Genomic DNA, 144179 nt, shown 5'->3' with positions numbered 1-144179 from the left:
TGAAACATGAAGACAGAAGAATTCCTGGATATGTAATCAGGGATAAAGAATGAATTTATGAGAAAGACATATTTCGCAAATTATGTACAGTAGAAATATGAAGAAATAGAGCAATGTAGAAAATCGGAGGTGCAAATTTATATAAGACTGTTTGGAAGAAAGACAAACAAAGGACAGCCTTTCAGCAATACAAGATAAAAGGGAAGGTGCAGGACAAAGAAATAACTATAGTCGATCAGGTGGCATGGGGAGATGATCAATGAATCTTTGTGTGAATAAATGCTGTCCACATGAATACGATCTGCAAAAACTGCAGTCCTCACATGAAAGATTCAACTCACCTTTCACCCTCAAGGACAATGTCCTGCTTTCCAGGATAAAGCTTATTTCATGATGAGTAAATATGGAAAGAGAACTGTGATTCTGTTTGCTATGTTAGCAGAATTCACCTGGAATCAGAAAGCTTTTACTTTGGGATCTGAAGAGTAGTGAAGTCGTAGAGAGAACTGAATTCAGGAGACATAAGCATTAGCAATAACTGCGATGACAAGAACCGTGTGATCATCAGAAGCAAGTAAAACAAATTTAGACATGGTTTGAACAGCTCAAAAGTAGAAAGGGTAGACATCTGTAATACAAGTCAGACTCAAGCGAATAAGAAATGCTTCTTATATTGATTATTCTGGAATAAAACATAGCAAAGAATTCAAGAGAAAAATAGGAAATTCCATTCTACAGAGGCAATATTTTATAAATCGATTTATGAACATTTATAAGATGTGACGCAAGAGTATTACCTGAGAAACTAGGAACAGAACTAGATATGTGACCCAAGAGTGAAAATGTGTTCCTCCACAGGATACCAAAAAAAGACTTAGCAATCACAAGCTCCTTTTCAAGGCCAGACTTCAGTATCCAAGTCAAAGCCTGCCCTCTTCAAATTGAAAAGTTTATCTTCATCAAACAGAAAGTACTATATTCAGAAAGTACAATGTCAGAGTGAGAAACGTTCTTCTGTAACTTTACAATATAAGGTTTCATTAATGCAATCCCTTTCACTCTGTGCATAATTACATCTTTTTTTATTGGCTTGTCTGATGTTGGACTTTTAGATCCTGCTTTTCCTTTTTTTAGGTTTGATCTAGAAATGTGAATTTCTGTGCTTCAATTTGATTTTTGTCATTTTTATTACCAGCCTATCAAAACAAAGCAGTCACATTGTTCTGACCAAGCACTTCAAAGAAAACCATTAGCGAGGTGTTGAATTTGTATTTATTCTTCTGGAAAATAGGGGTCTAAAATGTCACCCTTATATTCCCATTTCATCCTTTAGCAACAACAACCCTGCTACTTTTGAAAGCAGGAAAATGGGAAAACCCTATATTTTTAAGTTATAATACACTATTTTCTTGATATGGAACATCTAAGTCTAGTATTTTCTTTCCTAAACGATCACTTAACAGTTTAAACTCTTACTTGGTCCTCTCCTAGAACCCTTCATCCTTTGTTATCACCACCTATTTTTGTATCACTGGAAAGCCTAATTTAAGAAGACTTCTGCAAGACTGAAATATATAGCACCATTAGAAGCTGTTATAAACATATGAATTAATGCTTTCTGGTACCTATTACAGCTGTGGAAATAATCATAATTCCCTTCCTGCTTTCTGGATTCAAACATCTTATCTTGCTGGGGGCTTCTCAAATCAACAAGCCTAAGGGGGCTTGTCAAAGTGTTTTATTAAAAAAGGAAAAAAATTGCAGATGGATGAGTTATGATTGTCAGTCCCTCTTCATATAATTGCTTATATTTTGATTAATGGCTCCCTAATATTAATTACAAAAAATACATAAATTATGGAAATATTTTGCAAGGGCTGAAGCCTAAGCTTTCCTCCATCAGGTGGCTATTCTCATCACTTTGCCTTAATCTTTTTCCTTGGCATGATGAATGTTTCAGTACTTGATAATAAATGTCACCCAAAGGATGAAAGCTATGGGTCTGAGTCCTCCTCAGGAAGAGTCTTATACTCCATTCTGAGTTACTTCTTAAGAAATAAAATACCCTCCCTCCTGTAGCCATGTTTTGTGGGGCCCTGATCTGCTGGGCTCTATGCAGAAAATACCTTGGTTGGGTGTGAAGCAGATGTTTAACCCTGTCAAAATGGAGTTGCTTCTTTACATGTCCAGAAAAAAATCCACCTCAGGTACTAAGGAACTCTAGACATAAACTGAGCACTTGCAGACTAGCTAGTAACTAACTAGCCATAGTTCTGGATACAGACACTAAAATGACCACTGATGGAGGAGCCACTTGAGCCACCTACCACTCCAGAAATTTATTTTAGTTTTAAAACCAGCTGTAAAGTATATATGCATTGCAATGAAAAGTCTGCATTTTCTCCCTTGTTTCTTAATTCAGCGTACGCAGAATAGACAAAAAACAACCGTGAGTCACTATGCAACATTGTTACACTTCATCTAACCAAAAGGAAACTGTTTTGCCTCACCTCAGAAATGCTGCCTAGAGCTTCTAGGCATCCTCATTCAATTCCTGATGAATAATGTTCAGCCTGCGCACACGCACCAGAGTTAAATCTCCAGATGGGAAGGATGGAGGCTTTACTAATTAGTTAAGTCTGCTCTCGTATCAGTCCATCACTTGGCAGATGTACAGTGTTCTGCTCCAAGCTATTCTGTGGTTTCTCAATTCCTGCAGAATTTACTGATTCTACAGTTGGCTGTTTCCCAGACAGTCTTCATTATCTTTACCTGGTAGATCCAGGAACATTTCAGGCTCTATCCTCTGCGGCAATCATCATACAGATAAATTACAGTGATCAGCCACCTCAGACCTGGAGAATTTAAGCTGATGAATCTGTCTTTAACACTAACTCAAAAAAGTATCCTATAATTTATGTAACAAATATCAATTACATAAAACTCATTACTGCATACATCAAAGTAATTTAATTGTGTGTGATTGTAACTGAACAGTTCACCTTCAGATCAAGCCACATATATTATCACCATTCTTTGACTTCACATATATTAAAAAAATTGCAGCTTTATTTTGCCAAAAATGACATAATCATTTCTTTCTTTAGTACAACAGAAGCATTTTTGTTCTTTGGTAGTAGTCTTATTAAGGCTGGATTCATATATACACCTATCATATTGTATATACACCTATCTGTAATTATGTTTAGATTTTTCTAGGATTTTTTTTTTTAATATCCTTAGTAAACATTTAGTCAATCAGAAAGTGAGATTGTCATCACAGCACTCGAGTCTTTGGACTGTCAAGAGATGAAGAAACCATCAGTATTTATGCTATCCTGTCTTTATCCATTTTAGATAAGGTTCAAAGTGCATATCTGAAAAAGAATTAAAACAATAATGATAAAAATACTACGTTTTCCTCTTTAGATTTGTCCATTGACAAACCCCCCCCCCTATAATCTGAAACTTTAGCACCACATAGACAATTACACTAACCTGATCAGATACTGCTCCACAGAGTATGGATTTCCATATTGCATAATTCTCTTGTTCACATGATAAAATACATTTTTAAGCATAAGAAACAGCAGTGCCTGGAAGCACCAAGACTTGTGCTGTCATTAGAACATGACTTGATGCAGCAATAGACCTTATAACTAGCATCAGCACTTGTCACAAAATATCACACACAATAGTATATGAGATATTAGAGCTTTTCCTGTATAAACTACAAAGTGTGAGATGTTGAGTGCCACTCTTAGGCCTTGGAAAACATCTATTTTCATCACTTGAAGTGCACTAATAAATACATACATGCTCTGGCTCTGAACCTTCTGCTAAAATACTCTTGGACACCATCTTGATTACACAAATCCCCATCACTTAAAACAGAATTGTTTACCTCCATTATGTCTTCCTCAGTGTTTTATAAAAGCAGAAATGAATGTTGATTATGAGCAATTTCAGCATTTAAGTTCAATCCTCAATAAACACCTATAATTTCTACATAGTGAACCTCTTCAGGTACTCTACAGAACTGTATGTATTTATTTCACTGTTATTTCATTACTCCATTTTACTTCAGATACTTTCTTTGGTCTTGCCTGCTATTCAGTTACTATACGGTTCATAGTTAACACAGGGTCAAGCACTGCTGGTGACAGGCAGTTGATTAACATCATGGACACAGATTAACCAACAAAAAAGTTGGAGGTTTGAAAGGGACAATTATGATGGCAGCTTGCTCAAGAAAGCATAAGAGAGGTCACTTTTTGCCCTTAAGAAATGTGTTAAGCTACATTACAGTGATCAAGACTACCAACTGTTCAATGGTTAGTGACAGAAAATCCATTCTTTATGTGGGTATTTTTCATCAAAATCTGTTCTCAAACTGGATTCCAGATACTCAGTGGGGTTTTTATTCAAACTTGGAAGAGTAGCTGAGTCATCTCTTCCAGAAAGCCCATACGAGTCCTAGAGAGCTTGTAAGAGCTGAGGTGATCAATTTTAAGTACACGGAGCATCACTGAAATTTGCCATCCTAAGTATTTAAAGGGCACTGTGGTGATCCTGTTTCTGTTTCACATAGAACAAAACAACAATGAGCATCTTCAGAAGCAGACTTAGATGTCAATACTTTTAATAGCAATGAGTTGGGAATATACTAACAAAAGGTCTTTGAATATAACTTTATTTTGCCTTTTAGAAACATGAACAATTTCAAGTCTCCACCAGAAATTAGAAATTAGGGGCGGGGGGGAAAAGGGACAAGAGAAAGAACTAGGGCTAATCTAGGTGTATTGCTATTGATGGATATTCTGCCCCATTTCTTTTATTATGACATTAATTTTTACATTTTTTTTCACAGAATCACAGAATTGAAGACTGAGAGTTAAAAGGCATCCCTGGAGGTCATCTGGTCCAATGCTCCTGCTCAAGCAGGGCCACCTAGAGCCAGTTGCTCGTGACCATGCCCAGACAACTCTTGAATGTGTCACAGAATCACAGAATCCCAAGGGTTGGAAGGGACCTCAAAAGATCATCTAGTCCAACCCCCCCGCAAGAGCAGGGTAACCTACAGTACATCACACAGGAACTTGTCCAGGCGGGCCTTGAATATCTCCAGTGTAGGAGACTCCACAACCCCCCTGGGCAACCTGTTCCAGTGCTCTGTCACTCTTACAGTAAAGAAGTTCTTCCTGATGTTAACGTGGAACTTCCTATGCTCCAGTTTACACCCATTGCCCCTTGTCCTATCACTGGATATCACTGAAAAAAGCCTAGCTCCATCATCCTGACACCCACCCTTTACATATTTGTAAACATTGATGAGGTCACCCCTCAGTCTCCTCTTCTCCAAGCTAAAGAGACCCAGCTCCCTCAGCCTCTCCTCATAAGGGAGATGTTCCACTCCCTTAATCATCTTTGTGGCTCTGCGCTGGACTCCTTCAAGCAATTCCCTGTCCTTCTTGAACAGAGGGGCCCAGAACTGGACGCAATATTCCAGATGCGGCCTCACCAAGGCTGAGTAGAGGGGGAGGAGAACCTCTCTTGACCTACTAACCACTCCCTTTCTAATGCACCCTAAGATGCCATTTGCCTTCTTGGCCGCAAGAGCACATTGCTGGCTCATGGTCATCCTCCTATCCACCAGGACCCCCAGGTCCCTTTCCCCTTCGCTACTTTCCAGCAGGTCAACCCCCAACCTGTACTGGTACATGGGGTTGTTCTTCCCCAGATGCAAGACTCTACACTTGCCCTTGTTAAATTTCATCAAGTTTCTCCCCGCCCAACTCTCCAGCCTGTCCAGGTCTCGCTGAATGGCAGCACAGTCCTCTGGTGTGTCAGCCACTCCTCCCAGTTTTGTGTCATCAGCGAACTTGCTGAGGGTGCACTCAGTTCCCTCATCCAGGTCATTGATGAAAATATTAAACAGCACCGGTCCCAGCACCGACCCCTGAGGGACTCCACTAGTCACAGACCTCCAGCTAGAATGGAGACTCCAAAACCTCCCTGAGCAACCTATGCCAGTGCTCAGTCTCCCTCACAGTGAAAAAGTGTTTCCTGGTGTTCACAGGGAACCTCCTGTGTTTCACTTGGTGCCCATTGCCTCTGGTCTCATCACTGGGACCACTGAAAAGAGCCTGGCTCCATCTCCTTTTCATCCTCCCTTCAGATATTTGTAGATATTGACAAGATTTCCCCAGAGCCTTCCCTTTTCTAGGCTCTCTTTTCTCATTCTTACCTCATCTGAGAGACGTTACAAGCCCTTCATCATTTTAGTAGTCCTTTGCTGGACACTTTCCCCAGTATGTCCATGTCTCACTTGTACTGGGGAGCCCAGAACTGGACATAGCACTCCAGGTGTGGCCTCACCACTGCTGAGTAGTGGAGAAGGGTCATCTCCCTTGACCTGCAGACAGCTCCCTTTCTAACACAGGCCAAGAGGCCGTCCTTGCCACAGAGGCAGATTGATTGCTCATATTTAACTTCCAGGACCAACATATCCTTTTCTGCAAGGCTGCTTTCCTCCTGCTTGGCCCCTAAAATGTTCTGGTTCATGAGGTTGCTCCTCCACATGTGCAGGACTTTGCACTTCCCTTAAAGAAATTCCCTTAAATAAAATACACTTTCCTGAAATTTAAAATAATTGTGGGGTTTTTTTTTCCAATATATAAACAAAGAATTTCTCAATCACTCGTTTAAATTTAAGTCTGTATTGAGTTTTCCTAAGCCCAACAAATCTTCTAGCAGTATTCACATCTACAGAAAAGACCTTTTATAAACTGTGGAAACAAACAACAGACCTGCATTCAGGGATCAATTTCCACATCACCCAAATCATGATTTCCACTCTTAAGATAGGGTGTCCTTTATTTCATGAGTCTTTTAAACTTAAATATTTCATCATTTTAACTCTGTTTGTTGCACTGTGCCTGGGCTCAGGTGCAGCAAATTGACATGACCTAGTTCAAATGTGTTTCTAGTTAGAGTACAAAAATGAAAATGCTTTTCAGTGTGCATTTCCATCTATCTTTATCCAAAATATTGATTGGATAAAAGATTGCTGACAGGCATGTGTGAATGCACAGAGAATTTCAGACAGAAAAAAAGATTGTACTCTGCCACAAAAAATGAGGAGAATGGAGGACATAAAGGCTGTGGAAAAGTTATCAAATTCAGCCTCCTAAGCAGAAAGCTGAGCTGCTATTAATCATCAATTTATTTTACAAAATTCAACAAACATTTAAACAAGTATAACACCTCACCTACAGTTCATCAGTTTCAAGTGCTTTTCCCTGACAACACTCTCTACTACACTATAGTAGCATAGTAATAGGTACTTCAGTCAAAATGCTTTCACTCACCCTTTTAACATCAGAAAAAGAACAAAACAGATAGTGTAGAGTTCAAATAAGATGGACCTACCTATAGTCCCATCATTTGTTGCTGAGTGTTGAAGCTCTTAGAGGGAATTCAAGATAAAATTAGGGCACTCTTCAAAACAGATTAAGGACAATAGAAACTGATTATATCTAAAGTCAAGCATGTAAAGCTAGCACACACTCTCAGAGCTTATACAGGTAGGCATCGAACTAACAGCTCTGGGGACAGGAACAGCACCAACTCAAGCAACATCATTCCTTGGCATTTACTGGCAGGATCTGTTGCCATTCTTGCAAAACCTCATTATTAATATGCTACCACTTGAAATTAAATATGGAAAATATATGCTATAATTAGAGACATTGCCAGGTGTCACCTAGCAATCTGTGCACAATGTATTCTAGCTGCAAAGCTACAATCACTACCAGAGTTCAAATTGATCCCTGGTATCAGCAAGACATACAAAAATTTGTCAGAATTCTTTCATAGCCTGAAACACAGCAATTGTAGAGAAAGCATGAAAACGCAGGTTCAACACCGCTTGCCTGGGTTCCCCCTGCCCAGAACTGATGCTGATAAAACACATCACAGCAGCACAAGTGGGAAGGCAGGTGAAAGGCAGCACCCTCCCTATTTCAGGATGTGAAGGGCAGTGCTGGGTTGTGCCTGCTGGACCTTTCCTACAGCAGGAAAAACACCACAGTTTGGAACATTTCATCAGTGTTTGACCTTCCTCTATTGCCTCTTGCTCCCTGGAATAAGCCAGATGAAGAAAGAGCAGATGCTCATGCATCACGTCTGTACCTTTCACCTCTTTATATGTTTACTATATGTTTAAGAGAACTTCTAATAAAATCCAATGGATTTTAGAGCACCCTAAATTATTGTCCTTAAGCAATAAGCAATATTCAATAACCATGGCAACACAGATGCTGACATGCTGTAAGATAGGGATAGAGAGTCTATTTGAAATATCCATAAAAGTGACTTTGAAGAAAGCACACACTGTGTCTTTTTAACACAGGTCTAAGAAAGGCCCATTTAAATAACAATGTTCATTAAAACAGAAATCCTTTAAAACTTTCATTTTTATTTGCACAGCTACCCCTCTTCAAGGTGTTACAGAAAGACTACATTATCTAATGATTTCACTTCATGTAAACAGCAAGATGTTTTGCTTGATGATGAGCAAAAAATAGTCTGGGCACAGCAGTAACAAACTAAATTCTGGAGTATGTTTTACACGTAAGTGTATCCATTTTGTATTAAAAAACAGTATTTTAAGTAGAAATGCATAGAAATTATTTAACTCTGACTCATTTAATATTAATGAAGGGATCAAGTGATCGTGAAAACAAAGAAGCAGCTTATGCGAAAATTGCAAAAGCTATGAAAGCAAATAGAATGATACAAAGTTACAAAGGTTGACAAAATTAACTGAATGTCTAATATCCTTTAAGTTGATTTCAATCTAAGTTCAAAATTCTTTAGAATCATTCATGTTATGAGACATAAGATAATATTAAAAAGATGACACTTGAGAGACAACCAACTTCATACACTAACTTTTATAAGTCTTGCTTTTCTGAGGCAGGATACAACGCAGACATTATCTTGTAAGGATTTTCAGTAAAGAATCAATGACTTTATCTAATGTAATGGCTTCCTCATTTGTTTCAAGTTAAATGTTGGTATAACATATCTTAATTTTTAGAATCTTTATCAAATATAGACTGTTTTCTGTCAATGATTCATTTATTTGCAACTGCTTTGCAGCACCATGAGCATTTTTATTTCATGCTAGCACTTTTTTCTCTGGTTAAGTTTAATGAATACATTTTTCTAAATGGCAAAGATTTTTTTCTTCAATATCTTTGAAGAGGACTCATAATAAATAATTTTTAAGATATCTGTTTTAATTTTTTTTTTCTCTTTGTCAATTTTTGAAAATTTATGAATCTACTATGTGTACCTTTTCTTGAGTTTAAATTAACTAGGTTGTTTTGGCTTTTTTTCAAGAGTTTTGGTATTTTATTCTACCAAAGTTTATTAGCCTTTTTTCTCCCTCTACCTATGTGACAGTTCTACATTCTGCAAGTTGCTGAGCAAATTCTGAGAGATAAATTACATTTAATTTCTTTTTTATTTATGAAGTATGCAATACCCATTAGGTCATTGAATTTTTCATTCAAATTAAGTTAAAGTAAATAGAGATCAAGTTTTTAAAGCAATGTCTGAAACTTATGAGTTCCATTAGAGTTATTACTTTGGCAAACACATTGACGGCTGCTTTCATAAAATGTGTGCTCTATCTTGCAATTAATTTTTAGTAGTGCCCCAATTGCATAAATTGGTATCCTGCAGACAGCTCCAAAGTGTGATTGATTAAGCAGAATGATAAATTGTTTTAATGCATTTTGCTTTAATACTTGCTTTTAAATAATTGCAAAGGCATGAGAGTGATCAGTTTAGGTGTAGTAGCTTCTAATAAATACACTCAGCATAATGGATTGCCTGCATGCGTCAGCTAATTCAGGAACTGATTGTAAGATGCTGAAACAGCAGTGCAAGGGTTTTTTAAAAGGAACTACTTATTCTGTTGCATTTATGATGTTTGAAAGATTTTTCTTTATATACTGTCCCCCGCTTGGCTGGGAACCATAACTGTAGGTCAGCTCAGTGACTGTCATCACAGAGTCTGATTCTGCCATTTTGCCCTTACCGGGACAATACCAGCCCCCAAGCAATCCCTCTGCCATCAGCTGTGAGGCCTGGCATCAGACAATATGTTGGGTTACTCACCAAACAACAAAAGAATGATACTGTACTTTATCTGTTTAGAAACACAAAGTGAGAAAAATTTTTCAGTGGCTTTCTTGTACTCCCCTGCAAGAAAACAACTATAGAGCAGACTATAAAATCCCTGAAGCAGAAGAAGCCCTACTTTACAGACTGTGAAACAGCTAGCACATTTGTGTCACTATATCAATAATAAATAAGAATTGTGACCTAACTCTTGGTCATAGTTACTGTAAGGTGTGCAGTATGCTGTGGATAGGTTTAGGAAAATTAGGAAATGGATGAACCTGAAATAAACTATGTGGTCATAACAGAAGCATGGTATGAGAAACCTATTTTCTATCTGGTGAGAAAAACTTCAGACATCTTGGCACTGTCCAGAAATTATCTATTGTATACAACAAACATAATTTATTGGCAGGTCTTTCCCAACAAAACCTAATTAACTGAGGTCACTGGTGAAAATTAAATTCAACCCACTTTTAGGTTGTCTAACATTTCTGCCGAATACCTTCACGCTTAAAATCTAGTCCCTTTTTTATCCTGTGTCCTCATCAGTGATACTGAAATACATTATAGCATTCTTAGAACATGTTGAGTATGCACAAGGTGGTCACAGGGTTGCTGTCTAGCTTATGCAAAGATAACAAGCTTAAAAGACTGGTCAGGTGCTCTCACCCCTTGTGACATAATCTCACAATGATTATGTCAATCCCCATCCTATTCAGAGTTATAAAATCAAAGAGAAAGCAAGACACTGGAATACTTCATATATCAATGCTTGGTTCTGGAAGAGTAGAAGTGTTGGAAAAGGAAATTTTTAGGCAGCGAGGTGAAGTCTTTAGGCCAGGGCAAGCCCAAGCTAGGTGCCTCCACAGAAACATCCCTTACAGACATTACTCCTTGTAATAATCTGCTATTTACTCTGTGAAGTCTCAAGGAAAAGAAAGGGTAGGATTTGTCTATGAAAAATGATGTTTCACAAAAGCCTAAAATAACATAATAGCCCAATCAGCTTTTCTTTGTTTGTTTTGTAGGCATGTTATATATATATACTCGATTCCAAATTGAAAATTAATAATATTAATTCTGCCAGACAATCTGCAGGCAAAATTTAAATAGCTATATTTCAGTGGTGAGCTAAAAGCCAAAGCTTGTGGCATTCTGGCTATTCAGTGATGAGATCCTAACATGACGCAGTGGACAGATCATTAAATGAGACCAAACAAATTGAGACAAAGTTAGAGCTGGAATGGGTAATGCAGTGCAAAGTGCAAACTACCGTATTGAAAGGGTATTGAAAAGCAGTGAAGAGTTTGAAATTATATAATGTACAAATATGCCTAAAGTTAAGATTTCCAGGAAGCACTACTTATATCTGACTTAAGTCTATTTACATCAAATATGAATTTTTAAACCCCCTTTGTTTTCCGCACAAGCAGAAGCAGCTCTATGACAAAGATAGGAAAGGAACTTAATTGTGTAAAAGTAGAAAGTAGTACTTTCAGAAAGTATAATTATTACACTTTTATGACAACAATTCAAAGCATTTCACTGTTTATTATGACATAAAAGTAATTGCCCGTGTTTTCACTACCTATGCTTCCTTGCCCAAAACAATAACTTGAAGTAGTGTTCTTATGTTAGGTCAGGACAGCAGCCCTGGAACTGTAATTCTAGTAGTGGGATGACTTGCAAATGGTTAATATGTCTGTTTACCGTCCACCAGTGCAGAAATGTCGATGTGGTACAGGAAAGAATGAGATTCCATACATTGTCTAGGTAATGATCAGTCTTAAACACAAGAAAATTTCAGCAAGGGGGATGCAAGAAAAAATATTAAATTCAGGAAGCAGATTTTAAAGCATTTTTTTTTTAAGCTTTAATTAAATGCTCTTTCTTTGTAAAGCTTGTGCTGTATTTAAGGAGGAAGTATCGGAGAAGAGAACCAAGAAAGGAGTTCTAGGCCTAGGGACAAGAAGGCATATGAGTTCTGAGACAGATATAGGAAAAGATATCACTTGGTATGCACATAAAGAAGGTTTTAGGAGAAAATATAATAGCACAGCTAAAAAAGTAGAAGGGTGTTTTGTGATTCCTAAAGCAAGCAAGCAAAAAAACCCTTTATTTAGGAGTCACTGGAGACTCAAGGGTTAAAATGGAGCTCTATATGATCAATTGCATTTTTCCAACTGAATTTTTCAAGAGACCTAAGAAAGAGCAGGGAACAACCTTAGCAAAAGTGATAGTACAAGCCACACAAGTAAGCTAGAAAATAGTTTCAAGAAAAAAATAATGAACATAAGCATATTAAATATTATAATAATTGCAGAATAGTAATTGCAATTCTAATTCTTGTTAATGCTACTCTAATTAAGATATTGCAATTTTATATTCCAACATAGAATATATTCTATTTTATTCTAATAGGATTCTAACTCATATCCTTTTCTGAATAGTCACCCATCAGCTTAAATTAAATTAAACAATTAATTTTAAGGCATTTTAAATAATTTTTAGGTTGGGTGTTTTTTTTGTTCAGACTTAGACCACTTTTCACTTACAATTATCCTGTTTCTTTTCAGTCCCCAAGGTCTGTATGATATCATTAGAGTTCAGTGAAGAGTTTTTCATTTACTTCAGCAAGGAATGAGGGAATAGGAAGATTTATAAAAGAATGAAAGTGATTTTCCATCTTCCTACCATTTTGAGTCTCCTGAGAAAGAGCACAGTACTATAAAAATAAATGAATAAATAAGCACACCCAATATTTCCTAACTATTTTCACTATATGACCCTAAAAGATAAAATTGTCTATACGGAAAATCATAAAAACTGTGCGCAACTTCAGACTTGTAAACATATTCACCTGGTAAGTTTCTGCTTCTTATTTCTGGGAATAGACAGTGTTGCAGTTTTATTGCTCTATCAAAGGCACAGAAATTTAAACAAGCTGTATATTTTCCCTTCAACAACCATATAATTTATCAAGCCAGGGCCTTGCTCTGTTTATTACATTATTTTTCCATGCATGAAAATCCATTTGCTGCTCTGCTTCTTATTGAAAATGGTAATTTCCTGGGTGGATGCACATCTGTTAGCATGTCGGAGACCAGTATGATGAGCCTGAGTGCAAAACAGTAACACATCCACCACTTTTCAATGACACTAGAGCAATGGCAACACTCTGTTTCTAATGAAGGAAAACCGTGAAAATAATAATAATAAAAATCTTTAACATCGGATTACATGGAGAATCATTTACACTCTATTAATATCTTCAAGTTTTTTTCTAAGTCGTATACTGACATGGAATGTCACAGTCATGGAATCTTTTAGGTTGGAAAGGACCTTTAAGGCCATGAATTCCAATCATAAACCCAACACTACCACATCCACACTAAGCCATATCTCTAAGTGCCATGTGTACACTTCCACACACTACTCAACCACTTCCCTGGGCAGCCTGTTCCTCCAGTGCTTGACAGCCCTTTCAGTGAAGAAACTTTTCCTAATACCCTTTTTAAACCTCCCCTGGTGCAACCTGCGGCCATTTCCATTTATCCTGCTACTTTTTACTTGGTAGAAGAGACCAACACTCACCTCTCTATAACCTGCTTTCACATAGCTGTACAGAGTGATAAGGTCTTCCCTGAGCTTATAGCCCTGTAGTCATCAACAGTTATTCCTACTTCTGTAGAGGAAAATACATGATAAAATATTGCTAACATATAGTTCAAATACCATGAGTAGTCGGTTTTGCTTGGCTAATAGAATTACAGAGTAATTTAGGTTGGAAGGGACCCCTGGAGATCACCCTGTCCAACCTCCTGCTCAAACAATACCAACTCCAGGAAGCTGCCCTGGGCTTTCTCCTGTTAAGTTTTGTACATCACCAAGAACAGAGATTTCACAACCTCTCTTGGCAACCTTTTGTCATCCCTGAGAAACTTATTAAACAAAATCCGTAATGCACTGAAGAAGAAAGTCCTAAATATCTACAGACAATAAAAATAGCCACATCTACAGAGTGTTTCATTTCTCCGAAGTGAAAATGAACAACCACCTTAAAGAAAATGAAGAAACCGTATTCTGGTAATTGTCTTCCTTAAACACAGAATTTGTAGCACTGCATGAAATGTAAATAAAATTTATTCTACTTTATTTTTTAAATTTAAAAAATGTAAATAAAAACCCCAAACTTTATATTTTTAGCAAAAAACAACGCTTTCAAAAGGAAAGTCACCTTCAGTGACTTCCAGGGAATATTTTGAAGAACACTGACATAAAAAAGGGTCTTCATTCTGTTGAATTTCCTTCCATTCCTTGGGAAAGTCAGAATGACAGGAGAGATGTTTCAAGAAGTTTTTTTACAAAGCCATATTTTGTACAGAACATGGACTTCACAAGCATGTAAGAAGTCATGGGGATGGATGAAAATGTCTAGGAAACAGAAGGTTTAGTATCTCAGCTCATGATTGTGAAGCCCTACAGTTGCTTTCAGCAACCCACCAATTAGTCTTCATAAGACAGAAATCATCCCATGGGGAAATATAGACAAGAATAATTGACAGCATGCACCTGCTTCTATAAGAAAGATGAACACCTACACATATAAAGAAGAACACTAGGGAGCATGCAAACTGAACTACTATGTCCCCAGAGCCCATATGTGGGCTTTCACAGTTTTTGAATCTGTACTACCTTTAATTGATCTTTTGTGCATATAAATATCTTTCATTTTCTATTTGATATCAAGTAGCAGTAATCTCCTGTGTGAACGTAGAATACATTTTTAATTACTGCAAACATTCTTTCCACTAGACTAAAAAACATTACACTCCTAACAAGTACAGTTCAGTCAATAGTTTTGAACCTAGCATGTGTTTCAATACTGATCTCTTAAACCAGTCAGTTTTACTCAGAATAAGGCAAACCTCATCCTATGCAAGAGCACTGTTTTTCCTCCTACAGCAGAAGTCCTTGGAAAAGCTTCTTCTAGAAACTATGAATAACCTTTTCCAAAGTGTGTAAATATGCAAAGCAACTGCTCCATAGGAAAACACCAAATTCTTGGGACTGTAATGCTAACATCATGTAGAGTATTCTCTGTGAAGCATCTTGCTTCTGGTTTCATTGGGGTCAGTATCTGAAAAGCTACTTCTGTATTCTTTTTGTGAGATGGACTCCTGTTCTCAGACCAGATTCTTTAAAAGAAACAACTGTACCAAGAGAATCACAATACATCTTGCATCCTGTGACAACTGGGATTTCAGATATACTAGAAAATTAAATCCTTCAACACAGTGCTCAGAAGTAAAGGCAGAATATCATCTCCTATTCAACACTCGAAAACACACAACTTTGATCTTTATATGTTTCCTGGTTGAAATCGCAATTTTATTCTGACAGACTGATGGGTCTTTAGCATTTTGCTAAAGAAAAGTGAAGCAAAACCTCACAGAAAAAAAGTATTTTGACAGGATACTTGAAAAGATTTTAAGTTGTGTAAGTAGCCAGGGAAATATTCTTTTCTTCTTCTTTTATTTTATGTATTTTCTCAATACTCCTACAATTCACTTTCATTTCACTGCCTGTAAATATAATCCTGAAAATTCTTAGACTTTTCTACAAAAAAATATTAATTCAGGTAAATTTTTATGATAATATTTTTAGTCAGTCTCATTGTAGCTAGGAAAACACAGAACTTAGCACACAGCTTCTTTTATCCTTTTTCAACACTTTGTTCCCTCTGTCAAGCAAAGTACAGATGACAACACTATCTGAAGATTTTATTGAAAGATTAACAGTCCCGTCTGTCAGCATGCTCATTCCCTAGCCACATGCTAGCTTCGGTGCTAGCATCTACAAAGCATCTCAATACATTGGAGTTTATCTCTACCAAAAACTACCAGAGAAAATGCAGTGGGCTGGGGATCCTAGAACTTCAGAGGTATAAGGAAGGGGATCCTGTCGTCATGCAACAAATCATAGAATCATAAAATAGTTCCAGCATTGTTTATTAAATCCAGAAGAAAATAGTGAAAATCTGAGCAAATTAGAACACACTATTAAGAACTTCTACTTCAGAAGTGCTTGAACTGCAGAAATGGACTTTCAGGAAGAGAGAAACTAGAAAACCTGATGCGCTGACCTCTGACATAGATACAGCTGAGGTCACATGGCTGCACAGCCTTCCACACCTCACGCCATGTGCAGAGGAGGTTGGCTGAGATCAGCTGTGTTCTGTTCTTCAGGGACCAGAGGAAGCAGGAAGACAGAGCGTTTTAGGAATCAGCATCTTCAAACAAGCCTTGAGCAGCAAACGAAGTATTTTCTCTAGTGCCACGCGATTGCTGATTGATTTCTCTGCAGATCATCTGAAAGTCAGTGGGAACCAGAAGCCTAATTCCCTTCTTTTGCCCTCCAAAAGCTCCTTTCTTGGGCCATACTCTGCAATTATTACACAAAGAAACCCAAACAATTTCGGTCTTTTTTGTGCAAATAGGACAAAGTACAAAATTAGATAAATGTTTGGGGTTTTTTTTTTTTTTGCTACTAGACTTAGAAAATTGCTTGAATTTTCTTTACAATATTAAATACTCTAAGGAAAAGCATTTTAACACAGTAAAAAAAAAAAAATTAGAATGGAAACAAACATCTTTACAGAGAAAACACTTTTCTTAGCACAGGAAAAACAACTAAAAAGCTGAATTACCTGAAGTTAATACTGCTTCAGAATTTACTGAAAAATGAACTTTAGAAGGTTTGACTAAAAAGGCAACAGCTACAGTCCCCAGTTACAAATGGCCTTCCATTGCTCTTAAACTAAGTTTTTTGGAAGTGACTGGATTTAGAAATCTATTTTTATTTCCTTTATTAAATCCAGTGTTAAGTGTTCATGTTCTAAAACACATATGCCTTAATATCTGATGTTGGATATTTAAGTATCTAGTTGCCTTTCATAAAATGGTAGGGCTAAAGAAAATACCAAGAGGTCAAAGTCCATTCCTCACTAGATGGCAGGATCACAACACTCACAAGAACCTTAAACAATGCTTTTCTAATTTACTCTTGAAAACTATAATCTCGTAAGATTCCTCTGTCTCCTCAGTCAGTTTTCTGTCACTGGAAAAGGTGGCGGGGTGAGAAACCCTTGGAGATTTTAAAAATCTGCCTGGATAGCTGCTTGAACAACTGTAATTAAACTAATCAAAAACTTCCTTGTAACAATGTAAATCATTTTAGGATAAAAGGCTATATATTTTAGTAATTATATTCAGGCATGTTTATCATGCTAACCATCTGAATGCTTCATAAGGCTGGCACTGGCCCAGCTCTTAAGTGTGTCAAGGTCCCTCCAGATGGCATCCATTCCCTCCAGTGTGTCAACCAAACCACACAGCTTGGTGTCGTCAGCAGACTTGCAGAGGGCACCTCAATCCTACAGTCCATGTCACCAACAAAGATATTAAACAGTAAATCTCACTGCCTTTAACTGACTTCCTTACAAAGTTCTACTGTCACAATATGGTTTAAGGGAACATTGTCAGCAGAAGTACCTTTACAATTTGGCTAGTATCAGAGCATTTACTGGAAAACTGCAGGAAAATCCCTTCATATCCACAACACATATATATAGAAAATTATCTGGGTGTAATATCTAAACTTCTGAAGTGTAGGCAGACTGATTAGTTTTGTTTAAGCAGCTACAAACTGTTTAACATCTTTGCCTATTCGACATTACAATTCTTAGCTAAATCCAGATGCCTAGATGAAAACTATAACATGAAAAAACAGTCCTTAATGCATTAGTTTAATTACCACCATATTTGCTTAATTAAACTTATGCATGAGAAATAAACAAGGTTTTATTCACATTTTAGTTTTACAACAAATGACTGTCTGGCAGCGTATTGTCATATGAAATCCAGAAACCTTGTGCTAGCCACTCGGCTCCCGACAGAGATCACAAGCAGATAAACAGAGATGCTCATGAGCTGATCATTCCACATGAGAAAGATAAAATACAAAAGACAGACTCTGCAAAAGGACTGGATCTTAAGCACCTAATCTGGTGTGCCTGTCTGGCAAAGCATCTACCCACTTGAGCTACACACTGTTCCCTGTTCAAGATCCTCTCCTTGAGTAATATTTTTTCTTATTGACGAATCTTAATTTGGAAGTCCAAATTAACTTGGGACTGAAACCCAGCTTTTCTGAGCTTCTCCTAGGCAACTTAATCAAAGTACCTAGAAGACAGAGACCTCCAACTTTTTGCCAATGGAGGAGCACCTGGTTTAGAGTATTAGAAATGATTAACTGATGTAGACACCAGAATGCTTCTGAGCAGCTGTCTTCACAATACAGCTTGTTCCCCTCTGAGACAATGATATTCCACATGGGAGATGGAAACTGCTCTCTTCATTATCTGAATAAGAAATTTACTATATCTGGTAAGTCACATACCAACATCAGTCTTGTCATACAGTAACAAAATGAAAACAAGCAACACAGCTCTGGACCCTACGACAGAAGCTATGCAACCAGAAGCCAGATTTTAGATAATTCTTATTTTTTTCTTAACAGTAGTTCCAGAATCTAACTAAAATTTGTGTCATGGAAAGAAAATGGCAGTCATGAGCATATCTGTTGTGGTTTCTGACTCACCCATGATGGAACATAAAAACACAAATATCTCTCATAAATTATACCTGTTAAATCTCTGAAAAGTCATTCTGGAATACAAAAAAAAAAACCAAACTTCACTGTATACCTCATATGTAACTATTGTTTGTTTTTAGGGCAAAATTCAGCACTGCTATAGGACTATGAGTGGCACTTAATGTACTTTAGAGAATGTTAATTATGTGGTGTTCTGTCAGAGAAGTAGATTTATAAAATACCCAGTTTTGATAGAAAAGCATGTTCGCGGTGTCTATTTAACATGACATTGTTAATCCCCAAACAGTGTAAGATATAAAGCAAAAATAACTAACTAAATAAATACTTCTTGTGAGGGGAAGTTACATTCAGCTACTGGACAGCTTGTAAAGACCAGACCACACTAATCATCCCTTCAGCAAAAGATGAGAAAAAATAGAAGCAGTAGAGTTCTTGGAAGAGATGCTGGACATATATATGAAAGATGTTAATAATATCATTAGTTACCAGTTCATACAGAGAAAGTCTAAGCAGCATTTACCTGAGGATCACTTATCTTGTTACTCTGATAACTGTGTCAAATGGAACATAAAACATGCCTTCATTTACTACTTTACCATAGCTGTGATATCTATGCAGCTAGTTTTTGACTTACAATTTTATGAATTATCATCACAAACATACAATTTTGATCATGTACTCTTGGGTGTGTTTTTCACTCAATTGTTTAGTGTAAAAAGCACAGTAGCTTTGCAAGTTGAGGCTCTAATGCCAGTCAGATTTGTGTAACACATTGGTATAGAAATGAGTCCTGTAAAAGTATCTGCGGTTTAGACAATTAACAGTTTGCTTAAAGTACTTAGTCTTTAAGGAAATACAATTGCTTGAAATACAACTTATTTATGCATTATTCCCCAGATTCTCACCTTTTTTTGGAATGTTGCAATGGACTCAAGGATTCATTTAAAAGATGTCATTACTGGTTTGGAGCTTTAGTGTAATGTTGGGATTATGAGTTCTGGGATCCTGCATGGCATTATGCCTTTGTATCTACACAGCCTGTATCTATTAAAGGCTGTGCTCAAGACTGTCCAAGAGACTGGGGGAATTCACAGGAGTGTTATTTTCATACTGCCAGCATTTCTCAGCAGTCTTAAGACTAGTGTAGCAGTCCACTTCCAAAAGTGCCTCTCCCCTATGTTTTACAGAAATTAAACATTTTTTCAATATCTTACATTAAAATATTACCAAGTATACTGTAAAACTAGTTTGGATTTTCCATTCAAAATGTTATGAAGTCCCAGAACAGCAAGTTTGCTAATTATATGGTATATTACTGTGAAAGAAGTGAGAATTGTGAAGAATAAATTGGATCACATTTTGTTTCGCTGCTCTGTTGGAATTCTCTTGGGATTCGTTAGTAGATAGTTACAGAAAACAGGCATCCCAGAGAATGTACTGGAAAACATCATTTTCTTTAATTATTCCCTAACTAGCCTGCACAGGTTGATCCTGAGGTGAAAGTAGAAGACTTCCACAGCCTGGTATTTAAGTAGTTATTTTACTTGCTTTCCATTGTACTTACAGAATCATAGAATGGTTTGGGTTGGAAAAGACTTTAAGATCATCTAGTGCCAACATCACTGCCATGGGCAGGGACACCTCACACTAGACCATGTCGCCCAAGGCTTTGTCCTACCTGGCTTTGAACACTGCCAGGGATGAAGAACTTACTTCTTTGGGCAGCCCATTCCAGTGCCTCACCACCCTCACAGTAAAGAACTTTGTCCTACTGGTGCTGATAAGTAAAGTGTATTATTCACAAAATGCATTTTCATTTTGTATTAGAAGGCAACTGGCCCTTTCAGGCCATTCTGAAATGGTCTGGAATTTTCAAATAATCCATTTAAACTCAGTTCGTTTGCATTTCCGGGGTGCAGCAAGTAATAACTTCAGCAAAATACAACAGAAATAAGAAAGGACCTCAAACCTGCCTATCCGTTCTTCTGAGAAAGATTTAGGTTTAGCCACTATAAGAGAGCGTGAGTGTTGACATATCAAATCAAGAGCAATAAAAGCTTTCCTAGGGGGAGTGCAAGAAACCCCCAAAAGCTCTTCAAAGTAGTAAAATATGCAAGTTCAAAGTTTACAGTTCAAGACCTGAAAAAACTGTAACGAGAAAACGATACAAGACCAACATAATTTTTTATGACTAATTTTTTGTTTGTTTGTTTAATGGTGAAGTTTTATTGCATAGGAATTGTTTTGAATATCAAAATCTTTTGAGAAAGGACCGTAGTGGTAAACAGGCGGTTACTATGAAATGGAAAAGTTATTTAAGACTTATAAATTAAATATGGAACTGCTTTTGTTTTCATTGATGATACTGTTCTTTTCGGCAATTATGAATGAAGATGAAACAGAGACCATTCTTTTGCTGCAACAACATCTAATTCCAGAATGTCTCTTATGCCAAACCAAGGGCAGCAGTATTCACTTACATGTTCAACATATGTCAATGAACATGTTACAAAGAGTTCTTATAGAGACAACAGAGGGAATCATGGAATCAGCTAGGTTGGAAAAGACCTTCAACATCATTAAATCCAACCATTACCCCAGGACTGCCAAGAGCACCACTAAACTGTATCACAGAGGCTTCATCTACACAGTTTTTGAACACTTCCAGGGACAGTGATTCCACCACTTCCCTGGGCAGCCTGTTCCAATGTTTGGCCACCCACTCCATGAAGAAATTTTTCCTAATATCCAACCTAAGCCTCCCCTGGTGCAGCTTGAGGCCATTACACCTTGTCCTATCTCTTGTTACTTGGGAGAACAGACCGACCTCCACCTTACTACAACCTCCTTTCCGGTAGTTATAGAGATTGATAAGGTCCCTCCTGAACCTTCTCTTCTCCAGACTGAACACCCCAGTTTCCCAGCCATTCCTCTTAATACTTGTGCTCCAGATCCTTCATCATCTCTGTTGCTCTTCTCTGGACCCGCTCCAGACCCTCAATTTTTTTCTGGCAGTGAGGGGCCCAGAACTGAACACAGGATTCGAGGTGTAGCCTCACCGGTGCCCACTACAGGGGGATGATCACTGCCCTGGCCCTGCTGGCTACACTATTTCCAACACAGGCCAGGATGCCATTGGCCTTCTTGCCTGCCTGGGCACAAGCTGGCTCATGTTCAGTGGCCTTCAATCAGCACTGCCAGGTCCTTCCTGCCGAGCAGCTTTCCAGCCACTCTTCCCCAAGCCTGTAGCATTGTATGGGGTTGTTGTGGCCCAAGTGCAGGACCCAGAACTTTGCCTTGTTGAACATCTTACCATTGACCACAGCCCATTGGTATTTCCTTACAGTTCATCTGCCTCCTCTTTTTGTCCATGAACTTACAGTTTTGAATGTGTTATCTGATAGTATAGCCATTTGAAATTCATCTATTTGTCACTGTTGGTTAAAGTCTGAGAAAATTTTCGTTTAGATGCAGTTAAGTATCTATTATAGGAAAATAATTTTACTTATCTTGTTACCATGAAGGTAATTTTCTCAAGTTTATCTCTTACAGGGCAGCATCTTAATAGTGTGACCATAGAACTACATTTTAATAGCAAGTTCCACTAGAAGATGTAGCTCTCTGAGAGACAGTCTCAATACAACATGGACTATACAAACCCTCTCCATAAGCTCTGGGTGCTATATCCAAGTAGGAATTAATTGTGCTTTCCTGTAGACTCATGAGTTGGTTCCACTGAAAGCCATCCTGCATCTTGAAATGAAGTAATGCATATCATGTATAATCCTGTGCTAAATCAAAGTGACTAAGACAAAGTTGACTCTAGAACCCTTGTGCTACTTTCTTGAACTCCAGGGAACACAGTGACTACCAGCACAGGGCCAATTCAGCATGGCTGGTACCCAGCTTAACATATCAAACCCAGCAAAAACTGATTTCAACTGTAATTAAAACACTCAGTGGCCTTAGGAACAGAAAGAGCTACTAAGGAAGATTATTCTTGAACATCCTGGATTAAATCCTCCCTTTTTCAAAGCTGCTCTGAGAGGTTGAACTCCGTACAAGATACATCAATCTTAAATAAGTGCAGTTCAGAAGTACAGTCAATCAAAATCACACAAGGATCAGTTCAGAGAACAGCTGAATAATTGACTCATCTGGATGCTTACAAAACATTGGCACAAGTGCTTAAAGCAGAGCCTGTAAAACAAGCAAAAGCAGACTCTTGCTGGAAGAGGGAGGGCTGTGAGGTGGCATGTGGAACTGCAATCCAAGTTTCACACACCTGTTTTTTTGCATGTCCTGAAGCACAAGAAATAGAGCTAGTGCTCTTCCTTTAGCAGACCTTGTGCAAGGGTGGACTATGCTGAGTATCGCGTTGCAGCAGAAGAAATAAATGTACTGCAAAAAGATTGCTGAGAGTACCCTGGCTGTTATACAGCTGCTGTATCACTAGCGTAGGAGCTTGTCCTCATATAGGTCAACAGTGGAAAGTCCAGTATTTAACATCTACTCTGGCAATTTTACAGACAGAAACTATTGAGTTTATAAGAGTGCCCTGAGGCTGCAAAGCTTCACATTATGATGCAGCAGCTAATCTGCCCTTGCTCAGAGCATTCAAAATGATGCAAAGTTTATTCCAAACTCAGAATATCTGGAAAATATAAGACAGGCACAGAACAAATCAGATTCCAGGTCTCTTCTCCTGATAAAGGCAGAAAAGGAAGGGATGCCTTTGGTCTCCTCAGCATTGCCTCCCTGCTCTTCTTCACCAATCTCAAGTCTCCTATTCAAAACACATAGGTGGAATAGCAGAACAGAAAAAGGCTTACAGAGATGAAACGATAGATGAGAACTAAAATAGTTTTATGCTTTGCACATAGCTATTAAGCAAATTGCCGTTCATAGTTTTGTTCAAAAGCTCAGATGAATATGTGACAAAATACCAACAGTTATATTATGTTTAAACTTCAACATTTTAGCTCTCATACCTTTGTATGCACAATAGTTGAAGACAAAGATGAAAGACCATATTGTATGCCTGACAATTATATTGTCGTACTCCTATCAAGTTACAATGATCTATTTAAACTAACATTTAGTTAAGAAGCCCATCTATGACAGAGAGAGAAATCAGTTTCCTGAGCACAGATCTGTGAAGCTTCCTCCTCTCTGCAACCTCCCATTCATGATCAGCCAGCCAAGGTCCTTGCTTTGCTGGACCTGGGTGGCAGAACCCACTCCTGCAGTTATACACAAGAGAGATACTAGTTAGGGCCTATCCATTTTTGTCTACAGAGATCACTTTGTTTTCTGTTCCGTCTCTGTAAATGGTGACATATCTGGATGGTTATGCAGATCCTGGAAATAACAGATTAATCTATTGATCAGTGTTCACTGTCAAAGCAGGCAAAGAATGCCTGATGCATTAACTGTGAAATCACTTATTGTGAGTTAACAAAACATCTAATTACAAAGAACAATAATTTTGGCATGAAATATGATCTAATGGGAAAAGCAAAACTAATAATAAATAATGAGGCTCACTTTCAACAGTTTTATCAATTATCAAACACCCTCAAAAGAAGACCACAAAGAATACATACGGAAGAAAAAGATAAAATGTGCTTGGTAGCAAGTAAGTATACACCCTTACTAAAAAACAAAACAAAAAAAAAAAAAGGCCAAAACAAAACCAAACCAAAAACCACCAAATAAAAAGCAAACAAAAAAACAACAAACCAGAAAAACCAACCACAACAAAAAACCCCAAACAAAACCCCCACAAAAACCCCAGACAACAAACAAAAACCAAACAATCAAGCAAACAACAAATAATAATAAACCCCACAAAAACCAGCTGTTTTTTATTTATTTAAAGAAAAAAGTATACCCACAGAACAGAAACTGGAGAACTGGTATTTAGAAAAGGATCAACAGCATTTCCCAGGAACCAGACTGTTAGATGTTATCGTAACTCTTTCCACAATTTACAATGTGACACTCAGTGCTGCGTCCATCCTAAACAGTCCATTCCCAGATCTCAGGCAAGAATATAATGTACAGTGCTCTCCTTAGAGATGCCATTACTTTTTCATTTCATCTTTCATTGCCCTGCCGTGCCCCTACCCCAGACAGTGATTCCTGCATCACTCCCTTTGCAAAGGCAGAGCTGCTTTATTACCACTACCACCACCAAGCAAGACACAATAGACACAGAATTAAAATGTACAAAACCAGACTGAACAAACTGAAAACTTCTAGAAAAAAGAATATCCAGAAAACATGAACCTTAAGCCTCCAGCAACCACTCTCTCTTTATCCCTTTCTTTCCTTTCTTTTATCCTGTCTTTCAGTCTAGCTGTCCTTCCCCATTAACAGGCCAATTTTGGAAGACCATAATATAAATAAAACAAGATGATGTTCTAATACTGAGAGTCATTTGTCTATGTGTAGGAAGCCTGAGAGATTTTCTCCCAGTATTGGCCAAAATGTATTACAATCTGCAGAAGGCTCTCATCTCTAACACATAGTCTTCAGGGCAAGAGTGTTCTCTTAATTATTTTGCCACCTCTACCCTCCTGCATCAGATAGCACCAGGTTTGAAAACCCTGCAAGCTGAGCATCTATATGGCAGATAGGGGAAAACAGCACAGACATAATGCTCTGGTTTTTTTTAATCTCTGAGTAACCCAAATGAAGGATCTACCCACTTCACAGAGCAATTAATAGGTGAGCTTCATTCTATTTAGGATAGTCGCCAGCTCTATATGCCTTTTTTTTTTTCCCCTCTAAGGATATCAGAGTGTTATTAATGTGCTTATTACCAGTTTCTACTATTATAAAGTAGACCACATTTGAGGCAATATTATATCTTTCATCAGGACTACCTGTTTTATGAAAAGTATGCTTGAATTTGCTCTTTAGTATTAAAGCTATTACATTCATCAGCTTGAAACAATACCCGAAGTCCAGAAGTTGGTATTACCAAACCGTGATTTTGGGTAGATAAGGTTGTAAAAAATGTGCCCCTTGATTAATTCATAAATGAAGATAGATAGCTGAAGAGAAGCTCACATTAAACACAATCTTCAGGGTACATCTGAGCTCTTGTCTGCTCTACTGGGAAATATTCTGCAGGACTCAAAAAAGCTTGTTTATCAAGGTAAATATGTCAAGAAGGAATTATTCAAACATAGCCTGAAAACAATACAGGTTTTAAAAATAACCCACTGAAGATATTGTGAGGACTCTTCTCCAGAGAAAACCATTCAGGATGACATACAAACAACAAACAGAAGTAATCAAGTTGTTAAATGATAAAACAAACAACAACAAAAGAAAAAAAAATAAACAAAACTAAAAAGACGAAAACACAATTATGTTCAGAAACAAAAGCACCAGTAAAGACTAGATTCAGCTGACCTACCCTGAGACTTTCCTGCCTACATTTCTGTGTTGGCAAATCCATCTCTACCTCTAGTATAACTTTGCAACTCCAGTCTCTCCTTCTCTCCATCCCCACACATCTTTTCCTTGTACCAGTCTTACATCTTATCTGATACAACAGCTGCTGTCAGCTGAGTGAGGAAGGAGAGGAGGAAAATCTGAGAACAGAAATAGTCTAGAAAGTCAGGGAGAGATCTGGAAGGCTTTGGAAAGCTATGCTTGCTTCTGCGAGGCTGAAGGCTGGTGGGGGGGTAAGAGGCCTGATACTGGCAGCAGTCAGCTTCACCTATATCTCCATGACAGAAGTGCTTGATCTTGCCTACCCATGCATCTACTGTGTGATAGGTAGTAAGGCCTCTCAGGCACTATCTGACTCAATGAGCCTAAACCAGAGGCCACACTCAGTAATTTCCACCAACATCTCTTAGACTCTAAGCAGTGGCCTATTTCACCTACTAGCTAAAGCTACAAGCTTTATCTGGATGTTGTAAATTCTTCGATTTGTAAGATCAACACCCACAGCCTCATACTTGTTACCTTACCATGAAATCACAGCATAGAAGATATATATTTTTGGAAAAAAAAAAAAAAAAAGAAGATGTAATTTTTAATTTTATGTCAACAACTGTATAAAGTTGGAAACACGAACAACAGTCAGGATTGAATAGGCACAATGTACAAACACATGCAGAGATTCTGGCATCTGATTTTATATGCTACAAGTCTATAAAATCAAAACACTAGTATCTGATTCAGTAGCAAGAGTAAAAAAAAAAAACAAAACCAACTTCCAATTCAATATTAAGAGCCTTAAATTGAAGATAACAGCCTTTTACTCAAACTTACATTAATTATCATATTACTTTCCTTAGTCAAACCAGCAGCTACAGCTTTCCCAAAGCAGATTTTTAGCTAGTCAGAGCTGAGTGGTTTGTTAAATACTTGCTGCTTAAGGCTTTCATCTTCTTCACTCTAGATTGCCCAGTTAGGCCAGCTCATAAGTTTGAGGAAAGTAATGCAGGGTAATCGGACATAGAATCATAGAATCATAGAATGGTTAGGGTTGGAAAGGACCTTAAGATCAGCAAGTTCCAACCCTGCCTCCCACGGGCAGAGACACCTCACACTAGACCATGTTGCCCAATCTAGCCTTGAACACTGCCAGGGATGGAGCCCTCACAACCTCCCTGGGCAACCGATTCCAGTGTCTCACCACTCTCACAGTAAAGAACTTCTTTATATCTAACCTGAACTTCCCCTGTTTAAGTTTAAACCCATTATCCCTTGGACTATTGCTACAGTCCCTGATGAAGAGTTCCTTTCCAGCAGCCTTGTAGGCCCCTATGAGGTCTCCACGCAGCCTTCTCTTCTGCAGACTGAACAGCTGAACAGCTACTTTCTCAGCCTGTCTTCATATGGGAAGTGCTCAAGCCCTCTGATCATCCTCAGGGCCCTCCTCTGGACTTGTTCCAACAGTTCCATGTCCTTTTTATGTTGAGGACACCAGAACTGCACACAGTACTCCAGGTGAGGTCTCACAAGAGTAGAGGGGCAGGATCACCTCCTTCGACCTGCTGGTCATGCTCCTTTTGATGCAGCCTGGGATACAGTTGGCTTTCTGGGCTGCGAGCACACACTGCCGGCTCATGTTCATTTTCTCATCGACCAACACTCTCAAGTCCTTTCTCCACAAGGCTGCTCTGAATCTCTTCTTTGCCCAACCTGTGGGTGTGCCTGGGATTGCTTCATCCAGGTGAAGGACCTTGCACTTGTCCTTGTTGAACTTCATGAGGCTGGCACTGACCCAGCTTCTCAAGTGTGTCAAGGTCCCTCTGGATTTCTGCATTTCTTCCCTCCAGCACATCAACCAAACCACACAGCTTGGTTTCTTCAGCAAATTTTCCGAGGGCACACTCAATCCCACAGTCCATGTCTCCAACAAAGATGTTGAACAGGACTGGTCTTAACACCAATCCCTGACAGACACTGCTTGTTACTGGTCTCCACTTGGACATTAAGCCACCAACTGTGACTCTGCGTGTGGCCATCCAGCCAATTCTTTATCCAGGGAATTATCCATTCATCAAATTTGTATATCTCCAATTTTGAGACCTGGATGTCATATGGAAAAATGACATACATGATATACATAAAGCAAGAACTTCTATCGGTGATTGCTTTCATCATTCAAATGCTGATAAAAGCTTTGAATCCATCCCCTCAGAAATCATTTTTTAACTCCAGCAGTAAGAGAGAGAGCATGCCATGCACATCCCTAGATTTAATACTATGATAGGTTCATCCTCCAGGAAAATCTTTACAAAATGTTTACTGCTGTAGAAAGCTTTATAGAAAGCTTGAGAGCTAATTGACCATAACAGGGTAATGCAACATGCCCCACTACTTTCTCAGAGAATGGACAGCAGTCAGGACAACTTGGAGTACAATCTGAATCAGAATGGCTATGAATTTCAAAGTTACCAAAAGGACACACCTGTGCAGTGGTTATTAAATCTTTTTACATTGATACTGAAAAGATTCTGGATAAGCTAGAAAGGAGTGTGGGAGTCTTTTTAATACAAGGCTTCTCCAACTCATTTTCCCAAATAAAATGATCATTAGGGTTACAAAGGCAATTCTTATTTTTAACCCGCAGAACCATTCTTACTTCTGTTAACTGAGTTATAATATAGGTATGAAAATGGCTTCCTTTCATCATTATTTCGTCTGTAGTTCAGATTTAGACTTGTAAGAATGATCTTCAGGGGTGTTTCTTTACCTTTGAGGTTTCCCCTTCTTACTCTCAGACTTTGCATTTCAGAAGCAGTCTCAGCCTCTCAAACTTATCTCTCCAAATGTGACCTTTTCTAGCTTGATAATTCCTCTTTTCTGTCTACCTTTCCAAAACATTTGACAACTCCACTGCTCTCTCTGTCTCTCAAGATTTCCCAGAAAAACAAGCAAGCACAACTTATATTACAAATTCTAAAGAAAACTTCTTGGAAAATTTGACATAACAGAATTCATTTTGGGTTCCACAACTACCAGAATAATGACAGAAAATGTGTCACACTGTACTGCAGCCCCATATGTCCTTAAGTGATATATTCTGAAATTTTGAAAGGTTTACACCAAGAAACTAATATTAAGGCGTTATCAATAACAGTTACCCTAAATTTAGCAAGACAAAAAAGACTGGATTATTTAGAGACTTCATCATTCTTCTAACAAAAAAAAAAAAAAAAAAGAACGAAAGAAAAGAAAACAAAACTCATCTAATCTATTCTAATTAAAAAGTATCTAGCTGTCGTTGGAAATTTCCAAGACTTGCAGCTACTGCTAGTATCAAATGGATAGATATTTTGGTATTATACATTAGAAAGTAAGATGCTGGCCTTGGCTTCACTAGTCACTACTAAGGGCTTTTTTCAGTTTGTTTTTGCTATTTTTCCTACAATTTCTAGGTTCCAAATGAAATTGCCAGTTTATGAAGATGCTGGCTCCTGTCAAGTTACCCTCTCTTCTTAGCCCTCTTCTCTAGGATTTGTTTTATAAGTTTTATTTCCTGTACAAACAAGTTTCACTTTTAAACAGCATGTCTTTCCTTTCCTATTATGGAACTGGGACTTTGGGGGCATCTAATTAAATGTTCTTAAACTGCTCCCAGTTAATGCCACCCTGTTTCTTTTTAAATTGTCTTCCATTTGAATGAGCTTATAATTGCTTTCTACTTGCTAAGTTAGTCCATTCAAAATACAGAGTAGATACTCATTAATGATCTGAACTACAGTGTAACTCAAGTTAAAGCGCTGCCTTTGTAATTTGTTTTGAATGTTTAATATGTTATATGGAGCTGATTGATGAATTTCTAGTTTGCCTAAGTGGTTTGCTGCAGAAATCAGTTTTCACACTGCATTCATTGTACTATAATTTCTATTTACATTAATGTTCATTGTTCAATATTACAAACACAGTGAGTGTTATTTTGCTACTTATTTTAAATACTTCTGGATTTAATAGCAATATAGTTTGTGTTAATAAGAAAGGAGAAATTCTAGTCATTACCAGTTTGTCTTCCAACTACTTTAGAAGGAGAAATGAGATTTAATAGCATATTGCGACACTAGAATAACATAATTTAAAGTCCATTCAATATCTGTTTTAATATTTTGATTTCAGAATAGATGTTGCCTCTTCAAATCCTCACTTTATTAATAAAGTCATATTTTTGTGTGGCTTTGAAATTGAATGACACACAAAATCACATCGAGCATTTTGAGAAATATAACTGGAATACTTACAGCTTGGATTGATTTTGGTTACTTATTTTCCTGCAGAAGGGGACTGTATTTGAAGCACTCTTTAGAATCAAGAGAAAGTTACCCTATATCTAATTTTTCTGTGCTTCTATGACCATATTCTAATAGAGAGGTATGAAAAGTTAGTGCAGAAGGGTTCTTCAGCCTTACTCCATTTAAGAAGCTTAGTAACAGATCATATTATTCAATACACTCATTAGTAATTCTTAACTCTGAAATCATTCATTATTTGTACTAATATTAGAAATGGGAACTCTTCAAAGGAATAGAAGATTAATTCAGATAAGCACACAAATTCTGAAAACTCAAGGAGCCATCTTAGTACTGGGAAACCCTCAAATATGTTGCCTGACACTGAAAGGCAGGTGTTACAGTGATACTGAAGAGCCTCAGAAGGATAAGGTAACACTCTTGTAAGCAAATGCAGTTGTAACAAAGGACAGTCCTTGTCCACAGGTTCTTAAAGCCCAATAGATGGGAAATTTCAAGGCAAAAAAGGAAATGAGTTAAAGGAAGAAAATCCAAAGCTGAAATGCAAGGTAACAACCCAAGCTGAGCTTACTGTTGCTCTAATTTCCTTCCAACACCACAGGTACCTCAGGTATTTAATTCCTCATTTTATGCGTATCCATTGATTTATTTTGTATCATGGTCTTAGCTGCCTAGTAGCAATAAACTTAGTTGATAGCTAGGCTTTTACCTGGTAGCAGTTTGCAAGGATCATTGTGATCAAACTTGATCATGAAGGAGGGTATCCGTGTATGTACAGTGAAAAACATACAAGTTCAAGATATGGAGCTACTGGAGAAAGTCTAGCAAACGGTCAACTAGGGAGATGAAGGCATTGGAGCATCTCACACATGAGGAAAGGCTGAGAAAGCTGGGACTGTTTAGCATGGGGATAAAAGAGTTGCAGTACACTTACCAATGCATATAAATACCTGCAGGGAGTGTGCAAAGAGGGCAGAGATAGACTCTTTCCAGTGGTGCCCAGTGACAGGGCAAGGGCACCAACAGAAGTGCTCTGAACATCAGGAAGCACCTTTTCACAGCAGAGTCACTAAGCACTGGCACAGGCTGCTAAGGGTGGGTTTGGGTTCTCCATCCTTGGAGACATTCAAAAGCCATCTGGATACAGTCCTGTGCCACTGGCTTTTGGTAGCCCTGCTGCTGAGCAGGATGGATTGGACAAGATGACCTCCAAAGGTCTGTCCCTTCCAACCCTCAACCACTCCGTGTTTCTGTAAAATCATCTAAATCCACAGCCGGGAGAGAGTCAGGTGAGAGGGAAGGTTAGGGTTAAGCAGAGGAACACAAGTAAATTTCAGATCCAAAGCATAGCTTCTGCCATTTTAAAACAAGCTCTTTGAAAAACTGAGAGCATTTTTACGACTACATGGTTACTTCAGATTTTCTAACATGCATCCTTCATACTCCATTCATGTGCACTTCATAATTTGGAAACAGGAATCTATAATCCAGAGAAAAATAAACTTCTTGCTCCTATTTTAATATACTAATGCTCTCCATGCAGAAGACGTTTACAGAAAGGGCTAAACCAGATTTTATTTTCTTAAAAAACAAACAAACAAAAAAAAAAAACCCACCAAAAAACCCATAAAAACCAAACCAACCCTAAAAAAAAAAATAATAATAAAAAAAATTCCTCTCAAAACTGTTTCTTAGTCCAGACTTCTAATCTGAAGAGGCGGTTTTATTTTCAGCAATAAGACCTGCATTTCTAACACTAAGCGTGTGCCTGTGAGCTTTGCAGAACTACATCGTTTCTGCATTATTATCAGCTTAAAAGGTTCCAAATTTCAGTTTGTAACTCTTTTCTGATAACTGCACTAATTTCCTGAAGCACCAAGAAATTCTTGATGCTCTCAGTCTTTGAAAACACATCTGTCAGCGCTGAAGTTAGCTGCAGAGTTGATATTAAAGCTGTACCTTGCATGTTGTTGAACAAGGCCACATAAATCTAACACGGCATTTCACGATTTCTTTAACCTTCTCTCTGACAAGACAGACATAAAAAAAAAATAACTACTATAGCTAAAGAGGTGAAGGCAGAATTGCACTCCCAAAGTTTATCAGAAATCTAGTTGGTTACTCACTTCTGTGGAAGATATTATCCCAAGACTCATCTACTGAGAAATGTTTCTTTAATTGCACTCACTTCACACAATACAGCAGCTGATTTTACTCCTTACTAAGAAATCTTTCTCCCATCAAGCACAAGAACATAAGTCCCTTCTAAACTGAAGTATGTCCTAAGGTGTCTCTTGGGATTGATGTGTATTTGACCATATTCCTAATATTTTCCCTGTTTGTATAGGGGGTTTTAGATTTTTTAATCAAAAGCTTTCCTTCACCCTACTGTTATTAGCTTGCAAGCTATATCACCCTAAAAAAGTTTCAGATAAATTATCGCATGAGGAAACAAGGATGGCTGAGATCTGATGAACAATGATTACATATTCATGTTTATTTACAATTTCATTTGATATAGGTGTATATATCTGAACACAAGTAGGATTTCCCAGTTCCTAACTGGCACTTCAGAAACTTTGGCACTTACCAGCAAACTCTTCTTACGATAGAAATACCTCAGACTAATTTCTACAAAACTTATACATTTACACATTTATTTCCGTCTCAATCTTTCCAAGCTGTATGTTACTATACTGCATGCCTGCTACAGTTAGGAAAGACCTTCAGCCTTTACAGTTGCACTGGTTTGAGCAAAATTCTGATGGCAAAAATCTGCAAATTTTGAGTGTATCTTAATCAGCTTTATTTCCAATCTGTTTAACGATAACATGCATTTTATTTATGCTGGTTTATTTTCATTATTCACTGGTTTTAATAAGAAATTTAACATACAAATAAATCCAAGCCAAACAGAACTCTCCCCCAAACCTTAAAACACCACACTTAACGTATGGAACAAAGTAAGTTTATTCCAAGTATTTTTCACTTTTCACCCTTAGAGTCTCTCTTTAAATATTGAATCTGGACTGTTAATTTGACTTACACATGTGCACAAGCATACCTACATGATTGTGTACATTGCCTAGCTAACTAGACTTAGCTACACTACACCTTTGCTGAGTGAAGTCTGTACAACATTTGTAAAACAACTGAGAATATGAATGATAACTTTGTGGTGTGATTTGGGGCTGTACGCTAAAGCACCAATAAGGGCCTTCTCTTGTTTCAGAGAGTATGTAGTTCCAAACAAATGAGAACTGACATGAATAGATGATAAGACGTCTCTAATATTTCTAACATCATCTTCTCTCAAATACCTAAGTAATTCCTCAGAGACTAAGAGGCAGGCAAAAAGGGATAGCTGGAGATGTTTTTTCTCCATTCTCCTTTGTTATGGTTTCTCTGCTATTATTTTGTATCACTAGGTGTTAGGAGGCAGCAAAGATTTCTGCTGGCCACATGTAGGAGGTTGCAGGATATACGTGGAAAGGAAGATGCAGGCAGGAATGTCTTGGTGTTCCCACCTCCATCCCACTGCTGTCTGTTACTACCCTGAAGACAGAGGCTCCTCACCAAGAGTAAGTGGGAGAGATAAGCCCTTACTCTGTTCCACTGAAAATACTCCCAGAAGCAAAATATACCAGTCAGGCTAACTGGACTCATAAGCCTCATTTCTGAGGAGGAAAGGAGAAGGAGATGAGTGCTATACTGCTGACTTGGGATGGCAAGGAATGGCTCCTTCCAGTAAAGGAAGATATTTGAGTCAAGAAGATTGCAGGGGTGGATTCAAACGCAACTGTAAGCACAGTATTTCTCCAGCACAATTCCCTTCTTGCTACTCACAAAGCCAAACTGACGCTGTCTCTTATGTTGCATTCGATTGCAAGGAATATTCAACACATAGGCTTCAAATGTTAAGAAACTGGCTTAAAGAATTATCCCAGGAAGAAGAAACCAACCCATGCACTGACTGGTGAGTTTTGCCAAAAGCTAAGTTTTCTGATACTGGATACAAACAACAAGTATTTTACACATAATTTGCATCCTGGAATGATTGACAAGATGATTCAGGAAACAACTTGGGATAGCAAATCTATTTGTAAACAAAACAAAACAAACAGTGGTCTCACAGACGAGTAAAATAACAATATAAAAAAGTGTGAATTTTATGTCCAGACCCTTCAAGGACATACTTCGGCCATTAACTGGTTTACTTTTAAGAAGAATTATTTTATCTTATTACATATTGGCTCATAATTTCCAAAGAAAAATATTCATATGCACTAGATATACAAGGAATAGGAAGTATATTTAATATCACAAAGATTAATTGTGCTTTTAAACAGGATCCATTAGAAAAGCTAATGACTATTTCTTTGATTAGACGTACTTTCATATATTAACTATGACACAGTCACAATAACACAAAATTATGGGAAGGCAAATTAATCGTGCACAGGGCACTAGATAATTAAACATTTAATAACTATTTGCAAAGATTCCAACAGTGGCATGCCAAATTTGTCAACTCCAGCAATTAATTGCAAATTGCTCCTTAACCCACAAGATGCTGAGAGCAATCTGTGAGGGACTGTTTAAGTTATACTTTGAGATCCTAAGCCTGATAGCCTCAGGTTTGAACGTCAGTATGAGCTGGGGCTCTAGGATGGAATGGGTCTGGACTTATTGAGTCTGGCCTCCTCTAACTGTTTGATGGTATTATACCTTGAGTTTCAATGAAAATCTGTTCTTTGGGATATACAGAATATTCATTCCCACTGTTTTAAAATTAACTGAGTTATACAGATTTATGTAGGAAGGAAACTTATTAACATGTATCATGTCCAATTCAGAAGAGCAATATGTTAACATACTTTAAACATATTAAATGCCTTCATTCAGGTCTATGAAATAACTTCAAAACTAGATGAAAGACATCCCAAAGATATTTCTAGCAACAACTTTTATCTGTGGATGGCGAATAATGAGAGAAAAAAACAGTAAACCAGAACTGCAACAATTTCTGCATATAGAGAATTATGAAGATTTCTATTATAAAGTAGACAGGTATGAAGTAGGCAAAATTTCTGTTATATCAAGGTTTCGACATACTCTGGCATTTCTGACAAGTATATGTGCAATATCATGAATGTTGGGGTTATTTTTTCTTTTGCATTATAAATATGTATACACACAGATGCACAAAACTAAAGAACTCCAAGAATTACAAGGTTAGTTCTAGTGCATTTCTCCCTTATGGCGTTGAAGGATAAATAGTAAATCTCAGTCAAGAAATGCCATAAACTAGGAGATGAGTAACTGCAATATTTGCAAATGGTGAGATTGCTATTTATTCTTTACTTTTTATCAACAGCCTAGCCTGACATGCAAATTCCATGGTAAACTCTAGTTCTTGCTGACGAGCACCTTAGATGGTACCAAAATATTACTTTGAAATAAGGTGGATCTCAAAGCCTGCCTGCTTGCTTTTTGGGTAACCACTTTGGATAAACGTTGGGGTTTGGAATCCAGAGTGTGATAAGAAATTTCATTGCTTGGACACATTTCAAAATTTCATAGACTGTCATCAGCAGATGAAAATCTATTTTAACTAATATATGGAACACAGTACATGAATACTGCATGATGCATTCTAGTAAGGCACACTTTTGCCTCAATACTCAAAATATATTTGGTATAGATGAATGAAGGCAATAATCCTTGCCTCCTGACAAAAGGCATTGTGTAATAACTTAAACTTCTACATTCCCTCTAAAACCAGTGATGCTTAGCGGGTGTTTCTGAGGGCCTTTACATGAAGACCCTAGAAAGAGATGATTCCCTCCCTCACTTTTTGTCTCCAACGCACTAAATTATCCATAATTTTGTTCTTTCTTTAAGAAGATGAAGAAATAGGTATTTTCACCACATGGAAATATTGATCTTTTGCCTGACCATCTAAAGGACAAAAAACTTTTCCTCCAATAACAAAAACACAAGGTTCAGGCACAAACCTGCCAGAATGAAGTCACAGGTGCCAAATATCAGTTAAGGCCCACAGGTGGAGCATCTTCCTAAACTCAAACTGGAATACTGCCAGATAAAAAGATCAAATGGAAAGTAAGCCAGAACAAGCCCGCTGTACTAGCTAGAGCACACAGGAAACATAACTAATTTCAGAGCTAGCTTTCAGCATGTTTAGACACATTACTGAAAACTCTACTAGTATTGAAAGTCAAAAAAATGTATTGTCTAAATTTTTTCATTGAAAGACATTTGAATTTTACTATCCGTGTTAGATGCTGGGTTTCAGAATAGTACTAAGCTGCAGAACAGATTTGCTTTTATTCATTTTTCTGAGGAATTGATTTCTCCTGTTCAGTTGTTTTGAGAGACCATTAATAACTTTGGTTATTTGAGAGACTACATAGTCTGGATTTTCTTGACTATATTTGTTCTACTGTTTGTTAAGCTATAGATGCTAAAAGTAGGTGCTACCTACATGTCAGCTGCCTAACATGTACACACAAATCTGCTTTATATCAGACACCTAATGATGTAGCTATTGGTCACAACACTCTTGAACTGAAGTTAAACATTTCTACTTAACTGAGTGTTCCTCAATGTTATATGAATGCGGTTGGTTGGTTTGTTTGTTTTGTTCTGCCTCACCACAGTCATTTTGCATAATGACATCTGACACTAATAAAAGCTCAAACCCCATCTTATGGACAGCATGAAAGAAATTGTCACTTGTAATCATTATCAGGAAGGGAGGAGGTGGTTATGTGCTGTGTGTAGTGGAAGCATTTTATTTGCCTGCTTTTATTCTTCACAAAGCTGCAAAATTAAGGTTGTGATAGTGCAATTCCTGATAATGCCTAGAGAGATTTAGAGAATTCCATTCCAGGAAAACTCCATGATTATTTATTTGTCATTAATTCATTCATGTACAGAGGCAAAGAGCATGCTCAAGAAGAAAAAGAATAATTGCCCTTCCCTCCCCTCCCATGCCCCGGACTGTAATAAATCTCTTACATCAAATACTATCCTCATAACCATCTAAAAAGCTTTATGTTGCTAACTAAACTATAACTTGAGATCATTAGGATATTGCAGGCATAATAAAAAGAAGAAATATACAGTATTCAGTTCATCATGAAGTTTCTCAATATCCTGTCTTTGTTTAGGACAATTACTTGACTATGCATTTAGGACTGGCAGAAAGTCAACTATTTGTTCCTTAAGCAGAATGGGTACTTTGGCAAACTCTACCCCTCACAGCAAATGAATTTTTAGAAATAACCATTCTCATTTGAGCAGACTAACTAGACCATTGCCAAACTTAACCTTAAAAGAGGCTGAGAGTGAGAGGTAAGAAAAATGCAGAGAGGAGAAAACCAGCAAGAAAGTTATACCAAGGAAAGCCAGCATTTAAAAAAGTCTTCAGAGAAAGTCAGAAAACAATATGCAAGATAAAGAAGGCAGCAAGACCGATGAATAGCATAGTGTAGTACAAAAAATGCTCAGTTTCTATGTTGTCTACCAGGTAGAGTGCTTGTATCACAATGCCTGACTAATCTCACTCTAAGACTGGGTTTTCAGTTTCCTATACCTCTGGTAACATTTTGCTCATCAGACTTAAATACTCCAACCTCTTGTTTTTGAGTTTGCATCCGTACTTCCATTGGGCTTCTTTCTTCTAGCATGTTGAATATCAAAAAAATAGTAGGAAAACTATGACAGTATGAGCCTTATTAAATTCAGAAACTGGATAAAATTAGGCTATAAATAAAATGAGCTTCTAACTTCTTTGCTATGAAGATTTTAGCCTTCTACAAAGTGGAAAAAGTAACGGATGGAGACATATATGCCTTTATCCCTCCTGTAAACCTGTAAGGTGGCTCACGCTCACTCACATGTGCACAGCTCACACTCTTTAAAATTAAGAAACCTCTGGTTTTATTCCCTCCCAGTATGGCCTAGCTCCTCTGCATATTACTAGAGTATGTCCACCCCATCTTAGAATGTTCCAACTCCAGCTTGTGGAAACCAAGGATGCCCTTGTCAATGGTTGCCTCAGCTCAATGGAGACCCTTGTCAGTGGTCTTTGCTGATGCCAAGCACTGAACTTTAGCACTGGACATCAGAAAAAGGATGCACTTTCCATAGTTCCTTTTGTGATGCTCAGGCTGCACACAAGAGGAGTCTGTGTATAAAGGGTGAGACAGAAGAGTGCAGAAGGATTAATCATTGCAGGTATTGAAGAACAAGGACTATAGAAAAACCAAATAGTGAACTAAGAGAGGAAAAAAAAAAAAAAAAGGAAAATGAGGGAAATAGAGTGGAAGATGAGACAAACAAATGCATGATAGTAATGCCATCTGTAGCTATATACCCAGTACCCATTTTGAACAGAGTTCGCATTAAAAGTTCCTGAGAAAGTCTATTTGTCAACTGATAGTAAACAGCAGAAGAATATGCTGCATCTCCTCTAGGGGCTTGCTTCATTTTTTTTTTTTCTTCTTCTAATAGCAAGTAACATCTGTGCGCTGGACCTAAATATCTGAACTTGTTATACATTATGTATTTCTCCTTTTAATTCTCCCTATTTTTTTCTACCACCTCATACATTATTTTTAAAGCAGCCTAGACATGAAATACTAAAACCTATGTCTGGCAGGAAAAATACTGCATCATTTATTAGCTTTTGCAAACACATTGCAATGAATCTTATTTGGCCCATCTTAGCAATTAGACCAAAAGAAGTTTGCATAAACAAATTTTCTCTTGTCATTTTCCAAAGTTTGGCTGCTTAGGTTTTTGATCCTAACAATTTGTGTATGTCATTTCTTAGACTATGAAGGTGAATTGAGTGATTTGGCTACAGATTTCTTTCTTTCTGTTCCTAAACTTTCAGTTTAATGTCCACAAAACACAATGTCTTTGGCTCACAGTCAAACAGGCAGTCTGGAAATTGCATTAAATACCCAGCTTTCTGAAATCTGGGTTCATCTAAATTCAATTTCTGAAATCTAATATGCTTTTGCCTCCCAGTTTCTTAAAAAACAAAACAAAACTCTAACAAAACCTTACAGAGAAGCAGCAGACTGCTGTAAAATGAAGTCATTACAATATTCAGGCAAAGATGTAGACTGAAAAGATTCATTCACAAAGTACATTAAATCCCCACCTAGTTTTCATACTACACAAAGATTATTACACACACACCAAAAAAAGTTATATATTAAACTGCTGCGGTTTGGGGTTTTGTTTTTGTTGTTTTGTTTTTTTTTTGTTGTTGTTGTTGTTGTTGTTGGCTTTTTTTTTTTCTGAGGGCATAGAGGAAGTGGGGCTGTACTTGATGACAAACCCTATATATTTTTACTGTTCAGTGGATCAATATTCCTACTCAGCTTTCACACCCCTCTTTCTTCCTTCACTAGCAAGAGAGACCTTAAACTTGGCCAATACTTAAGCAAATTACTCGGTGTAAAATGAAGGAAGCATGAAAAAACTACCTACTAATTCACACTGCTGGAATAGTGAAATAGGGTTACCAAACTCAAGAGAAAAATGATAGCAGAAAGGAATTAAGGAGGTCTTGATCATTGCTGGTCCATGGCAGGGTGGACACTATGTACACTTCACTGTACTGCAGCAAAATAGGACCCAACCCTGGGAGACATTATTTGCTGAATGAGGAATTAAACTACACATTTTCCAAGTAAAGGAGAATTGGAGTGTGAAGCTGATGGCCATACCTTTCCTTTCCACAGGTCTGTGCTTAGACCTCAGCATTTTTCCTCTATGATAAAACACACAAAATTCCCAGAGAACTGTGCTGGGGCTTAAACACATGACTGAAAGTCTTATGGATGGCCCTCTGAAAGGTAGGGAAGAAACCCTCTGGATGACTGAAACAGATAATTAAGTTATGCACAGCACTGAGGCTAATCAGGAAGAAACTCAAAGCGACAGAAGGTCAGTTGAGTATGATAAATCGATCATGGTTTTTACTGGCTTACACCTCTCAATCATAGTCATGGTTTCTAGGCAGCAAAATCTGATCACATGTAATAGCCATTTCCCTAGCACCTAGTCAGCCAGAAAATGTAGTTAACAGTATAGGCAAAGATTTGCTTATGCAAGATAACTTCAGCTGCAATAGAGAGCTGGTCTAGTTTATAGTTTGAAATCTGTGTCTGTTCAGGCTGGTGATTTCTTTGCCAGTTTTTTGTACAGCATCCTTTATTTTGTTCCATTATTGCTATGATGTTCTTTCAAAATGTTTTAAACAATCATTTAACAACAATAAGGTATATTTTTCTGCCTACCAGTTTACCTGCAGAGTATCTCCCAAAGCTATTTGTAGATGAATTTCATGTCACTGAATTGTCAGAATAACTGGTAATAACATGCCATAACTAGTAATAACATGCCAATCTACAGTGTAGCCAGAAAATCACTGAAATTCCATGTTCTAAATATACTTTCTAGTAAAAAAAAGTGGAAAGTAAAATAGCTAAGACATAAGAAAAGACCAAAATGTGACTGGCAGCACAGTTCAAATATTAGAAGAAATACAGCAAAATAAAACAAAAATAAAGTAAGATAAGGAGTATTCTAATGGCAGAAAACGAAATATATGTCATAATTAAATTCATATTCAAACCGAGCATGAGAATTTTAAATTCCATGTAGAATACTGCACAAGAGGTGCTCTTCAGGTTCCTGCTTTTTCTGGTACCATGGAGCAAACATCTCTATAGTCAGCAGCTGTGATCAGGGGCAAATCAGGAGAGCAAAGTTGTTTTGTTTTCAGCTAGTAACAAGGCTTACTAACCATGCCTGGTTAATTCTAATCTAAAACATGCCATTCCTCAGAGTGCCAGAGAAAAGTACAGAATTTAACAATGATGACTCAGAGGCAGAGAGACAGTAGTGGTGCTGGTTCAGGTGCAAGGATTGCCGAGACCCCTGCTACTGCCAGTGAATGTGCTCCATCTTTAGAAAACAACAAAGATAGCAGCAGGCGCAGAGGCACTCAACAAGCAATCAAACTGTTATAGAGACTAACTCTCCTGCAAGGTGTTGTGGGGAAAGTTTGAATTCAGCAGTCAATTATACTTTTTACCCTGCAGAAAGCCAAATCCAGAAGCAGTGAGAGGGCTTAGACTGCAATTTCATTGCTGTTTTGTCATTTCTGTTAGTGTATTCAGAGTTCTTTCCCCAAGAAAAAGGAAATAAGTTTTTTCATCTACTGTCAAGAGCCCTGGCTACTAGTAACAGACTCAAATGAGTAAAAATCAAGCTTAATTTCTGTACAAAGAATGAAACAGCTTTACAGATCCTACGCCTTTTTTTTTAAATCAGGATTAAAAAAAAAAAAATAATAGTACATGAGATTGGATCTGAGATTGAAAGAAACTGTCTTCCCTTAGGAATAAGCTGATGACTTATGCAGCCTTAACACCAATTTTGTGCAGCATAAATGATGCTAAGTGCTACTCTGCTGACTTCATTTGGAGAAGGGAACTTCTCCTGTAGGATCAAAGTTTGTGAGGGAAATGGGCAAAACTGCAAGCCCTGCTCATCAGCCTTTTCTTGAAAAAAAGGAGAAACAGAAAAACTTCAGGAGTACAATAGCATTGTTTCAACTTGAGCCACACTGAAAGAAATTACTTAAATATTTTTTTTATATACATATCCTCACTAGATTGAAAGCATTAATTTTGCACAGTTTAGCTCATAATACCAATAATTTCATTGGCAGGCTTTTTCATTCTTACAGAAAGTGAAGTAGTCCCCAGGTGTTAGCTGTATTCATATATTAAAATGCAGTAATTTGAAAGGTAATCTTTTGTACCTTATCAGTACTCCACAATAGACACTTAATAACATGCCTGATCAGATATGGATTTTAACCTCAGAATTACTAAGGCTCTAAAATTCTTCAATGAATAATTTAGGATTTTCAATTGCCTTCTTACAGTATAACAGCTATTCATGAAATAGTTGCATTTTTAACAGACAGACATAGTATATCATGGGCTTACGGACTCAGGGACTAAGCAAGAAAAACATTTGGGAGTCTAAATCTCACTGAACTCATTCTTCAAACCAGAACAGCAGTCATCCACTATCTCGGTTGTTTCCTAACACCATTGGCATTTTATATTTCAGCATGAAATTTCCACCAGTGCTTGCAGTTTTGCTGTTGGGAAAGCCCAGAATCACTTCCATCTTGCAAGCACCAAGCAGACAGGTATTCAACTGCTGTGTCAGCTCTGTCAGGAGCATAATGAGAGTATCGTAGAATGGTTTGGGTTGAAAAGGACCTTAAAGATCATAAAGCTCCAACCCCACTGCCACAGGCAGGGACACGTTCCGCTAGACCAGGCTGCTCAAAGTCTGATCCAACCTGGCCTTGAACACTGCCAGGGATGGGGCACCCACAACTTCTCTGGGTAACCTTTGCCAGTGTCTCACCACCCTTTCAGTAAAGTATTTCTTCCTAACATCTAATCTAAATCTACCCTCTTTCAGTTTAAAGCCATTCCCCCTTGTCCTATCACTACATGTCCTTCTAAGAAGTCCCTCTCCAGTGTTCTTGTAGGCCCCATTTAAGTAGTGGAAGGCAACTCCAAGGTCTCCCTGGAGCCTTCGCTTCTCCAGACTGAACAACCCATACACAAGGGCCCAGAAAATATTCCAGACTTTGAACAAAAAAGTGCAATTCTTAAGCTGCTGCCAAGGTTGTTGACACGTGTTTTTTTGCCATCTGAATGGTACTTCAGAGCAAGTCCACAACTGTGGCCACAGAGGAAAGCCAAACAACCTGGTTCCTGTCTCAGACCAAGGACTAAAAGCCACTATTCACTGTTGCCCACCCTGTATCTCCTGAGAGGTCTGGTCTGAGAAGGACAGTCTTTAATCACGTTGTGCAGAGTACATTCAGCACAAAATACAGAGATGTTTACAGAAACTCAAGCTCAGCATTTAAAGCCTCTCTTCCAGCCTTTCAGAATAGCACCTTAACCACCATGAGCTCCTTGGTAAAGACAAACAAGCCTCGTCTCCTGCACCACCATACAGCAGAGACATCTCCTTTGCCCTCACTTAGTGGCTGTGCTCAGTTCTGCTCTACTCGCTATCATTTTCACAGGGCTCTGCTAGCTCAGGATATGGGCGCAGCAGTTCTTCCTGCTATGAAATACTGACACATGTAATGGTTTTAAAGACCCGTGCTTCTGGTCTGTCACGAAATACTAAACTGTGTTTAATGTACAGTCTCAGCAACTGTGTACATTGCTCTTGTTTCTTCTCTGCCAAGTTATTAATTTGTGTAATAAATGTCACTAATAGGATTAGTTAAGTTGAAAGATGTCATTGTTTTATCTGCAATGAGTATTCAAAAGCACCATGTATGTAGTTACGTGATCACAAATAATTAAAGTATATAAGAGCAGCTTGCCACTGAATATATCTTTGGGTTATATGCAATGAGTATTCCCATCACTTGCAGGGCATGAAAAGCCATACACTTCAATCACTAGAATCTCTTGAGAATTCTCTGTTCCAACATCCATATTCTATAACGGCAGACAACAATAGTTGACTCTAAATTGCATGGTTTGGAATCCTACAGCATTGTTTCCCATTGACAACAGCAAAGCCGCAATTGCAAATTAGTGTTGTAAATTCAAATAATGCCTTATCTTTAAGTTTTGAAAGCCATTTAGTTTAATGTTTTGTTTATAGTAGGATCACATTCTCACAATTCACAGAAGACAAAACTTTTTTGAACAGGAATCTTTAAATGCATTCTGGAAAGTCATACTCACTATGGATTAAAGCTGACCTCTGGAGCCACCCTTTGCATGATTTAGGTTTCTGAAAAAAAAATCCTTATGACAGAGTGACATCTGCAAAAAGAAAAACACAAAAGATGCTGGAAAGTTCCGTTATGCTCATAAATAAACATAACAATCATTTTTAGACTGGTGCTGTCCAAACGGGCCTAAATCTGAGATTCCAAAATAACGTTACATCCAACTTTGCACAAGTAACTTTCAGTTCCCAGACAGGTTTCCACCTGAGGATACAATAGCATGTGCTGTTTTCCATCTATTATTAATTGCATAGCTTCACCTCACTCTCGTAAATAAAATTCTGGGATAACTGTAAGATGGTTTAAATGACTAGGATTTATTCTGTTGGAGTGAGAGTGCATGGATTAGAGAGGTGGGAGCTGTCTGCTTGTAGTTTTTATATACTGAAAAAGATTGTCAGAGATATCTAGACCTGTAAGTTATTTTAGACTGTATACTAAAATAAGCTCAATAGCAGAGGCAGAATGAAAAATCTGCCTTGTATCACATACTCTAAGGTCTACTGAGGTGCAACAACACGCTCATTTATTGCAGCCAATGTTGTTAGACTATCTCTAGCAAAGTCATCTGGTGATTCCCAGTATTGCTACCCAAAAATAAAAGCAGCACTAGAGGAGAAGTTTTCATAATTCCATTCCTATAAGAAATCTTTACTGTGAATCATGCAATGTTGGGAAATTTTCAGCTAAAGAAATTCCTGAACTCTATTAGTTCCCAAAGTACTCACTGGGCTATCTGCTATAACTGCTGTGAAGTTTACAAATTCTGTGTGCAAATGCGATATTCTAAACACGTTTATATAAAATCAGGTCAAATATCATACAATCATAGAACAATGGAATAGATAGGGTTCGAAAGGACCTTAAGATCATCACGTTCCAACACCGCTGCCAAGGGCAGGGACACCTCACACTAAACCATTCCACTGATGGCCCTGTCTAACCTGGACTTGAACACTGCCAGGGATGGAGCATTCACAACTTCCTTGGGCAACCGATTCCAGTGCCTCACCACCCTTACAGTAAAGAACTTCCTTATATCCAATCTAAACTTCCCCTGTTTAAGTTTTAACCTGTTACTCCTTGTCCTGTCACTACAGTCTCTAATGAAGAATCCCTCCCCAGCATCCCTATAGACCCCCTTCAGATACTGGAAGGCTGCTATGAGGTCTCCACTCAGCCTTCTCTTCTCCAGGCTGAACAGCCCCAACTTTCTCAGCCTGTCTTCATACGGGAGGTGCTCCAGTCCCCTGATCATCCTCGTGGCCCTCCTCTGGAATTGTTCCAACAGTTCCATGTCCTTTTTATGTTGAGGACACCAGAACTGCACACAATACCCCAAGTGAGGTCTCACAAGAGCAGAGGGGCAGCATCACCTCTTTCAACCTGCTGGTCATGCTCCTTTTGATGCACTCTAATTATTTCTTTGCAGACTGAAATACACTGGGGAAACTTACAACATTCTTGAAGCTGATAGACAGCAAGCAGAAAGTAAGAAACAAAAGAGTCATAATGACAGCTAAAGCACCTGATTAAGAAAGGTTTCTGCCACTCTAAAGGGCCAGGTATAAAGCAGGAGAGTAATTTTCTAAATATTTATGTCATATATTATAGTTACCATGCAATGGATACTAAATAAGAGTAAACAATCCTCCTTCCAGCTAAGTTTTCAGACAGTTATTTAACTCTGTGACAGCTGAGACACTAAAAAAAAAATATACATAATTATCATTATCCTTTGTATCATGAAACAAAATGCCAACAAGCAAGTTCAGACTTGTTGACTGCCAAGAGATTTAATATAATAAAAGTAAATACAGAAAAAAGTTTTTAATCCATGTGTTTTATATATGACAGTTCAGCCCTTTTATTTGGTGGGGGCATTATTATAACCACGCAACAGAAATATTTAATTGCTAACTCATAAATAAACGCAGAGTTTAAAAGGGCAAATTTTAATAATGTATTTTGTATGTGCAATAAGATGTCTAAAGCTGTAAGAATACATCAGCACGCATACAGTGTCAACTAAATTATCACACACTAACAGATATCATAATTGAAGTTGTAATCTGAGCAAGTCTATCTTAAAATGAGACTCTTTTTGAAAGGTGATGCATGCTGAAGATTCAGAGACCAAGAAAGAGGGGCAATGCATCATTTCAATTGCTTCTCATTCTATAAAGGACCTCAAAATCACTTCAAGGATGGTAAAAAATAAAAGGCATAAAAGTTAAAGAATTTGTGATCATAGAATAGTTACGGTTGGAAAGGACCTTAAGATCATCATGTTCCAAACCCCCTGCCAAGGGCAGGGACACCTCACACCAAACCATGTCACCCAAGGCTTTGTCCAGCCTGGCCTTGAACACTGCCAGGGATAGAGCACTCACAGCTCCCTTCGGCAGCCCATTCCAGTGCCTCACCAACCTCACAGTAAAGAACTCCCACCTTATATTCAATCTGAACTTCCCCTGTTTAAGTTTTAACCCATTACCCCTTGACCTATCACTACAGTCCCTAATGAAGGGTCCCTCCCCAGCATCCCTATAGGCCCCCTTCAGGTACTGGAAGGTTGCTATGAGGTCTCCACACAGCCTTCTCTTCTCCAGGCTGAACAGCCCCAACTTCCTCAGCCTGTCTTCATACGGGGAGGTGCTCCAGTCCCCTGATCATCCTAATGGCCCTCCTCTGGAATTGTTCCAACAGTTCCATGTCCTTTTTATGTTGAGGACACCAGAACTGCACACAATACTCCAGGTGAGGTCTCACGAGAGCAGAGTAGAGGGGCAGGATCACCTCCTTCGACCTGCTGGTCACGCTCCTTTGATGCAGCCCAGGATACGGTTGGCTTTCTGGGCTGCAAGTGCACACTGCTGGCTCATGTTCATTTTCTCATCGACCAGCACCCTCAAGTCCTTCCCCTCAGGGCTGCTCTGAATCTCTTCTTTGCCCAACCTGTAGCTGTGCCTGGGATTGCTTTGACCCAGGTGTAGGAACTTGCACTTGGCTGGCATAACATTTTTAATTTTTTTATATATATTTTATGTGCTTATCTTTTCATTTATGCAATGTTTTTATGACATCTGTCGTGGTTTAAACAAAAGTCATCCATAAATCATACAGTCACTCTCTCACTCCCTGCCTTCTTGTCCTCCCCCCTACTCCCAGAGGGACAGAGAGGAGAATTGAAAAGCATGCAACTGCCATGGGTTGAGATAAAAGTTTAGTAACTAAGGTATAACACAAATCACTACTGCTACCACCAATCATAATAATGATAAAGGAAATACCAAGAGGAAAGAATACAACACCTCACCACCAGCCGACCAATAACTTGCCCCACTCCCCCCAGACGAGCACCGACCGATACCTTGTCCAACCCTGCAGTCCTAACCCTTCCGGGTAACTCCCAGTTACATCCTTGGCATGACGTGCTGTGGTATGGAATACCTCTTTGGTCAGTTTGGGTCAGGTGTCCTGTCTCTGCTTCCTCCCAGCCTCCCCTCTTCCCTGGCAGAGCATGAGGCTCAGAAAGACCTTGGGCAGATCAAACATTTGAGCAGCAACTAAAAACATTGGTGTTATCAGCACCATTCCCAGGCCAAAAATCAAAAACACAGAGTTGCACCAGCCACTAAGGAGGAGAAGAATTACTGCTACTGCTGAACCCAGGACACATCTCATAAGACAAATTAAGGAGACTGAAACAAAGTTTCTTGAATCTGAGGGAAGCATTCTAACCTTAGGCGAACTGTATAAATGGCAAGTATTGCCATCATTGACAGACAGCAATAGCTTCTAACCAGCTTCTTAAAGCTGAATTGGAGTTTTTGAACTTGATTTGGGGTTGTAAGCAGGTGCTTAAGCTCTCAAAAGTGGTGGAACATCGGTAGCATACTGTTCTTCTGTATTTCCCCTTTATCCAAATCTATGTGGCCCTCTTACTCAGAGTACTGACTTCTAACAGCACTTTAAGATACATCCCAAAGCACTGTCTTACGAATCTGAGGCCAGCACTCTCACTCCAAGGTCTGGACATCCCAGCCAGGTGCTTAGAATGCCAGCATTTCTAACTTCCCTAAGCCTAAATCCTCCTGAAACAGAACAAGATCTGACATTAGCCTTTCATAAAATATTTTATAAAAATTTTCACTGTGGAAGCTACCTCTGAAGTCTGCAGTCAGACCTCTGGGTAATAAACAGGGTTTTTTTTCATGGCATTCTTCTCTTGCTCATTACCACAGAAAGGAAGGATCATCTCCCTTAATCTCTCCAACTCCAGCAATGCTCTTCCTAATGCAGTCCAGGAGGCTATTTGCCACCTTTGCCACTGGAACACACTGTTGATTCACATTCAGTTTGTTGACAAGACCCACAGGTCCTTTTATGCAAAGGTGCTTTCCATCCATTTGGTGACAACATGTATTGGTGCCCGGGATTATTCCTCCCCAGGTGCAGGGCTTGCATCTCCTTTTGTTGAACCTCTTGAGGTTCCCATTGTCCCATTTTTTCCAGCCTGTTGAGTTCTATCTGAATGAGAGAACATCCATCTGATCTATCAAACACTCCTCCTAGTTCTGTGCCAAACCTATCCCGGTTGTTAATGGAGATATTACACAGTACAGGATCCGGTATTTACCTTTCAGGTATACCACTAGTGACTAGTCTTCAGCTGGACTTCAGCCTGCTGGTCACAAACTCTTGAAACTTTTAGTCCAGCCACTTTTCAATCCATTTCAGTGTCTACTTACCTAGTTCAGACTTCTTCAGCTTGTCTGTGAGGATCTAAAGCATTAGAAAGCCTTGCTAATGCCAAAACAAAGAATATCTACTACGCTCCCTTCATCCACCAAACAAGTCATCTCACCATAGAAGGCTGTTCACTTTCTTCCACCCCTCAGAATCCTCTCCCAGTAACTACAACCTTTCAAATTTAATCAAGAGTGGCTTCTTGATGACATTGTCCAGCTACCTCAGCACTAGTGAATCCATTGGACTGATACAAACTCAATCTGTTTAGATGTTCTCTAACCTGACCACCCTGCACTGAAGGTCTTTCTTGCTCTCAACTTCCCCACTGATCTCAGGGACATGGGACGACATTGAGTACCTCACAGGCCTTTCCATATCCTTGTTCACTATGCCCCTAGATACCTTCAGCAGCAGGCCCACGTTTTCTCTGATATTCCTTCTGCTGATGACAAACCTGTAGAAGCCTTTCTTGTTGCCCTTTCTGTTCCTTGCCAGATTCAACTCCAGGTGAGCTTTGGCATTCCTAACCATGTCTCCATCCATGCTTGGGCAGTGTCTTCATATTTTTCAAAGATCACTTATCCCTGCTTCTACCTCCTGTATGTTTCACTTTTAGGTCTTCATTTTTAAAAGCCTCCTTATAAATATATAGGTACAATGGAATTAAATTATTCATAATTTTGTGTGTTTATAGCTTCAGTGCAACAAAGAATTCCGAGTGCTAATCAACCCAGAAGTCATAACCCGTATACTAAATGCTTCTGTGGCAGTAATCAACCAGTAACATCAAATTAATCATGTTCTGAGGTGAAGCGATTATGCAGTTCCCCATTTAATCAATAATCAGTGCAATCATTTACAACCCTAGCTTCTGAGGTAATTCTGATTTATCTAGCAGAAAAATCTGCACTGGAAAAACTAACCTGACCAGAGCAACTTTAGAACTGGCAACTTTAGAACTGCTAGTTATCTCACTGAAGTTATTTATATTGTCACATTAATGTTTGAGGATGTACAGAAAGAACACTAGAACATCTAAAAGTTGCAAATCCAGCTGTCTTTAGAGAAGAACCACAGGGTTCAGCTCTTGTGATGATTTGTCCTTGCTTATTTAGGTAATATCTACTTAGCACTATTCAGAAATGTTTGCAAATATGTTATCCTGTCAAAGCAGCTATTGCATCTTCTTCTTAGACAATGGTTGTAATAACTCTGTTCATAGAATCATGGCTAGGTCCCAGAAGGTTTCTCTGGAGAGTGTATACTCTAATCCTTAATTCATATCAGTTCCAACTGGATCAGTTTCTTGAAAGACTTGTCTATTTGAGTTTTCAGGTAATTCAAGACGGGAGATTCCACATGGAGACTCTCTGGGAAACATTTTCCTACATTTAACCACTTTCATGGTGAAAAAAACATTTTTTGATCCCTGTAATAGTAAAAATATATTTTAAATCCAACTGGATTTTCTGTTGTTGGACCTTGTGTCCTTTTTCTTCTGTTAATGGTACAACTCCAGGAAGGGTCCAGCTCCATCTTCTCTGCAGCTTTCCATTAGGTGGCTGACAACAGTAGTAACATCTTTCAGTTTGCATATGACTGAACAAACCCATCTCTCTCTCTTTCCCCTTGTATGCTATATACTCCATTAATTTTAGCACCATCCGGTAGACTTGCTCCACTACATAAACATCTTCCTTGCACTCAGAATCCAAAAGTATTTGCACACAGTACTGCAGCCTCACAACTGATGAATAAAGAGGATGAAGAACTTTCTTACCCTGCTAGTTGCACTCATGTTACATTCTAGTTACTCACTTTTGCCTACTTGGCACTGGACTGGGTCATGTCACAATCTGGACTCCCTTCCAGTTCTAAACATTTAAATTATCAACTTTCTTTGTCTTAATTTATTTTTCTTACATAATATTTTCCACTCCTGGCAAAAAGCTGCAAGAGATTTAAGATCAGTTTGATGGCAGACACCCTGTAAAACATAAGTCATGTGTATAGCCAAAAAGATGAAATGGTAAATTAGTTTGCTTTTGTTGGCAGGTAGTTGAAGACTAACTAATGCCACTGTTTTGATCACAAGAGCTGCAGAAGAATAATAATTTATTATAAAAGTCTGTGTTTAGTAGTTGTAGTCAGAACCCTCAATTTGGCAGAAAACCCACACAGCAGAAGTGGGCTGGAACAAGCATGCCCAATTCTATATATAGTCCAGTATGGGATTGTCATGGTTTAAGCCCGGCTGGTAACTCAGAACCACGCAGCTGCTCTCTCACTCTCCTCTTTCTTCCCCCCCCTGCTTCAAGGGAGATGGGGAGGAGAACTGAAAGAATGTAACTCCCATGGGCTGAGATAAGAACAGTCCAGTAACTAAGGTATAACACAAAACTACTATCACCACCAATAATAACAATGATGAGGGAAATAGCAAGTGGAGGGAATATAAACTAAAAGGGAAAAAAGAAAACAATAAACACAAGCGATGCACAATACAATTGTTCATCACCTTGCCGACCAATACCCAGCCTGACCCGAGCAGCAATCTGGGCCTTCCAGGTAACTACCCCCACTTTATATACTGGGTATGACATGCTGTGGTATGGAATATCCCCTTGGATAGTATGGGTCAGCTGTGCTGTCTCTGCTCTCTCCTAACTTCTTGTGCCCCTCCTCAGTGGCAGAGCATGAGAGACTTGAAAAGTCCTTGATCAGGGTAAGCACTACTTAGCCACAACTAAAACATCAGTGTGTTATCAGCATTGCCCGCAGACTAAAGTGTAAAACACTGCACTGCACCAGCTACTAAGAAGAACAAAAATAACTGTTACAGCTGAACCCAGGACACGGATGGAACAACCTGAGACACAAATATAAAGTATGTGTCACACAAATAACCTAATTTACCTTTGCTTAAATTAAGGTTGAAGGATTCTTTGAATGGTCTGGTGTTTTAATTTTGAGACTCCTATTAGTCTTTCGCAGACTTTCTGAATGATCTCTGAGGCCTCTCAGACCCAGTAGAGGAAGATCATGTGCAAGAGCTTCAAGACAGACCTCCTGGAAAACCACCATTAGTAGTACCATGTGGATTAAGAAATTTTCTGTACATTGCCTCAGTGCATCCACCTCACTCAACCTCTTTTTCTAAAGTCTCAGTGAAACATTATATGATTTAAACAGACAAACAGCAGTCAACAGAAATAGGCAACAAAAAAAAAAGTTTTAGAATACAGACTGGATGATAGCAATAGAACTCAAAAGCAAGCACTGTTTCACACTTCTGAACTGCCCTCCTTCAGTAAACATTGGTGAAAGAAAGCAGCAGCATTCTCTATTAGTAAGTACAACTGGATACAAGGGAGCATATAAATAACTTGAGGAAGATCAACGGACAGCACGCTGATTAATGTAATCAGAAACTGACCTTTATTCACTTCAGAGCATTGCTTTTTATAGCTTCCAAGCTTGGTCCCGCACTTAAGCTTTATAATGATTGGTTTCTACACACAATGCAAAGACACCTGATTGGTTCCTTCTTCAGCATCCGGGAGTTGTTTCCCTCCTGCAGAACTTCCACATATGTGGTCACAACTTTGCCCTGAAGTAACCTGTGAACTACGCCTTTAATCCTTACTACAAACTCTAACCAATGGCAAGAGTCCTGGATCACTCACATGCCCATTGTTTGTTAAAGAGCCCTCAACAAATAACTCTCACACAGTGGCCACTTATTTTGCAGTTGAAAAAACTAACTCTTCAACTAGTTTTTACCCCACAGAAATAAAAGCTACTTAAGGAAGAGCCATTTTGGCTTAGGACCAGCACAGACTTTGGGGAGGCACTGGAGAAAATCATAGCACTATATCTGCAAGCGGGCAGGACAAAGTGCTGAAGGCCAGGAGCGCGAACCTTAACATTACCCCTATTCCTACCCCTCAATGAATTACTGCCTTGCCATAAAGAAATCTAATCCCAGAACTGCCTGATATCCAAAAGGCACAAACAGGTGAAGTGATGGACCAGGTCGAATATCCCCCCATCAGACAATGACTGCATGCTTATCACTCCTCTGCACAACAGCACCTCTCACACCCACAAACCTAGGCTTTTCACCATCTCCGGCTCCATGGACCAGAGCTCTAGAGGACCTCCACACCATGCAAATTACATTGCTGGTGACCTCTTTCTTGTAAAAAGTAGATGCCAACAGCAAACTCCATTTTGTCCAAAATTTACTGCTCTGGGACTCGACCCTTCCCTGCCCTCTGCAGCCTGAAAGAGTCCAGCCTCCTCTCTCCACTGTACAGGGCTCAAATAACTGCCTAAATGGCTGTTTATGGGAGGCTGATGCTGTCCTGCAGCCAGGGCAGCAGGCAGTCCATGCTTGCACTTCCTATAACCTGGAGGGAAGAGGAAATATAGGGTACCCTGCCTCCTCACTCTGGCTCATGGTTCATCTCCGTAACACAGCCAGCACTGCCTAGTATTAAAATACAGCCCTTGGGAGGAAGAAAGGAGTAGAAATCTCCTCTGGTGAAGGAACTTCTCCAGTCACTACTGTACTAGGTATAAAAAGGCACCTCTTTTACACTTTAAAAAAAAAAAAAAAAAAAAAAAACAAAACCACATCTCGGCATTGATTTTGGAGGAAAAGAGAGAGGGATGCGCTCCCGCCTCGAGTCTGACTCCACTTTTTACAAGTCTTGATAATACTTTGGTTACTCCAGCTCGGTGACTGAGCAAAGGCTAACTGGATGCTAACTGCACTCATCTGTCTCAGCTCCCTGGCTCAGCATGGTGGTAATTTTGGACTCCACTCCCTTTGCTGTATTACCACTTACTGAAACAGTATCAGAAGATTAGTTTCTGCACACTTCTACATTGTAGTCCTGGAAAGTCAGTGATTCTGCCAAATATACAAGAACCAACCTCTCTGTCTCTACTCCATATGCTTAATACAAACATAGGATAAATGCTTGTTTGCTTAGGAACAGCAGTCGGCAAAACATTTATTCTTATTTAAATTTCAGCAAAACTTCAGAGGAAAGAAGTCCTCACCTTTCCTTTTCTAAGATTCCTGCTCTATATTGTCTATCAATATGCTTATCAATAGCTATTCAGAAATCTTTGCAACTAAGTCAGGTTATCAAAATTCTCAATATCATAATGGAAATGCTAATAGAAATGGATTTGTCATTTCCAGCAGTGCTGTGTGGGAGTGGCTTCTACTGTGTATGGCAAAAAGCCCTGAAATATTAAACATTATCTTAATGCTTAAGTAACATGGTCTCAGAAGCTTTTGTTATATGACAGAAATGACTGCAAGTTGAGTTCAGCTATTCAGCAAAATGGGTATAAGAAGATTATCACTTTTGTTCTTGCTCTTTTGACCCATCTGCCAGATAAAATCTTTGATCTTTTAAATATTTTGTATGGAGAGAAACATTACAGTAAGAATAATGTATTGGAAAGTAGCAATATTTGCTAGTTAGTGTGGAAGGGTATCAGGCACAACATGAAACAGAGTGTGGAGTTTGAGCATTCTGTAAGTCAGGTAATGAGTAATTTTGTGTTGTCAATGGTATAAATATTTTTGTTCTTTGTAATTTGTGTCTGTATCTTTCTGTACAACTCATGGTTTTAGAGTAGTAAGTTGGTGAATTTGACAGTCTCTAATTATATTCAATTCTTGTTACTAGAAATTGCTATTTTTGTCACAAAATGCATTAGTATTTTCACTTACGTCGTTTATGAATCATTACACTGACAGATGGACAGCCATAGTATTCTAGCTCTGACAACCTCTAAATATTCTGTATATCTTTCTCAAAATGTTGAAGCGTTCACATATATTTACTAAAAAGTGCTTCACAGGAAAATGTTTTGTTACACTAATAGTTAGTAGATACGTCAGCTATCAGGTTCACCATTCAGCACCTGCTTCAATTAACCCAGCAAATCTATCCTGGCCAAGGGATTCAAAATGGTAACAGTATCTGTTATTAATTCAAAGCATAAATATGTGCTTTGATTCCACAAGTAAAGGTAACTATATTATAGGCATGGCAATCTGACTAAACATATCTGATTAGAATGCTTTTTTCTAAAAATTCAGAGAGGAAAATAAAGTAAAAATTGGTATCAGAAAATCAAACGAGCCCCAGTTTTTGAAAACAGAGAAACAGATTTAGGTACAAAAATCCATGTGCAGAGATCATATTCCTACAGATTGTCATGCACAGTATAAATGCAGCTTTTACAGCAGACTTGATAGTTTTCAAGATTTACAGAATCCTTCCAGCAAGCAGAAGTTTCTTGTTGGTATTTCTCAGAAACACCTATACTGAAAATTCTGCAGAATTTCATTCATTTTTAATTTTTTAAATTTTTTCCTCCGATATTCCTACGCCGACTCAAAAGCGTGAAATAAAATATTCTTACCCCCTGCAAGGAAGCACACATTATGGAATAAACAGAAGAAAAAAAAAAAAAAAAGTCCTTAAAACCATTCTAAAGTTTTACTTGCTGCATAAGGTTAAATTCCAGCTGATAGAAAAAGAATTAGCAGGAGGAAAAATAATCTGAACACTTACCCCTTGCCAGCCAGAATTCTAGAATTCAGTATGGACTACCATTTCTGAAAACACTTTGCATTTATGAGCACTTGCACAGCAAAGTTCTAGCGCTCCCCACTCTGTAATCCTGCCTCACCAGATACACAATTTGGGTTATAATAGCCATTTCTTAATTATTCTGTAACTCAGTTTCTATTTACAGCACTCTGACAGGCTTTGCTTGTGCTACAAAAAACATTCTCAGCCACCTCATCACATTTAGACAGCTGGTAAACCTCTTTCCTATACAGCCAAGAAGAGCTATCTGCATTTTTAGGACTTGTGTATCCTTGCCTGCCTGAAGCTATGGAAAAAGGAAATGAGGAAATACAACAGTAGCTAAAGATGAGAAATTAAACGTATCAAGATAATGACAGCTAAAACAGCAATAACTGCTCAGAAGTCTGTGGATGATTTCCTAAATCTTAGAGATTTAGGAAAAAGAAATGAAAAAATATGTGTACATATATATATATATATACGAAAAAAAGCAGTTTCTAAGAAGGTGGTGATTCAGTCTTCACAGTACCTTTTACAAAGAGCAGTCAAAAGGCCTGAGGGATACATCTGGGAAAGCAAGACACATTCAGCATTTGAAAGAATGAAAGGGACTCAGGTGAATAGACTGGGCATTGTTTCCCTGGGATGTAATACCTCTTAGCAAATAAGGGGAGGGGAGGAAGTTGTTAAGCTGTTTTGAATTAGCCATTGGTCCCAGAAACCTAGAGAGGCTTCTGTCAGATACCTAAATGTTTACAGGCTCCACCATAAATGCAAGTCAGGGGCTGCAAATTTCAAGTGCAGGATAGTACAGGATTTAGGTATAAAACTGCAGTTTGCAGCTTATTAAGGCTGCTTATTTACGTAGAATGTTTGCAGCCAAAGATAAAGGTCATCACTCTGTTACATAATTAGGAGTCTTAAAGGTACAGCAAAGACAGGAAGCAGAGTCTGATGGAGTTGATGTCATGATTTGTCATTACAAGAGCAAGAAGTAGAGAGAAAAATCAGCCAGGGAAATTGCAACGGATGTTTTCCAGGAATACAAGATATTATGCATCCATGTGTATCAGCATGAGGGAGAAGCTCAAAGGGAAAAGAGAAAACTATAAGCTCAAAAGGGCGGGGGGGGGGGGGGGGGAGGCATGGAGAGAAATGTGGTGGAGCAAACATATCAAATAATCATTAAATCAGAAAACCTAAGCAATGAAGAAATAGACTAAAATAATATATATACCTATACGTACACATATAGGGTATGCATAAATTGACCAGCAAAATCCCTACTGGAAGTGAAGCTTGCACATGACTTAAGACCACTCATGAAAAATTTGGAAGTAGATGTCAAAGATGGAAACAGCACGCAAGTCCCTGGGGGCTTTGTAAGGTGACCTAAGAGGTCAGAACTGACTGTCTTCCCATGTTAGTATTTATCAGTGTAGGAAAATTCAAAAAGAAATGTAGAATTTAAGAGTGAAAAAACGAACAAACAAAAAACCTCACCAGAAAACAAAACCAAAAAATCAGAAGAAATCCAAAAGAAGACTGGAAATTCATCCAAAAAAATAGAAATAAACTAAAATAGAAAAATAAATATGAACCCAAATATACTAATGTCTTAATCTAGTATGTTAGTAATATATTTCTATCAGAAAAAGAAATATTTTAACTGTATATATACATTTATAAACATAGACATATATATGATCACTTTGAAATAGAAACATTGTTTCATATATTTGAAATATGATACCATAAAAGTAGAAGAATGTGTAAGCATGACTTTACTGTTAGCTGTTACTTAAGATACTTGTGCAAGACTTCAGGACTTAATTTTGCTACATAGAGAAACTGCAGAAGTCCAAGCATTTTGATCAGAACTCACTTCTTTAACAGAAGACAGTGAAAAAATACTTTAATTTGAGATTGCTAGTGCTTTCTGCAACAAGGCTTGCTTGCATGAACCTATGAATTTAACCAATCTGTAATAATTTACAAGCATGGTCCTGGATTCAGCAGTTCATAATCATGCTCTAAGAAGCAGACTCTAGCAAGATTGCCGGTACCACTCTCCATAGTGGTTTTAAGATGTAGGAGCTTTCATATTGCCTTCCATGAGATAAAGAGCTCAGTCATTCTAATGAGAAAAACCTTGAGAGATAAGAGAAAAAGGAGGGGGGGGAAAAATAAACCTGAAAAAAAAAATAAACCTAAAAAAAAAAAAAAAAAAAAAGTCTGCACAGAGTGACAAAGTCAGCTGCCAAAACACCTGAAATTGAGCGTGTTCAGAAATATTTGTCTGCAGTGGTGCATCCCAGCCTGGATGGATCAGTATGGATCTTACTGATCACCACAGAGAAATTTGTTGTAAGGTATTTAATGCCTTTAAAATACATGGAGCAAGCAAGAGCACTACTGCCCTTGGGGATTCTTCCCTTCACTGGTACAATAAGCAAGAATATTTGCAGTACATCTGATAAAATCAATTTACATCTCTTCTATAGTCAACAGAAAAAAAAAAGAGTAATTACAGCAACTTCCTATCCTCTTCCTAAAGTCAACAACTGAAACAGATTAAAAGAACCTTGCCCTAAAATTAAAAATGCCTCTAACAAGATGACATGGTTGCAGAGACCTGCATTGAAAACATCCATATTCAAATAGAGATTAAGATATGCATGGTTGTTTCTTTACACCTTCACTATGCTGTAGAAAGTCCCACAGACTAATCACCTACATTAAGTAGTTCAATTAATCACTTAATTACTTTTTCTAGAACACATATCACATGAAATGAATCTATCTTATTTCCCTGATACCCACTTTGTCCTCTGAAAACAAGCAGGCCTAAATTTTCTCCCCATCTCTTTTTTATGTGAAAGTCTTTTCATGTTTTTCAGGCCTCCTATTATTTTTCCTATTCAATTCAGATTTGTATTACAGGCCATTTGACTTTACATTTCACCTACGTGATTAATTCCCTACACTAAATCTAAATTCTAAGCAGAGATAAACAGGCAAGTATAAGGCACCTCTATTGGTTTGCCAGGAAAAAGATTCATTTTGCATACATATCAATGTGTGAGTAGATTAAAAAAATGTTGTTTTGGTAAATTTATTGATTTCCATTTCCAGCAGCCCATACTTTAAAATGCAACTGGTAATTTTCAAGGTCTAACTTCAGGCTTCACAAATAGCCAAAATTTCAGCCTGTATGTTTCCCCCTTAATAAAACAATTAAAATATTTTTGGGTTTCCTAGGCAAAGTATTCAGAATGTGCATTACAACCTAAATCATAGAAACATAGGTTGCAGCAATCTTGATAACTCATTGTAGGATAAGGTTCATAACAGATCAGCAAGCACAAGTAATACAAACCGTATCATTGAGAGTAGAAACTGAGGCAATCAGGGAACTGAGGCGAGTTGTTCATTTTAAATTTGTGCTTTCTTGTCCCTCAGCAGCTTACCTGTTCTCAGTCAGATACTTTTACACATAGTTTTATAAAAGACAGGTAAAATCTATATTTTTCAGAAGGATTTTCCTGTTCAAATAAAGCAGCACAGAAATGAAAGTAAAAAATTACTCTAACAAATAAAAGAGATCTGCTTGTCTTTGCAAAAGGCAAGGGAGGTATGTGATGGAACATTTGTAGGTGAAAAACATGCAGGGGACAGAGAGGAAGAATGAGTGGCAGAAAGGTTTGCAGGTAACAAAAATTCCCCAGGACAGTTTGCTATGAGGTAAAATATCACTTAAACCTCTTTTCTTTCCAAATGCTACAACTGCCCCAGTTATTCTTGCAAGCCTAGATTATCCTTCTTATTATGTAAAATCTTCCAGCCCCATCTTTCTCTCATATTTTCAGTTGTAATACAGAAGGACACATTGAATTGTCACTATGAGTCACCCACAAGCCCTTCTAGTCATTCTTTTATTAACATGACTTTTTCAGAAAACCTCATATAAAACACAAAAAAGGCAACATGCAGCCTGCAAGAAGAAGTCTTATTAGGATTCTCATTTTTACAGTGTTCCACATATTTTGGGGGGTCACAATTTAATGACACTTAAGAAACATCCAGCTGAAAAATACTTTTTCCCCTTTAGCTTTGAAGGCTGATTTCTTTTACTTTATTTGCCTCAATTTCAGCACTTGCCAATGGCCAAAATCAAGTTTGGCTGAGCATGTTTCCTGCAGTCATCTTCTGGCTTTGGAGGCTGTTTTCTGACAGATGTGAGAATCCTTTGACCTTTTAGCTTTACAGTATTTCATGATGAATGATTCAAACATTCCTTTCTAGCTTTCCTTATACAAACACATCAAAGTCATTACTTGATGGTGAGAGTTTTATCTACAATAAAAATAAATCATTTACTGTATTTATTGCAATTATGAGTTTGCTAAACTATTCTTTATGGGAAAAAATAAAAGATCAGCTATGACCTGACTGCCAGTAGCTACCTATCCACAATGCACCTGTACAAAAGCTCTAGCTTCTCCTGACAAGCAGGGTAGCAGGGTTTGGGGAAGTTTTAGTAAAAAGGAAGATGAAAAAAAAAGAAGAGAAAGGAAACCCAAAAAAAACCCACAAAAGCCTCATACTTCAGGAAGCTGATTCTGTTCTGATTTATCCCAGAGGCAGAATTACCATAATATGTAATGCTGGAAGATAAGGACTTACGGGTCCCTCAGACCAATGACCCAACCTGAACAGTATCTTCTAGCAATTCACAGGTAAATTTAGAAGGCTTCATTGAGGCCAGACAGCAATTTCTTGATGAGGCGGCAAGTCTACCACAGTGATTCTCCAGCAGTGTTCTCTGTAGAGTCATGTTCTGCCTTAGAATAAATCACTGGCCTTCTTGTAGTATATTTAGAACTTGTTTTGGATTGGACTTCACAGTTTTAAGTTAAAGAAGCAACAGATTCAAGGAAACACCACAGACAGGCTGAAGATAGGAGGGCTGAATTTACTGTCATTTTTGTATACTGCCTCAGAGGAAATCTACGTTAGCCAGAGTTCTTTTTTCCCCCCTTCATCCATAGCAGTGCTCCTTTAAACTACTCCTGAAGAGAATAATTTTTTCAGATTCTTCATCTGCAGTCTTCTCACACAGAGCTTCACCTTGCAGTTCGCAGATGAACCTCCATTTCCAGAAGCATCATTGTATGGCCTGTGTGAAAACAAAATATTGAAACAGGGACAGTGCTCACTTTATTTCTTCATGGGCTGCTGGGAATCAGTTTGATTCTTTGCCAAGACTTAGAGAAACAAGAATTGCCCTAACTCCATCTTTCATTAACAACAGTTCCAATAGCTCATTAACAACTTTCCTGTGCAGCCTGTTCCAATGGTTGACAACCATCTTGGTGAATAAAACTTTCCTAATATCTAATCTAAACCTCCCCCGGCACAGCTGGAGCCTGTTACCTCTTGTTCTGTCACTTGTTACTTGGGAAAAGAGACCAGGCAGCTCCTCTCTCCATTCTCCTTCCACTTCTAGAGCATCACAATGCCTCCCTTGAGCTTCCTTTTCTCTGGACTAAACAACCTCAGCTGCTCCTCATAAGACTTGTTTTCTAGACCCTTCACCAGCTTCCTTGCCCTTCTTTAGACACACTCCAATACCTTTCTTGTAACGAAGGGACCAAAACTAATACCGTTAACAATCAAAATGCTATATACCACGCGACTAGTATGCAGGGCCGAAATTGTTGCACTAACGTACTTTTACATTTGACTGACAATGGAACATATGCACCACACAAATGCCAGCAGAACTGAGTGTCGGCCACTTTGTGGTGAGAAAGCTCCAGGCAGATAATTTGAAATCTCCTGAAGGAAAAAAAGTTTGATCATCTGGGAAACATTATCAGTGGGAACCTCCAGTATGGATGGTCATCCTTTTCTCAACTGATTTGAGGCTGAGGGAAGTTTTACTCATTCACATTCTTTTATCTTGCAGACAGAAAATATGAGCAAGACAGATATGTCCAGCATCTAGTGCTATATTCCCCTTTGTATTCCATTTTCTTCCAACTATTCCTTAATAACTTACACCCTTTTGACTCTCTCATAGTTATTTTATTGAGGAAAGTACCCCCAGGATCTGATCTTTAGCAATCATAAATGATTTGTGAAAGACACCAAGTAATTTTTTAAGAAACTTTGCAAATAATAAAATATATTTTAACGCTGTATCTGGAAAGAGCTGCGACAGCATCTGGCAATCCTGAGTATAGCATAAGAAATGGAAAACAGAGAGAGAAAGAAATACCTCTAACTATACACATTTGGGGTTTTTTTGCTCCTCAAAAAGGAGACATAGAAACATTGGTAATAATTCCCTGAAAGCATTAGCTCCAGATTCAGCAATAGTTAATACATACACTTCTAATACTAACTACTTAAGTATGGGAAAACGTGCTAAGAATTATTATCTTACACTTCCCCCCCCCCCCCTTTTTTTTTTCCCTGTATACATGCATTATCAACCACTGCTAGAGGCAAGATAATTTCTTATTGGTTTTTGGCCTGGTGCAGTTATCAGGGGAAGATGCAAACTCAGATTAAATGTGATGTGCAAGTGTAGAGGAAGTGGGGCTATTTGAGTAGGCAAGGGAAAACAAGAGCATCAACCAATATTATTGGGGAAAGACAGAAAGCATCTTTATATCCTCAGCAGAAACACTGCAGTGCTCTGTCTGCTTCCTCAAGAAATCCCTTACCAACCATCCTAATAGTTCCTTGCCATACCTCTTCTAAAATAAGTAAAATAAGAAAAAGGTAGCTGTCTGTCTTTTCTTCCATACCTCTCAACTTCAACCTTTACCTATAACAGTCTTTCAAAAGGTGGCGATATGATCCAAGCAAGGCAACTTTGGGTAGGTCACAGGGGCAGGCTGCAAAAGTTACATATGCCATGGGATTGGTACGGTCTGCAGCAGGATGCACAGTCTGTTCTTTCTGAGAGCAGAGACTGTACTCAGTCTCTGTGTTTCTTCCCAGTCTGTGTAAATTCACTGCCTTTGCACAGAGTAGCCTAAGAGGCTGTTATAGCATAGAAAGAAGTCAAAACTCCATTATGATCTTCTCCTTGAGATTAGACCAAAACAGGACAAGACAAAACCATGCAGGTGACATTGTTGCCAATAAAGTCAATGGCTAAACCATTACGGCCTTTAGGCAAAAAAAGACCTAAGGCAATCAATTTGGCTTCCTGGCCTTCATTTTCTACCTGAAAAAGTATGTAAGAAAATTTTCCTGTGAGAGAAAGAGTCTTTGACAAGCTGACAACTGAAGTGGGAACCCACCCTATTCACATTCCTTTAAATTTCCATGCTCCTTTTAATTACCTCATGTCCCATTTATGTCCATGTTAAGGCCACATAACTGAACAAGAAGCTGAAGAAATAAAATAGAAATCTGGGACACTAAAGTGTGGCTGAATTTAAACTAGAGAAAAATCCTATCTTGTGTTGGTGAAAATCAAAAAACAAACAGAAGGATTCCTGCCTCTTATAACCTTTATATTGGAAATTGCTCTGAGGCTTCAGCTGCATAGAGGTTATTGACAATTCTTCCACTGGCAATATTAAAAAAGAGTTAAACTTCAGACTCCCGGCTGTAACTGCCACTTTATATCTTGGGTGCTTTTAGTCTATTTTAAGTGCATTACACAATGTGCAACACAAGGGACTCCACAAAATTTATCTGGAATTTAATTTTTATTGTTTTGTGTCATCTAGAAGTTGAAAAAAATTAAATGCTTGCAGCTCTTATTCAGAACTAAAGCTCCTTTACTGTAAAATATTTACTTAAATTGCTGCCCTTATTTCCTTTGTATTCATTTGATACTATTTTTCTACAGCACAATAAATCAAGTAACACCATTATTCTTTTCCAGTGAATTTTCTGCTACATTAGAGCTGTTGTGATATCTTTTTCTCAGTATATTTCTTATACGTACAATGCGTAGCTTTGTTTCACTATGCTGAAATACTAAAGTCGAGAGAATAAACAAGAGCACAATAAATGTGTTAGATCTTATTAGGTCCTGACTTCTAGCTGTTTTAAATTAATACAGTTCTGTGGCAATTCACATAACCATAATGATTTAAATTAGCTACTAAGGTTCACAAATATTTTCTTAAACATCCAAAATATTTTACAGCTTAATATAAAGGCTAAAATTCCAGTCTCCTACAGGAATTACACTTGTCAAGTCTCATCAGACTCTTGCAGAAGTGCTCAGAGCACAATTCTGACAAGCAGAGCAGGGTATATCTTACAGATGATAAGCCATGTTGCACTTTTCAGCTAGTTTTCTTGTTTCCTTGCAAGCATGGGTTTTTTCTTCCACTAAGTCCCTGGCTAAATCTCTGTGAAGGTCACCTTCAAAATTAGGATACTGGAAAGTTGGAGAGGAATCTTCAAACAGGGCTGCAGAGACTTTCTGAACACTGGTTTTGGTGTGAATGGGTTCTGTTTGACCACAATTTTTGTTTGTTTTATTTAATGAAAGCACATGAGTGCCCAAGGAAATGAAACAGGACCAATGGTCAAAATCCTGACAACACAAACTAGTAATCAGATGAAAAGTATTTAAGCTCTGGCAATCACATCAAATTGGGTGGCTGCAGATACACCTGATTTCTCGAAGTTGTGAGAAGGGAAAGGAAGTGAGATCATCATATTATTCATAAATCTCATAGTTCACTCTGATTTACAGAAGCAATTTTCTCCTGAGCACAAGTAATTTTTGAGGAAGTACTATTAAGTAATTAGCCAAAGATATTTTAGGAAAATAAAATATACAGAAGTAACTTAGGGAGTTTTTGGGTTTTTTTTTTTATTAATAAAGCTAGAATATTCTCAAGGAAGCATGATCTAACAGTTCTAAATGTTATGCAAAATAAATCAACTACTTTGAATACTGCTCTTGTACTAATTTCTACAGAAGAAAATAAGATGCAGTGAGTTCTGAATACATATTAAAATAACGGGGAAAGAATTACAATTATTCATTAAGTATTTCTATACTAGGGAAGCCCTGGCTTTAATTATAATCAGCAAAGAACATGGATCTATAGGCTTGATTCAGCAGAGAATTTTCAGGTCTTCTATCAGTGTACGTATATAAGTGCAAATTAAAACTAACTTGCTGCACAATACTGTGAGCAAGGAAAGTTCTATAAGCTTTGAATCTTACTTTGTAGAACTATAGCTACTAAATGTCATCCTGTGAGCACGTTCAGCTAAAAATATTCTTCATTGAAAGCTGAGGCAAGGGAAAGGCTGACTAATAACAAAAGCTTCCAGAACTGTTCAGCATGCAAGTTATACCCAAGATACTATTACTTCCTCTATACTTATGTGAGTACAAATTCAGATCATAAATCCTAGGTACAAGGCAATATTACATTTTACACAAGAGGTAGTGAATGATTCTGCCAATGTATAATCAGTGTAGCTAGGCTAAAAATAAGCAAACATTGTAACAGCATATGGTTATAGCCAAACAAAGTAAAGTCCATCCACATTTCATTCCCATGCTTCAAAAATCAATCTGGTCAGTCCAATACCTTTTATTTACAGAAATACATACTCCTTATCTGCTTTGTTGGTTGGGTTTTTTAATTCACCACTACCTTATGATGAACTACTGATATAAATAAAGCAAAGCAAGAGCTTTCTGCAGAGGCATAGGGGGGAAGTAATCAGATCGTCCACTACACACTGCATCTTTGTTTGCTTCAGAGGCACGAAAATGTGCAACAATTCATGCTTGAAGGAGGTCAAAGAAGGATGAAGCTGGCACAAACAGCTGTGAATCTGCTACGGGTTTCTCTGTAAAAACAGGCACTATGGCCGTAATTAGGGCAGATCTGTTATTTAACTCTGAGCTTCCTTGCCACAGAATTTTAAGTGAAATAAACACAAAATATCAACATCAGATGATCTTGATAGGAATCAGTTGCATTTGCAACTGCTGTTACGTTGACACCTTTACAAAGCCATGCATTCTATTGGTGGAAGCCTGCCTCTCAAAAAGCCACACGTGGCAGCTGCTAACAGTGCCAGTTCACTCATATACAAAATGACAGAACCCAATTACTGTATTGTTATAAAATTTATAGGGCAGTATCCAAGATGTTAGGTTCTTACATGACTTTGAGGCTGCCCTACTCAACTGCTTTGTCCCAAAAAAAGGCATCTTCCACTGATAAAGGAGGATTATCTTCAGAAAGCTTATTTAAATACACCAGAAGTGACTGTAACATCTCTTGATGCCCCCCACGTTCTCCTTTCTTGCACAACTATACTATCACATCTACTGTAAACCAATTTCTCAGAGACAGACCTTATCTGCTTCTTGCCAAGGGAGGAAAAAGGAAGGGGGAACAACCAAAACAAAATAGATTGCAACTGTATTACTTCCCAGCAACAGGTCTTCCAACCTCCCAGAAGACCCTGAATAGATCATCCTTTTCATCCAACTTGTTAAAATATGCTGCTGTCATTTTCCCAAGTGCTTTACTAAATAACCAAAAGAACATCTTAAAATATGTTTGTTTCCCATCTATGTTAAAAGAAAACAGAATGTGTCTAAGAGCCAGCACCTAAATTAATCAGATGAGAATATTCCTTCAGAAAACAGTGGGGTGACTACCCTCTCTTCTTTTCCCTTTTTTGGCTACCAAGAAGCTCCACAGATGCCAGTGAAAACATGAAGTGATCCATTTCTGTCAGAACTGTGTGGAGCAACGTACATAGATGACTACTCATGCTGTGTGTCTGAGACATCCTGTTACCTCACTCAACGTAACAGCAGCCATGGTGGATGTAAAGAAAGGAGAGGACAAGGGAAGAAACAGGATTCACACACAGGCAGCTGCCTTGAGATACAAGTTGGACACCTCCGAATGTAACATGTTGCTGCTAGTGTTGTAACTGTCCTTCCATTTCTGCACTTCAACAGACAGATAGTTAATGGGGAAGCTACCTAGTGTGACTCGTACAGCCAGAGATCACAGTAATTTTCTTTCTATGTTTCCCTTATTCTTACAAAGGAAAGAAAAATTCCACAGTGGGAGCAGAAAGTACCGTTTGCATATCTAGATTTAGCCAGTAAAAAAAAGCTTCAATATTGCAATTTAATAGCTTATTAAATGTTTGTGGGGGTTTGGGGGGGAGGGGCGTTGAACTGAAGTGCCTATGAAAGCACTTCAGTTATAGAGACACCCTTTGTTACTATGTATAATTTAGTTCCCTACAGCAAAGCTGGTTTTCATACATGAAATAATTTAGATGTTGTTCTACATGTGTGAGTTGTGCACAGATCTGACCCTTGCTGGTTCAAGCATTCCCGATTTAAGAGAAAAAAAAAAAAAAAAAAAAAAAAAAGGAGGCTAAAATCCTAAAATTCCATAACAGAACAATATTGGTAACACACAAAACTGAAAAGATAAAACAGTAAAGAAAGTTCTGTAGGCAGAAGTCTAACATTAGATGAGAACATCTGTATTTTCAGGCACATGAATAGGAAGCATGGCAAGAGTGTGGATTTTGTTGAGAAATGGTATTTCCAACATTTCTATCCCTAAAGAAAAATGAATCTAACAAATTAATCCAAACAGTATTTCCAACATTTCTATCCCTAAAGAAAAATACAGTATCATCAGTATTAGGATGTAATACCATCTAAAGGACATTAATCCTTTTGAAAGAATAGAGGAATACAGCACATGTACTGAAAGTTTCTCAGAGACTAAAACACGCCACTGGTGTGATAATCTCCAGAGGAAAGCAGCTTTTTTAAATTAATAACTTCACACGCAGCCCTCAGTAAGTCATTTGCAGAGTGTAACGCTCTGCCCAGCTGAGAGTAGCACAGAGATAAGCAAGATAACAGAGTTCACAGAATGCAGCATGGCACAAGATTTGAAGCTTGGTTCTGCATGCAGTTTAATCATGTTAACTCAGCTTTGCAACACGCATCTAATGAGTTATAACTACCCATAGCTTGTTAACTCAGGCAGAGGATCAGGGAATGCAGGTAGATTGCACATGGTCCTGGACTGGCTCATACCCAGTTTACCTCCATCAGCTCTGCATCCACTGCATGGAGGCTTCAGCACAACCACCACACCTGGACTACACTTGCCAGGGTGTATTATCTCCACGTGCTCCTTAGAACAAATGATTTTGTGTTACATGAAAGCAGAGAGACTGATGCAATGAGGTTCCTTGAAAAGCTAATTTAATGCAGACAAAATACTGCGATTTCCCTGAACACCTTAATCTAAGCTTACCATTGCCTTCCTTTTCACTTCTTCAATTTGTCTCATGGGTCTGAAAGATTAAATTTGCCACTGAAAAGAAGCTGCTAAGTAAAACTAGCTATATAAGATGCCTAGTCAAGAGAGTAACAGAACAGGTAAAAACCCCTTTCTTCGAATGTGGAAAAAGAGGTAACAAAATCACAGAATGGGTTGGAAGGGTCCTTTAAAATTCAAGGCCAAACCCCTCTGCCATAGATGTCTCCAACTGCATCAGATTGCTCAGAGCCCCATCCAACCTGACAGCAAATGTTTCTGGTGATGGTGCATCTACCACCTCTCTGGGCAACCTGTTCCAGTGTTTAAACACCCTCATCATAAAGAATTTCTTCCTTATATAAAATCTAAATCTTCCCTCTTTTAGTTGAAAACCGTTGCCTCTTGTCCTGTCACTACAGGCCCTGATAAAAAGTCTTGCTCCATCTTTTTTATAAGCTCCCTTTATGTGCTGAAAAGATGCAATAAGGTCTCTTCACCAGGCTGAACAAATCCCAGCTCTCCCAGCTTTTGTTCACAGGGGAGGTGCTTGAGCCCTCTTATCATTTTCGTGGCCCTCCTCTGTACCCACTCTAACAGGTCCATGTCTGTCTTGTACTGGAGGCCCAAGAGCTGGATGCAGTACTCTATGTAGAGTCTCACAAGAGCAGAGTAGAGAGGGAGAATTACATCCTTTGACCTGCTGGCCATGCTTCTTTGGCTGCAGCCCAGGATATGATTTGCTTTCTGCGTTGCAAAAGCACATTTCCAACTCGTGTCCAGTATTTCATCCACCAGTATCCACAAAGTCCTTCTCCTCAGGGCTGCACTCTATCCATTCCTCACTCAGTTTATACTGACACTGGAATTGCCTCAACCTGTGTGCAGGACCTTGCATGTGACCTTGTTGAACTTCAGGAATTTTTTACATGCGTCCACTTCTCCAGCCTCTGAAGGTCCCTCTGGATGTCATCCCTTCCCTTTAGCATATCAGCTGAACCACTCAACTTGCGTGTTCATGTTCTGCAAAGCACATAAGTTACACTAAACATTGCTTTTGAACCTGTGTGTTTCCAAATTGGTCTGACTAGGTCTTCAGCAGGTGTAATCAGGCTATTTTATAAGCTTACAGGTATAGATGTAATTAAGGGGATTGTGGACTAAGCCTAGTCATCAGGCTTCAGCAACAGCTATGCATTGTCAACCTTAATTTAATGTCCTGGGGAAATAAGAGAAGGCTGATTGCTCTCCTACATAAACAGCCCAGGTAGCTCATTAATAGAGCTGCACTGCCTGTTTTGTCACTCTGCTCACAGTGCTGTAGGCAACAGTGAGAAGAATAAAACTTAAGAAAAATGAACAATTCAGAGAACCTGGCAAAAAACATTAGTGTGACTTGTGCAGGGCTGGATCCATCACTCTCAACTATCAGAGTTCACATCTGACATAAAAAAGGCCAGTACATTGGCATGTATCCCAGCCTGGTGAGCAGTCAAGGGCATCAAAAAATCTTTCTGGTGTCTCACAACGTAGGTCTCCCTGAGAGGAAAAAAAGAGAAACTGGATAACTAACGGTAAAGGAATAAGTCTTAAAACAAAAATAGATGTAAAACAGTGGGTGAAACTGAGGGGATACTTCTCCAATCCTAATCATTCTGTTTCCCACACTGTCACATTTATTAGAAAATCCCAGAGACCACACTGCTAGCAGCTACTGTTAAGCTGCTGCAGCTACTCTATAATCATAATCCATCAAATAATATAAGGTAATTTATTGTACACTCTGTGCTTAGTGTTGCTACTTCTAGAAATAGCTTTGGCTCGTTTGGGCAACATATTCTACTTTTGACTAAAATAACTGCTTGGGACCTGATTGATGTGGGAGTTTGAACAGATAGCAACTGCCAACCTGGGACGCTCATCAAAAGCTAGCATTTAGAAAAAAAGTTCATTCATTGTATGAGAAGCTTTTTTGCTCTGTGAAGAGCTGCGATACATAATACTGTGACTAGCCACAACCATCATTCAGCAAAGACACACTGTGCTAAGACAGAAAAATTTTAATTACACTGGACCCAGCTATTCTTGTATTTTCATCCAGGAAGGGGAAAAAGAGTAAGTACTGTAAACAATGACAAACCTCTCCTAATAGAAACTTCTCAGGAACTTTGAAGGCCAACATTTTGTAAATTATGGCTGCTCTGGAGCAGGCCACCCCCTGACACTAATTACTTTATTGTTCACTGATACACTTGGAGGATGATTAGACCTTCTAATCACATTGGTAATCAGTAGAATTAATTTCTTTCTTGCCCCATGAACTGCTTTTATAAAAATATTAATGACTGCCTGTGGTGGAGCCCTTCTGCTCTCATATTAAAAACTCAGGTTATAGGGTAGCAGCCGAGATAGACTAGTACAGCTACGTGCAATTTCATAAGAATTATAGACTATAATTACAACACTATTATCACACTGTTCTATAAATTTCCACACAGCTAAATGTGATTGCAGATTACACTACAATCTCTGTAGGTATGCCCATGGAAATAACTTTACTTATTCAGGTATATTAATGGCAGCAATTCAAGAACTTAAAAACTTTTTTTAAGCCTTTGCAGGACTGACACCCAAAAGCCTCATGCTATACCTACCATGAATTTGGAAAAGAATCTTTATAGCAATTAGTCAGTCAATAATAAATAGACTGTCCTTTTTTAAAGTGTAAATACAACAATTATAAGCCAAAAGAGAAAAGAATGAAAGAAATTAACTTCTAAATATGCTGTGGCATAAGCTACTTCATAATTTTATTTCTATGTATTCTGACCTTCATTTGTGTTACATATGCATAAGTCAGAATAAGACAATACTATAAGTATGTACTGCAACTAAATTAAAGTAAGAATTCAAATTTCACCAGGATTTACACAAAAATCTAGCACATCAAGGAAGTCACCTGAGATATGGGGTTCATTACTGGATTTTAGTTTGCATCTCTTCTAAGAAGGGAGACTAACTTGCTCAGTATCCTCTGTACAATACTCTGATCTCAGTTACCTGTGTTAATCCCATTAAGTGAATCCTGCTAACTTCATCAGTTAGGATATGGATTTACAAAGGTTTAAATCTACTAAATGTTTACTGAAAAGGGGGTTATCTGTATTTACAGAAGATAATGGCTGAAGCAAGTCCTTATGTCAGGAAGGTAACACATGCTCTCTTATAGGAGGAATCTTTCAGCAAGGAGCAATTGCAAATTACTGAAAAATACGTACAAAGGAAGCTCAATGTCACATTGCTATCCTTACAATAGCTGAAAATATAGCCAATGGAAACAGACATGGCTCAGCCTACCTAAAAGACAGCATTTGCTTTGCAACCTATTAACAAAAGAGCTAGAAAAGTAACAAAAGAGAAACCATTGTCTGGCTTACTGCCATGTATGTCATTGATTTTACAGAAACCAGAAGCTGTGAGAAAAAGAATCCCATAGCCAAATTATCAGAAGGAAGAAAAGCAAAAAAGGAGAATACATTTTAAAAGATTCGCTTGACCAGCATCATGTTTTAATTAAAGAAAATAAGAGAGACCATAGCAACACACAGCACTCCTAAGTAACATGTAGCTCAGATGAATTACTGAATGTACAAATCAATACCTGTCTGCCTTCACAGAACAATGCAGGTGGTTTGACAGAGAGTTTAAGTGCTTTCTGTAATAAGCACAGCAGAGTCACTGACACTTTACTTTAAGAGTTAAAGCTGTTTCAAGAGTTCTGACCAGAAACTTTGCAGCACTGAAGAAAAAAAAAAGGAAAATGAGTTCATCTCTCCAATAAGGATGAGACAGAAAATTTTCCTTATCAGCTCTAAAACCTCCCAACCTCCCCAGAAAAATCTGGGAGCAGAACTAACCCTATCCTGAATACATGCTTTAGTTTTCCATACTCATCTCTGGAAACCTGACACAGTCAAGATGCACTGGATTACAGAGCAAAATCTGTTACTCATATGCTATGACCCCAGTTCATCTATGGATCTGTGCTGATCCACCAACTACATTCCTTGAGCATTCGCAACAGACCAGACCCCTTCCAGACCATCTGGATTCATTGCCCAGTCACACACTGCTCATCTTTAGTGCTCTGTTGCAGAGGTGGTTGTATCAGATTATCAAACACACCATACTACTAAATCACATTAAAAGGCAATAGATAGGATGCAAAATCTCCCTGTAGAAGTATCTGACCCCCAAACTCAGAGCTTATGTGCGAGTTCCTGAGAACTTAGACTGTATTTCTGAAGTAATCTGCTTCTATGAGTTTCAGGTTACCATGGTAAATAGGGCATACCCTCCTATATCACAGTGTTTAGAAAAAGCAAGCAAACTAGGAAACCACTGCCCTCAAAACAGAAAATAATTTAGATTTTCCACAACAGGTAACAGTAGGAACTGGGAGAACTATATGATAGAGATAAATGAACACAATGGAGAGGGTAGGTTTTACTTCTCAGAACCTTGTTTATGACACAGACTAATACATTAGCAAATGCTAATACATGACACTTTTCCTTGAAGCCTTTTCTTATAGCCCCTCTCTCCCTTTTTTATTGCTTTAACAAACAAGGAGGTCTAGTGCAAATCCAAGCAACCTATAGATTAATTATTTCAATAAAAAAAACTATTGTGAATGTCTAGAACTGAGAGTAGGAAAAGCAAATTATGTCCCCAGCAGCCATCGTGACTATTCAGTTGTCTGCAGAATATTGTCAAGATCTACTATCCTTAAATCTCAATGACAGTCTCCACAGGGAGACTGTAGAAAGACTTATATCCTCTTTCTGTCCAGTCCTTGAGCCCATCAGCTATAAGTCAACTCTAACCCAGAAACTATGTAACCATGCCAACACAGCACTAAGGTGAAGATAACATGCCATATGTCTTAACCAGGTGCATAATTTTTACCTCTGTCTTTTCCTCATGTCAATATAGCCTTTGGCTGCCTGGTTTGTCTTTTTTCATTCTGCAGGAGAGGAGGACACATAACTGCTGCTCTTAGATTGACACGTTCTGAGGTATTTCTTGTTCCTTAGTAGTTTCTTCCAGACAGTAACTGCCCTAGAACCACAGCCTGCAGACATTTGTTATTTATGGCGTCTACCACTTTTATTGTCAGCACCTTCAAGAACAAGCCTTAATAATGTTTCAAACATTCACCTGGTATGTAAACAATTTCCTGAGAAGACAAGAGTATCCATTTAAAGAGAGAAAAAGGACATAACTGTTCATAATGTCACCAAGGTCATATTCCTTAGAAAACTCGCATAAGCAATATTTTAATACAACAAACCCCATACAATTTCACAATTTCATTTAATTCCTGAAATTTAAGATTGTCAAAATATAGGTGGTTTTATGTGAATAGAAGCTAGCTGATCATTATAAGATTAAAGTTGGAAAAGCTCTTTGATTTCATTTTCATATATCAATGCTCAAAGCTTCAGAAGAATCTTGTGCAAAAGGCTTTCTACATTATGCATGCAATGCATGTTTAACAGACCAATTTTTTTTATTAATTATTTAAGCATTGCAACTGTAAGAAAAGGTCTTTTGAAAATAGTGGAAAGTCATTTCACACACCTGGAAAAACTAATGTAAAAGCAGCTTGGAAAATAATTCTTTTCGGTATATTCTTAATAGTAATATAAAATATTGCTCCATCCAGTATCTAGAAATGTCATATCACACTGCTAACTACGAAGATACAAAATGAAAAAATATTAACAATCCCACAGAAATAGAAAGCTAATGTTTAATGCCTTACTGTTGAAACTAAATATTATAATTTTGCTGCAGATTAATTTCTCTTTCCTAATTAGACCAAACTGAAAAGGGGAGGCAAATTAAAGCAATGTGTTAGGGTTCAAAAGTAACCCCTCTGGTAAGTATTACTATAAATCTCATTTCTGGAGGAAGCAAATTGTCCCTACAGACAGGAAGAAGGAAAAGATGGCTTCAAGAAAATAAGGAAATAGAAACTACAGCCACTGCCTTTAGAGAAAAGTTGTTCAGTTTAAAAAAAACTCACTATTTTCCATGGCAAAAGGCATATTCCTTTGGGTATACCTTTAAGCCTAAAGGCCACAGAGAGTATAAACATAAACCACCAACAATGTAACAAATTTAAGTAAAAAACTATTTTTTTCTTCTACAAAAGAAGAATAAACAAAAGTTATCTGGCCCAAAGACCCTGCTCAAGCAGAGCCACCTGCAGCTTGTTGTTCAGGACCATGGCCAGATGGTGTTCAAGTATACCAAAGAAGGGTCACCACAACCACCCTGGGCAACCTGTGCCAGCAGTCACTCACCCTCACATTACACAAGTGACCAGCACCCTCACAGACAAACCGTACTTCCTTGCCCCACCATTTACAGCTGCAGTTGACAAGTGAAAAAAATAACACCCCCCTAAAATTTATTATTTCCTTGAAATATTCCATATCACCACAAGATCCTGTTCATCCCATTTAATCATGTTACCAAAATGGAGAAAATCTAATCCTTTGGGATGCATAAGTGGGCATGCATTTGATACTGTCACTGACCTGTGCACCTCCTTCTTTTGGTCCTTTATACCCTTGAAGATTTTCCTTGTGAGCTGCTTGTATGCACTGAGGGTTTAAGGATACCAGTCCAATCTTTGACATGAAGGTACAATTCATCTTGCAAAAGTCAGTCTTGTTCAGATACCAGCATTTTATAATTTCTTTAATGGCCCATCAGTTATTAGCTAAAAAGTTTTGGTCCTTGTTATTTTCTCCATTAGTATCTGTTTATTCAATTTCTGTATCTGTATGTTTATCACTTCCCTGCTTACTTGTTATTCCTAACTTAATGAAGCATATACTCTCACATTCCAGATACAACAGATTTCATCAGAAACACACCCAGCTTAAGAGCAATTTCCTTAACTTTCCTTCTGTAGTGACCCAAGAGACATGAAAATCGGAGCCAAAACAGAGCAAAAAAAACCACCCCAAGATATAAACATGTAACCAAACCCAGAGAGTAAAACACTTTAAACCTAACAAAGAGTGGAAAGGAGGTGAGAGATTTGAAACCTGAGGTAACAAAATGTTACTTCAGTTAGACTACTCTTTAAAACACTCTTTTATTGCTGAATTATAACTAAATTATATTTTGATGAATCAAAGAAAAAAGTGTTAGGCATCTCTAAAATCGGGAAATAAATCTGTGAGCATGAATTCTAATCAGTGCTGAAATAATGTGATAAGTAATGAAAAACCAACACGCTCATTTTTGCAGAAGTAAGGAACAGATAGTAGTTCAGCATTTACCATGCAAGAGCTTGAATGGAATTTGGGTTACTAGGGAATGTAGTTGTTAATAATGCAAATCAACCTCTCATTTTCCCAAAACAGATGAACAAAATTTGCCTGAATTTTATACATGGCTGGTTTAGATGAGATTTCAAAAGCATTTTATCCATTATCCATTTACGATAAAATTAAACTTTTGCTGCAATAAGATACATCCATTTCTAACACACTGTTGCTCTGATTAACACCTGACTACAAAGCATTTTAGAGACATAATTTTCTGCCATCTTCTTTTACATGACCAAAACCCACCTTCTCTTAAACACATGGAGTGTTCTTTTCCATCTAGAAGAAAACAGTACTGCTTTTCTGTGAATACTCTTAATCACATGAATTAATTTAGAAGCTGATTTACAGCCTCTAACATGGGAGCTGCTACCATGCTAATGTACCAGTTCACATTAGCCTAGATTTAACAAATGTGTAGAATTCTAGGCGTATGGGCTTCCTCAGCTACTTGGAGATTTAATAAGGTAAAAGCTTTTTTTATGTCTACCTAATCACTTTTAAACACTATAACTATTCCAATTTCAGTAAATTCGTCAAGGAGAAAAAAAAAAAAAAAAAGCTTAAAAAGATCTGAAGTACATCCAATCTACTGTTACTCTGCCTTAGATAACAACAATTTTGAAAGTTAATTTACATTCCAACAAATTTCTCTTGGTATCAGAAGAGCTGGGTTTACAAAAGCATGCTCTTATTACTCCCCTCTTTCACTGATTTATAACCTTCCATCAGCAAATAGCAATTGCCAGATATGATTATTTCCAAGAGTCTGTGATGGTCAGCAGTCCATAATGTACAAATTGAGAAAGACAACCTAGTTTACAAGCCAACTCCACCTAGTAAAATCCTTCCAGATATTTGCATAATTTGTAGAAAATTATTCCAAATACTACTCCAAATTTAAGTCAGCTAATCATTTCTATACTAGGATAGGAATGATTGTGATGGCCAAGAGGCCTTATGCCAAAGAAAAGCTCGGACTCAAACAGAGAAAATCACAACTCTTTAAAAGGTAATTACCAGCTACTGTGCAGTGCTAAAGCACTTCTATTAATATCCAGAAAAGCTTCACTCCCCCAGAAGTCTCACACAATCACATCTTCTATACTCTCGGTATTGATTTCAGCTGCTCTGAAATCAAACAATAGTTTCAATACATCATAAGGATGAAACAGATCAAAACAGAAGAACATGATAATACTAATAAAGATGAGAAAAATACATGAGTGCTATGTGTGGATTATCCCTGTCCTTTCCCCCCCCACCCCATCATATTCTTTGAAAGACCAACCCTTTAAAGTTCTTAAAATAGTAAACCCCCTTCATAAACTGAGGTGAGAGAGAAGCTGTTCCAAACAAAGCAGAACACACAGGTAAAAAATGCAGCTTAGGTGGCTATTGCTCACTGGATTTTCATCATTTGAATCCTTTGGGATTTTTAATTTTCACCACTACTTAACATATACAAAAATAAGTTTGTATTTTATACTTGGAAAATACCAAAGCCAAATTATATATTCCTATATGTTGCTGTGGTTATTCCTAATCTTATGTGCAAATCACTAGCCTCTTTCTTCTAGCCTTTTTCTTTCTTTCAAATAAAGAATTTCCATTCAACCTAGAAGACTTCTGGAGTTCCTGATCTTCTCTCTATATTTATTTATTTCCTGATATCCCTGAGTGATCTTCACTAAAATGTAAAAACAATAAACAGCAAGTTTGTAGTAGCAAATCTCCCCCTCCCTTTCGCTCTCTTTCTCCTTCCCACTCTCTTCCACAAGCAGGTAAATAGTGTTTCAGGGTCAAAGAGCAACTTTTAGAAGAGCAAGCAGATGTTTGATGAGACTCTGACATGAACCTCCATTCATAAGTTCCTTAATTTCCTTTATCAACCCAAAAACGCCAAAAGGTCTGGCTTCATATCTGCTGATGCTGCCCTTGCTGCAAGCTAGCCTTAGGTTTCTCTGACCACACTGCACTGATGGTGTGCCTATTTGTTGTCAGTAAAAGACTCATCCTCCGTTTTTAGAAGTTTCATTTCATGCAGCATGCAATAATCAGGACAAGATAGTAAAAGAAATTACTATTGCAGTGGTCAAATTAAAAAAAAAAAAGTTTTTTTCCCCCATGGTAATATTTTTTTAAATCTTTTAATACCAATACTTCTTTGCATGTCAAACAAAAGTCAAAAATAGTTCTCTTGCAAGCTGCTTTCTACTTCTGTAGTTTTTTTCCAAATTCAAAGAAATAAACATGACTCTTGCAATTATTCTTAAAAACCAAAAAGAACTCCTACCCTTAACTTGTGATCAATGCCTACCATCACCTAGTTTAAATTGCAAGCTTACAGTCTAATCAGACTTACAGGCATGTCGATCTGTCTGACCTTCTTAATTACGAAATACTATTTTCTTACTGAATTACAACATTTCTTCTAAAGGAACTTTAAATTGATATATGTTTTTACTGGCTTTTTCCTTTAAGGCAACAAAAGTTGTTATTTTTCTTTTTCTTCATTATTGTAATTGTATGGGGACCATGTTAGGTCTTTTGTCTAGATCTTTTGAGGAAATAGAGTTATTATCTGGCATTCTGATTTAACTGAAAAACTCAGACATATTTGATCTTTACTAAAGCGAGTTGCCTTCATACACCACTGTTTTCTCTAAGATTTTCCAGATTACGGTAACTAAAATCCTTACTTTTAAAACTAACCCAGGAAAACATACCATAAAATCTCATGTACTCATGTTATCTATTGTGTAACATTCGCTATTATCATTTGTTGGTCTGTAACATTTAGAAGCTCCAAACAGGGATGACAGCTGTGCATGAAAAACAATCCATTTTCCAAGGAGCTTAAAACTTGAATTTAATCAAATTCAGTATTTTAAACTTTTGGTACAGACCACTGAGACTGTCACAAAAGCCAGAAATAAAACACATCACAGCAGGAAAAGAAAAGCCAACAAAACGGAAGAAGCAAGGGAGCCTGAAGAAGTATTCATTAGAAAGCTAATAGACTAGGCTGTTAAAAGATAAAGAAATAAGATAAAATGGAGAAGTGAAATACACAAAGCAGTGACAACTTATTTAACTTTGAGAAGCATTCAAGCTCAATACATCTGCTATTATTACACCAGAACAGACAAGAAAGTAAAACTTGAATAGAAGGTTTTTTACATACCAGGATTTTCAGTCATTTTTGCCTGCTTACCTGGACTGTGAGACCCATCAAAATATGGTTTGGCTCCCTTCTTCCCACACCATTTTTTTAAAAGAAACAGTTGAAGTTAAAGGAGAATAAGACTGCTGAAAGGTGAGCAGACAGCTACACTTTGTCCTGAAATACATCAGGCTCCTAAATTCCCTAATACATATTGCTAAGTTCAAACAGGGCTTTACTCTTACAGATTTAAATGGTCTCATCTAATGTGTATCTGTCAATTTATGATGGCTTCTGTGTTTTTGCAAGATCAGCAACTTGGCCGTTGAGGATAGACAGTGGAGTTATTAATGACAGATAACCACCCAGATGACCTGCACACTTTACAGAGCCTGTGGTCTTGAGGATGGAAGAGTTGAGATATGCACCCACACATCACCATGCCCTGTCTTAAGTGCTGGGCCACAGAACAGCCTAGGTAAGAGATCCTGTTAGCTGGCTCACTGTGCATGGGTTGCTGAGACACTCTCATGTGATGAGCTGTCATTTCAAATAAAGTTCTCCGACAATACCTCAAAGATCAGTGTATTTTTCTTAAAATGAACATAACTCCCTAGTTAAATGCTAATTTAGTTTTGTATGTATGACTTGACTTTTATTGTCAAAGTTACTTCCATGAAATAGAGTATAACCTCAAGAAAGGAGCAGAGATTTGACATTGTACAAGCAGCAGCAGTAGACATGTTAATATGCCTCCCACAATAGCATAAATAATTGAAATTGCCCTATGACACATCATGTGCCACTTTTCAAGCAACCAGTTCCTTGATTATCAAATCATGATAATCAGTGCAAAGCCCGTTCTTTTGTCTGGTAGAGTTTTACATCTTCGTCTTTTACTGTTGCATAAAAAGACCAGAGCTATAAAGATGAAAAACTATTTTGAGACTTGGCCACTACAGGTTTTGGCACTGCTATGTAACAAACATGACTCATTTGAAAGGAATGTTTCATTAGAAAGTAATGATAAATGTATGATACCTAAAAGAAAAACTCAATTCAATCTTTTCCAAACAGTTATATACATACAAAAACTTTCTAATACTTTAAAAAGAAAATACTACACCAGAACCCTTTCATATGTATATGTGTGTGTGTTTGTGTGTGAAGAAAAGGTTTTAAAGTCTAAATTCCACCTCTGTTATTGTAAGACTACAAAATAATCACAGAAAGCAAAATTTCGCCATCCCCCCATCCCTTCACCCCTCCTTTCTTTGTTTCTGGCTGCATCTATATTCCTGTTCCTACTACTTGCCTTTTCTTCTTATATCAGCTTGAAAGGGGGTGAAAAGAAAGGCCTTATGAATCATATTCAAGTAACCCTCAGGCATTCAAAGCCCTGATAATGTTAGCATAGTATATATTGCCCACTCCACAAAAAAAGGCAAATTTACCATGACCTGAAAGGCATTTGAGGGGAAAAAAAAAAAAAAAAGCCCCAAAGATAACTTCAATTTCAAGCACAGTTTTCAGTCTGTCTGGGCACCATGCTTATTTTGCACATTACACATAGAAGGGAGAAAACCTTCTACACAAGCATCTGTGAAAGACAGAAAACCTTTAGAAAATACCACTACCAAAATTAATTTTGAGTTAGGAACAACAGAATTTTCAAATTTATGATCCTTCATATAGTTAATATAGTTCCATTAATATAGGCTCTAGGCTGAGTATAGTTTACTTACTAAAAACATAGGACACATTCTCAGAAATCTAAAACTTCTGCCTAACTACTAGTCACATATTCTTCTGGCTGAATACCAAAGAGTAAGGATACCTTACTTGCCAAAAGAGCTTCTGAAATTGCTCAACTTGTGTAGCACAAGTCTACAAGGTTTTATATTTAAAGTATAACTTCAAGCATTATTATAAAATTCTGAAAACTATCATATACTCATGAATTAATAGAAATTATGTATAAGATTTTTATTCGGAAACATTTTGGTCTCCTTGTAGGCCTGATGGTCTAACCAGCTTTGGGAGAAAACACATACAGTGTGTATTTGTAAAGGGAGAGTAGCACATGCTCCACATTCAAGCAAAAAATAGGTGTAAAACACTCGGCCTGTGCAGGCTTGCTTTAATGCATGCATCATTTTCCACCCCCTTCTCTTCCTCAGCATCAAAGGACACTGGACTTCCTCCTCTATTCACCTTCTTCTACACACAGACACACACACATCAACTTTCCTGTTGTGACCAAAACAATCAAAAAAGTGCTTCTGCTTCAGTGAAATTTCAATATTACCTTAAAATGAACTACCAACCTAAGTTTCACTACAATACAATAGATCAAAAACCAGATGCCCAAGATAACTGTTCCCTCCACTAAGGCAGTTTCCACAGGAAGACTGCACTGCAGTTATTTTATGCTTCCAAAAATAACACAAATACTCTTGAAGTCTGGTCTAATTATTCTTTAAAACATCTTTCAAAGCACGTATCTAAATTCCTTGCTTCATTCATTGCACACCCAACAGAACCTCAATTTTCCAAACTTTCTTTCTGCATTTTCCCTAATGATTTGAAAATGGTTCATTTTCTGCTCTGATGTTTCACTGAGCCTTTCATCTCTTTAAAGACGATATGAAAGGCCATATAAGAAGATGAAAAGTCTTTCCTTTACCAATATACCTTCTTTGATGCTGACCAAAATAGCTGCTTATAGAAAATAGCTGCTTATAGAAAATAGCAGCTCAAGAAGTGAATTTTAATTTTGGAAAAGGATTTATCCTTATGTCAGTAGTGTGTATTTTCCACCAATCTAATGAGCTCATATAACAATAAAAAGCTAATATTTATCCATGCAGAATTAACTTTTTTAAATATAATTATTATTAGATCTTAACTTCTGAAGGTGTATTTATCAGCTGCATCTTCTGATATTATTTACATTACCATAGGCAATTATCCTCTGCCAAGAAGAATGTTGTAATAGATTAGAAACTAGCCAAGAAATTGGGAACAATTCAACATGCAAAGAATTATGACAATTCAGAGGACCATTTTAGCAATTTCCTGGAAAGGGGCTTTGAAAAAGGTTGATTGTGTGACATACTAAGCTGTACCATTTACAAACACCTTAGGAATAAAAAATATTGAAAATAGAAACCAAGACTATTCAGAGATTCATCAGCCTTTGAAATACTTTCATTCTCTGTAGGGATGTCCTACTGGGTAGGAAACACAATGAAAATTTAACACATCTAACAATCCATGTCAAAATAAAATAATCCTTTCATTTTTACTCCATGTTTTGTTATGATCAGCAGATGAAAAGCTATAAGCACAATACAATACAAAACATTAAAGACTGATCCTTAGTTCCAAGACTTCAGCCTAACCTCTGTGACATTACTCTGTAGAGATTCCAGAAATCTCAGGTAATTTAGAGATACACTGATGGAAGCAATGCTAAACCTCACCCAAGTTATTATTTATAAGGCAATATTTATAAGGCAACCTTGTTTTCTTCAGAATACAGAGAGCTAGGAAGTTATTAGGGACAAGTGTTCTCTGGTAGCCACCTTTTTGTAACCTTTGCCTGTAGCTACAGCAACAGCAGTAATATCCTCAGCAAGAAATGAAGCAATGAGCTTCATAAGTTTGTGGTTGTTTAAATCATATAAAGCCAGTGGTTTATCAGGGCCCTGCAAGCACCTGCTTTCCTGTCTACAGCTCAGCTATTACGCAGTTATGATTCTTCCCTGGAACCACTGGAAATTTCCCTGCGCTACCAGATTAAGAACTCATTAAACAGAAGAAGCAAGAGGAAACCCTGACTTTTTTAACAGTATTTTTTATAACAAATTGTTGGTGTGAGGTCTTTTTAATCTGATACAAAAACGTTTCCGCTTATCAATTTTGCGCCCAAATAGCCTGAGACCATTTTTAAGGCTTTATAGTGAGAATGAAGTAGACTTTGCAGAATCTAAAAAATCTACAGAAGCTTTAGCATACTTCACGAACTTCATTTAGTATCCATTTTGACTAAACCTCCATGCAAAATGGAGGTTGTTTTTAGGTTAAACAGGCAAACCCATTTCTGTTCCTCAAAATAAGACAAATGCATAATTCTCCTTACATTTAGATGGGATAAGCAAACAAGCAAGAACAGAGGGAACTGAACAAGCCTTTAAAATGTAAGTTCTTCAGTTCCATCTAAGTTTGGCTGTATACATCAAAGTTTGAATTCATTAGGACCGTATCTGTGGAGTTCTTGCAATCCACTTTTTGCCATTAACTTCTGTAGCTCCATACTTTAAATTCAGATCCCTGTTGACATAACCATCTGACACAGGATCTACCATTCTGAAGGCATACTTATTTTTTCTTACTTGAGTCTTATCTTTACTAGAGTTTTCTAGTTCTCCTTAAAGAATGTAGGAAGTTTTTAACCAGCAATGAGTACATTTAAAAAAATACCTTCCTTCTATGAGACAAGAACATAGAAGCAACATACATATGTAAAAGTGCATATATACACATATATTGCACTGTGTATGTGCATATATATATAAACTACAATGTAAATTATAAGCCTTTTGATTATGAACACAAGTTACAAGAAAATCTCAGATTGCTGAGGGAAGAGGGGGTTGTCCATAGAATGAGAATGTATAATACTTGTGTCAATCCTAGTAGTCAGTATTTTTTAACTAGAACACAGAAGTTAATGATTTATCACGTTCGTATATCTTTTGCATTCTTATCTGATACTTCACCTGCTAAGAAGCTGAGCTAAACTGAATTTGAGTTATGGAAAATGGGCACATAGGCTATAGAAAATTAATCTTTTTATCTCCCATGGTTCTTCAGTACTACATGGGCCATAAGTAGTTTGAATAACTCTTAGAAAGTAGGACATATTCAGGTAACTTCTCTGCAGGTGTTACACTGTTAAACGACTTGTGTATTAATGTAATTTCTCACATCAACAATGGGATAATTCATGGGATTTCTTTCTGAAGGTAGGAGACATAGTTACTAAAAAGCTGATTAAAAGTTTAGAAGAGAGTTCATACAAATAGTTCCAACCCTTGATACAACAGAAGGCTACAGGAATGGTACAATATTTAGGTTGCTTTGTTGGTTGTTTTGTTCCTGGTTTGGGAGTTTTGGGGGGTTTGTGGTTTGTTTGTTTTGTGGGGTTTTTTTGGGGGGGGTAATTTCGGGGGAGGGTGTTGTTTGGTTTTGTTTTTTAACTAGGGACTTTCCATTTTTGTTCAAACCATGGTTACTGTTATGTAAAGTAAACTGATCTGCTAAAGTAAAACTGATTAGTAAAGTGAACTGATTTGGGTTGTTTTCATGAAAATCAGCAATTTAATAAATAGCTTCTGTTCATTTAAGGTTACAAATTAGATATCTAAGGCAGCACTTTATCCACCACTGAAGTGCAGCCATCTGCTTTATAGTAGGCATTTATACAGAACAGTTGAGAAATGAAGAAAAATATTATAGCAAACTGAGAAGAAAAATACAGACGTCTTCAACAGAATGCCGAGAACAGCTTCCCTAAAGCAGTCAAGAAATGCACTTCCCACAGCCTGAAAGCCAATAGCTATGAACCTTGGACCCTAAAAATTGAACATATAAATCCATATTGAGACACCTAAACACATCACCGTATTTTTTGCTGTTGAGCATCATTGTTTTCAAGAGGAGGCTGTATATGTCAGCTATTAAATATTGACTTAAATCAGTTAACTTTTTCCCCCTCATACTCTTTAAAGCTACAACCCTGGTCTGCCCTGGCTTCCACTGGGAATATGTGTGTCTATGGTATGATGCATTTTGTTCTACCATTTAGTAACCCACAAAATTTTGTTGCTTGTAGTGAATAACGTTTCCAGGTGGTCTGTCATGGATCTGTATGTGTTATCTAAAATTCTGTCAGGCATTAGAGGAGACACAGAGACATCTTTTTTCAATATAATTTTCCATCTGAAAAGGGATTTTGCTTGCTTTCTTTAGCAGTATTAAATAACTTCTGAGCAGCTTGTTTCAGAAACAGATGCTTAGTGTAAAGCCGGATTGAAAATACTCTAGAATATACCAAATATTTTTATGAGTAACTAGAATATATTTTAATAGCATATTAAAAATTATAACCCAAAAGGAATACTGTAGGAGTCTAATTATGGACTTGCTAATAAGCAATGTAGTCTCCAAACTTTATTTCTCTATAATTTACGCCTTCCATCTGTTGGATATTACTGTGACATATCAACATGCCTTAGGATAAGGCAACATCCCCCAGGCTTTTAAAGTAAGAATCAACTATCCTCTCTCAGCAGCTGAAGGGAATAATTTACCAAAGTAATAGTTTGGCTTTCCTCCATCAAGAAATACATAGGTTTTTCCAGAGAGCAAGTTATCCTTTCAAAATAACTTGATAAATGCCTGGATGGTCATCAAGATATTTTGCTGTTTAGCTACTGGGAAGGAACACACAGTCCGGTAAAAACAGTTAAGGACCAGGTATGATGCATGGTATACTTGCTGTATTTTCAATTATAATGTATGTATTGGGTTAACATACTGAGTGAGACTTGTGCATTTCTCCAAATCAGGTCTCAAAGAAAATTTAGAAAGAACCTTTAAAAAGACTGTATTAAGCCTAAACATATGGTTAGCTGTTAGAAATACCTTGTTAGAAAGTCTCCACATTTTCCTGCAAGTATGCTATTTAACCTTTACATACCACTATTTCTCTTGGCATGAAGACTTGAGTTCATAGATGTAAGTGTACGGTACATATGCCAAACCAGTTCTTTCAATGTCTCATCTAATGTTAAATATTTTCAGATAGTAACTTTACTTCAGGTCAAGCACATTTAAACACAAATATATTACGTTAAGTCTCAAAGACTGTAGTCAATCATAAATGCCTAGTCTAGATTCACCTAGGAAATTACTGCATGTTTGAACAAAAAAGTTTACCACCTTAATTGTTGTCTGTGTAGTGAGGAATCCAAGATTTATTGATAAATGTTGAATGTTAAAGGTGTTTTAAGTGACCTGAACAAGATAAACCATATTTTTCTCTCTTTTTAAATCAGAACACTAAGGATTATAAAAATCTACAATGCATACATCTTTTAAATGTGTCTTTTTTGCTCAGGACTACAAGATTATTCAGCTTTCATGACACTGACAGCATTGTTTTGCCTTTACTGGGTACATATGAATATTGTCTGAAGCCTAATATTATGAATCCAGCCTGTTTCCCAGGGTCCAAGATCAGGACTCAACTCAAATCTTCAGCTGCATTAAAGACAATCATCAAGGTTAAGCAAGTCACGTAGGTTTCACCAGGACAATCTGATTTTATCATCCATTCTAAATATTTATTTTAAACCTGTATTAAGATCAATTCAGTCTGTCTGAAACAAGAAAACACCAGAATGCAAGCATTTCACATAGGAATTCCACTGACTTGAAGAAGCTTAAATAGTTTTCATCCAATTTTTAGGTAAGATCAATCTACCCTCAGGAACTTATAAGAGACCCATATAGACAAGTTTTCATCATATCAGCATCATAATTGATCCAATTTCAACTCTTTCTACTTCCCAATATCCTAGTAGATATTTTAAGAGCAGTTACAAAACACTGCATGCAATGACTATAAAATGTCCTGTGAAATATGAAATACAGTCAGCCACACAGGAAAAAAAAAAAAAAATCTGTGATTTTAATTGCAGAGATCAACTTCTTTAATTACAGTGATCTAATAAAGTTACTGGTGTAGAAGCTGTCATTGTTCCCAGTTCAGTTTCAGAGTATAATGAAGTTTATATGCAAATTCTATTTAAATTTGGCATAGCAAGACCTATATAATATCATCTTGGTATAGATGACTTTGGAGTAATCTTTGACTGTTCTCATAAGCCTAAAATACTAGAAACTGTCTAAAAAGAAAGTTAATATTAGCTATGTGAAATAACCAAAACAAAGAAGGCACTTCCATCCCAACCAATTGATTGATTGATGGCTTAACTTCTCGAACGAAGATTTGGGAAGGGCTTTACCCACACTTACTACAAGCACGCTGATGACTAAAAAGGCCAACATGGGATAGGCAAATCCCATTGCAAAAAACATAGCTAAAGGTCTCTTTCAGTGGTATAGAAGAGGCACAATTCTGTCTACGTTGTCTTTTCTCCTCAAGACTAATTCTGTGTGTGTTCTCAAAGGAGATAACAGTTATGTGTGGTGTGTCTCCAAGTTTCCCAATTGGAGGCCAAGGTGGACCACTGATGGCAGTCAATGTGGCCAAGGCTGAGGTATTGTTTCAGGGAGTCTTTATATCTCCTCTTTGGGCACTTCTCTTGCAGCAGTCAGTGGCAAGTTCACCATAAAACACAATCTTAGGGAGGCAGTGATCCTCCATCCTGGAAACGTACCCTGCCCAGCACAGCTGCAAGTTCAGCAATATGGCCTCAATACTGGTGACCCCTGTCTGTTCAAGGACAGTAATATTTGACACATAGTCAGTCCACTCAAGCTCTTTCCCCATGGCAAGGGGGTGTACATGAAAGAGCCCAATCAATAGGAACATACAAAAATACAACAAATTATACTCATCTAAATCTACAAAATTCTGCCAAGACAGAAGATTGGCTATTGTTTGTTTTGGTTTGGTTTGTAAGTGATGTGTAACTGTTGGTTTCATCTACCAATTAAAAACTAGCTTTTCATGTTTTTCTTAAATTTCATAAATTAACTACAAAATAATATAGTCTAATAGTTATTGTATCTAAAAAAATTAATATTAACATCTTGCTATGTTAAGGCCATAGATTCTGGAAGGATGTGGTCAATTCCCCATTCTTTGGCAAGCTTACTTTGGGCAATCTTCTATTATTAGAATGCTGGCTTAATTCAAAAGAACCTCCTGTGTAGCTCCTTGCACTTTGCTTCCTGCAGCTGTCTAAGATGAACAGACTTTAGTTACTGGATGAGTATGATTTGATTTACTGCAGATGTTATAATAGCTTTTGTCCCCCATTAGATTTATCTTAAAGACAGTTATTATGCATTTATTATTTATTTGGGTTTTTTTTCATTATCAAAATTTCAGTGGACATAATAGATATAGAAAGCATGAACTTTTAACAAGATATAAAATTATGCTTTGAAGGGAACAGATGTTCTAAGAACTTCATGCTGTAAAAAAAAACAAACAAAAAAACCCACCCAACCAATCAAGAAAACAAAAACAAACCAAAAAACCTCAGAAATATCCATCATGAAAACCTCTGCTCAACCCAAAAGCTCAAAGAAAATTCGAGTATGTCTTTTATACCATTAAATCCTAGATTTAGAAATTCAAGCTAATTTCTGAACCAAAAATCTATTAACTGAGCATGTGAGGTACTAACCAATTGACCTTTATGCAGAATTGATGATAAAAAAAAAAAAAAACCAAAAAAACCCCACAAACATCCAAAATAACAAAACTACAGCTCAGTTAACCACAACTGCTAATATAGATGTATATATACACTTTTATGTATATATAAAGGACCACAATCTTCTACTTCTTTTTAGAGGCTCTAAGCTTCAACCAGAAATTAATATATAGCTATAGAAAAATTACTAGATTTTAAAATAGTGGTTGCATTTTGTAGGATTGAAATTATCAAGCTCAGACTCCAAAATTCAGTGCTATCATCAATTTCTGAATGCCAACAGAGCACAACTCTGCAGAGAAGGTTTTGTGATAATGTAACATCAAGCAATTCAAGCCTAATGGGACGTACAGAATGGAAACCTGGCAGCCAAGTATACTGGCATACAGTAAATGGAGCTGAATCAACAGAGAGAACCACAGACCAAGAAATCCCACCATTTTTAAGCCCTAAGTTGTGTTTACAATGTTTTGCAGATATATGCACACTCATCCTGGCCGCAAACCATGTTGTCACTGGCAACCACTTCCAGGAAAGGAGTCATGTAACCATATGGTTGTGATATTATGCTTGACTGAATAAGCTCACTGTCAAAAGGGTAGATTGGCTCAGCCAATTATTTTAACATAGCCAATTATTTTAACACAGCTATGATATTCCTTAGCAGAAGTAAAGTATGACTCAACATGACCTGCCTGAACATGACCAGTTGTAAATTTAAGTCTGCCTACAAAAGAAAGGTAGAGATATAGCATCAGAAACATAGGTTAGTTCACTCTAGATGTATCTGTCCTGTTTGGGAAATTACCAGTTGTACACATCGATTGAAAGTATTGTAGCCTCCACTAACAAACTGACAATGTTGATATTTGAGAATCTTATTTAAGGAATTAAAAAGGCTTTATCATGTAGCATAGCTGGTGGATTTTAGTTGGTCTCTCCCACTGGTTTTAGTCATTGAAAGAGCTTCTGATTGGGCATGCATATCAATAATGTTTCCTTTTTAGCAGTGACTGAAAGGAACTACCCAAGTTTAGACCTATGGAAAAATCAAATTAAAGTTACAGTCTTTTATTTTGTTCAAGTTTTATTTATGTTAATTCAAATAGGCAGAAAATTGTAAACTTGACTTTCTCTGCGGCTCCTCGTGGTCTTGAGAAGAATTCCAGCACCAAGGAGAGCTCACCACCACAAGGCATTCTGGGTTTGATCCCCCACTTGCCCCGATAAAGATGGATCTACTCTTCTTGACCAGGAGTTGATGCCATTCTAATCGTGTCCCCACTTTGCAATTTGGCAATATTTGAGATAAGGAAGAGTGTTTCTGGCTACGCATTATATCATCAGACATAATTCACCCTGATAACTGGTACATAATCAGCATACAGAAAAAGGAGAAGCACATTCAGAAAGCTATTTAGGATTTGGATTAGGTTTCTCTTGGATTTTGCGGGGGGGGACTTTTGGAATTTTTTTTTTTTTTTTTTTGGTGGGGTTTTGGGGGTTTTGGTTTTGTTTTGGGGTGTTTTTCTTTTATGTTGTTGGTTTTTTCCTATTTTTTCTTTAGGCAGTTTTTTTTTTTTTTTTTGAGATAAACAAATTTCAAGATGAAAAGAGTGATTCAAAGTTTTTCTCAGAGTTGGTCCAAAAGCAGTGATCTATTCGTTTTTGTGGAATTACAAGAGAGGGGATTTTAGATTGAGACATAATTTGCAATAAAACAAAAAAGAAATAATTCCTGTATCAAAATTCTTATGGCTAAATTAAGGAAAAATCTCACAAAATGAATAAATAATAGCAGTAACTGGAGTAAATGTAATTAGAGAATTTTCTTCTGAATAGTAGTTCACATTTCACTTTTTTGCTTGTACACTGCACTATGATTTAATAACAACAATAGCAAAATTTTAAAAATTCAGTACTTTCTCCTCTTATCCCTTAACCATTTTGCTGATTGCTATAATTTTACATAAAACAAAGATGTGATATTAAAGTACTAACATTTTTATCAAAATGATTAGATGGCAAGACGACATAACATCAAAAAATATACAGGCCACAAAGTGTCACCTTCACATAGGAGGAATTCTCCACGGCAAAATTGGCAAAGCTCAGCCTGGTCATGAGTCATGCTAAAGATTCATTTAAACTACTGGAGGGCATCCAACCTACGTAAAAATCTGGCTATAGGGAGTCACATGTTGCATTTCTGTCTTAGTCCTGCTGCATTTCAGCATAACTAGATCATCTCTTCATTTCTTCTCTATTCCCCCTTCCTTCCCTCCACAAATTATGCTCAAGCCATATTCCACTTACATATCACTTCCTCTCCTTGACTCACTGTTTTGTCTTTCCATTCATTTAATACTCATTCCCCTGAAGACGCTTCTGCTTGGAAGACTAACAACCCTAATCACTTTCAATCAGTATTTTTGAAGTAGCCTCAGATTTATGAAGATACCAGTCTCTTTCAGGAAAATTCTGCAATTCCTGGGCACCTGTTTGAAAAACACAAAACCAACAACAAAATCCAACCAACTCCTTCTCAAGGAGGCTGTTATCACAACTCAGCAGTACAAAAAGAATCTTTTGGACAAGAGTGTCAGGAAACAGATTATCTGCTGACTCCTTTGTGAGGTAAAAGTGATTGCCCTGGAGGAAAACAGCCATGTTATGAGCTACAATAGCAAGACTACACAGCTCATTATCTTTATACTCTACCTCTAAAAAGACACATAGGTGTTTTGGCTTGATATTAGCTTGTCATAGCTATTAATTCATGTGTGTCTCAGAGCTAAAAGAAGCAAAGTCTTGTTTGCATGCCCATGATTTCTCACAGCTGAAAAAGGATGGAGCTTCAGAGCTGAATAGAATTTTAACATATCTATTCAATAACCATAGTTTAACAAATTTTTTCTCCATGCCTCAAAACTTTCAGCCTAGCCATTATCTCCACCACCCCAAAAAACAGAAAGAGAGCTGTTGCAAAGACTGAAGCAGCATACTCTGCTCCCACAGAGCATGAAATTGTCACCAGCAACTAAGTTTCTAGAAGTCTTTTCCCCTGAGTTACTGAATTATTGTTCTTGAGAAGCAAAAGAAAATAATTAATTATAGTAGAATCCTCCTTACCTAAGTTTAAACATCTGAAAGTTAGGTGCCTAGACTCTAGCATCTAGCCTTACCACTGAATAGGGAACTATAGATTCACCCCCATTGATTCATCCCCTTGCCTCCAGCAGAAACACTTGTGTTTAATCTAGCTACATTAGACACCCAGCTTAAATTTGCTAGGATAAATCACAAACAAAGCTTTATCAACTTTTAAAACTTTGGGACAGGAAAACTGGACCCGTACCTAGAATCCAGTTCTCTTGAAAGTCTTGATTTGCATCAATATTGAGGGGGTAAAAGCAATATTCAGAATAGTTATTAAAATAATACGATTAAGCTAGGGAAGTACCTTTTAATAAACAATGATCAGTTATTTAAGTTATGTTCTGAGTCTGTAGTCTTGTATTTGACCCATGCATTATGTTCAAATAGCAAAAAGTTTTGTTATAATATAGCAACACTATACACTATTCTGACTAGGTCAACACAATGATGTGCCCAACTCTGAACACTGAAACATCACTGAAACATCACTTGACTTCTGACTAATAAAAGACTAGCAACATTCTTACACAATCAGTGATCCTTGTGTAGTCAATTGCACAATCTTACCAGTTCATTGAATAGATTTATAATATTTGTACCTGAATCCTCTATTAATGAATTTAAATAATTTTGCAGCTACAGCAAGTTGGACAGCTAAGCCTCTTCTAGTGTTCTATTTATTCTGTCCTATACTCTGAAGTATAACATCTCAGCACTTTTTGAGAAGTACACTCAAAACTGTCCAAGCTTTTGTTGTATACATATATATGTATACAGTACGATATATCTGAAACCTGAAATATTTTTACACATGTGCAAAGGCACACAAAGATTGAGAAAATTGTTCCTTCTCTCCAGAAAATATAAGTTTAGGCTATAGTAAAACAGTGAGTCATTTAGACAAGTTACAGATTTCTCATTTTCTTGACTGCTCAAGTATTTAATAATTATTCAAGTGCTAATAGAATTAGTCATAAATCCTAGTAATACCTTGGGACGTATTAATGCAGCCTCTCCACCCATACAGTCTGTATTGTTCATTTGATTGCCTACGTGATCAAAGGCATACAACAGACTATGCAACATAAATACATACCCTAAGAGAGAGAAAATTAAAAGCAAGTATAACAGATAAGAGAGCAAAGAAGTAGAATGGATAAAGACTAAGCCACTACCCATCATATGTGAGAAGTTGTGGCAGTTTGGTGAAGCTCCCACTGACTGGAAAAGGGGAAACATAGCCCGCATTTTTAAAAAGGGAAAAAAGGAAGACCCAGGTAACCACAGCCCAGTCAGTCTCACGCTGGTTCGCAGCAAGATCATGGAACAAATACTCTTGGAAACTGTGCTAAGGCACATGGAAAATAAGGTAGTGACTGGTGACAGCCAGCATGGCTTCACTAAGGGCAAATCATGCCTGACCAGTCTGGTGGCCTTCTATGATGGGGCCATAGCTTTGGTGGATAAGAGTAGAGTGACTGCTGTCATCTACCTGGAGCTGTGCAAGGCATCTGATACTGTCCCTGCACAACACCCTTATCTCTAAATTGGAGACACAAAGATCTGACAGATGGACTACTTTGTGGATAATGAATTGGCCTGACAGTTGCACTCAAAGAGTTATGGTCAATGACTTGATATCCAACTGGCCACCAGTGACGAGTGGTGTTCCTCAGAGGTCAGAACTTGGACCAGGGCTGTTTAACATCTTTGACATCTTTGTCAGTAATGTGGACAGTGGGATTGAGTACACCCTCAGCAAGTTTTCTCACAACCCAAGCTGTGTGGTGTGGTCAACACACTGGAGGGAAAGGATGGGATCCAGAGGGACCTTGACATGCTTGAGAAATGGGGCCATGTGAAACATCAACTCAAGAAGGCCAGTGCAAGGTCCTGCACATGGGTCAGAGTAATCTTAAGCACAGCTACAGACTGGGCAGAGAATGGAATGAAAGCAGCCCTGAGAAGGACTTGGAGGCATTGGTTGATGAGAAGCTCAACATGAGCCAGCTTCAGTGTGTGCTCACAGCCCAGAAAGCCAACTGTGTGCTGGGCAGCATCAAAAGAAACACGACCAGCAGGTCAAGGGAAGCGATTCTCCCGCTCCGCTCTGCTCTGCCAAGAGCCCCACCTGCACTACTGCACTGAGCTGTGGCAGCCCCAACACAGAAGAAACGTGGACCTGGCTTGAGTGAGTCCAGGAGGGCCACAAAGATGTTCAGAGGGCTGGAGCACATCTCCTGTGAAGACAGGCTGAGAGAGTTGGGCTTGTTCAGCCCGGAGAAGAAAAAAGCTCTGGGGAGACCTTAGGGCGGCTTCCAGGGCCTAAAGGGGCCATACTAGAACACTGGAGAGGGACTTTTACAAGGGCCTGTAGTGATGGGACAAGGGGGAATGGCTTTAAATTGAGAGTAGGTTTAGATTAGATATTAGGAAAAAAAATCATTATGAAAGTGGTGAGACACTGAAAGAAGTTGCACAGAGAAGCTGTGGCTGCCCCTGGCAGTGATGAAGGCCAGGCTGCATGGGGCTTGGAGCAACATGGTCTAGTGAGAGGTGTCCCTGCCTGTGGCGGTGGTGGTGGGAGCTAGACGATCTTAAAGGTCCCTTCCAACCCAAACCATTCTATGATTCTATAAAATGTATTAAGACCACAGAGACAAAGGCAAAAGCCCATCTAAGTAGGCCACCCACACAGCTACTGTGGATAAATGAATGATTTTAAGGAGCAGCATAAATGTTAGCATGTTTGTTTTTACAAACTGGTAAATGCTCCAGTTACAGCTTCCCAAAATAGAAAGAAAGTGGCACATCTCTCCTCATGAGATCTCAGCATCGCACTCTGAGCTATGAAGTAAACTAGGTTACACAGGTTTATTGGAAAGTCTGCTTATTGCCATTGGGAAAAGAGCATTTAATGGACTTGGCTAATAAAGAGGCTGTAATACTGAAACAGGTTATGTGAATACACATAAAACATACCTCTCAGTGTATTTCCACCTTTAGTATGATTTAAAGGGTAAAAATTCTTGGAGCTTCCACTCATGACATTTCAGGGATGATCAACAAAAGTTATAAGAAATGAAACTTTAAAACAAAAGTTTTTCAGGGATTTGTTTTAAGTAATACTCAATGTACATCAAGAACAACTCCACCTGGCAATTTAAGGTATTGCACTCTACTGTCTCAAGCAGAAATATTTTGCAGTTTTGCTACTGTAGAACAGTTGAGTCCATCTGTATTTTGAGTTTTGCAAAACCCATTTGTTAAGAATGCAACAACCTCTTTTATTCAGAGCTCATTTGATGAACATCAATTGTTTGGGTGTTCTGAGGAAAACTAAGACAAAAGCAAGCAACAGGTTTTTGTCTTCAGTGGACATCCTCACTATACAGCTATAACTTCATTTTTATCCTCAATTTACACACCTTAAATAAAAAATAGGTATTCTCAGGCTATTTCAGCACTTGCTTCACATCTTTTGTTGTGGTCAGATGGACTGATACTCTCCTTGACAAAGAGAGCCTACTGCTTAAAGCCAGATGATCACTTGAAGGCTAACTGGATTCCCAGAATTCCTTAAGCCTTCCTCTAATAAGTTGTAATTATTCTCTTCCTTTCCTAGTGTAACACAGAACCCTATATTCTCCATTCCCATTGAAATGCTGTCAAAGTTGTCATTACATAAGACTTATAAGCTGCTCCCTGAAGACAGACAGAACTGCAAGGTGACTCTTCAGAGAGAAAACCTGAGCCTAGCTACTGTGCTTGTTTATTTGTGAGAGGAGAGAATGAAATCTTTGTGTCTCGATTTTTGGGTCGTTTAATTTCTGTTACTTTTGTCTTCTGACCTTCAGTAATCTTTCTTGTCCCTTATTTTATGAAAAGTTGAACAAAATTTATCTGAGTCAGTATACTCTAGCACATGTTCAGGAAAACTCCTACGTTATTCAGATACAGTAAATTCCCTGACACTACTGTTCAAGGTCATAAAAATATCCAAGAAACATTCTTTTTTACCTTCTCCTTGCTGCATTAATCTGATGAAACTAACAAATTGTGAAGAACAAAAACTGGTAGTTATGTCAGATTAATATCACTGTTTGAAACCATTGCAAGCCAATCAAAACTATTCAATATCTAGGCCCATTTTATAACTATTAGGGTAATCAGTCTAGTAAGAGGCTGATCATCCTCAGTTTCTCCCAGGTCAAATGTCAGAATATTTCTGCTATTAAGTTGATTAAATCTGTGTCATTATCTTCCAAATGAGGTGTTTACAGTAAAAATGTCTAACTCTACTGAGTTATCTGATTAAGGGAGTGGAACATCTCCCTTATGAGGAGAGGCTGAGGGAGCTGGGTCTCTTTAGCTTGGAGAAGAGGAGACTGAGGGGTGACCTCATCAATGTTTACAAATATGTAAAGGGTAGGTGTCAGGATGATGGAGCTAGGCTTTTTTCAGTGATATCCAGTGATAGGACAAGGGGCAATGGGTGTAAACTGGAGCATAGGAAGTTCCACGTTAACATCAGGAAGAACTTCTTTACTGTAAGAGTGACAGAGCACTGGAACAGGTTGCCCAGGGGGGTTGTGGAGTCTCCTACACTGGAGATATTCAAGGCCCGCCTGGACAAGTTCCTGTGTGATGTACTGTAGGTTACCCTGCTCTTGCAGGGGGGTTGGACTAGATGATCTTTTTAGGTCCCTTCCAACCCTTGGGATTCTGTGATTCTGTGATTCTACACAATTCAAACATAACCCTGAAAATACAGAATATGGATTTACAAGCACAAAGCCCAGTTCTCTCTCATTCATGTTGCAGCACTGTGGCATTTGAGCTGAATGTAACTGAGAGGAATCCCAAGCTCTGTATATTTGTTCTAAAAATGGTCTTGAAATGTTAGAGCAACTAAAAGTCAGTTCTTTCAGCAGCTGCCAGATCTCTTCAGGGGGATGCTACTGAGTACTATAGCATGGATGATTTGCCTGAACACTTTGATGAAGACACTTCTGTATTCTTAAATCAGAACCTGAGCAGACTTAGATGCAACTCTAAACTGAAATAATAAATTTCATTAGAAGTGTGCCCTGTTAATTATTTAAATAATGCCAAAACCCAGAGGAGATTATGTATCCAGAAATAATTTGCACTTGGGTTTTCTACATACATGCATCCTCTGTTCCAGAGACAGTACAAACACCACCTGTTTACACTGAAACCATTCATGGAATAGCAAATAATCAGCACAATTTCACTGTCTTTTAAGTAGTCATATTTATATGTGTTCTGTTATTGTACCCAAGAGTGCACAGTTTGGGAGAGGTTGGTTTATTTTTTCCTCTCCTCCCCTATAGACTATATTAAAACATTCACCATGGTGCCCAAGACTGTTTATGTTCCTACAGCTGGCAGTACAACAAAAGCCAAACTCAGATGTCTGCAGTCTCCAATAAAAAAAAGAGAAAATGGTATTTAAATAACAGTAGTTTTAAACACAGTTCTGTTTTCCAGCAGAATGAAAACAAAGGTTAGTGTGAAGCAAGTGCACTTCCACAGATGCACCAGGATGCAGCTTTAAGAAACAAGTATGGTTTCATCTAACTACTTTAACCTATCACAGAAGTCTTGAGCTATGCAAAAAGAACATTTGGAAAGTAAAGTCAGTCTTTCACAAAAATATTTTTTAATGAACACAGCGATATGTGTAAAGAGCTATGACCTGAAAAATGAAAGCACCATAATTAAAATCACACAAGACTACTGAGAAGAAACTCAAAACTAACAAATCTTGTACCATCAAGACAAAATACTAATTGACAGACAAGAGGAACACTGGTGAGACCATACCTCCAGTACTGTGTTCGGTTCTGGGCCCCTCACTACAAGACAGATATTGAGGTGCTGGAGAGGGTCTAGAAAAGGGCAGCAAAGCTGATGAAGGGTCTGGAGAGTAGGTCTATGAGGAACAGCTGAGGAAACTTGAGCTTTTTCTTCTCCAGACTAAACAACCCAAGGGGAACTTTATCACCCTCTACAGCTACCATGAAGCAGAAAAGAGGGTGGTGCCACGAGATCTTCCATCATTCCTCACACAACTTTATACATACACTGAAACAGGCACTATTTAGATATCCTGGAGCAAAACTTTACATCATTCCCCTCTGCTGTTTCTAGAAGTATATGGTAACTCAGGCATAACAGGATAAAGAAACAAGTAGTCTCACAGATACTGTATATGTTGTGAATAAGAGAATACACCCTACTGGATCAAATAGAACTATCTTGTTCAATTTAGGAGGATAATCTTTTTGACTTGCTCTATACATAGAAAGATTTCCTGGAAATCTGGGGCAGGGGGAAGGAACAGAATAAGGTTAAGAAAATCCTACCTAGCTAATCACTTCTGAAGCAGCAAGAAGGAAACTCACCCAGTCAGTAAGGTACTATATTTTCAACACCTGTGAAGTATAGCTCTGCAACTGCAGTGGGAACTGCAAAATTCTCACTACTTCAAAAATTTCACGAGCACTCTCTACTACCATGAACAGCTATATGATTACAGGCAATATATTAATATAACAAAGCATAAGGGGAAAAAGCACATCACTACATCCCCAAAGCCTTTTCCCACAGCATATGAAAGGCAACTTCAAGCATCAGCTTCTTAAGCAGGATCTGAAATACAGTAGGAAATAGATTCTGACATGGAAACTTCAGTGGAGACAATGCATACTCTGCAAATTACAGATGGATGCGCAGACATATAGATGGAAACTAATGAGGGTTTTTATTGGCCCTGTTATTTGTCAAACAGTAACTGACAAAATCAGCATCAGAAAGGTTACAAATTACTACATTCCTTGGTGCTGTAAAAGTATCTAAGGGCTTCTGAAGAAAAATCTTTGTCCCTTGTCTAGAGTGTTTCTTCTCTGGCATTTTTCCCTTAAAAGCACACTAAAAAGTTGTCAAATAAGTTTCTCATCTTCTGCATTTATTAACCTGAGAAAATAGCCTTGTACTTAGAAGTAGAAATTCCCTCGGAAACCTAAAGTGAATCAATATGCAAACAGCGCAAGCCCAGACCTCGTAAAACACACTTCGCTTTACATAAATTTCAGAAAAATCATGTGACCCAATTCCCCAAATGCAAAAAAATCATTCCTGCCAACATATTTAATATGTTGCTGCACAGATATATCACTGAGATGTTGCACAAAAAAGCTGCCTTCATGAACCAAGGGGCCTCCTACATGTATCTTCACATTAAAGTAATTGCACACATCCAGTGAAAAGCAAAGCTTTCCAAGTGCAATATGTACATAAGAAAAAAAAACTAAAACAAGTAGAAAAAGAGAGGATTTACCTATTAATTCTTACTCTGCTTCTTTCTACTCACTGAATAGAATGTTCTTGATTGTGAAGATCCTTATGACAAACAATCTAAAAATAAGTGTGGGTACTATTGCAGGATCATTAGAGCAGAAAGCAGCAATTCTTGAGATGAGTAAACTTAATTTTATTTAAAACTAATTTCATCTGGGCTGTTGCCAGCATTGATAGCCCTGTCATTAGCTCAGCTCTTGTGGCATTAGCAATGACATTTGCAGAGCATGGCCAGTCTGTTACATTGCCCTGTCAGCTATTTGTACCTATTGCAGCTACACCTAAGGCACACATCTGCCTGTCACCTTTTCTTAGTGTTTCCTCAGGTAGCATTTGCAGACACGAGAAGAGAGGTTTATATCCTCCATCATCAACATATTTTATTTGCTTTTTACTTCAGGATAAATCTGCCTGAGGGACTTTCCTCTGGGATTTACCACAAAGATTCCTTCCTTCAGCGCACTTTCTTACAGGAAGTTAGAAAAGTGATGTAGTTGACAATATTAGAACTACTTCTTCAGACACCAGAAGCCTCTGCAACCTTTCAGACTCCTTCAGGTTCAGCTTTTGCTACTGTTAATTTAAAATCTAAGGAAGAGTAGGTGTTTTTAAACAGTGAAGAAGCCAGGTGCATAAAAAAACCTCCTCTGACTGCAGAGAATATTTTGGCTGCTATGCAGAAGCTGCTACTGCTATTTAATTCTTTTAGCCCCAGCTAGGATTCAGCATTTTGAAAAAAAGACTGGCACAGTGGGGAGAAACATGAAGTGCTGGAATCCCAAAACTCAGATTCAAATTACAGAAGGAGAATATGCCTCCAATAAAATAAAAAGGAGTTTTACATGTAATTTCAACGAAGCAGGGGTTTCACTAGCCTAAAACTCTTGCCCTACTTGAAAAATTTTCCAGTACCTAAGCCATTAGGATTCAATCGATCATAAAGCAGAATTAAATTCTAGATACACATTCCTTAAGGTTATAATTTACTTTTCATAGTCTGATTTTTTTTCTGGATCATATTTCTTATGGTTTATATAAATTTAAATCACAACATGATCTTGCATTACATAAAAATGCTGTAGCTAAGCTTCTGTAAACCCTGTCTTATTCTGAAGTATGCAATTTCAAGTACTAGAAAAAATAATGAAGGCAATACTAAACATTAGAGAGAGTGTGTGGGTATAGAATACACACTGTTGGTCTTACATTAGTGGATTATGCCTTCTTGGGGACAACCTTGTCCTCATGCTGCTAATATGTCTATAAAAAGATCAGATGTTCCAAACAGGTAGACTCAAACCCATATCTGTACCACAACATATCTGGCCATTTACATCTGTCAATATAGATACAAGGAACCAAAGCCAATGAGATTTTTTTAATACAAAGCAAGCAGCCAGGCCATTATTTCCAGCTAATCTCATTCTGAAATAGGTAGAAGTAATAAGCTTTAAAACCAAACAGCAAGATTACAGTATTTGCTAGAGTGAATGAAAGTCAGAAAATAGTTCCAATTCTTATACATATTGTGATTTAAAAAAATTAAAATAAAGAATACATTCATGCATCTGGAAATGCCAGAAAACTCCCCACGCTAAAGCGAAGTTTAAGAGAAGGGAAGGCACCACAGAATAGCCATATAGATTCAGAAGATACTAAACTTGCTTCCAGACAACTTTTAATTCTTAACACAATAGCTATATCAGATTGAGGTTTCCCTTGGAAAAGGAAAATGAATGTTCAAATTATAATGAAAATACCAAACACCAGTATCTTCATGATACAGAATTTTATCCCTTTCACTAACGAAATTTGCAACCTTTTCTTATACTTTTCTGTGGAGCACTATGTTTATAGTCACACAGAACTTTCTTAAACTGTAAGCATTTCACCTGAAAATGTATTTCAAAACTTTTCAAGCTTTTGGTTCACTGTGTTGCCTACCTTTGTTGTTCTAGGTGAAAGATGAATGAGACCAGAAAATTCATAAGCAAAGGAAAAAAAGCAGAATCCAATGTATGTGTTTATATATTACACACAAGATGGCTCTCCACTTTCCCATGTTAAACATCTGCAGTCAACACCAGTTATTTACTAAATACTTTAAGCACCTATGTTGCTTGGAACAGCTTGACCCACTGTCAAACTGTGATATGGGGCTGTGGGTGGCAGTAGGAGATTAGCATAGGGTCTTTTCACCTGCACCGAGGAGTCTATGTACATAAAACAAGTTACAGATATTGCTCCCTGGTCCCTTTCATTCTGAAGATTTTTCCTTTTTAAAAAATGAGAAGTCAAGTTCATGCAAAGCATTTGCAAGATCCTGGTCATGCAACACGTATAAGTGGAGTAATCAAATGATCTTTCTGCAACATCTGAAGCAACTTGATTAAGATCCTAAACCAGCATTCTTTTGCACTATTCTTAATGCCTATTTTAGTGCAATTAAATTTATTGGAAAGAAAAAGTATTTTTACATGGCTTCAAAAATACAAGCATATCTAGTTGGATAAGATGAAGAAGTCACTATAAGCCTTCATTTTTGCTCCTGCTCATGGCAAAATGTCAACAAAAGGTTCCTAGCAACACTTCTGAAAATGAGTGTTATTCATGGGACTAATTCTTGAATGTGCAAGTGGAAAATTTGGAATCGCATCCAGCCTAAGCAGAAGAAAATCACTGCCCTTTCTGCATCTTTATGGAAAATATCAAGCTTTCTTGCTATGCTTAAAATACTGAAAAATGCTGGCATCACACACACATCTTTAAAATGTCATGTTCACTCTGGGAGAGAAAAGAGTCCTCAGGTGCTCATTACTACTAAAAAGTGTTCCCACAGAAACCAAACCCCAGGCTTTCTCTGCATGATCAGCTTTTAAAGGTTAATTAACAATAGTGAGTGATAAAAATTTATAACCTACTGTTTATAATTTATTAATGGTGTGATTTCCAATCTTTTATCATTTGGCTTATGTTTGAAATCAAAGTCCCATCTGCTCACATCTCAGAAAACCTGGGGGTAAAAAAAAAAAAAAAAAAAAAAACAAACAAACCCAAATATTCTAAACATTTTGCCCCATACTGGGGTTACAGAACTCATTAATTTTCCATCCCCATGCCCCAACACACAGATTCTAAGCAACTTCAAATCTGCTTCAAAATAAACATCTTCGAAAGCATTCCATCATGTGTGCTACAACACTTTACAAAATAAATAAACAAAAAATCTGAAAATAATAATTCAGAGAACATCTATTACTAGCTCGTTCTTGTAACTTGAGGTAGATTTTCTATAGAATTTATTCTACTAGAAGAGCCTTCTAAACTCACCTTTCTGCCATGAAGTGAAGTTAAACTAAAGCATTAGAGTTTTTTAGTAACCAAGAGGTTCTCCTATTATCTTGCATTCTTAAATGTATGTATATATTCTCTCACCACGGGCATTCTATCTACCACATAAAGAAACAGTAGACAGGCAAACTTCAGAAAATACTTCCAGTTAGCCGTACTCAAGGAAGATATGCAATTATTTTTCATCTGGGTTGCACATCTGGACCTCTGCAGCAGCCTTACTACTCAGCTCTGTTGAAGAGACATTTGTCAAGGAAAACACAAAACCATGGAAAGATGAGGAGAAACAATCACAGGAAGATCCACAGCCTTCCTCAGTCTTCCCTGTATTATAACTTAGATCAAGCTGTGATGATGTAAGAAAGACTGTCTGTGAAACGGACTGAGTGTGCACGTTCTCCAGTTTTTAGAGTTCAAATTCACTTACAGATAACCATGATTGTGAAGCAGTATTTATCAGTAGCTGATCACTCATGGCTTAAAAAAGAAAAAAAAAAAAAAAAAAAAAAAAGAAAAGACATCACCCCCGCAAAAAAAAAAAACATCCTACCCCCATCCCCCAGGTTCCTTGTTCAGTTTTGAAGAATTAAACGAATAATAGCTTGTGATGCAGTCATAGGAAGCCAAATTAGAAGTCACTAAAACTGTAATAAAAATGTAAAGTTAAAACTTTCTATTTAGAAAATTGATGCTGGGGCTTAAAGAAAAAATACTTTGCTGATACAAAAAATTCAAGACTACCTAGGATTTTAAGAATTTAGACTGCTCATTCGGCACAGAGCAAGATCAAGTTTCCTACTGTTCCAACATCTACACTCTGCAGGTTGACTGCCAGCTTATCATACCCACATTGGTCCTATAGAACCCTGTGCATTTCCTTTTCACATATCATAATATTACCAACAAAAAAAAAGAAATGCTGAGCTGCCCATCAAACAATTATAAACTGCACTGGACGGGCTTGCAGCTGAACAAGACAGTATGAGCCGTATTATTCAATAGAAAATACATGCTGAAGAGGTAGACAGACACAAATCATTTATTCTACCCATCCACTGAAACAATATGCAACATTACAAATGAACATGCAATTATGACACCAAGTTATTACTCCCACATTTTGAAAGTCTTGCCACCTGTTATTCTATCTGCAGCTCTCTCCATCACTACTTCCAAAACAATTTCAGGAAGTGGTTTGAGGGGCACACAATTACACACATGAGCAATAAAACAGCTGGCCACTAGCTTGAAGCAGTACAACCACAACTATAGGCAAGGATCTGCTTTCTTGGTCTCAAGGCCCATATCACAATGCTTTAATACAAAATACTTGGACTTTTTAAACATTCTTTTTTAATATAGATAGAAAAGACTAAAAAACTAACTACCTGTTCACTCTATTCAATTTTAACTAATGATCAGTTAACTCATCAATGCCAAATCAGATAATACCGTAACATCATTATTTTCATAGTGATACAAATGGCAATAGTAGCATGATCATTATTTTGTGGTTTATTATGGTTTCTTCCCTTTAGCTTTCATTCACATTTATTGAAATTGAAGTCCTTTCCACACAACAAAACAGCTTAGACACCTTAATGTGAACATAAGTTTATGATGGGAGAATGAGGTCAGGGAAAGGACAGGAGAGAGATTATCAAAGAATCCATTGTATCGTAAATCACGCACAGAATAATGCCTTTACTATATCAACAGGAAAAGTTGCATTAAGTTAGTGGGCTCAGCACTGGTTACTCTGTCTTTCAAAACTGAACGTCCAAATTACGCTAATGAATGTTCCCAGGACACTAACAACGGACTCACAACTTTGTCATACAAATAAACTCTTACATTAATGATCCAATATTCTGAACTTTAACCTTAACTGTTGGAACTGCACTTAGATTCTTTAGGAAGCCTACTTTGAATCAATCTGGATATAAAATCTTGTTTCAGAATATATATACTTGTATAGCACAAATATGTACGCACATTTAAGGCATTGCAAGTGTAAGCAACAAAAAAGCATCCAGAATTCCCTAGCCCTGAGAGAGTGGGTCTATTCTTCTAGTTCACTGCATCTGCTCATGGCTTGAAAAATTTCATCTCCATTATAACAGCTGCAAAATGACACCATTTGCATGCTAATTCTCAATCTGAAAAAAATGTTATGGCCACAATGCTGTCATAATGCACCGATAGTGTTTCAGCATTCACCACAGGAGGGCAATCCCAATAGAACAACAGGAAGGTGTTACCTGTGTGGGTTCTCATATCCATGCTCTCCCCACTCTCAACTGACTCAATGAATTTTGCATATTGGAGCTGTGTCTATATTAGCAACGTGCTGATCATGAAAAAGAGTGCTTTTTAATTGAATATAGCTATTATAGCAGAATTATCTTTGGCTTCCAGACTTGTTTCTAGACAGTTCAGGGCATGGACAGAAAAAGCACTTCTGGAAGCATTGGTGCTGGTTCAGCAAGTGTCAGTTCAAACTGTATACAGCATTGGCCAAAGACATTGAAAACCATCCATATGGCCAAGTTACACTAGACGCTTTCAAATGTTCAGTAGCAGAACATTCTTGATATCAATCCAAAGAGCAATTAGAATATTGCCATAGGGTTAACAATAAGGAAAAGAAAAAAAAAGGGAATCCAAAATCTACATTCTTTTTCTAATTCTACTAGATTTGTGAATACTCAACTGTTTATTCACCCATTTCAAAATCACGTACAAAATTATCTACATTAAAGACTGAATCCTTCTTCTACATTAAGAGTACTTCTCAAAGTACTTTGGGATGCAAGTTACTCAGTGAGTTACCCCATTTTTAGTCTAGATGTTTTCATAATCAGTAGTAACTTACCCCAAGGGTAGTGCCAGTAATTTCGTCAGCTCACAGCTCAGTTTCTCTATCAACAATAGAGATTTTTCAAAGGTTGCAACTCATGAAAAAAACATCTCTTCATAAATCTAAGTGGAGGAATTTACTCCTTAACTGTATTCTGAAGGATTCATGGACCTAATAAAATAATTGCACTCTATTTACTTACACTCATTCAACCAAATAAACCTTTCATTCATCTTGTCTCAAAAAAAGATACCCAAGAGTGAAATAGCTGATGTTTTGGGTTTTTTTCCTAAAGGACACAAGCATGCCATTGTGAGCTCACAGATATCCATTAGATTTTCACCATGCGATACAGTTCATACATACTTCAGCTGAGTCTTTCCTAGCCTCAAAACAACATGACTTCATGCTGCCAGGAGTCATTTTCAATAAAGAGAGTTTGGAATGTATATTTAAACAAAATACTATAAAACTTGGATCTAGAAAAAGCAAACAATAGAGCATTAGATTGTAGACCTAGTCAGTTTGAGAGCTCTGACCCAAGCACCCCACCTTCTTGTGAAGATGTGTCAAAAAAAAAAAACAACCCAAACAAAAAAAAAACCCTGCAAGACACATCATAAATTCCACCATGAATTCCACCACTTGATCATGTCATAGAAATATTACAGCTATAAGAAGAAATATTTTAAAGCTCTTATTTGTGTTGGTTTCATAACATATTGGAAACAGAAACCCCACCTGTGATTAACAGCAGTATCCTGGTGCTTGCTGATCTCACACCCACTATAGTCTGACACTGCATATCTTAGGCAGAACTGCTATTACTTGTTTTCATTTGACTAGAAGCAGTCCTGTTATTTAGGAATTAGAAGCTTACTGCTTTTACATTACTCCAATATGACTAATCAGCAGAATATTTTTGTAGGGCTTGTATCTACTTTATTTTCTTTACATTACTGGAATTCAGGCAAATATTTTTAAAAGCTTGCTTTTAAGAGTACGTATATGCACACACATATATATCCATTAACAAACTTGCTGCTCATACAGAAACAGAGCAAGCATATGCAACAAAAACTTTGCTTTCAGGTACTTCTCTGGTGCACAAACACCAGTTCCAGTGCAAGTTGTCAGAAAAATGCAGTGAAAAGTATCCTGTTTGTGGGTGCTACGTAAAAGGTCACCTCCTAGGATTTATGATTGTTATTGCCTAAGGCTTTTCCTCACTTTTCCCCATCCTTCTCCCTTTTCAGAATGGTATTAAATCACCCAGAATGACTCTCCTGTATATTACGGAGTTTATAATGCAGCAAGGGAATGGTTCCATTTCAAACAGACGTATGTATACGTGACACTGGGAAAATTTCTACTGCATTCATTTTGTGCACATGCTCAATTATAGTATTTTGACTCCTCTTGTATTTAGCCTTTTTCTAATTTATACCTGTCTTTTCCCTTCAAACTTTCATGTCAGAGCTCTAAATGAACACAGACAGATGTTACACATTGTCATGGGGATGAATCAGTCATTGAGCATAAATTGATAAATCCTAGCTCCTCAGCTAACGTAAAAAATCCAAGGAATATAATTTTAGAGAGACAACATCGTCACTACAGGCTGTATAAGCAATTCTTCAGTGCAAAAAGAAAGTATATTTCTTACATAGAGTTCCATTAAAGAAATGGCAATAGGAAAGTACCAAATATTAAACTGGGTAAGTTTGTAGAAGCATGGGAGAGAAAGCTCAGCACCATTCAATGTTTCATCTAATTATAGAATTATGTATTAAGCCTTTTAAGCCTGATGCTGTGGGATTTTTCTAGTATAGCATTGTTTTCTGCACATTCTTTTGCTGATGGAATAGGAGTCAAGAGACACTAAAAATCTAAATACCACATTCTGGACTTCATCACAATAGCCAACACACTTCAATACCAAAAGGGAAATCTGCAACAAATGGCATATAAAACCAATACAGGATATAGTTCTCTTCCTTCTTTATCACTCTTGGCATCTGATCTGCAACCTCCCCAAAGTTTAATCTTGAGAGGCTGAGGTGGTATGTTCACCTTAGGGACAATGATGTCTTAAACATAACATTATGCTTTTCTGTGTCACAGAAGGCAAGTCATGCCTGACCAACTTGATAACCCTTCTACAATGCCTGGCTTACTAGATGAGGCTCCTCTCCCTTGTCCACTACCAAAGACATTGTCTACCTTGACTTCTGTAAGGCTTTTGACATTGCCTGCCATAGAGTCCTCAGAGAAGCTGATGAAGTATAGGCTGGATGAGCAGAATGTGGAATGGACTGAAAACTGGCTGAACAGCTAGTCCCAGAGGATGATGATCAACTCTGAAGGTTAGCAGGAGGCCAGTAAGTAGCAATGTACCCTAGGTGCCAATCCTAGGTTCAACCTTGTTCAACATCTTCATTAACAATCTGGATGATGGGGTAGAGTTACCCTCAGCAAATTTACTGATGACACAAAACTGTTGAACCCAGAGAAGGCTCGGGGGGCATTTTATTAACAGACATACCTGAAGAGAGGGTGAAAAAAAGGGTGGAGCCAGGCTTTTTTCAGTGGTGCTCAATAACAGAACAAGAGGCAATGAACAGCAGCTGAAACACAGAAAGCCCCAGGTGAATATCAGGGAACACTTTTTTACTGCAAGGCTGGCTAAGCACTGGCACAGGTTGTTGAGGGAGTCTGTGGAATCTCTCTCCTGGAGATATTCACAAAAGCTATCTGGACACCATTCTGAGCAACTGGATCTGTCTTTCCCTGCTTGAAGAGAGGGCTGGATCAGATAACCTCCAGAGGTTCATTCCAACCTCAATCACCCTGCAATTAGAAGTAGAATCAAGATAACCAACAAAATATTATATTCAGATATAATTCAAAGTTTCTTATCCTTAAGTCAAACGGGAATAATTTTGGAAGTGCAGCAGTGGTCATCTCTCATCTTGACTGGAAGAGCACATTTATATTAACTAATCGGGGGGGGGGGGGGGGGGTGGTTAGAATTCATGCATATGCTTACTAGGAAATTTAGACATTGGCAAATATCTGTCCTACTACCTGCTACCTGCAAGTAGCTGGAAAGTTTAATTAAATGTAAATCAGAGCCACTCTTCAAAATTCAAAAGAAGAAATCCTCAATCCTTCCCATTCAGCTCTTCCCTAAGGACAAGATGAGTAGATTAATGATGTGATCACTCATCTGAAAATCCAGACTTGGGCAAAACAGTGAACTGAATGAATTCTAACGTCTTCAGCGCAGCGGAGTGGAAGGAATAAGCAAAATCTCCAAGATTTAAATACAAGATTATAACTATCTGGCTGTTTGTACTGTCCATTGTGATGAGTCAGAGATCCCAGATGTTCCCATTTATGGTTAGCCAGATATTTTGCCAGCAGCTGCACCATTTCCTTAGTTTGGCATATTCCATTCATTCTCCCTAAGTTAGACATACATGTAAAATTTAGGCTGTGAATCTGCTGTAACTGTAAGAATTCTTTAAACTAGAGGAATTAAGCTCATAGCAATTTTGGAGTGCACACACAAATTTATACTAGGCATCCAATAAATATACAGGGGTGAAGTAGTGACCACTAGTACAGGATATCTCCATTACACAAAGGTGTTTTCTGAGCTGGAAAACAAGGATGAATTACCCCAAAGGAAAAAGAAAAAAACAAACACAAAAAAAAAACCTCCCCCCCAAAAAAAGAAGCAGATTTAAAAATACAGTAGAAAGTTGCATTGATTGTCAGTATTCCTGCACATCTCCTAAGGGAAGGTTTGTAAAGTTGCAGACTTCATGCAGTTAATCTACCTACAGTTTGCATTAATGACAATAATCAACCTCTATTCCTAATAATGACATCCTGGAAATAGACATGGGCTCTTTAACAGTTCTCCTTGCAGAACAGTAAACACAGATTTGAATGGTGTTTTTTCCAGTAATCCAAGATGATCGACGCAATTATACACAAACCCAAGAGAAGGAAACAGAATGATCTGAATCTTCCCTTGGCTTCATTTTCTCAACTAGCAAAAAAAGATGAGGCAAAAGAGAACAGTGACATACAAATAGTTTTGCTTCTATCACATGTCTGATAGCAATAGCTGATAGCTGTCAGGTCAGATGTGATATCCTCCAGCCTAAACACCTGGGGGGGGGGGGGGGGGTGGAAGGGGGCTGAGGAGATATAGAAGCCATAACAGTAAAGTCAAATAAAACCACTGATTTGTCTTACACAAATTTATAGTCTAAAAGACTATTGTGTTGAACTGAAGCAATAGGTAGTCCTCTCAAGTCTAGAACTGGATTAAGAAGGATTTTGCACATCAACTGGTAGCCTCCTGAGGGAGGTAAGGAAACAGCTGCCCACAATCTGCCAGTGAGAACTGTCATGTCACCAAAGCTGAAATAACTCCTGCCAACAGCCTGTTTTCAAAACCAAAAGATACAGAAAACAGAACCCCATAATACATAGTATGTGCATGTAAAGAAAGACCAACCATGTTGAAAAAGAGCCAGAAAGGTGCCCTTGTGGCATTAAATTAATAGCATCCTAGGCTACACTAGGAGTGTTAACAACAGGTCAAGGGAGGGAAGCCTGCCCCCCTGCTCAGCACTGATGAGACCACATCTGGAGTGGTGTGTCCAGTTCTGGGCTCCCTGGTACAAGAGACATGGCCATACTGGAGAGATTCTTTCAAAGGTCCATGAAAATGAAGGCGGCACTGGAGCACCTCTTTTATGAGCAAAGTCTGACAGCTGCACTGCTGAGCCTAGAGAAGGTTTAGGAGGCATCTTATTAACACATAGATAGTTACAATAATTTGTATTATTAACATATAAACATATACATACGTGAAGAGAGGTTATGCAAAGGACGGAGCCAGTGTTTTTTTTTTTCAGTAGAGCCCTGTGACAGGCCTAAAAATAACAGTGTCCTGGGTTCAGCAGTAGCAGTTATATTTCTCCTTCTTAGTGGCTAGTGCAGTGCTATATTTTCATTTTTTGGCCTGGGAAGAGAGCTGATAACGCTGACGTTTTTAGTTGCTGCTCAAATGTCTGGTCTGGCCAAGGACTTTCTGAGCCTCATGCTCTGCCAGGGAGGAGGAAAGCTGGGAGGAAGCAGAGACAGGACGCCTGACCCAAACTGACCAAAGAGGTATTCCATACCACAGCACGTCATGCCCAGGAGGTAACTGGGAGTTACCTGGAAGGGCTGGGAGCACTGCAGGGTTGGACGAGGTATTGGTCGGTACTCGGCTGGGGGAAGTGGGGTGAGTTATTGGTCGGCTGGTGTTGAGGTGTTGTATTCTCTCCCCTTGTTATTTCCTTTATCGTTATTATTATTGGTGGTAGCAGTAGTGATTTGTGTTATACCTTAGTTACTGGGCTGTTCTTATCTCAACCTGTGGGAGTTGCATTCTTTTCGGTTATCCTCTCCCTCCCTCCAGGAGCAGGGGGAAGGCAAGAAGAGGGGAAGTGAGTGAACGAGGTTTGTTGTTGGGTTTAAACCACGACAAACAGGAACAAACTGAAATTCAGGAAGTTCCCTCTGAACATCAGGAAACACTTTTTCACTCTGAGGGTGACTGAGCACTGGCACAGGTTGCCCAAGGAGACTGTGGAGTCTCCATCCTTGGAGACATTCAAAAGCCATCTGGACACCATCCTGGGCAAACAGACTCTAGGTTGCACTGCTTGAGCAAGGGTATTGGACAAAATGACTTCCAGAAGTTCCTTCCAACCTCAACCATTCTCTGACTGTGATTCTGTAACACTCTCAGTTTACACGTAAGACAGACTAACGTTTTGCTTCAAAACCACTGATTTTGGTCAGATTTGCAGTGGGAAATTGTGGAATCAGCCAACAGACTTATCACAGCTGGGAAATGGAGGACTGCCACACATGTCCAGCCACAGGGTGTTACACCTGGCAGTATCACACAAAGAGAAATGAAGACAGTAAGGCCCGTTTTCAAAGAAATCCACTAAAAGACAAAAGTTACCCAGAGCACTGTTTAAATACTAAGAACCAGTACATTAAAATTAGATACCTGAATTATGAAGGTAGATACTGGTATTAGAAAGAATGAAGCATGCTGCACAGCTGCAATGTATGTTCTAAGGAACAGCAGTTATTTTTATGTGAAAAACATCCAAAATTATTTGGTTTAAATCTTGTCTTCTGAATATATACAGTGCATTTTGTCTTTGGGGCTTGGGTTATGTTGTGGGTTTTGGTTATTTTTGAAGGGACTGTTATAAGTACGTAGATTTCATCTTTAAAAACTAACTGCAGAACTGACCAAAATGTTCAAAACAACTCCTATCATCTGCACAAACAGTATTTTCCAGAAATATTAAAAAAATCTTCCCAGTCACATATATACCTAAGAAGCTAGTCCATCTTTAAAAAGCACTTTTTGTTTCTTGGCTCGATCAAAAAGCTTTCCTTCTTTAATTGTCTAATTACTCAAGTGGTGACAATTGCAATTGAAACCCTAACCTTCAGGTTTAGGTTATTTTTTTAAATGAAATAGAAATATTAAAAAAAATACATTATTGAAATAGACTTTGCCAATTGTAATGGAAGTAAAATGGAAATCATTTCAGTAATGGGGAATTTTTAAACTTCTCTAATACAGTCTACTGATACCTTCTACTAATTTAGCATCCTAACTTTACCCCCCTCAGATTGTTAGGTCCTTAAAAACTCCTGTTACTCTCTTCCGTTTACACCTAGAGTACTAATGATAATTTCACAGCATTTATTAATTCCCCATTTCCTAAGACCTGGAAGCAGAAATAAGTTCTGGAAGATGCAGAAACTTGCACATTTAGATCCCTTCTTAACTAGTTTTAATTAAAATCATCAACATCTAACAGTCTGATGGACCAAGTGCACTTCTTTAGGTGCTAATTTCTAAACCTACCCTCACATTAACTTGAACCTAATTTGAGGACTCTACAAGGAGATCACAGAAATTTGTTCATCATCTTCAAAGGCTAATTCATGTTGGAAAATCAATACTGTTAAATAGGCTGTGTCTGCTTTGGATGCAAGTAATATTTAGCTTTTAGGACTGTCAATCTGAATCCATAACAGGACAGCAGGAAGCTCTGTGCTTTCTGCAGAAGTGGTCATTTCAAATCATTCTCAGTTAATCTACAAAAAAAAGTAGTATTTATTTACTTAACACCTTTCATGGGCACTCAATAGATTGTACATTCTATGAAAGCATACTTCTGAAACCACAAGCCCAATAGTTTTCAGGAAAACACTGTAACTGGAGAATGTGACACTGAGCTCTGCGCACAATACTCAGAGAACTTAAGCAAGCAAGAAAATGCTACCAATTTTACTTGCTCCGAGAATCACATCTGAAACCACCTTGGGAAACGGAGCTTTTGTTTAATATCCACCTGTCTGACCTGTCAGAATAAAAACACAGCAGTTGTAGCAGGTGCAAGTCAAGGAAAATATCACTGACAGTGACATCTTTGTCAGGAAGGAGAGCCTTCCTGCTGAGAGAGTTATGCTAATTACCTGGAAATTCAGAGCTGTTGAATATCAACCTCAAGCTGTAAAAGCAAAAGCTGATATTCTAAGAATAGGAAAAAAAAATGGTTTTTTATACCAGTAAATCTGACTTCAAAGCAAAAACATCACCAGCTCCACCTGAGCTCACTTTAACTCCAGCCAGACTTTTACATTCACCTACAGTATAGCTGACAGTGTTGAAACCAGCGCTAAATTGAGGTCCTATACCTACAGTTTAGAAACACAGGTACAATTGGAATGAGTAATGGCATCACAAGTCTTCTTCCCTTGACAGAAAAGCAGTGGATATTTGCATACTCAAAATAAGGGAATCACATACTGTCTCCACTCTGGCTGTAGCAGCAGACCCTCAGCCTTGGACTCAAGTCAGTTTTGAACCCACACTCCACAATGAGACTCAATTTTCTCCAGGAAAGAACTACAGCTGCCTATCACAGGCAACATGTAGCTTAAGTTGAGAATGCAGACACAGGAAGATGAATGGGGAACTGTGTAAGGCAGGACTGAACACTCAGAACAACTTTCAAAGTCTCAAGCAGAAACCTAGTTGCTAGCTGCAATAAGTAGGGGCTGATTGCATATTTTGATAACATCTAAACAAATGCAGCACATCCTGAATTCTCCAATTCATTTAAATAAAAAAAAAAAAAAAAAAAACCACATATTAGAGACATAAACCACAGGTTAGAAAGCTGATCATAACATTGAGCTTCTGCATATAGACTACTTGAGTAGGGAAAACCAAGCAGTTTGGTTTTGTAAAAAACCAAGCAGTGAGGCTGTGTAATGAGCAGCTAATGCAAAAAGGAGAAGTTCCCAAAAAGTCTGTCTAGAAAACGAGAGCTAGGAGAAAATGAAAATGCTCTGTGCTACAGAAAAAAATGGAGATGAAGAAGGATGCATGGAAACACATGTGAGAGGTGGCCAGTGACCTTAGTGAGCAATCCCAGAGACTGTAACTGCAGCCGCAGAGCAGGAAACAAAACAACATTCTGCCCAACCTCCCTGGACCAGCACTGGAACATAGTACTGCATGCAAGCTCATGCGGGAGCTAGTCAAGCAGGAGAAAAATTCTCATCTCAGCTGCGCTTAGATAAACCCTGGTGTTTAGATGCACTGTAAGTTTGCTCTGCCTAACCCATGACAAGCCAGATTCCAGCCCAGCTCCAAGTCTGTCCTGGGTTCAGCAGTAGCAGTCATTTTTCTCCTTCTTAGTAGCTAGTGCAGTGCTGTGTTTTGATTTTTTGGCCTGGGAACAGAGCTGATAATGCCAATGTTTTGTTACTGCACAAATGTTTGGTCTGGCCAAAGACTTTCTGAGCCTCATGCTCTGCCAGGGAGGAGGGAAAGCTGGGAGGAAGGAGAGACAGGACACCTGACCCAAACTGACCAAAGAGGTATTCCATACCACAGCACGTCATGCCCAGGATGTAACTGGGAGTTACCTGGAAGGGCTAGTGCACTGCAGGATTGGACGAGGTATCGGTTGGTGCACGGCTGGGGGAAGTGGGGTGAGTTATTGGTTGGCTGGTGTTGAGGTGTTGTATTCTCTCCCCTTGTTATTTCCTTTATCGTTATTATTACTGCTGGTAGCAGTAGTGATTTGTGTTATACCTTAGTTACTGGACTGTTCTTATCTCAACCCGTGGGAGTTACATTCTTTTCGATTCTCCTCTCTGTCCCTCCAGGAGTAGAGGGAGGGAAAGAAGGTGAGGGGAGTGAGTGGACGAGCTGTGTGGTTTATGGCTGACTTTGTTTAAACCACTACAAAGTCTTATTCATTTTTCCCTTCTCAACACCAAACCTTGCCCGAGTATCAATCTCCAGTTCCCACTATTAACAGCCAAAGGAGCATTTCAGCACCAGCCCTTAGTTCACCCCAGAAATTGCTTTCCAGCTCCCCTACAACTGTCACTCTGGGTTTCCTTTCTCACAGTCCACAGGCTAGACAAGGAAACCTAACCCTTCCCAACACAATGCCAACACAAAAAAGTCCTCAGAGATGGATTCTTTCTGCAGCCATCAGCTTGTTTTGGCAGTCCCTTTCCAATGTAAACCACAGTTGTAGCTCTGGGTTTACCCTCTTAACCTTAACCTGAGGTTTAGTCATGTACAAGCCACTCCACAGTATCCAAGAGCCTCAGCAGCAGCTCTGACTTTTTAAGCTAGTGGTGTTTTCAGCACAAAGTTTTGCACACACAAGAAATTTAAGCAAACATTACAATACAAAACAACAACACTGACTATTCATTATTAATACTAACACGACAAGGCTATTGCAAAAACTTCTGCAATTTTCTTCCATGAACATCTTTTCATGTTCAAATCAAGCTGTTGTATACCTATCTCTGTGAGCTTGAAGGTAGCCAGGGGAAACCTCACCACTGTAATGGCATATCAACACATGAGAACTCTAGTGCAATTAATAGTAACTGCACCCATATATACCCCTGTATGTATGCATACAGAACTTTCTTCAGGTTTTACCAAGTTCTTGTGTGTATTCACTTGTGAAAATTTATTTTCACAGCATCATGCCAATACAAAGGCAGAAAAATCTTCAGAAAAATTTCAGATGCTCTGTGGGTGGTGGTTCAGCTCCCCCAAAGTAAGAACCATCCCAGTAATTTCTTCTCAGACTTGTACAAAGGTGATGTAATCTAATTTTTTACCTACGTATACACACATATAAAAGCCTGCCTTACATACAGTACATTTTCATAAATTAGGAATGAGCATGCCTATGAGACTAAAAAATTCTCAAAATGACCAAAGTTGGGAACTGAGTGGAAAAAATTACTAAGATCTACTCCCTATTGATTTTATTTGTTATTTCCTCTTTTCATCTTCTATTGTGCCTTTGTGCGAGAGCCATTTTTCTGCCTAATGTAAAAGCAAAATGCTCTGGTGAGCTCACAAGCCTCACAGTTTCCAATAAAAATTAATATTTCTCAAGGTAAAGACATCTTACCATTTGTTTTTCTATGCATTTTGAAAACTGATTGAAGACTTCTTTATTCTAAGACTTTTTTATTCTTGACACCTATTCTAAGGCATTGTACAGGTACTTCCATTTTCAGTTGTTTCTGCAGTGATGCAGGGTTATGTGTAGGTTATATGTAGTAATCTAATTCCAGTCCTAGTAAATTGCAGGTGTTCTTCAATAAAAGGGTAAAGAAAGGTTTGCAAAAGCCAGAATTCAGGTGTCAGTAGTACTGTTCTTTTCATATTGCAGCAAAAGAGGATACTTTGATAGTAGGGACCAAATTCCTGATGTGACATTCTCGGATTCAGCTTTTTAAATTCATTTGTTTTGTAAAAATAAGCTGTAAGAGTTTCTACTGCCACAAGTCTGAAGCACAATTAGCAGCAAAACAGGAAATAAGAATCAACATGTGCTAAACAAGTTATAAAATCTCCATTTCTTTATCCAACAATTTAAGTAATATGGAAAATTTGCATTGTGAATATTAATAAGTTTTAAAAAGTTGTGTTACTGAAATGCACACTATCAGAATAGCTGGTACATTTCCGCATGCAATTTTTCCTCCTTCATAACATTAGCTATATCTAAACTAATGTATTAATGAATTATTAATATACCTACATCGCTAAAATTAAGACATCTACATATCAGGCTGCAGAATAGATTATTTTTTTTTTTATTAAAAACAACACAAACATTCAGGTTAATATCAGCACAACATTCTAGAAACCATGATTAAATGATCCAGACATTTACTTTTTTGAGTAGTGGAAATTTGTATGGCCTCTGTTGTGGTTTAAGCCCACGACAGCCTCGCATCAGCTTTCCAAAAGCTTTCCCCTGTTAGCAGGGCCTCTCTAGACAAGATCAGAATTTAGATCATGTATCACAGAATAAATATGTACTCAGACTAGTGAGCATATATTCACCACCTAAGGTTATTTTCCGTAAGTCCTCATTCCAGTTGTAGGCAAAGCAAGACTTGTAGAGGAGCTAGGGAGAAATATAATAATGTTTGCATGCTTCATGTCTTCAAACAAAATCCTTTTCTAAAAGAGAGTTAAGAGAAATAGAATAGGCTATCAGTCTTTTAGAAAAAAAGGTTTGTGCCATAAAAATATTTTCTCTTTCTATAATTCAAATGAAAGCGCAGAAGAAGATGAGAGCTTGGAAAATATAAAGGCTTAAAGGAATACTCCCAGACAGGCTTGACTTTAAGTCACTTCTAACCAGTTTGCACAGCCTTTCCTACCTACTGCAAAAAGTGGTTTAGGAAGGAAAAAAAAAAAAAAAAGAAAGAAAGAAAAAAGGCAGTGAGTTAGAGATTTTCCATCAAGTACCATTTTTATATTATCAACTAAGCTAAAAATAAGTTGCAGTACTCAGCAACACAATCGTTCCTCATCACCTCCATCCCAGCCCATGGAAGGGAGGACTGGACTAGATGATCTTTTAAGGTCCCTTCTAAACAAAACACGATATGATTCTATGGCTTCTTCCTTTAACTGAATAATCTAAACATTTTATAGTACTTTACCATATCTCCTATTTATTAATCAAGGTCTTTTGTACAATACCTTATGCTTCTTCACAGAAGCCTTTATGTTCCCTTCTGTATCAAATATGTGCAAGTATTTTTTAAACGCATTGAAGTACATATGTAAAAATATCTCTATGTGGTCTGCAAAAACACCTTAATTCTATTCGCCAGCATTGACATTTACGTTTATTTTTATTCACGTTTCCCTTGTCATAGGTCACTGCATGGCACCACAGCCCACTCAACACCTCCAGCAGTCTCACAACAGCTGTTGTGTCATGCCTGAGAGAGCTGATGTTCCAGACAGGAAAGACTCCTGCCTTTCCAAGTTTTTCTTTCATTCTGGTATGTAATTCTTAAGAAATGCAGATAACTTAAGCATCTACTACTTCCAGGTTCTTGATTTTCTTACCAGACATTCACGATTCAATATTTCATAAAAGTTGTATGCAAAATATAGGGGAGGGGGGTGGGGGAGTGGTAAAACTAGGACCATTTATCTTATACCACCTTAGCTATCATCTCAAAAGTCACATTCAGTCTCTAATCTAAACTTATTAGCATTTGGACAGTGGCTGAAGATAGAACAAAGCATATGTTTGCACAGTGTTTCGGAATGAATCAGTAACTATATAGTAGCATCAGTAGAAACAGTTGACAGCTTCTGGCTTTTAACTACAAATTTTTGAACCACAGCAGGGTCAAGTCTCAAAAATCATCCTCTATTCAGGGTTATATAGGGTCATGTCTCCTGTTCCTTGTTACCCTACAGCATCCAGATTCTGTCTCATTGCTTTTTCATAAGACAATGACAGTGGATTATGAAAAAAGTAGGAAACATACCCAACTTCCCAACTTCTGTTTCACACAGACACTTAAAACACAAACAAAAAACACTAGCTCTCTATAGTCCAGCAACCATTACATAAGTAAGCTACTGAATACGGTAAGCAGTAATGATGCAAAACAAGAAATCACATAACATAAGAGGAAGGACTTCCATCAAGCAGATAGAATAGTCTCCTTCTTGTCTGATAACAGACACAATATGTACTTCTAATCTCCATGAAGACTGATGTGCTTCTGTTTGGAAAAAAAAAAAAACAACCTAAAATACATTTTACCTGTCTCAAGTGGCACACCAGAACAAGTACAGAAATGAAAAGTACAAAATATTTCAACTAATTAGTTCATTCTGATCATAGCCCAGGCAAACTTCAAGAGCTGTTTTGTGTGTTGGTCACCTCAGAGCTAACAGGAGTTCTGCCCAGAAACTGCAAACTGTGCTATAATGAAATATGAACTCAGACTTGGTAACTGACAACTTTATTATTTATTTTATTTATTTTTTTAACATTCAGGTCAGTGATTTAAAGCCATCCCACCTTGTTAGGGGACAGAAGTTGTTTTAATTTCTCATCTGTTGAGAGGCTTTTCTGAAGCATGCCACTGATCTCTATGAAATTCAAAGCCAATTTTTCTGTGCCACAGCACTCTCCGTACCATTTGACAAAGCATCTCATTGTCAGACTCTGACAGAACAAATAGTTTAGATTTCTCTTTTCCATCAGTAGCTCTTACAAATAAGATAGGGCATACATGAGTGAAGTATGTGTACAACGCTGTTACTGAGGACATCCAGTTTTCATTGATTTCAAAGGAATCTGTGCACAAGGCACTGATCTACCCCTGTTATCTGTGCAGTGTCCAAGAATTCAAAGGCCATGTGCATTGCCACAGCCATTATTCGTATGTTAACACAGGACACCGCAGCTGGCCTTTCCTGGCCCTCATCTGATGTCAAGTGTCCCTGTGATACAAGGCTAACAGGGAACCACCAAAACATTGTGCTGCCTTACAAAACTTTTGCCAGTCTAAGTTCACTCTAGAAACCCATATACACAAAAGTCCAAACAAAACTGTCTAATAAGATTTAATGGTTTCCTAATACTATTTCAAGATGTTTTAATAAAATATTAAAGTACATAATCTTATAACAGGCATCTCTTAAGGTTTGCTAAAAGCCTTGGGTAAGCTTGTCGTTTTCCCAGAAAACGGAGATAGATATGCTTTCCAAGTTTATTTGACTGCCTTCAGTTCTTTTCCATTTAAATTATATTTAAAATAGCATCAGCTTTCCATTAAGGAATCAAATAAGATAAACAAAGCTTTTTGTATTCAAATTAAATGGCACAAATGCCTGGCTCAAGGAAACAAATACAGGCTGTTGTCAACTTCAAAGATCTTAAAAAAAAAAAAAACCACCAAACAAAAACGCCAAAAATATGAAACAGAAAAGGAAAAGTATATAAACCCCAAATTGTGAAATATAGATAATTAGGTATAACAAAAAAAGGAAGCAACAGAGTTAGCTGCATCAAGAACTGCCTCAGTTGCAGTGTGCTCAGGTTCATACATCTTCACCTACAATTTTTCTTCCAAGAACCCTTCAGTTTTTATTGATATTGAAGATAGATCTTCTGAAAGAGTCAGAGCCAGATTTGCTTTAAGCAAGTACTGTGTAACCACTGATACCACACAGGGACGTGCCTGGTCACAAGCACCACAAAAAGTCACAACAGCACAGTTCTGGTGAAGTTAGATATTGTAGGAAGAATTAGACTCCTGCATAGGACTTCTGTGCAATTACAGTGGATCAATGGTGTCTACAAACCTCTCCATAGAAAGGACTAATCTTGTAAAAAATAAAAAAATGACTAGGTCAGAGAGTTTTGCTATACCATAGATAAATATGAGCCTATGATGCTTGAAGTTACCTACAGATTTTGAAGTACACTGCAGTACATTTTTCACATCTTCACTGTTCCAACAGCTACAGCAGTTCAGTTTTGGATGATTCTCATGAAATTGTATTTGAAGCACAGTATTTATCTTAATATAACACAAGACAGATTCATCTCCTATACATGAGAATAATTGAATGGTTTCAGTTGGAAGGGACCTTAAAGATCCCACCTGGTTCCAATCCACCTGCCATGGGTGGTAACACCTTTCACTAGACTAGGTTGCTCAAAGAACCATCAAGCCTTGAACACTTCCAGGAACAGGAAGTAATCTACAATTTCTCTGGCAACCTGTTCCAGTGTCTCACACCACCCTCACAGTAAAGAATTTCTTCCTAATATCTGATCTAAATCTACCCTCTTTCAGTTTAAAGCCATTACCCCTTGTCCTATTCCTACATGCCCTTGTAAAAAGTCCCTCTCCAGTTTTCTTGTAGACCTCCTTTAGGTACTGGAAGGCTGCCCCCTAAGGTCTCCCCAGCACCTGTGTGTGGCATCCTTTCCCTCTAGCATGTAGACCACACCACAAACTTGCTGAGGGTGCACCCAATCTCACTGTCCATGTCACCAACAGAGATGTTAAAAAGCATCAGCCCCTGAGGAATGACACTTGTCAAATGAGGGATTCACAATATCACATATAATATACGGCAAGGAAAGAACAACCTGAACTGTGACGTTAAGAGGTAGGTGACAATGGCTACTGATTAGCAGAACATTTGAGATATAACTTTCGTTATATCTCTGTACTGAGAGCTTTCACATTTGCTGTTTCACACCTGTTGTATTCTCCCATCTGCTTTACTCCTCAGATTTTTGATGCTTTCACGTATTAGTTCATCTGCTCTTTCCTTTATCAGCTAGCACATATCTTGAACGAGTGACGGCAGGCTAAATTAGATGGCAAGCTATTAGTAAAGACAATATAGAACTCTTGTTCCTCTTGTATCAGTCCCTTCAGCATTTTTTTCATTCCTTTTGGCAAACCCTCTATTTTCCCCACTACTTACTCCTGCAGCGCAACAAAGTATTGTGCTTCTACTCATATCTCATTCACTAAACTTTCACCAGCATAATGGATATCTAGCGCTCTATACATTAAAACTTCATCTCAGTACTTATAATACTGCTTTCTGGTAAATGTAATAAACATCTGCTCAATCACACTCTTCATTCAAGTCGCATCTTTCCTTCAGGTCTTTACAGTACTGTCCTCCACATCACCAGATCAGATTAGGTCTGATCTTAAAGGCTTAGCATCCCAAATTATTTCTTGGACCTTGCTTCCTGTCATAACAACTTAGTCAGAAATGCCTATTTGTCTCCTTCTCCTGCTACTTTTTCACACTTCCTCCATGCTGCCCACTCTGCAAAGAAAAAGCCTTCTCACTCCAATATGCCACCCCTCTCCCACACACACATTCTCATTCAAATTCCTCCCAAGACTTACTTTTGGTGAATCTTAAGTAAAAGTCACATTTCTTCAACCCCAGTATTTACCTGCTAGGGTAATAAAGATCTAAAGGGAAAACTTAGCTACAGATACGCTCTTATTTCCGTTCTGCCACAGTTTCTCTTTGTAGTCAGCTCCATCCTCATGTCCTCTGCAAATGATGCAATTCTCGCCTCTTCTGTGCAGTCATTACTTTGCCAATATATAAATCTCTCTAGAAGATATATTTCTGTCATGCTGCTTATTCTGTCTTAAAACCAATTTGTAAGCTCATTAAATTGTTATAGAGCTCACTCCCACTACTAGTACTGAAAGTTCTCAGAACCAGAGACAATTCTCTAGTTCTGTAGGGATTAAGGAGATAGAACATGCATTTGAAGTCAAACATGTCTACCTTTTTCTCCCTCCATTTTTTCAGTGTATAGTTAAACTTTCTTTTGCAATAGCCAAATACCTGTTACATAATCAATAAGAAACAACTAAAGAGACAAAGCAAATTAGGTTCCCACCTGTGGAGGCAGATGTTTTTTAGAAATCAGGCCCAGGAGTGTTCCAGGAAGATTAACAGAAACAAGCGAATGTTTCTTCAATAAAAGGTAGGCAGTGGGTTTAGATTAAGTAACTGTACATTTAGTTTTTTATAGGAACAAAATATTTTAGTAAACAATGAGCTGATCAGTAAGATACACCGCTGGACTGCAACATTTAGGCTGTTATGCTTTTTCAGTTTTCCAGTGTGAAAGCTGCTTACATCTACTAAGAGCAAAGTGAAAGAAGTCCTTTCTCATTTGCATTGTAAATGCACACAGCCTACTCCCACAGCCAACACCAAGAGCAAACCTGATATAGCAATTCAGAACAGATTTCCTTGCTGCAGCAAATTCAGTGCCTGCTGTCACCGCAATGCTTCAGAGAAGCAAGTCTGAAGTGTTACTCAAGTGACAACTCAGAACCAGTTTTAAAATAGGAAGTCTTATTACATGTTACAACTAAAATCCAGTAGTTAAGTCCACTTCTTCTGGAAGATCTCTCTATAAATTTCTTAATTAAAACTTGTTAGAAACTACTTTTCTGCTTGACCTCAGTAAGAATAATTAGCATGAATTACATCAGTGCTCCCACAAGCTCCCTAGAGAGGTATAGATAGGCTGCCCCATGAGCTCATGCTACTTCTCCCTCCTGGATGGACATCCCACTAGAGTTTAATACAGACCAGACTGTGTTCCAAACAAAGGATTTCCCCAATTTCCCGTGCTGACTTCAGAAAAGTTTTGTCTATATTTCTCTTTGATGCTCACTAAAAATAAATGCTATTAGTTCAGTACTCCTGGTTTTTAGCTCAGCAAAGCTGCTGAGAAAAATTTAGAGGAATTGTTCACACGTATCACTAAAATTTTGCAATGAAGACGAGCATAACAGCACTGGACATCACCTTTCCTTACAAAAATGGCTTCTGAATGTTTTCCTTCACATTTAAAACTGTCATTTGAACAGCGTCTCACAACACACCTAAAAAATGTGTTTATACTCAGAAAACATCTCATCACAGCTATTAAGCTGATATTCGCTGTGAACAGAGTTAATACAAAGGAAAGCATTTCCATTTCCTACAGCCAATAGACTGCTTTTAAGAGATCATTATGAAGAACACATGGAGTCAATCCACATATTAACCATTTTCACATAAAAAAAAAAAAAACCACACAGAAGCAACAAAGCTATTCTAAAAAATGATACAAGATGGGATTTGGCTTTGTTTCATTTTCATATATAGTCCATTCAGGTATGTCTAAGCATTTTACTAATGCATATAATTTCTTATAGAGATATGCGAAACACATTTTCCCTGTTGGTCTTTAAGCATCAAAATGAAAGTGCCTGCCACTTATAAGGTGCCCACCTCATAAATCCCCTCAAAGTGGTGTGATAAGGCTACAAGATGTTTGCAAAATAGAAGTGTCAGGAAAACTGTCAGAATGATTCATTTACCTATTAACCCTCTGCCTGAATAGGTCTGAGACACCTCTGAAAATCATGGGAAATGTTCATAATCCTGATTAGACATTCCAGTAAAATAAATTATCTGCAGAGGGAGACAGTACAGCTCCATGACCAGGATCACCATAGAGGTGTAACTAAGAGAGCAGGAACTTCAAGAGCAGAGAACTTAAGCCCAGAGAGGCTGTATAGTTACTCAGGTACTTCCGCGATGCTAGAGAAGAGACAAAAGAAGGTAGAGCTACAGCCCTGTTTCCACCTTTATTCCTTGGAGATTATGATTACATGCAGGGCAGCAGGTTCAGACAGAAAATGCAGTATAAACTATGTAGAACACTGATTATCAGTGTCTCTGGGGAGGGTTAAGATTTGTGACAATTCACCATGGGCTGAAAAATTACTGTACACTGCCTGAGCCACATGACATGACTTGTTTGCCTTAGGCTCCAGTGTGGGGACACAAGAACATACCCATGAACTCTCAGTGGACATCTCTTTAGCCAAAGTAATTTGATCTTGAGGAGAGTTCATTAACAAAGATGGACCAGGCTTCCACCGGAGATGGCATTTGAAATATTCAAGTTTATTAATAAAATTAATCATACTGTTGTTTACTCTTCTCTACAATGACTTAGGCCACTAGCTATGCACACACTGGAGGACAGCAGCCAGCAGCAGTGACATACCATGGTTACACTGCTAATGTTACAGATTGCACGTTTATACAAAGGCATTGTATAACATCGCTCTTGGCAACAAAGACAGCAAAATCTATCACTTGCCTACAGTCACATCCTGTAACTGCTGGAATATGAGTAAAAGCAAAAACCAAGAAGTTGTCAGACAACAACTGCCACAGCTCACACCACACAAACAAATGCTGCAGGATGTTGCAGTGGGTCTTTTCTGTCAGAAGGATTATCCATACAGTTTAACCTCAAATGGCTTTGATTTATTACAGCCATGTCTTGGGCTCAAACTGAAAAAAAAAATAGCATCTTGCCTTCAGCTTCATTATGCATAAATGAATTATAACCACGACTTCATAAATGTTTTAACTGGCCTTTCACCACTGCAGCAAGAGTACCCAGCATCAACGTTACCAATACAGCTTCTCTATTACCTCATGTATCATTTTGAAATGGTTTGCAGCGTACATGATACAGTTTTTCCTACCAGGGAACTTCCCTGTTCCAATTTCACAGCTATTCCCATGCTAACAATGCACTTTGCATTGCATGAGTTTGGTAAAGAGCACATGCAAGACTAGCTCTCTAGCTGATGTAAACCCATGGAGGTTTATATCTTATGAAGGAGAGAAATTATGAGCTACAGAAGTGCGCACAGTACGATGTGCACCAAGCTCACAGGGGACATTGTCTCTAGCATACTAGTATATGTTGGTACCTAGATTGCACTGAAAAAAATTATAATCTCTGAAAATAAAAGAACAGGAAGAACATTTTATCATTACATTCTGCTCATGCTGAGAACAAAAATTCAATTGGCAGAGCACAATGCAGTATGGTTACTGTTAGCAACAGGTAACTCCAAGAAGTTGCTTGGGTCTCAGTTAATCTAAAATTCAGGAATTCTTAATGCCCTCACTCTTTAACAAACGTTTTCACCACTTTCCAATGCTCAACAATATATCCCATTCAAAAACTAACACATTGAAAAAACAAACAAAAAAAAAGTTACAGAAACATTTTCTCAGCATTCTGTGAAGAAATATTTTGGAAGTTGAATGAATTTAAGAGACAAAGCACTGTTACTGAACTACTCCACATGCACAATTATACTTCCAAGTCCCTTCTAATATTTTTCTCAGAACTGCAACCAGAGCTGTTCAAGAGTCAACATTTTGAGCCAGTTTCTTTCACATTGCCATAGAAATGGAGCTTGTGAGCAAGCTATCTCCCCCCTCACTCGTTTTTGCTGCAACAGTATTGCTAACACAGCCAGTTGGCTCTAAGTTAAAGCCAGACCAAAGGTCCATGTGCAGACAATACAAGCATGATGCAATACATGACCAGTGAACTCAAGCTAAGAGTACAAGGCAAGTGCAGCATTTGAATATGTTCACCTCACATCTCAGTCTTCAGCTTTTTTCTGAGCATGATGGTCCTGCTCTCCTGCACAGATGGCTGAGCAGAGCCACAGCCCAACAACACTTCCAGACTTGCATCCCCTTTTTCCCCTCTAGGAGATCTGACAACTGCAGCCAGTCACTAAAACGTCCTAAAGCAAAGTGACACCCTGCACCTAAACAAACTTCCTAAAACAGTGTTTCTTGGAACAAGAGCTAAAAAGAAAATAAATTACAGAGATGAATGATTAAAATTTAAGGCAGTATGGTTATATACACAGGTACTTATATATACATATATCTATAGGTACTTATATATACATAGGTACTTATCCTCAAGTCTTGTGCATAAAGAGCAACTTCTTGAGTCACTGGAGATCCACTTTTCAGTCTTACCTCCTGGACCACCTACAAGTTCATTTTTCTTCTGGAGTATTCTGGTTATGTTGGGTTTTTTGTTTCTTCCCTTTCTTTTTAATATCTCTAATGGCAAATCTGCACAAAGCCAAAAAAAAAAAATATATTTTGTATTACCAACTTCTGGAACATTAACAGAAAACATTTAGATGGATTAAATGTTCAAACATAAAATGAATTTACTGTAACTGACTCAGTTATGCACTTCTGAAAGCTGTGGCAATATGTTAACTCATTTCTCATTTTGAAGTGAATGGTTTTTTGCTTTTCAGATAATAATTCGGTATGTATAATGCTGATGATACAGAACCTAATCTTGGGGGGAGTGGGAGGGTGCGGTAGAAGGGAGGGCCAGAGTATTTCAAGTACCCCCAAATTTGAGTACATTGAAATCTTCAGACCATAAAAAAAGAACCACTAATTTCAGCCTATATTTAGGCTCAGGTTTTGAAATTATTCCCTCACTTTCTGTTAATGTCACAAGATAAAGTTCTAAGGCAAGCTACATCTAACAACACTTTGTCTGGTTTCAGCAGTTTATATTTTTTTAAATCATAATATCACCTAAGCAAGCAAGCCTAAAAACATATCCTAAGGGGGAATAAAGTATGTCTTTTTACAGAGGAAAGTGTTACAGCAAACACTTTGATTTTCATTTTGCAGATATTTAACTTAGAGACATGGACCAGAATCAAATGTTCTAAATCACTTTAGAAACTTCATTAGGTCATGCTTTTCTATCAAATGAGCACATGAAGTAATGAATTAGTTCTACCACATGCTACTCTCATTGCCATTATGCTAAAGACTGGACTTCAGTATATACCCAACAAGTAAAGTAGACTTTCAAGCCTTTGACTTAAAACCCGTACAAGATTATTTGGATACAGTTATCTATGAAGAGCTCTTAAATGAAGTTGCCAGGGTGCAGTGGTCTTACACTAAACACATTGTCATTTACCCACCCAAAATATTTGTTTCTACTTCAAGAAGCAGTAGTCTGCTGGCTCATAAACATTAATCTGTCTAAACACACATTTGAATTCTAAATTCAAAAGAAATTTACGGCCACCCACAGTATATTACAGTCCTCCAGCTTTGTGTTGGACAAAGCCTGTCCGAGTAGTCCCAGACTCACATGGATTCAACCACAGCTGTCAGATTCCAGACAGGAACATTCAAGACTTGCAGAATAAAGAGCCCTGAATGAATACACCCAAAATTATTTGTAAATAAAACAAAGCTTAACCAACGTTACTCTTTGGTTACCAATAAAACCAAATAAAACCAAATAAAACCAAAATATCCATGCTCATGTGATGCACGAAAAAATTTAGTCTACTTCATTGCCAGTAACAAGAGAAATGGGTTTTAGAGATGGCGTTTTCCTACACAAGAGTCAAGTTGAAGGCTCTTCTCCTTGAAAGGGACAAATATTCATTTTGTGACTTCTATTAAACTTGAAATCAAACCAAGTTTGAAAAATAATATTGTTTATTATTGTAAGAACATATTGTTTGTGAATTTCTAAAGCTATGAAGCAGCATACTCTGATGAGTAGATGTGTATTTCACCTTAACATTAGATTATCCAAAGTTCATTTTCAGTCTTAACGCTGCATTAAGGAGTTCTGCATTAATATTGAACATCTATGTTTATATAACCTAGTTTAGGTAAAGCCAGCAGAGCTTTAGTTACAGGAATCCATTTACATGTTAAAAATCAAACCTTGTTGAAAGAATTTATTTGCAGCTATCAGAAATGCCTCATTTTTTTATTCTAACATCGCAACCAGCACCATTTCCAGAATACTGCTACCAATAACATAACATCTTGAATGTAATTAACTTTCCTTACAATTTTGCTAAGATTTGTTTAATTCAACATGTATTTTAAATGCATATGCATGTGAGGACAGCAGAGAGAAGTGACCCTTGTAAGCCCCATCTGCACATAAAACTAATCCATTTACTGTATTTAATGCAAGTACAAGGAAAGATTTACTACTTTACTACTGCATCTCATCAAGTAATTGCGCAGAATAAAGCCAAGTGAGGATTTACTCACCAAGAGAAAGAACCTCCCTGGCCCATATATTCTCACCACCATTCTCAAAAAGAACAGAAAAGTTCTCAGCTCTGAAAAAGCAGAAGAGGGCCTTTATTCATAGCAGCAAAAAAATATAAACATTTGCCACTTTTTTCTCGTTTAAAAGTGACACCAAAGCAACTCATGAAGTTGGTGTTCTCCTGGTCTAAGCTGGACTCATACTTAAGCAGTCTTTTATTGGATCAGAATTTCATTGTAAGATTCAGGGAAATCGCTAGAAAAATGTGTAGCTTCAAGGTTGATAATGAAAAAGAAATATATTTTAAATATTATTCAGAAGAAAGAAGAGTTTAGGGCATATCTGCAGAACAAGAAACCAAAATTGGCACAGCACTCCTCTGAATAATACCTTCTGCTTCTCAACAGGGCTATTTATCTCAAATGTTATGCTGCGGTGATGCATCTGTAACTGTTTGATAATCTAAGCACCCTCATTCAAAGCTCTACAGGGGCAGTGCATCATGTTATGTAGATATAGCCTAAATGTTAGCATCTGGAACAAGATAACACATTACAGGCATTTGTAAAACGGCAGAAAAGCAGCTTCATCCACTGCATTTCTTTTGTTAAACAAATACAAGTGGGTTTAGGCTGGAATCTGCTTCTTTTCGGGAAAGTTGCAAGGACTAATCAGAGCTACAGTTTCTATTCTTCACAACAGCCACAGTAATTAGCAAGTTTTATTATTATCCGTGCAACAAATACAAAGTTGATGGAAAATAACTAATGATTTTTCCTAGCCATAAAATTACAGAAAGTGTAAGGTCCTTAGTGATGAACCATTCAAAAGCAGAACAGTTGCCAAACTCCAGGAGCATAAACAGCAAGAAAACAAGGAGTACATTCAAATATAATATTTTTATCTATATATATAATATACAAACAGTGTATTTAAGATGTCACTGTTATTGACAGTCATGCTACATTGTATTTCCTTACAGACTCCTTTGGCCAAGCTTTTGTGACAACCTACCTAACATCTCTCCCTGTCTGTAAATTAGCTCAAAAACCATTGAACTGAGCTTGGTAACGCAGAGTGAGCCAAAAATCAAGAAACTGGGCAATGCTTACATGGTGCAAGCCTCCTGTAATAGGGAAAAGCTCACTTCAACTCCTGCAACTTCAAAGAACAGCAAATTTAATACATACCTTCTGAAACCATAATATATGATAGATAGAAAACATTTTCTAACTGAGACAAGAGGCTGTTTCATGATTTTTTTATTCACACTTGGTGTAAGCATCTGAAACAAGCAGTTGGAAGCATCTTTCAATTCCAGTGTACAACATTACAAGCCTGGCTAAGAAAACCAAACCAAATGACATATTTTGTAAGCAAACAGTTCACCAGATGCAACTCGCATAGATCACTTGGATCATTTGCCAGCTTCCGAAGGATCAATCTGGACATTAGACACAGCTTTGTGATTAACATTGCTGCAGCACTAGAACAGGTTACCCAGAAATATCACGGAATTTTCAGCTTTGAAGGCTCTCAAGATTTGGGTAGACAAACCACAACTGAGTTGACATAACACTGGCAACAGTCCTGCACTGAGCACAAGTTTGGACTAGATGGTGTACTCAGGTCCCTTTAAACAAGTCTTTCATGATTGCATGAATGCGTAAAAAACAAGCAAGGTACACTTCTGGCTTGGTAAAAATCCTAAGTACAAGATTCTCACACACACACAATAGTTCTGAGTTTCCCAAGAAGCTTTATTTTATCTTTGACTAATGCAGTGGTTATAGCAATAACCATCAAGCTCCAAGACATTTACAGTGCAAATCCCAGTAGTTTAAAGTGCACTGGACACCATGTACCTTCCTTAGTAGAAAAGTAGTCAAGTGCATGTTATTTCAACTGTAAGCAGCCCTTCTAGCACTTTTGTATGGGCAGCTGACTTTCAAATTTGACTTCAAGAGCTTGAAAGAAGCTTTCCTCTTCAAAACTTTTTTATCCTCTTTGAAAGAAGAGTCATGAATTCCTTTCAAAACTCAGCTTTGGTCACTCTAAACTCTACAATTAATAGAGTATGCTGTAGAAAACAGTTTGAACCCAGAAACAGATTCTGAAGTATACAAGCACTCAGGTTCTTGAATGTGAAGAAATCCTGAAACGCAATGATTGCAGTGAAGTACTAGCACATCTCAAACCATTTTAGGTTTCTTAATCTCTAAATTAAGTCTTACTTGGTCTACATTTAAGACTAGATTATGCTTAAAACAGGATTCATTCAATCCAGAAGTCTTTGGATCAGTGCAATCATTCATTAAGGGAGTCAACTGAAACAGAAGTCAACAATTCTGTGTTAATTACATGGAATAAATCCACTCACTTTATTTCTCTAGTCAGCTTCTACTGCTATAGAGTAGCTCTAACACATGGAACACCTTACAATGCACACATCCAGGGCACCAGTGCTCTGGGAAACAGTGCAATTCTGATTGCCAGAAACTTGAAAGCTGCTCTCCAAAAATGTTCTTAAGGCTAGATTACGCTTATTGACAGAGGCAAAAGTAAGATTTTCAGCCAAACCTTACAAGTAGTATGAAGAATAGTGATACAAAGGTAAGAGACTTGAGGAATAAGGACGATACTCCAGTGTCACTTGTGTACCTATTTCCTCTTATAAGAAAGCCTGCTGATGTGACGTTCATAGAATCATAGAATAGTTAGGGTTGGAAAGGACCTCAAGATCATCTCGTTCCAACCCCCCTGCCATGGACAGGGACACCTCACACTAAACCATCCCACACAAGGCTTCATCCAACCTGGCCTTGAACACTGCCAGGGATGGAGCACTCACAACCTCCCTGGGCAACCGATTCCAGTGCCTCACCACCCTAACAAGAAAGAATTTCCTCCTTATATCCAATCTAAACTTCCCCTGTTTAAGTTTTAACCCATTACCCCTCATCCTGTCACTTCAGTCCCTGATGAAGAGACCCTCCCCAGCATCCCTATAGGCCCCCTTCAGGTACTGGAAGGCTGCTATGAGGTTTCCACGCAGCCTTCTCTTCTCCAGGCTGAACAGCCCCAACTTTCTCAGCCTGTCTTCATATGGGAGGTGCTCCAGTCCCCTGATCATCCTCGTGGCCCTTCTCTGGACTTGTTCCAACAGTTCCATGTCCTTTTTATGTTGAGTTAAAAGTGTACAGGTCTGCAACATGCTCAGAGGCCAGACTGACATTTTTGGTTTAAATTTTTCCTTTGGGTCTGCTGGTTTCTGTTAGTTTAGATATTGTAGGTGACATGAATTACACTAGAATAGAATTCCAGGCCCAGCTGACAATCCTGAAAAGAGGAATTAGCATGTCAGCATTTAAAGAATGCAAACTTACACCAGGCTAGAATGAATTGTGTCATTCAAGGTTAGTTACACAAACACCTCAATTTTTACCCTGTCCATCTTTGACCAAAGGTCTCTTTCTTTGTTAAGAACAGACTATCAGAGAAGAAAGTCCTTACTTGGCAAGTATAGAGAAGTTCTTGCCACCACTGCAAATTGAAAGGAATTTGAAGCTTAGCCTAACAGCCCAGATACTCTCACAGTTAAGACCTGCATATGCTTACATTTGAACTGGACTTGCATTGCTTTTGATCAACGTGAACTATTTCCCTCAACTTCAGGTGATTTCTTGTTTATTAATCTCAACAGGGTTGATAAATACAGCACCATCACTCACTGCCTGATCTTAAATTATTGAGACAGGCAGGAAAGCAGCAAATGTCATCAGGAACCCTGGAGTGCATTCATGCAACAAAATGTCACCTTTTCCCTTGCAGTAAATGCTATCTTTCCCTCATTAACAAAGCATTTACTTTGCAGATATGTCTCTTGCTTTGCAATGCAACTACTACTAGCCTCTTGCTCTGTATTTGCTTTCAAAAGATTACTTTGAGTCAACCTACTGTTTGAGGGCAATGGCAAATTAAGAAATGTAATTTACAAAAATAAGGTTACTCATTCAATCTATAAACACTGTGGGCTTTGCATTTTGGTTTTTGGGTTGGTTTTTTTTTTCCTCCCAGCTCAGTATAAAATTCTGTAGAGAACAGGAAACATCAAACCAAACAGACTGTTTAAGTGAACTTGAAATTATGGTTTATGTTATTTCTCAGTTCCTTAATACAAACTGTGCACCATATTTCTTCTGAGACACTTTTCTAATTGAATATTAATAAAGAATAGGAGCACCCATAAAAGGTGGTGGACTTTCAGGACTACATAGTATTTCCTGAGGTAAACAACACTAAACTTCATCCCACAGCCATAAAGCAGCTTCCAACAAAACTTTGTGACTTATTTTACAGTTCCTTCCCTGGCTGGAAAAGGATTAATGAGAGGAGATACATGTCATTTTCTCAGTATTTAGACAGTAATTAACCATCAAATTTCTATATTAAGAGATTTTATTAAGTTTGTATAATTGCACTAACTCCTTCAAAGAATTACTAGTGCAGAAAATTGTAGTTCTGAGCCTGATTCTGACTTTTTGAAAAAAAGTATTAAGAATGAATTCTATCTTTAAAGGCAATATTATACTATAAGAAAAAGGCCAAAGGAGAGGTCAGAAGTACAATATAAAAAGAATTCAGGTTTTTTTCACATTGCCAGATTTGTCAATAAGCAAAATATTACAGTTATAATACATAATTGTTTTAAAAATGTGATACCCAGACAAAACCAACTCAAAGAGCAACAAGATTTTTTTATATATATAATGTTATCAGCTTTTGAGATTCAGCATGCAGTCTGTCACACTTCAAAGGCTCAGACGCCAATTAGATTCTCAGGTACAGGTGCCTCCCATTAGTCAGAACTGGTTTTCCATCTGTGCCTCATGATGAGCCTGCAACATGTTTTGATAGCAACTTCACTACAGTTATTTGTGTCACCTCACAGCAAGTTGTTGCAATGCAGTCAGTGACAGGTTACAAACCAAATATTTAAAAACATTCCACTGATGCCTCCTTTGACATTTCAGTTAAACTGATGGCACAACTCCAATGTTTCAAAATAATGTCTTTTTACCTTCAGGATAGAACAGTTGTAAGGGCTTTAACAGGACCCACAGCCTGCATGGCTTTCAACAGTCAAGGAGGTTTTATTCCTAAAGTCCTTAAACACTTGAACCTTCTTCTAATCCCCCACCCTCTCCCCAGTGTTTTTTAATACTCTTTAAACACAGTAAAACAAGAAGTTATGCTACCAAAGTTCCCTGCAAAATTCATTCAATACAGATGAAAAAAAGTTTGCAAACATACATAACAAGAAAAATTCATAAGCAATAGCATGAGAAAGTGGATTTGCTGTCTTTGCTTCCAGATCTTAGCAATAATTCCAACCCCTTTGGAGGTCCTCTAATTTTACTGACCCAACAGGAAAGGGAGGCAGGTAGAAGGCAGACACAGCAGGGACTACAGTTACCATATCCTATGCACACACCAGCTAGGAGATAGAGCTGGCCTCACACGTGGCCTCTAGCACCTGACTTGCTTTTTTGCTAGAATGCAGGGTGAAATAACTTCTAGGGAATTTCATGGATTTTTACACCTTTTAAAAAGGGCAACACCAAAGATTAAAAAAAAAAAAATAAAATTGTGGAACACAAACTTTATGACTTTTTTCCATGGCACAGCCTCCCATCTCTGTCCCCAGCTCCAGCCATTCCAGGGTGGGGAAAATACTCACAGAAGGTAAAAAAAGCACTTTGGGTACAAAAAGGTTTTGTGAATTTTTGTTTTGTCATCTTCAAATTGTTTGGTTTTGTTTGCTGATTGTTTTGAGATTTAATAAAAACTGAAAAAGTGAAAAACACCTACAAATACACAGGTCATCAGAAAAGACAGATTGTTTCACCCTCTCTCCACCTTTACTCATGCATTTATGAAGACTTAAAGCAGTAGATCTTAAAAAAAGCTGAAAACAGACAAGTTTCCTCCTGCTTAAACTCTTACAACAATACCCCTTTGCTGGACTGAAAGTTGAACCTATAAGCAATTCAAATTCCTGACTCAGGCAGAGCAGCAATGTTTTTTCTACAGTAAAAAGAGTAACAGGAAAAGTCAAGGCTACTGCTTTTGGGTAATTCAGTTTTTATCACTTCTAAAAATCTGTTCATCCATCTGGCTCGAATTTCACACAGCTAAGGTTTGTACCTTCACCCACCTCCATGTCAAGCCACATTTGCGACTATGTTTGAGACAACCCTGCCATGATATCATTAGGTTAAAAAGCACCTTGACACTGGGATTTTGCTCCCATGTTTCTGAACAGCAGGGTGGTGTTCTTGTTGCCTGATACTAATGGGGATATTAGCTTCACACCCCTTTATTAATATCAGGTGCGTGAAAACCTGCATTCAAATGGGAACTTTGCTATTTACATTTTTTGCAAATTCAGCTTCCTTACAGGCACCAATTACACTTACTTCAAAAAAATATATTCCCATTTTGAGATCTCAAATACCACAAATAAGACATACATTGACCAATATTTAACAGTTCCCCTGAATACACTTTTTATATTACTGATCCTTCTCCCACATTCCATTTTCTCCAGGGCTCTTACAGCACACTGCCGTTGATCTACCAAATATTCTAACCATTTTTTAAAATGCCTCCAAGTCTCCTGTCATTGAATTAGCTGGATTTTTTTACCACTTAATTTAGGTCATCTGGAAGCATATTTGAGAATCCTGTTTCTTTTCCGAACATACACACACTTGTATGGTCTTCTAGCCCTTGAAAGCCACAACCTCCCACGAACACACTGTATCCAGCAGCAGCAAAGCTGCTTCAAGAACTTGCACAAATATCATTAGTATAACTGCAGCTGCTATTGTTATAAAGAGCTAACCATATCTAAAATTAGGTCATGAGCTCACCACAGCTGAGTCAGAAATACGTTCTTAGAAAAATGTTGCACAACACCACACATACAGTACAGGCAAAGAGAACTAATGCCTCATTTGAAGTAGCTAGTCATTGCTACTTAATTTTATTAGTCCTCACCATGATTCAGGACATAGCCGTGCTGGGTCCTGTACAGACACAGAATTAAATAAATTCATCGCAGCAGGGAACCTACAGTGAAGAGAGATTCTAGCTTCCAAGAGGAACTTGGCAGTACTTGTGGGGGTATGTTGTCATTCAGTTTTGACTACAGACACTCCAGAACTGTCACGACAAAACTTGATTTAGATTTACTTACATGCGGTGTAAACCACTTTACATGAACACATGTACCACTACTGCCCCTGCAGACTGCAAACTTATCAACTCAAGGCAGCAGTGGCAAATACCTACTTTAACTCCTTTGCACATGGTAGTCATTTACCTAGAAATAAAGGATCAGGCTCGTGATCTCTAGTCATACACCTCTTAGTAATACTACAGAATTGTAGTTCTTCCTTTCCTTTATAGGGATAAACCTTCAGACAGCTCTCTTCACAATCCAATTTTGAACATGTTCACATCAGCAGATAACGTGATCTGTGAGAAACGACTTCTTAGGTTAAAGCTGTCAATAAATCCAATAAGAAAATAATTCCTTGATCCAGTTTAAGAGCATAAATGAGCATAAATATCTACAGTGTGAGTACAATTCTTCACAGGTCTATGAGGAGGATGATTTACAGAAAAATAACCCAACTGAGGGAAAACAATCCCAACACTCTTTAAATGCCTTTTCTGGGGATTGATTCAGATGCTACTGAAGGCAGTCCAGAACTGGCTTCATTCCTTAGAATAAAGGTGTCATTGTTTTAAATTAATTCTTATATCATTTCAATAACTGCAGAAAATACCAGGAAGAGATTAAATAGCTTAGATGCCATTTTCATAGAATCTTCATAGAATGGTTTGTTTTAGAAGGGACCTTAAAGACCATCCCATTCTAAACCCCCTGCCACAGGCAGGGACACCTTCCACTAGACCAGGTTGCTCAAAGCCCCACCCAACCTGCCTTGAACACTTCCATTTTGAATACAGAATTCAAGCCCTGACCTCAGACAGCCTAAAGATTAAGCTTGCAAGTTATTCAAACGTTACTGTAATTAAAAAAGTACCAGTAGAAGAAACGCTGCATTTTTCCACACCTCCTGTTTCATGTCTACAAGTCTGTTTTCTATTGCAAGATGAAAAAGCAATACAGAAGTTTTACTGTAACCTTAGTTGCATGCTGGCAGGGACAAGAGACTAGCCTGCCAACTGATCCTTCATCTGCTTATAAGCTTAATATAAATTTAGTTGTGATCTTAATGAGCTCAGATTATATTTTTAATTATTATTTGCTCTTAAGATACATCTCTTTCCACTTAATCTATTGAGTTTTACTGCTATTTAGAAAAATCAGCTTTCTGACTATGCTTGACGACAGTGACACAGCAACTGCCAGTTGGACAAACACATGACAAAAATATGCATTTCACTGTAAGAGTATAAGTACTTATCACCAGTATAATTATAATATACTGGAAGTGATAAGTGATTGCTTTTCATGAAGAGGAACTGAAATGCTAATTAGCACTTTTTTAACAAGTATTTCAATTTATACAAGTGTTTACTGCCAACACAAAGAGACTAATATAGCTCTCCTTTTGTGCGGTTGCATTTAAGTTTGCCACTATATTGTCTTTATGTAGAGCTTGCTTCTTCTTGGAAAGCCAGTGTACGTATCAATAATTCTAGCTTCTTAACACTTGAACAAAAAAAAGTCAGTGAAATGATAACTCATGCAATACAGCCTAAACACTTCCATTCCTACTGATCTCCAGGGTTAAGATTTCCAGGTTTATATGCCTTCTTGTCCAATTTATTGATTTTTTTGAATCAGTTAAATAAGCGCAACTCTTTTGTTATCAAGCACATCCATCTTCACAAAATCTGCATTTATTTTAAATGCTATGAAGTTCTCTGTATGACTACATCCATAGCTTGCTTCCTTACACCTCTTTCATGGACAGACTCACCCACAAACAATTCAACACAAATGACTTTTTGATTGATATCCTGTTCAAAAATAGGAATCCTTGTCCAGATGTGCTCTGTCCCAAAGTATGTAAACCACCTATTTCTCACTTCTATTCCTCCTCAGCTCTGTAAGTCACAATATGCTGACCTTGCATTTGATGCCCACATAAGCCTTGTGCAAGACTTTTCAGACAGATGCAGACAAAACAACACAGGTATGCGCCTAATCAAATGTGATCGGTACAGTAGACAACTTTGAACTGCCTACTAGCAACACAGAGCTTGGCAGGGCTTCCAAAGTTACTGCCCAGGTACTACAAGTTAGCTTGCCAGAGTTGTGTTGCAACAGAACTGGGCTGCTATTTGTCTCTCACTTCCAATGTGCTGAATGATGAATCCCCATTGCAGTTCCAGCTGGCCAAGACCACACATTCAGGTACTTTGGAAGGAATCCAAGGTCAGAGAGGGCTACTATTCAGCTCCTGTTTAGATTAAGACAATCTAAGACTTCTCATATCCTACCTACAGAGATCTCCCTTGACTTACCTGGAAGCCTGGTAGGATTTTGCATACAAGACTAATTCTGTCAAGTCTGTTCTTGTTTCCAATTAATTTCTCACATAGATGTGTCAATTCACAACTGCCAAACCATACGTACTTTGGTATTCACCTCCCTTCAGTCTTAATCCTCAAGGTGAGTCAAATACAGTAGCCCTTCAGCTCAAAAGCTGTCTCATTTAAGCTCATGGGTTCCCTACAGACAGAAGTATCTTCTATTAATCTTCTAGTGGCTTCAGGACATTAAAGAACAGAACGTGCCCACATACCTGACAGACAGCAGTATCAGCTGCTGACATTCAAGTCAGAATCTGTCATATATACAAGCAGCCTTAGATGCATGGCTTTAAGACTCAGGATCAGCTCATCCTACAGTTATTGGACTGTCATGTATAACATGAAGCTGGTTATTTCATTCATAACACATTCTTGACTAAAACCAACATATCTCTCAAGAGGAAGAAAAACTATTTTACTCTCAACACCTGTTGCAAGTGCTTAGAAGATAGAAAAGGTAAGCTTTAGTGCCCCAGCCAATTTCAATATGACAAAGGGAGAGCTGCCTCAGGAAACTGAAGTTTCTTCAGGTTTCAGAAAAGTCAGCAGAAAGGTAAAAATCTAATTCTCTGCTCACCCTTCTCCAGTTAACAGGCTGGCAGACAACTTGCGGCACAATTAGTTCCACTTCTCAGAGGATTTACATAAACTATCTCTTTACAAGAAAATAAAAAGTTTGATTACCTTAGAGGCAAGTCCACCAGCACCATAAGGAAAGAACACACCTATATCGAGAATTAACAGTTCCACTGTCCCTTACCAACAACAGAAAATACATCTCTTGCAATACAAACTCTGGATTTGCAGAAGAGGACACAGCATACCAAGTCACAGCAAGGACAAATGGTTTTGTTTTAATGTATTAGTGAAAAATCAAGAAATAGAGCACAGAATTTGCACGGGCACACAAAGGAATACCCAAGTGTGAGGACCATCTGAAATGTATGTTATCTTCTTGCAAGTTTCAACAGTTTACCATAAAAGTCTAAGTAAAAAATCAAATAAAATGTCCAAATTTTCCAGCTGTTTGAGTCATTTTATAGAACATGTTAATTTCACTCTTGATTTAAATCTCAAAGTGCTCACATTCACAATAAATGTTCATTTATCTACCCAGAAGTGAAGTGTTACCTGCTAAAATTCTAACATATGCAAAACTATTCAAAATCAGTAAATTCTGAATTCACTGAACTTGGCACAACACCAGGTACACAAAGTCAGGATTTTAACTGCTAGAAGCACACACACACCTGGTTTACTCCAGCAAGCACAAAATCACCTTTTTAAAGACAAGGAGTAGCTTGTGAATTAGCCTTAGCTAATTCACCATTTAGCAAACAAGGTAGTATGCTGGAACCAGCATAATTACACCCATCAGTGCTATGGTTACTCCAGGTTTATTTGCAAATTTTCATCAAGACTCATACAGCCCTTAAATTTTCATGACTAGCTGCTTGTGATAACGGCCTGTTTTCTCCCTAGCTACACTACATTTCATAGGCTACCATCTGGCCCTCTGAAAGGAGCCTTACAGAAACAAAAAATAAAGCAAACTTTCATAGCTTAGGCTCATAGCAAGAATAAAAGTCAAAACTGTTTATTCTACTCCCAAAGCTATTTTTAAAACTACCTATCCCAACATGTACGTTACTTACCATTTATATGATACTAAACATGTGCTATGCTAAAATGAGGTTTTTACTCTGTATTGGGTGCAAAATGCTTGCTAGTTACCAAAAAGTGTTTGCTATTCTGTTCTGAACACCTGACTCAGTAACTAACATCAGGAGCATTTGTTTTACATTAATATGTAGATATGTGAAAAATCTGTGTTCAAAACAAGACAGTCTATGATGAAAGGTCAAGTTTGATGGACTGGAAAAAAACCTGAAGGCTTCCCTTCAAATCAAATTTGAGTTTTCTTCAAAGGTCAATGTTACCGAAATTCCTCTTTCAATTTTGTTCATTATTAGGCCTCAGGAATGCTTTGAAATATTATTGTCCTAAGCATCTGGGGAAAGCCTTCAAACTGATAAAAATTTGTCACTGCAGAACCAGCACAATGCAGCTCCCACAGCACATCAGTTCCCGTGATTAAAGAGGCTTCCCTATCATACATCTTTGCATCAAAATTTAGAAACGGTTTGCTTGAGTGTTCCAAAAAAAATCTCTATCAAGATGCTCACAGTCTAAAGAGTATTTCCCCACATAGAACGTAAATCTTTTTCACATGGCAATTAAAGTAACCAGATTCTTTGTTTTGGCATGACCCAATGATTTCTGTCCTAATAGTGCATACCAGTCAGTGGTCATTAGAGCACTTACATGAGAGAAATCAAGATGATACTAACTCGTGCATTTTTCCACAGGAGGCTTCCTCAAGCCTACTGCAAAGATGATATATCTTGCTTGTTCAAGTCTAATACAACTACTGCATCAACTTCCATCACAGATAAGATCCATATTTATCAACTAAAGATACTAAATAAGAGATACTTATAAAGCTACTAAATAAAGTTACTAAATCATTTCCTATGAATATTGAGGTACGCAGTTATAGAAGACTTGTTTAGCTTTACTCAAATTTGTGTTTAGGAAGAACTACACAAACTGACAGTATGAAGCTCATTTCTCTTTCATGTTGTAGGTAACTGCAGAGTTCAACTCATACCTCAGGATCTACCTGACTAAAGCTGAGTCTTCAGTTAATCCACACTGCTTTATAAAAGCACTCCAAAGTCATTGAATCTCTTGAAATACTTTGCATTAAAGACAGGAAGAGGTGGAAAGATACAGCAGACATGCATGAAGCAACCTCATCTTTGCAAAGAAATAGATTAAACAAAAGTCAGGTCTAACATTTTCCCCTTGGTCAAATCTTATTTAGAAAGGGATCTAGACCAGGCAGCATTCCTTTCCAGTTATGTATCTTAGAAGTACAATAAACCACAGGACGATACTAGTTAGAGAGTTTTCATTTCACCTGCCTTAATAAATCAGTCTAAATAAACTAGCTACATAAATTTGGGGTGTCTTTTTCTTGGTCAGAGTAGACCAACATGCCTAACATTTTCTACTTAATTCTGAAGTTTAAAAGTAATACAAGATTTCAAGGGCGGGATGGGGACAGGGACAAATGAGAGAGGGGTAGGACAGGACACAACACATTATGAAATACTTTTTTATATATATTAATTACCTTCCAAAAGTGTACAGTTTCCCCTGAAAAGTCACATATAAAGTTCTTTATCCTTAGTATCAATACACATCACAATTAAAGTCCTGATCAGTATATTCCCTGATGTAGTGAGTGTAGTTCACCCTTTATTTTAAGAAGGGCGTTCATACTATTTGTACCACAAGAAGCTCTCATAAGTGGCATTTAAGTGCTTTACAACTTCAGGGAAAGAGTTGTTATCTCAAAGGCCGAGATAAATATTTGCTTTCTTGGTAATTTAGCGAAATGCAATTTAATACAAGGCAGCTCTGGCATAATTTAATCCTTATAGACAGTGACACCTAAACAATGACATCTCTTTCCCTCTCACTGGGAAATTGTTTGTTCTGTCTTCCACTCAAGTACATTCAGAGCATTTAGGAACAGCACCTTTTTGCATCAGCACCTGGCTAATATCAATGCACTTCATAACATTAAACATCGTGTTGCAGCAAGAGCAGATGTCAGACACCTGAAAGCCATTATAGCAAGAAAGCAAGTACTCAACTTCAAGACCTGTACACCACATGAAGCAATTGTGCAGACATAGAGGAGGCATGGGAAAGGGATGGGCATTCATACACAGCGTAAGCAGCTAAGGGACTTGCTGGAGCTGGAAGCTCTCCTTGCAACTCCTGAAATTCTATGTTGCTGCCACAAATGTTAGTGTTTCCATTACACTTTCATAGATGGCTTCTAGGGTTTGCTAAACCCCCAATTATCCTTCCATCAGGGAGCAGTTTAAAGACTTCTCTGCACAGATTTTGAGCAACTCTTTCCTGCGAGCTCACATGTACCTCACAGGGAAGCATCTCCCGCAGAAGAGGGGTTTGTAGCTTTTTTTTTTTGGGGGGGGGGGCACAATTCCCCATTGCAAAACTTCAATCACTACCTCTGCTCACTCACCCTGAACCAGATATAAGCTTCAGTCAGATGTACAGCTGAGTAAACAGGGCAAGAACAGCACACGCACTAAAAAGGGGATCACCATGCCTACTTCAGAGGAAAACTAGGCTTCAGTACAAAGTGAACACATGCCAAAGACAATAGCCAAAGAGAAGTACACAACCTTTTCATTTCTACAGTGATGTGGGGATAATTATCCAGTCAACACAACTCAGTGGTCATTGATTGGCTTAAAAACAAAGCAGGTCTTCTTTTCCACTCTCCCTCTCCTTCTGCTGCTGCCCAAGGATCCATTTACTCTCCTGCCACATGTAAAGAGGCTGTGAGCATAATGCAGAGCCAACTTACACACAAACCCTTCTTACAGAAAGGAATAGTGACATCCAAGATCATCTCACCACGCTAGCAAAACCATGTCTGTGGGGTGTGCATATAGAGGAGAGGAGATTGTTCAATACCCCACAATTTACAGATATTCCCAATCATTAGGGTATTATGCACATTAGCAAAAAGCATATCCAGAGGAGAGCCTGTTCAAATACGACTACAGTATTAGGGCTCCAGCTGTCATAAGGGAAAAACCACAAATATTTCTCAGACTGAACTGCACACTTTTGCATAGATTCATTTTTGCTGCATCGGAGCAACACCTCTAGCACTGCCACTTGACAAAGGTATCAGAAATGCTGTTGTGTGACCCTTTTTAATAATAATAGCCACTTTACAAAAGCTAAAACACAGCAAAGCACTTCCTCAGTCTTTGCCTATTCCATTTTTAGGGGAGCCTTGCAATATTCCTGTATAAGATGGGCATTATAGACTGAGCTCATGTCAAGTGGGAAATCATGAAAACTTTACCCAGGAACCTATTCACTCTGTCCTCTATCCTCTTATTTCTATGAGAAATGCCTTGTCACAAGCCAGTAGACCTCACTTACTTTATTACAGATCATCCACAGCTTTTCTTGGGTAGCTGCACACAAGTACGTGATGCCCCAACTTCCCTTAATGGAGTCATGCATTCCCTCTCAATTTATATAGGGGTAGAAACATTCATGAGATATCTTTTCTATGCCCAGCACTAAAAAATCAGAATATGCTGAAGCACACTAAAACAACACAAACACTCCCAACACCTCCAGGATCCCCCATCCTTTTAATTATTTGTCCTAACCCTGCCTCCTAGAGCTTTTCTTGATAAGAAACCCACAGCCCAGTTCGAGGGGCTTCTGTTCACCTCTTTTTCTTCCCTAGAGCCTGGAAAAAAAAGAGCCCTTACCCTTTTTTCCTTCAACATTCAGGTAACAAGCAGACAGAAACTTATGTTTGACTGCATTTCCCTTTAATAAAACAGAGCCAACAAACCAATCCTCCAGTTACCTTTGTTACATCAGGAGAGTCAAAGAGCACAAGACAACCCCTAGGAAACCACACAAAGAGTAGCATGGCTTTCTTCTCTGCTTGTCTAGGTGCAGGTGCCTCCTCGCCCGCCCACCTCATCAGGGCCAGGTGGGGAGCACATACTCCATGGGGCAGCAGGGAAGGCTGACTTTATTGTTCTTTATATGCAATGAGTTCAGAGCTGTTTCAGTTGGCTTTGAGAGCTTACAAAGGGCTGGAATGTCAGTAACTTTGTTAATTCTAGTGAAACCTTGCCAGATTTCCAGAGGTGTTTCATTTAGAGAAAGCTAATGGCGTTGCTTTTTAAGAAATGCTTGGTTTGAGTAGTTGTCTTTTATTAAGTGGAAGTTTGGAGAGATTTTTAGCTGCACTTAATTCATCTGCGAATACTGTAGTTCTGTGCAATCTGGAACATGTTTTCTTTAATCAAATTGTATCTCACGTTCATTTTTGCAGATAAAAAAAAAAATCCTAATTATCTCTTTCTAGACCTAATAAAAACAGGATAGCTATTCTGTGACATTTACACATGCCAAGAATTGCTGGATAGTCTTCTTTTACTGATTTAGGCCTTTTGCAGATCCTGAAGTCAAAAGACAGGCTAATAGCTTATGAATCTTGAGATACCAGAAAGGAATTGACTAAGTCTTAACCACAAAACCACAATGTGCTAGCACCAGGGCAGGTTAATCCAACCAAGATTAATCTTCTAAAATAGATCACCTGAGCCAGATTTAACTCACATCTGTACATTACAGTTTCAGGTGACTTATTACTTTGTAGTGTCTCTTTTTTACCCAAAGCAAGGCACTTAAAGGGTCCCTTTTCATTTTGTGTCCCTCTCAAAGAAAAAACCCAAACCAAAGCTCAATCAGTAAAAGAATAATAGCCTTATGTCTAAAAAAAAAAAAAGGCATACTGCTGTTATGTAGGTCTTTTAGTTGTCCTTGGTTTATAAATACATAATTCTTATGCAGCCTGGCTTACTTGGCAGCCCTGACTTGTTTCCCCTTACCCAAAGGAG

General features: G+C 37.9%; 1 long non-coding RNA gene across 1 annotated transcript; it reads right to left on the bottom strand.

The window, feature by feature from the left end:
• Positions 1-59897: 59897 nt before the first annotated feature.
• Positions 59898-143271, bottom strand: LOC136007398 (uncharacterized). The gene is made up of 3 exons (XR_010609679.1): positions 143135-143271; positions 125907-126005; positions 59898-61089 (listed from the first exon to the last, which is right to left on the bottom strand). It is a non-coding gene; the product is annotated as an uncharacterized LOC136007398 (long non-coding RNA).
• Positions 143272-144179: the final 908 nt, after the last annotated feature.

This window comes from Lathamus discolor, chromosome 1 (genome assembly GCF_037157495.1).
Source record: "Lathamus discolor isolate bLatDis1 chromosome 1, bLatDis1.hap1, whole genome shotgun sequence".
In the NCBI taxonomy this organism is placed as follows: domain Eukaryota; kingdom Metazoa; phylum Chordata; class Aves; order Psittaciformes; family Psittacidae; genus Lathamus; species Lathamus discolor.
Note: the sequence above shows the minus strand (reverse complement) of the source record. Positions and strands in the feature narration are given on the sequence as shown.